This window comes from Papio anubis, chromosome 2, assembly GCF_008728515.1.
Source record: "Papio anubis isolate 15944 chromosome 2, Panubis1.0, whole genome shotgun sequence".
In the NCBI taxonomy this organism is placed as follows: domain Eukaryota; kingdom Metazoa; phylum Chordata; class Mammalia; order Primates; family Cercopithecidae; genus Papio; species Papio anubis.
In genome coordinates, this window is record NC_044977.1 from 169,913,380 (window position 1) to 170,047,641 (window position 134,262).

General features: G+C 41.6%; 3 protein-coding genes and 1 pseudogene across 12 annotated transcripts; 2 read left to right on the forward strand and 2 right to left on the reverse strand.

Annotated features, from left to right (window-relative positions):
* The first annotated feature begins 3,516 nt into the window (after positions 1–3,516).
* UBE2E1 (ubiquitin conjugating enzyme E2 E1) lies at positions 3,517–87,846 on the forward strand. Of its 4 annotated transcripts, XM_003895170.3 has the most exons (6): positions 3,517–3,708; positions 4,864–5,048; positions 9,050–9,100; positions 83,993–84,125; positions 85,609–85,756; positions 87,053–87,846. In XM_003895170.3, the coding sequence occupies exons 2-6, from the start codon at positions 4,897–4,899 to the stop codon at positions 87,148–87,150; spliced, it is 582 nt and encodes a 193-aa protein (XP_003895219.1). In that variant the 5' UTR covers positions 3,517–3,708; positions 4,864–4,896; the 3' UTR covers positions 87,151–87,846. The 4 variants fall into 4 exon arrangements, 3 of the variants coding, with proteins under 3 accessions (XP_003895219.1, XP_009200056.1, XP_009200057.1); XM_009201793.4 differs by lacking the exons at positions 3,517–3,708; positions 4,864–5,048 and adding an exon at positions 7,999–8,132; XR_644228.2 differs by lacking the exons at positions 3,517–3,708; positions 4,864–5,048 and adding an exon at positions 8,384–8,607.
* On the reverse strand, positions 76,528–77,613 carry LOC103882409 (annotated as a pseudogene).
* A 1,775-nt stretch (positions 87,847–89,621) lies between the features above and the next one.
* NKIRAS1 (NFKB inhibitor interacting Ras like 1) lies at positions 89,622–117,369 on the reverse strand. 5 transcript variants are annotated; one of them, XM_017955948.2, is made up of 4 exons: positions 117,267–117,369; positions 107,981–108,091; positions 97,357–97,598; positions 89,622–90,167 (listed from the first exon to the last, which is right to left on the reverse strand). In XM_017955948.2, exons 2-4 carry the CDS (start codon positions 108,072–108,074, stop codon positions 89,925–89,927), a joined length of 579 nt encoding a protein of 192 aa, XP_017811437.1. In that variant the 5' UTR covers positions 108,075–108,091; positions 117,267–117,369; the 3' UTR covers positions 89,622–89,924. The 5 variants fall into 5 exon arrangements, with proteins under 5 accessions (XP_017811437.1, XP_003895221.2, XP_017811438.1 ...); XM_003895172.4 differs by having other exon boundaries at positions 117,229–117,323; XM_017955949.2 differs by having other exon boundaries at positions 117,166–117,272.
* Positions 117,370–117,425: 56 nt separating this feature from the next.
* Positions 117,426–121,148, forward strand: RPL15 (ribosomal protein L15). 3 transcript variants are annotated; one of them, XM_021934914.2, is made up of 4 exons: positions 117,426–117,522; positions 118,193–118,374; positions 118,778–118,914; positions 119,521–121,148. In XM_021934914.2, the coding sequence occupies exons 2-4, from the start codon at positions 118,203–118,205 to the stop codon at positions 119,824–119,826; spliced, it is 615 nt and encodes a 204-aa protein (XP_021790606.1). In that variant the 5' UTR covers positions 117,426–117,522; positions 118,193–118,202; the 3' UTR covers positions 119,827–121,148. The 3 variants fall into 3 exon arrangements, with proteins under 3 accessions (XP_021790606.1, XP_021790605.1, XP_021790607.1); XM_021934913.2 differs by having other exon boundaries at positions 117,452–117,644; XM_021934915.2 differs by lacking the exon at positions 117,426–117,522 and adding an exon at positions 117,989–118,009.
* The last annotated feature ends 13,114 nt before the right edge of the window (positions 121,149–134,262 follow it).

The following is a 134,262-nucleotide window of genomic DNA, read 5'->3' on the forward strand; positions in this document are numbered from 1 at the left end:
AGTGCTGAGATTACAGGCATGAGCCACCACGCCCAGCCCAAAATGATTTTTTTTAAGGATGTGCATACTTTAAGGTTCACTTTGTGCTATAAAGTTCTGTAGGTTTTGACAACCGTATAATGTCATATATCCACTATTACAGTATCATATAGAATAGCTTCATCACCCTAAAATAATAATCCCCTGTGCTTCACCTATTTAACCCTTCACCTCTTTTTACTATCTCTATAGTTTGCCTTTTTCAGAATGTCATATAATTGGACTCATACAGTATATAGTCTTTTCAGACTGGCTTATTTCCCTTAGCAATGTGCATTTAAGGATCATCCATATCTTTTCTGACAGCCTCAGATGCTTTTGCAATAATCAAATATAAGATATAAAAACATTTAAGCAAGATTGGTCTCCACTTGAATATATTTTTTCAAACACTTGAAAATAGTTTATACTTTTTAAAGGAATCTTACAATAGTGTAGTTTTGTCAAATATTACATTAAATGTATATTTCTCTTTTTTGAGACGGAGTCTCACTCTGTAGTCAGGCTGGAGTGCAGTGGCGCGATCTTGGCTCACTGCAACCTCCAATCAAGACTCGCTGGTTCAAGAGATTCTCTTGCTTGAGCTTCCCGAGTAGCTGGGATTCCAGGCATGCGCCATCAAGCCCAGATAATTTTTGTATTTTTAGTAGAGACGGGGTTTCACCATCTTGGCCAGGATGGTCTCGATTTCCTGACCTCGTGATCCACCTGCTTCGGCCTCTCAAAGTGCTGGGATTACAGGCATGAGCCACCGCGCCCGGCCGACATACTGGCTTTCTTTGCCTTGATTTCTTTATCTGTAACGTGAAGAGTATGAACTAGAAGATATCTTAGACCCCTTCTAGGCATAAAATCCTGTGATTCCTGTGACCCCTTCTAGGCATAAAATCCTGTGATTGACTGTATGTTTCTCCTGGAAGGTTTCTTATATTTTCACCAATTTTAGGTTATAAAAATCCCACGTCTTCTTTTCTACCCTGGTGACAAAAAAAAAACCAAACAAACATAAAAGCAACAACAACAACAAAAAAACCCCAAATCCATGTCCTAAGAAAATTCCACTCAAGTGGAATTATTAATAATTTACTTTGCATAACAGCTAATAAATCACCTTATTTACAGATACACATTTGACCCTGCCAGTCAGTAGAGCACAGGTATTCCTGCCTTTTATGGATGAGGGAACTGAGGCTCAGGGAGGTCAATTTAGCTTTCTAGGCCTTGTAGTTAATAACAAGGAGAGATAGAAAGTTGTGTATGAATTTTTTTCCTCTAAGACAGCTGTATACAGGTCTTAAAAATAATTTGACATAAAGATTAGTCTTCTGAGAGGACTGGATTCTTTTCTAAACATTTTAAAGTTTTTATTCCCTCTCATCAGGTCATGCCAAAACCATAAAGCACTAAACTAAGCTAGCTGGTATTGGAGATTAGAGGGAATGGTACACAAAAGAGGGCCAGAAACCTTCCAGACAGGTGGTTGGGAAACCACTTTTCCATATAGGAGGAGCCGTTAGATTTCATGATTTCTTTCACAAGGAATCAGTCCAACCCAAGCATCAGTAACGCAACACAAAATATCATGTTCTGTTTCAAAAGAATTATTATTATAGCTGGTATTCAATTTATGCAAACCAATATTAAAGAAAAAATTCAGCTACTGTCTTGATCACTTCAGCAAATCAAGCCTTTTATTTTCCTGTGATCTCTGCTAGTTCTTGTCTTTATAACACATGACTTTACTGGTTGTATTCATCATGTAGATATATATTTTTAAGTATCAGAAATCCAAATTTTCATAGGAGGAAATTTCAATTTTAATAACTATTTTTAGATTATTTTCTTCATCCTGAGTTTATTTCATCTGCTTATTGTTTTCTCCTGAATTTACACCTTTTCATCAGAACAAAAATACAATCGGTTTTTCAGAAGTTTAAAAAATTTTTCAAATACACAGCAGAGACATCATCATTTTTATATACTCTACCACGACTCCTGGAACCAAACACTTAACAAAGGTTATGTCTGGAGACTTTTCCAAAATCTCTATGCATTTCAGTGGTGGAGAAATAGTTCTGTCTGGAAGCAGGAGGCTGAAATTATGACCCTGAAGATATCGTCCAGCTTTTGAACTTCTTATTCTGTGACAACTCCTGGCAGATACAGGTTTCCTGGTAGGGATTGAGCAAGAAGCATGCACAATTACTTTATGAGTCTTGATAAAGCTGGAGTTTCAGGTTGATGGTAAGAAGCAGTTCGGCTGGGTCGTGAGAATGCTTGTTTTCCTGGTTACTGGATATGCCATGGGCGTATATCTTGTGTTGTCCTGTAGTAACTGAAGCCACTGTTGCGCGGAAAATGATGGCAGTTTGAATGAGATAATTTAGAGTGACCTATGGAAATCTGAGGCTGTCTTCTTAATGTACAAGACCTTGTATGTGTGGCACTGGTGTATCTGAATGGCACACATCTCTTCAGTTCCCTTCAACTGAAATGACAAATACGTGAGAAACTAAATCGTAATTTGACAGAATAATATTAAAAAAATAAATTTGGCAAAAATGCTACATAAGGAACAATTCAGAAGAACTGCTGATCATTTCAAAAATATTATTTGAATAGCATTTATATGTACTTAACGAAAGCAGTGCGATCCCCAGAACTTTCCATCCAATTTCCAAAAACCAAACCTTGTATCTAATGTAAAATGACACCAAAAATTCTAAATCCAGTCTAATTCAGTAGTATATAGCTAACATCCAGTGATTTCTCACATTCCAAGCCCCGTTACACGTTGGTTTTACCTGTCACCAAAACCTTTGTATCACTCTTATAAAACCACATCACTTTCTATAAAAAGTGACTGGAAGAATCTAATATTGTAAAACTGCACGTGCCTCGCGTGACCTGAGCAGAAAATTCCTGGTTTGGGATTTTCTCACAGGCGTGCCTAAACTGACCTCTGCTCCTAGCAGGTAAATTGCTAGAAGGAGAAGCAAGTGTCAGTCCAAAGAAAATCCCTGTTGTGTGATTTTTTTATTCTCTTTAATGGCTTTTTAGGTGGAGTTCCCGCTGCATTCTCTAAAGTCTTTGCCACCACCAGATTACCATCTTTTTCACCAATTTGCCACCTCCCTACCCCTCTCCTTTCCAAAAGCCGTCACTGGAAAGAACTTTCTCTCGTGACCCCCCTATTCCATCCAGTTCCAATCACTCCCAGCGACCCCATCTCCATTGGCTTCCCCTCTCCCGCCCAGAATCCAGGTTCCCAAACCACTTAAGAGAAAATTCACACCCCTCGCCCCCTTCCCGGGCGTCTGGAGGAGGCGCTGGGGTGGGGGTGTGGGGGGGGCACGGTTTCCTGGGGTCTCCTGGGTCTTCCTCGCGCACCCCCAGGAGGTGTTGCAGGGGGAGGGGAGCGAGGGTGGGTGGGACCGGGCCGGGTGGGGGAGGGGTGAGGGCGAGGAGGAGGAGGAGGAGGAGGCGGCGGCGGCGGAGGAGTGGTGTGTGTGCGAGCGTGTGTGGCTGGGGGAAGCCATTGCCTGTTTAATAGTTGCTGTTGCTGCACTTCCGCTTCTCTCCCAGCGAGAGAGACACGAGTGGCCAGGCCCAGCCGCAGCCGCAGCAGCAGCCGCCGCGGCGGCACGGAGGAGCCAGACACAAAGAGAGGTACGGGGATCCCCCCAGCGGCCCGCCGCCCCCCGGCCGCGCCGCCGGGCCTCGGGGACACCCCTCGCCGCCTCCCCCGACTCGCGCCGCCGGGGCCGCCGGGCCGCCGGGCACGGGGCCGGAGAGGGGAGCGGAGAGGGGCTGGGGAGCCCCAGGGGTCCGGGGCCCGCCCGCGGGGGATGGGCAGGGACCCCGGGCCGCTTGGGGTGCGGGGGCCGCCCGCATCGGGGACGGGGGTCATTGTGGCTCGAACTGTCAGCGCTGCCTCAAGAGCCCCCCACTGGCCACCGAGGGGGCCGGGAGCGGGGGTGGGGGGTAGTTGGGGGGAGCCCCGTTTTCCCCAGGGGCGGGGGCTCACGGGGATTAACCCCTCCGGGGCGGAAGGGCTCATTGTTATTTCTTCGCTGCGGAGGCCGACCCCCCCCCCCCTCCCCGCCGCAGCCCCTATCCCCCTCCAGGAGTGGCGATCGGGCGTGTGCTCCGGACCCCCTCCCGGCCGCGCAGCCGTGAGCGGGGCGGCCCAGAGGCAGGCAGGCCGGGAGGGGCGTCGGGGCGCGGCGCGGGGGGGCCTCGGGCCTCGTCGCCCCTGCCCCCCGCCGGCCTCTCCCTTCCCCCACCCAGGCACCCGCTCCCCGCCTCCGTCCCCCTGTTTCGGCTTCCTCTCTTACTCCTTCCCGCCCCTCCTCTCTTCCCGACCTCGCCAAACTCCTCTCGTGGCCCCACAGTCTCTCACCCGGGCCACCGGCCCCCCACCCCACGACCCCCGGAAAGCGGACAAAAACAGCCCCGAGGCCGGCCGGCTGCCGGGACCTTCCCTCCCTGCCCCGCCGTGGCGCCCCGCGCCCCCGCCCTGCCCTCCTTCGCCTCCCGGGCTACTCCCTCCCTGCCCAGCGGAGAGCCCCGGGGGGCGAGGGAGGGGCCGCTCTCCTAGCTCCAGACCGTTTTCCCACAGCGTTCCCCACTTGGGGCCAAAAATAAACAAGCCGCGTCCGATTTGCAAAAGCCTTAATGGGCCTGCAGACTTTGAAAAGCGAGTGGAGGGCGGTGGGCGGCCGCGTGCGCCCCTGGTCAATGCCCTCCTGACAGCACCCGAGTTCCTTATTTACACTGGCTGCATGGTTTGTGTGTTTCTGTTTTGTTTCCCTCCCCCTGCAGGGGCTGTTTGCGGGGTGGGGTGGGGGGTTCGCTATGTCGGATGACGATTCGAGGGCCAGCACCAGCTCCTCCTCATCTTCGTCTTCCAACCAGCAAACCGAGAAAGAAACAAACACCCCCAAGAAGAAGGAGAGTAAAGTCAGCATGAGCAAAAACTCCAAACTCCTCTCCACCAGCGCCAAGAGGTACCGTACTCTTTTTTTTTTTTTCCATAGGCTTCCTATTTTCCGAACTGCCTCTTGCTGCATTTGGTCTGCCTCCCAGTGAGGATAGCTTAAACGCTCCTCATGGTTTATGTGTTCTTAAAAATGAAAGAAGGGCCTTGGAAGCCCTAATTATTTTCTCTATTGCTGCTTCTGTTTTTTTTTTAAATCATTGCTCACATGCAGCTGTTGTGGCTTGCCTCTCGCATTTCTTGCTGAAGTTTGTAAGAATCTTCATTACTTTTATTAGTGACCCCCAAATCTGATTTCAGATTTCTTGTCCTACTAATGGTCGATCTGTGACCTTCCCCAAGGCCATCATCCCATTTCTTAATTACTAATACCAGCCCAGACAACTGCATCAAAATGAATTCTGTGACCATTTTACCTTCTCCTCACCTGTTGCATGGATGATCTTTTCTAAATAGAGCTTTTTTCACAAATTGCATAAGGAATAAGAAACTCGTGTTAGCAGGTACAAAATTGAGTAGGTGAAGACATGTTTTATGGTGGAATTTAAAGAGATTTTTCTGAGAGTTGAGGCAAATGAATGAATCAGTAAGTGATTATAAAATAGTTATTCTAGGTTATTTTTGTGGTTCTCTTTTGTTCTCTTTAAAAACTTCAGTTTACCAAATTTCAGGGAAACTTGTCTTTTTTTCATGCTATTTGCTGTCCTCATGCTGTGAAAATGTTACGTTGCTTTATTTTTTCAATTTAAGCAGTCTCTCTTTTTCTTTATTCTTTTCCTCTTAAGGCTCTGGAGGTAGCTACTTGTTACTCCTGCCATCCTTCAGTAATATCCTCTGATCGCCATGACCCTTAAAATAATCTTTAGTGGATTCCTAGGAGCCCTGAGACACCCTTTCATAAATCCTTCTGCTATCAGAGTTAGGCAGTTGTTAAAAAGGTGGCAAACCAGGAAGATAGTAAGAAGTCCAAATGATGGGTTAGATAGGGATACCCGTCTTAAAAATTTTTAAAATAAAGTGGAACATGAGACTTTAGATCTCTCCACTGAGTAGTGAGCCTGAAAGTCAGGGTTTGAGAGTTTGTTCTGTCATTTTGCCTGACTTGTAATTTGAAAACTTGGCAGTGTTTTGGTGACCTAACCATGAGCTGATGAATGAGTGACTTTTTAAAAATAGTGTGGAGGTCTTAAGTGGCAAGGTGCCTCTGCAAGATTGTTCTCATTTTTATAGGTTTGGTTTGATTGTACAGCTTCTCAGGAGGCCTAACTGACCCTCACTGATTAGCCCTGTGCGGTTTTCCTGGAACCTGGCATCTACTCTGCCCACTTGGGACAGGCCCTTCCTTAACACTGCCCCCCACCTCAATCCTCTAGGCTCTTTGATCCTCATTCACTTTTTGGCCTCACGTGCTCAAGCCAGGATACTTGCTTTTGGTAATTTGCATTTTTATATTTTGCTGGATATCCCTGGTGTACATGAATATATTTGGGGGTAAAAACCCAGTTATCAACTAGAAAATACTCTGCTTTTATTGTGAGTGAATTACAGAGAGGGGGATTTTTTTCACTAGACGTACTTTGTCCTTTTATTTTAAACAAGTTAAAAATTTATCTGGAAGTTCTGGAAAAGAGATGGTAGGTGTAGAAAAATGAAAGGTGGGAAGCTACAAATAGTAATTTTACCTATAAATTAACATCAGTGCTTTTGTTTTGTTTTTGCAATGAATTTAGCTCCTTGATAATCTTGCTGAAAGAGTAGCTATTAGTGTTAAAGCAGACCTAAGGTTAATAGCAAAAGGTAAAAAAAAAAAAAAAAAAAAAAGGAGAGGGACAGTGTATCCAGGAAAGAGAATGGGGAAAATTGATGTTAGTGGGACCCTATAGAGGCTGTTCTGTGAAGTATATTGATTTGAAAGGTAGGTGTTGCCCATAGAATTGGAAGGGGCACATTCACCAGCAGAAGGAGTGAAAAAGAAGCCTGAATTGGCAGACTAACAGGCTGCTAACTGCATGTTGGAAAGTGGTTTCTAAATCGTGGGTAGAGGAAAGCCCCCCATTGCAAGTGGTCTGAACAAGAATGACTCTCTGGAAACAGGTATGAGTTAGTCCTGCAAATCTCTTGCCAGTTTTTTGGAATTGCAAATGCTGTCTGTCAAGATGAAGTTGATACAGCTTTTTGGTATTAACACTTCTTAGGTATTAAAGAAACAACTACCTTTTTCATGACTATTTTATAGTGGGAGTTGGGTTGGCAAGGAAGACAAGTCAATATGTATTTTTATATGCGTTGTGCTCCGGGGAGGAAATTTTTGCCTACGTGTGAAGGTCTTAAAATACAGTTATTCGAAAAGATGCAGGTAAAGAATCAGGAAACCAATGTTCCAAACTTTGAGTCTAATGTACAGTCATGAGTCAAACAGCAGGAGTATGAATGTCTCAGAAATGAAACGCTTTTTGGTAGCAGTAGAATTTAGCAGGACACAAATACGTGTCAATTGAGATTGTAAACAAACCCCTTTCTAAAGTTGACAGATTTGTAGGGACAGGAAATGTCCTCCAGTAGGAAAGTTTATAGAACCTCCCCCAGTCGTCGTCCTTAAAACCTATTCCTCATTACATATAGCTAGCCCGTCCTCCTACCCGCAGAAAACCTTTGGAAAGGGAAACGCATCCTTTGTGAATTAGATTGCTCTGTGTATGTGTGTGTGTTTAAAATTTTTTTAACTACAGTGCTGCCTCGGTGAGATTTTTAAGTTGTAACATAGCCCCACTGAGCTTTATATGACAGGAGGAGGAAAGGTTATAAAATTAGGCACCGTTTAGAAGGTGAAGAAGCTTAGAGTCCCCAAACTTTGTCGTATTAATTGATGCTCTAAGTGCCTAGGTAAGCAAAAGACAAAGGCCAGGGCTTGGTGTGAACTGCCTGGTGGCTTCGGCCTACGAGTGGGGGATGGGGCCCTTTGTGAAGTCGAGGGTTGGTGCGGAGGCAGAAAACTGCAGGTCCCCGGTCTGTGCCCAGTGTGAGCTAGAGAGCGGACCATGGAAAAGGAAGTGGGCAGACCCCGGGAAGTTAGAGGACGCCCTGGGAAAAGCAGGTCCGGGGAGGTGGGCCGAGAGTCCGGGCGAGCGTGCGGGGCGGAGGCAGGGTCCGGTGCACCTGTGCGGCCGCGGGCCGGCCACTGGGGGTCGGTGGTGCCCGAGGGGCAGGCGGGGGTGTTCGCGCCCTGCTTTCGCGCGCGGCCTCGGGCCGAGGTTCTGGGCGCCGGGAGAGGTGAGCTGGGGCGGCGTGGAACAGCCCCCGTGCGGGCACCCTGTTCCCCTCCCCCGCCCGCAACTTCACCGGCGAGGCGCGAGCGGGGTGGGGGCGGGGTGGCCGGGCGGTGGCAGCCCACCGCTAGGGAGCGACCTGCCGTCTGGGCCTCCCGGGCACCCCGCGACGGCTGGCAGGTCACTCGGGCCCGAGGGGCCTCGTGGGGAGCGGCCATGTTGGCGTCGTCACTGAGGACTCCGGGCGGGTCTGGTGTCGGGCGAGGCTTCGGACCTTTGACCTGTGGGGGGCGCCCTGCCGGGGTGGGCATGGGGGCATCTGAGGGGTGAAAGGGCCCCAAGGGGCAAGGAAGGCTGGAGGCTGGCGTCCTTCCCACGGACCGATGGCTGTGATCTCTCCGGCCTGGGGAGAGGAGGTGCAGGGGAGGGACTGAGGAAACCGGTCCGCAAGTGAGAAACTTTAAAATTAGGTCCTAAATGGAAAACACCGAGGAATAGAACTGCCCTGGTTTGCGAGGCAAGGTTGGAAGTCAAACTTCGTAGATGAGTCCAGGCCGCCTCACTGCCTCCGTGAAAAGTTTTTTCCTAAACTAGGGACCTGAAGCTCTTGATGTGTAGTTTCCTCTTTGCCCAGTAGAATCCAGTGATCGCGCTTAGGTTTCTCTGCAGACCTGCACGTTACAGGTGGGAGGCTTCCACGCCTTAATGTTTCTTGTGTTTGTCTTTCTCATTTCCCCCACTCCAGAATTCAGAAGGAGCTGGCGGACATCACTTTAGATCCTCCACCTAACTGCAGGTGAGTTGCTTTTCAGATTTTTTTCATTTTTAAATTCTTATAACCATTGTCTTGGGTTTTTCTTTTTATTATATACTTTTTCTTTTATTCTTTGGCTAATGCTTGTTATGGCACTAACATCACGTAACAGCTGAAATTTATTAATCTGAGTATAATGTTTTGATGAGCCTCTGACAAGCTCAGTACTGTTGAGAAGTAATGGATTTATTTGGAATGGAGTTTTACATATATGAAACAAAACTAAAGTAAATTTAAAGGTGTATCCTTGCCTAATCATGGGTCTTTGGTATGCCATTAAGGATGATGCAAAACCTTTTAGATGCGAAGGACATTTTGGTTTGGAAAACTGCTTTGCTATAGTAATCTCTTACTCAATCTGTGCTAAGCTAAGAGAACGTAGAGTTAAACACTGGATCTTCAAACACTCCGTAGCATATAGATTTTTTATTAGACTTTTGACAGAGCAATTCAGAAAACAATTTCTAGCTTTGATAAAGGTTTTCTTTTACATTGTGAGTTTAAACTCTTTCATGGGGGTGTTTTTTTCACTTGCTTTATTCAGACTATGTACATACGTGTGTTTCAGTTTCAAAACAAATTGAAACCAGCTTTCTAAGGGTTTGTTGATTGCAACTTTATTTAGAGAAGCCATTTTGCTACTGTTGAGTCAAGCTGGAAGACTTGATGACTTTACTAGATCAACAGTGAAGTGAGGGGTGACTTACAACTATGTATTAGAATAGAGTCATTCATTTAATGGAGGTCCTATAACTCCCATACTTTAAAAATTAAGTATAACATTTAACCTAGTTCTCAGGATCGGCGTTGGAAAGGAATGTGAGATTTCAGAAATACTCTAAACTTATTGGTAGGAGTAGAACTTACTGACAACAAAGTATTCAGTGGCTGTACACAATTTTTAAGATGAGTGTGTGGGAATAGGTTGAAAAGCTAAATGAAATATTTTGTTTATTAACAGTGAACTTTGTAAACTAATTAGTGGATTAAATACAAAACGATTGCCATTTTGGTTACATTCGTTCTTAATGGTGATTAGGTGTGGGATGCTTTTCGGTGAAACTTTGTCCTGTTTTGTAAGGAAAGTCGTTTTGAGTTTGATATGGTCTTAAACTATAGTTTATAATTGAAGCACTTAATCATTCTGGGGAATTCTTTCATGGCCAATAATCTCTCAAGATGGTTGAGAAGTGGAGAAACAATAAGACTTAGGCCTAACTCATTGTTTTGATGGTGGTGGTTCAAATGGAAGCCTGTAGCTTCCCTTGGTTGTTTGTGTGGAAATCGTGTACATTCCCCAAGGTAGATCTGTGCTGTCTAGTTATTGCTCCTGCGGTATTGTGGTCTCCTATATGTGTGTTATTGATAACATTGATTAAAACATATAATGGCTTTCTTCTGAATAAGCACAATCAAATCTAAAATTATAAACCATTTGAAGATTTTCATGGGATTAATCATTTTAAAAAACAGCATAAGTACACTTAAGTTTCACATCATTTTAACTGAGTTTATGTGTGAGAAATTTATGCTCCTGAGGCATGTGGAACTTTTTTATCTTTGGGAAACCCTCCCAATTACCTCTTTAAGTGAAATGTTTGGGCATTACCTGTGGTCAGGGGATGCTCCAAACTGGGTGCCCGTTGGGTGATTGGTGTTAGGGAGACAAAGCTCAAAATACTAAATTTTTAGAAAAATCTCTGATTTCAGAGAAAATACGAGGCATCTTCATTTTGCAAGAGAATGTCTATGACATTGTCTTTTAACAATAAAGATGACTTTATTTTCCATTGGGGCCGTTTGAGTAATGTGAATTAAAATTTTTACTTTTGGTTGGCTTACTAATGGTGCTGTCTTAATGTTATATAGTAATCCCAGTATTTAGCTCTCTTAAATGAGTTTGGTTTTACGTTTTGTGCTGTTACCTTTTGGGATTTAATTATTTAATATTTTAATGTACTTTATTGGAGATAAAGATAGATTATTTATTTATTTATTTATTTTTTTCTTTTTGAGACAGAGTCTCACTCTGTAGCCCAGGCTGGAGTGCAGTGGCGTGATCTCAGCTCACTGCAACCTCCACCTCCCGGGTCCCGGTTCAAGCAGTTCTCCTGCCTCAGCCTCCTGAGTAGCTAGGATTACAGGCATGTGCCACCATGCCCAGCTAGTTTTTGTATTTTGGGTAGAGACGGGGGTTTCACCATATTGGCCAGGCTGGTCTTGAACTCCTGACCTTGTCATCCACCTGCCTCTGCCTCCCAGAGTGCTGGGATTACAGGCGTGAGCCACCACGCCCGGCCTTGGTGATCCTTTTTGAAGTCAGCATCCAATGAAAATCTATGAATTAAGCGATATATTAAGTGCATACATGTTTAAAATTACCCTCAGCATGAAAGCATGAGATTTGAATGAGTTACATAATTGGTTTTCATTAGTCTGTCTTATATTTCTACCCTTTGCTATACTTCCTTTCGTCAGTCAGCATTCAGTATGTAGTTTTAAACATGTTATTAAAATATGGCACTTGGCACATAGTAACTTCTCAGTAAACAGTTGATTATTGCAAATCAGAAGAATTGCTCCTCTTGAAGGAAGGTGCACTGATTGTGTTCACTAATTTTAGCACTTGGCAAAAATATTTGAAGTTACTGAGCATCAAAACTTATGTGAAATGCAGTTGCTCAATATATTATAATGTGTGAAAACATAAAATTAAATTCTTAATGTTGTATATTATGTTGGGTGGATATTTTTTAGAACACAGTACAGATTGTGTTCAATGACCCGGTCGAAAGTAATTTTAAGTAAGTATTTTCAAACTGCTTTATGTTGCCGTAGAAATCGAATTCTTAATTTTAGTATCTCTGAACTTAATTTAGTATCTCTGAACTATTTGTGTGTGTGTGTGTGCGTGCGCACACAAAATAGTTTCCCAACTCACTCTTCATTTTAGTTAGGCTTTTATTCCCGTATCATTTGGCTCTATTCTTTTAGGGGAAAAAATATGTTAACTTTGTAATGATTCCCTAAAGTGTGCCAGATCTTAGATTGTAAAATTATGCCTTTTAGATAGCTGATGAAATCTGGGCCGCTAGAGTCAGTTTTGCAGCCGATATTTATAACCCAGGGCTCAAACTTTGCTAAATTCACTAGTTATAACTAGCCTGTAGACATGAATGTCTGTAGACAGTATGTCTGTACAACTAAATGGCATAGTTTGCCTAAGTCCTTTAAACTTCAGATTTTATTTAATGAATACATTTGTATCATGAGTAAATGTCTCAGTGGTGACTTAACCTAAAAATTCGGATGGGGTGCTATTTTAGGATAAAATGCCTGAAAAGTCATTAAACACTTCAAGCACGGGCTCAAGCTATCCTCCTGCCTCAGGCCCCCAAGTAGCAGAAACTACAGGCGCTCGACACTACGCTTGGTTAATTCATTGTATTTTTTGTAGAGACCGGGTTTCACCTGTTGGCCAGGCTGATCTTAAACTCCTGGCCTCAAGCGGTCCACCCACTTTGCCCTTCCAAAGTGCTGGGATTACAGGCATGAGCCATGGTGACTGGCCCTGATACTAGTTTTTCTGTATGTGACAGAATTTCCATTTAGTCTTCTTTTGATAGCTTTTTTTTTTTTTTCTAACACTGCCTATATTTTAAATAGTTTTAAGCCATTATATTATGCAAGAATACATGTTTTTGAAAAATTCAAATACAGAGGTTTGCGGAGTAAAAAGCAAAAGATAGTCCTGATGACTTCTTCTGATCCTGCTCATTGCACCCAGATGCTCCAAGTTAGCACTTTGTATACCTCCACCTAGTTTCTGTGAATTTATATTGTGTTTTTCTGACATTCCACTACCTCCTTGAATTGGTGGTAATAGTAATGAGATGTCAGTTCAGAAGTCCCAGGCTGCTCATCATGGTTCAGAATGAAAAAGATCCTTTTCTTGCAACGGTGGAGTGTTACATACCTCGTCCAGGTTCATCATGTTTTAAATGGTTGTTTGGGTATAAGAAATAGGTTCAGCAGAAGTCATCCTTGACAAAACCCTGTATCTTATGTGCTGAAAAGTATTCTTCCTTTTAGTATCTTTCATTTATCTGATGTTACTAAATGTGTTAAGGATAGAAGTGTGACTTAAACATCTGAATGATGTTTAGTTTCATCATTGCACTGTGTATACCTTTATGCATGTAGAGGCAGTGTTGAAAAATTGTGACAACCAGGAGACTGGGGTTTCAGCACAATCAAAATAGCACCCATACTAGGGTCAGGCTGTTGGGAATTAGATCAACACCAGGGTCCTTTCCTATTGGAGAGGAAAGAAACCTATCTGGAAATGAATTGCCTTTCAAATGAGTAGGAAGTCTTGTGGTGGTTGTGTTTACCAAAAGACTGTATCTGGATTGTAAAACTATACTATTGTTATTCCTCAGAAAGCTAAACAGAATTACCGTATGACCCAATAATTTTACGCCTAGCTATGTACCCTGAATAATTAAAAACAGAGGCTCAAACTTTTATGTCAGTATTCATAGCATTATTCATAGTAGGCAAAAAGTGGAAAAAACCCAAGTGTCTGTCAATAGATGAGTGGGTAAACAAAATGTGGTTAATACATAAAATGGAATATTCGTTTATAAAAAGGAATGAAGTTCTGATGCATGGATACAACATGGATGAACCTTAAAAATGTTATACTAAGTGGGCCGGGTGTGGTGGCTCACGCCTGTAAACCACCTCAGGTGGCCTGCCTGAGGCGGGCAGATCACAAGGTCAGGAGATCCAGACCATCCTGGCGAACACGGTGAAAGCCCGTCTCTTAAAGAAACTCTGTATTCGTTAAGAAATAACCCCCCTGGCCGGGCGCGGTGGCTCACGCCTGTAATCCCGCACCTTGGGAGGCTGAGGTGGGCGGATCACAAGGTCAGGAAATCGAGACCACGGTGAAACCCCGTCTCTACTAAAAATACAAAAAATTAGCCGGGCGCGGTGGCGGGCGCCTGTAGTCCCAGCTACTCAGCAAGCTGAGGCAGGAGAGTGGCGTGATCCCGGGAGGCGGAGCTTGCAGTGAGCCGAGATGGCGCCACTGCACTCCAGCCAGGGGGACAGAGCAAGACTCCGTCTCAAAAAAAAAAAAAAGAAATAACTCCCCATTCTCCCCTCCCCTCAGTCCCTGAAAACCTCTAATCTACTGTCTGTCCTTACGAGTTTGCCTATTCTAGGTATTTCATATAAGTGGAATCATACACTATTTGTGGGTCTAGTTTATTTCACTTAGTATAACCTTTTTTTTTTTTTTTAAGACAGGGTCTCACTCTGTCGCCCAGGCTGGAGTGCAGTGGCACGACCTCTGCTCACTGCAAGCTCCGTCTCCCAAGTTCACGCCATTCTCCCGCCTCAGCCTCCTGAGTAGCTGGGACTACAGGCGCCTGCCACCGCGCCCGGCTAATTTTTTGTATTTTTAGTAGAGACGGGGTTTCACCGTGGTCTCGATTTCCTGACCTTGTGATCCGCCCGCCTCAGCCTTCCAAAGTGCTGGGATTACAGGCATGAGCCACCGCGCCCGGCCAGGGGAGTTATTTCTTAATGAATACAGAGTTTCTTTCTGAGGTGGTAAAAATTTTGGAAATAATGGTGATGGTTGCACAATATTGTGAATGTAATTAATGACACTAAATTGTACACTTGAAATGGTTAAATGGCAAATTTCATGTTATATATATTTTATCACAATAAACAGCTATACCACTGTTAAAATATTAATCAGTATTTTGAGAAAAATGCTTATAGCTTAGAAGGCAGCACTCACAGTTTTTGGGGATTCTTGTTAAGAACACTGATGTTAAATTTCTGTCACAAACTTTGAGGGCCTGTTATAAATGAAAAGGCACAAGCTGGGCATGGTGGCTCACGCCTGTAATCCCAGCACTTTGGGAGGCCGAGGTGGGTGCATCACCTGAGGTTAGGAGTTTGAGACCAGCCTGGCCAACGTGGTGAAACCTCGTCTCTCCCAAAAATACAAAAATTAGCCGGGCGTGGTGATGCGCGCCTGTAATCCCAGCTACTCTCGAGGCTGAGGCGGGAGAATCACTTGAGCCCCGGAGGCGGAGGTTGCAGTGAGCCGAGATCACACCACTGCACTCCGGCCTGAGCGACAGAGTGAGACCCTGTCTCAAAAAATAAAAGAAAAAAGAAAAGGCACTACCTTCAAGGAGTTCATAATCTAGTCAGGATGATAAGACATGCACACTCAGATTTTGAATGGTACTTGGAAATATAAATATTATTTGGCAAATAATAAAATGCAGATACCATGTTATAAAGTTTCAGAGGAGTGAGAGATTACTTTGACTTGAGTTTGAGGGATTGTGGCTGGAGAACTTAGTGATCTGGGAAGGCTTCATGGAGGAGGTGAGAAATGGGGTGGGGAAGAATAAGGGGTATTCCTGATGGAGGAAACAGTGTAAGCCAGGACAGCAGAGGGAACACAGAAAAAGGACACTATTGGGCAGAAGTGAGTAAAAGCTGTGTCTGGAGAGTAAGAAACATTAATGGGAGAATAAATAGTAATAGATAAAGCTTGTGTTCTTCAGTGCCAGGCAAAGGTTTTAAATTTTATTTTGTAAATGCCGGAGAATCATTAAAACCCTTTTGAGTAGGGGCTGTCATTCAGATAGAGTTGGCTATCTGGGTAGAGACAGAGCAAGGATTGAGTGGAGCTCAGTAGGAACCAAGAGACTTGGAGATTGCTGCAGTAGTTCAGGTGGAAGGTCAAGATGGTCTGGGGTATAAGTGGTGGCCATCAAAGTGGAGAGGAAGGAGAGGTAGAAGACAGTAGAATCCATAGGACTTAGCCACTGATTTCGATATGGAGGACTTGAAAAGGAGTCAGGTTCTTCTGGGTGTTGGGAAAGTTGGTGGTGCATTAACAGAAATAAATAAGGCAGGAGGATGAACTGGCTTGAGGGAGGCAGAGATGTATAGACCCTGTCCGCAGGGTTAAAAAAAGGTTTTGTTATTTGCTTTGTTGATCATATACAATGCTTAGCATGTTGCTGCCACTTAGTAGGTCTTCAGTAAATATTTGCAGTTTGATTATATATTTGAGTTTATTATTAAATCAGTTATTGAACTCCCAGATCTATATGGCTTACTTTTAGATTAGATTAGATTAGATTAGATAAATTAAATAGATTATAAACTTCCTAAAAGGCAAGGACAATGATTTCTGTCTTTGATTCTGACCCTAGCTTTTTTCCCAGCTGCTTCAGTTTGACCATTTTCACAGCTACAGGAAAAGTTAAAAGAATGGTACAGCAAACTCTCACCCTTCACCCTGATTCCTCAGCAAAATTTCACCATATTTGCTCTGTCTCTCTCTTATCTCTATAATGTTAATTTTGTGGAGCCATTTGAAAGTGAGCTGTAGGCATTATGAGTCTTCCGTGTGTTTAGCTTTGCGCACATTGAATCTGAGGTGGCCTGACAGTGGAACTGAGGCTGGAACTGGTTTTAGTAGTCCACATTAGATTTGAAAGTTTGAGTGATGGTAAAGTGCACAAGATTGCCGAGATTGGAGGAGGAAAGAATTGTGCTCTGAGGGATGTCTATGGATGGAGGATGGGAAATGAAGAGGACTTGGAGAAAGGAATAGGAGGAAAGCCACAAGGTTGCAAAAGTCCCTAGAGGGAGATCAAGGAGATTTTCTCTTGGGGCTCTAAAGTATAAGAACTTCGGTGTATGTTTTATAGGCTGAGAGGAAGAAGCAAATATAGAGACGAAAAGAGTAAAAATTGCTAGAGAGGCCGGGCACCGTGGCTCACGCCTGTAATCCCAGCACTTTGGGAGGAAGAGGCGGGGGGGATCACGAGGTTGGGAGACCGAGACCATCCTGGCTAACATGGTGAAACCCCATCTTTATTAAAAATACAAAAATTCAGCCAGGCGCGGTGGCCCGTGCCTGTAGTCCCAGCTACTCAGGAGGCTGAGGCAGAAGAATTGCTTGAACCCGGGAGGCAGGGGTTGCTGTAAGCCAAGATGGCGCCACTGTGTTCCAGCCTGGGAGACTGAGCGAGACTCAGTCTCAAAAAAATTAATTAATTAATTAATTAATTAAAATAAATTGCTGGAGAGGCAGATGTAATGTTTTATAACTAATTATAGAGAAAGTGATGGCCCTAGAGAATTTAGGCCGTAAGTGGGAGAATGTATAGTTAGAAAGGCTGGTAGCCTGGAATTTTCTAGAGGACTGGAAGCATTTTTGGTGCTTGAATAGCACTCTAGGTACTTGTATAGAACTGAAAAGAAGCAGCATCTTTCTGTTGTTACTTGGTTTGTGTTCTTTCCCAGCAGACTTGAAGTTCCTTGAGAGCAGGGATTATTATGTCTTTATATCCCTACAGTGTCCAAGAAAGGGTAGATAAACAATACATATTTGTTAAAACACAAAACACAAAAACCTAATTTGGTCTGATGGTTTAATAGAACATCTTCATTACCCTCTTCAGAAAATAATGGAAATTGCTGGGGAAATTGCTGTCACATTTTACAGCTGTCCATTGCTGGCAGTCTTTCTGAGTTGGCTCCCAAGCAGTTTTAGCAATTTTGACCTTCCTGCAATCACAGATAAGCTCTGGACATCAGTGTGGCAAAAAAAAGACATGATCTCTACTGCAGGCTCGATTGAGAAAAGATGTATTGGAGAAAATATAACACCTTTGAATTGCTTGTTTTGACTTTGTAAGGTTTATCATCTATGTAATGTGGTGTGGACTCTTAGCCTACAGAGGTACAAATGGTAACCTTATTATAAAGTTACCATATGCTCTGCACTCCAGCCTGGGCAACAGAGCGAGACTCCGTCTCAAAAAAAAATTAAAAAAAAAAAAAAAAGTTACCATTTGCTAACAAGTGAGCAAGAGTCTAGGGCTGCTAAATACATTGAGTTCCTAGAGATGGTCCCCCAAGTCCTACAGTTATTCCAGATAGTTGGTTATGTTAGAGATGTTGGCACCCGCCTGAGACATCTGACACATTCCCTGTCACCAGTGAAGTGAAACTGAGTTTCATAATAAGCCCATTCTTATTCAGCCTCTTTTATGCAGCCATGCTCTAAAGTGAAACAAAAGACCTGGTAACTGGTGTCAGAATATGCTTCTAATCCTCTGGGAAACCTCCTCCTTTATAGGCTAAAAGCTCATCAAAGCCCCTGCTTGAGAACCGTAATCCAGGAACTCTGCTGTATGCTAATGGCTCTTTTCTTGAAATATATATGCACTCATTATGGATTGCTTTGTAGAGTCCATGCCACATTACATAGATGATCAACCTTTGGAAGGCCAAGTTGATGTCCCATCCCACTCAGGAAATCTTACAAAGCCAAAGGTTTTCACATACAGAACATACTTAAGTTGTCACTGGGTTTTTGCTACAGTGACAGCAAACCGTTGGGGCAGTGTATTGTTCACTAATACTTTTAACAGAGTAGTTAAAAACTGAATTCTGTCTGCTTTCCAAAGTACATGCTGACCCGAATATGACAAAGTGAATGCATAGCCCTCTTATATAGCATTCAAAGGCAGATTTGCCACAGGTGCCATGTCTGACTTGTCTGTAGTGATCTGAGTCATTATTAAATTTTAAATAGTAACACGATGGGGAAGTCTTAGTAGGGTCTATTAGCATTGAAATGATGATCATTATCCGTACTGCCAGTACATTGGCCATTTGTATTTATTTAAATTGATTGATGGAAAATTGATGTGGGATGGGCCTCTAGTAAATTCTACAGAAAAAGGCATTGAGGCACATTTTCAAACAGATGAGAGTAAGTAGAGTAACTTGGGATGATCTTACTTGGAGAAAAGTTTCAGATGTGATGCAGCTCAAAAAGTCAGCATTATTATGAAGCACTGTTATACATGTGACAGCAGCATGAGTAGATCAGATTGTAATCATTTAAAACATTAGCGTGTCTGCTGTGTGCTAGGCATTGTTCTATAGGTGACTAAAACAGACCTGGCCTCTGGCTTGTGAAACCTGAATTTTAGTAGACAATACAAACAGCAACTAAGCAAAAGGATTAGTACAATTTGTAATGACTAGTAGGAAAGAAATTGACAGAGTGCAGTGATGGAGAATAATTGGGGAAGGTATGAGGGTTACCTAGAGAAGGCTTACAAAGACATGTAGTCAAAGACCTAAAAGATAGGAAAGGAAATGGCCTTGTGAAAAGTACATCTGGGACAGAGGGAAGGTAAAAACAGGCCCTGAGGCGGGGACAAGTCAGGTGATGCTGATTATGTAAACCGTGGTAAGTAGAGAGTTTGGATTTTTCTCAGTAATGCTTTAAAAGGCTGTGCCCTACAACTTACAGTATAATAATAATAAAAAAAAAAATAAATAAAAATAAAAATAAAAAAAAAAAAAGGCTTTTCCCACCCTCCCTGCTGCATGGAAAATAGCTGGAAGGAAGACACTAGCGGAGGAGGGGAAACCAGAAAAGAGGGTATTGCTCTGTTTCAAGCTAGCTGGTGCAGGTGGCTAGGATTAAGGTGGTGGCAGTGGAGATACGGTAGAACACAAGGACCTGTTGATGGATTGCATGTGACAGATGAGGGACAGGAACAAGAATGACTCCAAGCTTCTGTGTTTTTTTTGCAGTTGGCTAGATGATGGTGATGTTTTGCTGAGAGGTAGACTCCTAGGCCTAGAGTAGGGCTGTAGAGTGTGCGTGTGGTGGGTGGCGGGGGAGATGAGGGCAGGGTGGAAATGACTCCTTTTTGGACTTGATAGATTTGAAATTATTCCCATGAGGCATCCAAATGCAGGTGTCAAAAATAAGTGAGACATAGGTAATTGGAGCTCTGAGGAATATTGTGAACTTGAACTACATACACATTTGCAAAGGAGACTTTACTAAATAGAGGCTCTTAAGTGTCTTGGGAATGCCTTTATCTCTCTTAGAAAGGAAAGGCGTCATGAGAAGAGTGCCCAGGATGGAGACTCAGGCATGTGGCATTTATAAGTGTACAGTAGGAAAAGCCAGCAAAGAAGACAGAAGGAAAATAAGAGAGCGTGGTATTAGAAAGCAGTGAGCAGAAAGTTTTGAGGTAGAGTGATCAAGTGGGAAATGGTGCTGTGCAGTAGAAAAAGATGAAGACCAGCAAGTGACCACTGGATTTTACCTCAGGTTTGTTGGTGACCTTCACATGTCAAACCTTGTTTAGAGGAGAGACAATGGAAAAGGAGGAATGATATTCAAGAATGAAAATCTGTTTGTATTACTCTTCCTAGTTAAAATATTTCATTGTATTTATCCAGAAAAGTGATGTAGTTTTATCTACTTTCTACGCTTTCGGGCAGAATTTCTTAACACGGTATATATAATTTTGGGGGGAGGATGGGGAAAGGGCCTACTGCCATTTTCAGTGAATTCTCAAAGGATTTTTTTTTCTGATCTCCCCTCTTTCCTCACCAAAAAAAGTTAATTTCTACTTTACGAGATTCAAGTCCTTTGTAATCTTTAGGTTAACGTTGTACCATGGATGTTACAAGTAAATAGTGTCAGGTTCATGTAGTACATCTTGATGAATCTCTCTTACAAGACTTGGTTTGAAACTACTGGATAAATTGGAAAATCAGTAAATTGCTGCTGCCATCCTTAAAAATGTTTTACATGCTTTGATTTGCATTGACCTTTTGTATTCTGTTCAAGCTGGAGAATGCACTAGAATGAGTTGGGTATATGTATATACTTTTAACACAGCATAAGTTATTCATCATATTTAATGTTTTTCATCCCGCCCCCACCCCACCCCCGCCGTCACTGCCTCCCTTCCACAGACGAAGCCTTGCTCTGTCGCCCAGGCTGGAGTGCAGTAATGCCTTGGCTCACTGTAACCTCTGCCTCCTGGGTTCTAGCGATTCTCCCGTCTCAGCCTCCTGAGTAGCTGGGGTTACAGGCATGTGCCACCATGCCTGTTTAATTTTTGTATTTTTAGTGGAGATGAGGTTTCACCATGTTGGCCAGGCTGGTCTCAAACTCCTGACCTTGTGATCCACCTGCCTTGGCCTCCCAAAGTGCTGGATTACAGGCATGAGCCTCTGCGCCCAGCCTGTTTCTCGTCCTTTTAATATGGACTGTTATGTTAATGCTTTACATTGAATAACCTAGAACTCTTAAAGCATCATATAAGCATTATCTTTTTAATTGTCCACTGACTGTGTCTTAATAATTTGTTTCAGATTATGCCAAATACTCTTGGTCCTGCTTAACTTGATAATTGAGGGTAGAATTAAGAAAGTTTTAGGATTAGGAATCATTCTTCTAATTCAGAGAGTAATTAGTTGGAATCACAAAAGCGTTAGGTACTGTACTGCCAGAGAAAAGCAACAAATAATATGTGGAACCACAAATGTTTTGGCTGCATAGGAATTTTGCTGCACAAGTAATTTAAATTGTTCCTACTACCACTTACAGCCTTTCCTCCTCTGTGGGAGTACATCTCAATTTTTAAGGTAATTTATTAGAATTGGTGTTATAAAAATTTATTTCTTAGCAGACTTTGCTACAACACATTTATCCTAAATAAAAGGAGATTGTTGACTTAGCAGAGAAAAAGACCCTAAAAGAAAACATTTGTTTTATTACAAGCACCCAGGAGGATTTTTTTGTAAACATGAAAGATACCTTTCCTCTAACCTAAGTAAATATTTCAGAACAAATGTATGTTAAGTGATTATAGTAATGTGTGTGCAGAGACTGGCAGTAAAGTTAGCAGCATCATATACTGCTTGCTAGTATATCACACTGCTTTGGCCTTTTTCTGAGTAACCCTCTCTCTCAAAGTCCTCAGAATGCCTAACTTCATCCTTCAGGGAGATTGGTAACCCCCGAAAAGACATTTATTTTTTGTAGCTTGGTATTCTGAGATGTTCTCACATCCAAAGTAAACATTGTCAAGTGATTTGGACCATTCCTAAAGTAAATCATATATTGAGGACACAGTTCTTGTTAAAACTGAAATTTGAAGTTGTTGCCATTCTCTGCATCCACACTACTGGATTCTATGTAGATGTGGGGATTTCTCCTTCTACATTTTAGTGTAACTATTTACATTTACCTGTATTGGGAGGAAATTATATGTTGTAGCAAGTTAAGACACATGATTTTGGTAAAAAAGTAAAAACTTGGCCGGGTGCGGTGGCTCAAGCCTGTAATCCCAGCACTTTGGGAGGCTGAGATGGGCGGATCACAAGGTCAGGAGATCCAGACTGCTGGCTAACAGGTGAAACCCGTCTCTACTAAAAATACAAAAATTAGCGAGGCGGTGTGAGGCGCCTGTAGTCCCAGCTACTCGAGAGGCTGAGAGGCAGGGGAGAGATGGCGTGAACCGGGGCCCGGGCTTGCAGTGAGCTGAGATCCGACCCACTACATCTCAACCTGGGCGACAAGCGAGACTCCGTCTCAAAAAAAGTAAAACTTATTCTACGATCTTGGAGCCCAAACTTATTTGTTATGGAGATTTGGACCTAGGAAGGACCGGATGCTCCCTTCTCTGTCCCTGAGTCCTGTTTATTGTGAGGTGTATATTGATAACAAATTTGTGAAGAAAGGCATTCTTTGATGACTTAGCAGAGAAAAAAGTGATAGTAATTTTATGCATCCTGTCTCCAGATGACTGGTACTATGTTTTACTTTCTCCTCTTTTCATTTCTCCAGAGCCACTCTTAAAATCTTTCTAGTTAATGGTTTGTTATAGTCCAATTTTTATTGCTTTCCAAGATTTGAACTTTCTATCTGAATGTAAGCCCCCCTCCAAAAGCAGTCATCTTTCAGTTCTGAAGCTCCTCTCATACCCTTCAAGCCCCTCAAAGAGCACTAGGTTTGAGGATGATAGCATTTACTCATTGTCCTTTGACCTGAATATGCCTAGAAAGAAATGCTATGTTGGATCTCAGTATACCTAATAACAATCCTGCAGGCTGAATTTGCATTTTCCTTTCTGGTTGAAATCTTGTCAGTTTACTTGTGCATTTCTGACTTTGTCCCATTCTGGTGTGCTTCCTTCCCTTCCTGCTCCCTTAAGAAAAAGAAAAAAACGGTTAGTCAGTTCAGGGAAGTTTTCTCAGAAATTTCTGTGGACAGTGCTAACTTAAGCCAGAAAACAGTTTGTGACACTTGACTTTTCAAGGAGGAGATAAGATTTTGTGTACCCAGACTGTATGTATCAGTTATTATGGGGCTGAACTTTGAAAGTATGACTAATTCCCCAACAAGTCATATGCCGAACCTCGTAGGATTAGTACTTACATTTCTTGAATTAATTTTAAAAATGTGTAACATACTACACACACATCATTTGCATCATGAGGATTGTCCCTACTAATGAGATTTTTGTTTGTTCGAGTTAAATCTTACTCCTAGTTTTGCAAGTGTATTCAGACCTGGCATGGTTGTCAGTGACTCAGCTGGGGTGGGCAGGGCAGCCTCCAACCTGCCCCACCTGTGTTTCTCTGCCTGTTTACTTGTGACCTAGGCTGAGCAGTACAAATCATTGACAACACTGGCAGTGCTTTGGTCTGTGCCTGCCCTGGCTTATTCCACTTTTTGGCCCTTTGATTTAAGATGCAGTTACAACCAGTGGCTCCTCACTATGTTCAGTCATTCATTCTAATATTTATTGGGCATTTACTGTTGCGCCAGGTACTGAAGATACAGCAGCAGAAAAGAGACTGTCTCTGCACTCATGGAAGTTTTGTTCATATAGAGGGAGGTACAGTAGAAGAAACAAATGTACAAAAGTAATTTCAGAAAACAGTACCAAGAAATTAAAATAGAGTAAAATGGTTTAGTGAGTGACTGGGCAGGTTGGGACATTGGTTGGTGCTACATTGGGGAAATGACCCTGAATGGTGACAAGGACCCAACCATGAGAAGGGCATTTTAGGCTGAAGGACAGCAGATAGAAAGGTGCTGAGTAGGGTAGGCCAGTGTGGCTGGACATAGTGAATGAGGATGAGAGTGGTAGGCAATGAGGTAGGCAGGGGTCAGATTTTATTCAAATTTCAGTAGAAAGCCATGGGAGAACTTTAAATGGAGGAGTGAAATACTAGGTATTTGGAGAATACCTCACATAAAATTTCCTACTCATGAAAAGAGAGAAGGCGGGTGCAGTCGGGCATGCCTATATTCCCAGCTGTTAGGAGACTGAGGCTGGAGGATCACTCAAGGCTGGGAGTTTGAAGCTGTGGTGTGTACTGTGATTGCACCTGTGAGTAGCCACTGCACTCCAACCTGGGCAACATAGTGAGAGCCTCATTTAAAAAAAAATTAGGATTCTGTTCAGTGTTTTGAAAAAATCATATTAAAAAATAGAGGTTGGCCGGGCGCGGTGGCTCATGCCTGTAATCCCAGCACTTTGGGAGGCCGAGGCGGGCGGATCACGAGGTCAGGAGATGGAGACCATCCTGGCTAACATGGTGAAACCCTGTCTCTACTAAAAATACAAAAAATTAGCCGGGCGTGGTGGTGGGCGCCTGTAGTCCCAGCTACTTGGGAGGCTGAGGCAGGAGAATGGCCTGGGAGGTGGAGCTTGCAGTGTGCCGAGATCGCGCCACTGCACTCCAGCCTGGGGGACGGAGCGAGACCCCGCCTCAAAAAAAAAAAAAAATAGAGGTTATGCAGATACTCTGTAAAACTTTTTTTGGCATTATATGCAGTTTTACTGACCGTTATGTAACAGTTCTATTATATCTAGATATCTGTGTTTTTAACAAAGCTAGACATTTTGCAAAAGCTGAAGACATGTTACCAGAAATTGGTGTCTCAACCAGTGAAAGGAAGTACAGCATTACTCAGCTGGTCTTGCCATAAAGGTTGGATGAAGTACGAATGTTTGTAATGCATACGTGGTATTTAAAGCTAACAGAAACAACTTAGTTGTCTTTGTAGCGTACTTGCTTTGGTTCCTGGCTGTTCACCTGAAGTGAGGACAGCCTGAGTCTGGCAATAGGGAAGCATCGAGAGTTTGGCTTCCTCCTTCTTCAGACCAACAACAGCAAATGACACAGCAGGGAAGCTAGGAGAGTTGGGCACCTTGGAAACAGGGAACCTCAGCAGTCTGGGAGGCAGCTCGCCAGAACTCCTCCCAGCCCTCACTTGGTTATCTGTGATATCGAAAAGATTTATCTCTACGGTGTGAAGCCCCAAACCTGTGATATGACTATGGAGGGAGAATGCTTTCCAATTGTCTTGATTTGGTAGATACTTTTGTGGAGTTGTAATTTTTTCTTAGTTTTTTGTTATGATAGCTGAAATATTTGTTCTGAAGGGGAGGTCTAAACACAGGTAATAAAGCTAATGAAGAGATTGGAGTAGCAGTGTAATCATTCTTGGACGTGTATTTTAAACTTTAGGTACTAAATCCCTTTTTGATATATATGCTATAAAAATGACTTATAAAATGAAATGTAATTCTAGCATATCTTAAACTGTTGCCAGGAGGTTTTTGGGTTGCACTGATAAGAAATTACATGATTTCTTGCAGAAGGGTCATTTGTCTTGCTAAAGGACCAGTTTCTCATGACTCCCTCACTCTCCCCGCTAATAAACAGCTAAGAAAAGGGCCCCTAGGAATTTTTTTTTCACTTATCCATTATAAAAAGTTATTCACAATTCTTAAAGGGACAAAATTTCAGTGCAGACAAAACATGGCTATTTGCCCAAAGGGAAAAACCACCAAATAATAAAAAACAAAACAAAACACATGCACACACACACAAATCGTGTATTTTGTATTTGGCTTTGGGGTGAATTTTGGTAATTCTAAAATGATATGAATGCATGAATATATCCAGTATTCTGGGTGTTCATTCACTTTATACAAAATAATGAAGGAACAGTAGAAAGCCTGATTTATGATATTCTGGACAGCTCTTCAGATTTACTATACGAATTTTAGCTTAGTTTCTTTTTGCTTCACACTGTGCTGTGGAGATTTTAAAAATAGGATAAAGCTTTAATAATAACAGCTAACTTTGTTAAGTATGTCAATATGATTGTTATTCTCATTTTATAAATGAGGAAAGAGAGCCTTAAAATACTTAAGTACCTTGCCCAAGGTCACTAGGCTCTTAAGTGGAGAAGCTAGTATTTAGGTCCTAGCCTTCAAAGCCTAACTATTATGCTCTACTGCCTCTTATAGTGGCTTTATGAATTACAGACCTTCCTTTGAGTTGTTGATGTTAAATTTTACTCATGTGCAGAGCTGTATTTAAATTTAAAAAGAGGCTTATTTTATAACATTGCCGCTGATATTTTTCATTGGAATTGCCGTCTACCTCTACTTGTTCTCCAGTGTAGATTTAATTATTATATTCTTTTGTTTAAAAATCTAAGGTCCCAACTGCCCTTAGACTTAAGTGCCCAAAATCTTTATGTAGTATTCAGATCCCTTACAACCTGATCCCAGCTTTTATATTCTCATCTTATTTCCGCTCTCTGTAACTTGCTGTTTTCAGTATGCCCCCTAGGAAGTTCTCTCTCCCAACTTCTTTCTTTTTTGATTATTTTTGTTTCTTGTACCTAACACCAGAAGATGCCTAAAAAGTATGAATGCTTACTGAAATAAAGTACAGCATTTAGTAGTAGTTGTATAAATGTTACCAGTTAATTCATTTAGATGTTACCATCAATCACAGAAATATGTAGGCTGAAGCAATGAAATCATGAATACAGTGTGTTTTAATCTTTCATTGTGTAAAAAGATGAATTTCTATATTGTATGTAAATGTAATATTGATAACATTTTAAATATAGGCTTAATTTTTGAGAAGATACACAGTATACACAGTGATTAAAAAGTAAGATATTTAAATCTATGGGAAAATGGGATCATTGTTTGAATATTTACCAGTGCTAGTTGAAGCAATTGCTGGTAAAGGCATTGGAGTTGATGCGTATAGATAGAAGTTACTTTTGCAGTAAAACCTTAGAGTCACCATCAAAATAGAAGACTTGAAACATTTTATTTGACTCAGGCTGGGCGTGGTGGCTCGTACCTGTAATCCCAGCACTTTGGGAGGCCAAGACAGGTGGATCACAAGGTCAAGAGATCGAGACCATCCTGACCAACATGGTGAAACCCCGTCTCTACTATAAACACAAAAATTAGCTGGGCATGGTGGCGCGTGCCTGTAATCTCAGCTACTCAGGAGGCTGAGGCAGGAGAATCGCTTGAACCTGGGAGGCAGAGGTTGCGGTAAGCCAGGATTACACCACTGCACTTCAGCCTGGCAACAGAGTAAGACTTTGTTTTGAGTCAAATAAAGTTTTTCAAGTCTTCTATTCTGATGGTGACTCTAATATTTTATTGCAAAAGTAACTTCTATCTATATGTATCAACTCCAGTGCCTTTACCAGCAACTGCTTCAACTAGCACTGGTAAATATTCCAAAAATAAAGGAAAAATTTTATTTGACTCAAATTACAAGCTGAGCATTTATGTGTGTCTGTGTGTGCATAACACTGAATTAGATCATCTGGAGATACAAAAGTGTGATAGATGCTGTCAACATAAAATAAACATTACATAGCTACTGAACAAGACATTATATGAAAGTTCGTTAATGACCTAAGATGTAAATTTGTTTATAATTTTTATCATAATTCCATTTCTTCTAAACCTTATGTGATTTCAGTGTTTTCCTTAGATTTGTCAAACATTCTAGTGTGGTGATTTCCAGGCTTGTCCCTGTCCCAGCACACCTAAGGAAGAGGGAAAATGCCCATCAATAAGTAACAGGGGTTTACTTTCAGTAGACAGGGTGGATGGAAGGAGAGATTAGCAAATTTGGGGTGAAAAATAAAAGCCCTCCAGTGGTTCCGACAAGCTGTAGCTGGAGGGTGGCAGTTGCAGAAGGGGCAGTTTCTCCGTTTTGTATTTCTAATTTTTTCTTTGATTCTTGAAAATAAGTTCTTATTTTTGATAAGATGGAGGATTTTTTTTTTTTTTTTTAAGACAGGGCCTCAAAAAAAAAAAAAGACAGGGCCTCGCTTTGTTGCCTAGACTGGAATGCAGTGGCGTGATCATAGCTCACTGCAGCCTTGAACTCCTGGGGTCAAGCAATCCTCCCACCTCAGCCTCCTAAGTAGCTGGGACAACAGGTATACTCCACAAAGTCCAGCTTTTTAAATTTCGTTAGAGACAGGATCTCACTATGTTGCCCAGGCTGGTCGGGAACTCCTAAGCTCAAATGATCCTCCTGCCTCAGCCTTCCAAAGTGCTGGGATTAGAGGTGTGAATCACCACACTCAGCCCCAGCTGTTTTCTCAATTTTTTGGAGAGGTAGGATCTTGCTGTGTTGCCTGGGCTGGTCTCAAACTCCTGGTCTCACACAGTCCTTCTCCCAAAGCACTGGGTTTACCAGTAGCCTGAGTCCCCATACCTGCCCCTCTCCCAGAAAAGTGCTGAAGTGGGAAAGTTTACAGATTTAGGGAGTCCAAGGAAAAGGCTGAGGTCGAGCTAATAAGAGAAGGAGAAGGGAAAGAGGAACTGAGAAAGGAAAGGGGTCTAGAAGAGAGGTTAGACATGGGGACTTTGGTTTTCCCCTCAGGCTTAGCTCGCTGTTTTCTATAAATAAGAGATGTCTGAAAGAGAAGCAGATAAAAGAAAAGGAGAAAGCCTTCAGCACATTTGTGAGCTGATGAGCATGGATTGATTGACTCTGTTTGGCCTGGGTTCTTGAGTTTGCTGCTATTTCAGAATTTCTATAGAGAAGCCCCGGCATTGTCAGGATATGGGTATGCCACATATTTCCCTTCCTCCCCCTTCCCTCCACTCCTTCTTATTACCTAGCTAACTACACCTGGAATTTTGGCTCTAGAATAATTTAAAATATACTTTGTCAAGAAAATATCTTTGGAAAAATCATGCATATATTATTTTTCCTTTTTATTTTAAACTACTTCCTGGTTCTTTAGGATGCTCTAATTCTTACATGCATGTCCTTCATCTCTGGGCCATGCTTGCTTCTAGTTAAGTAGCCTTTCAGGATGGTGTTTAATTTATTCTGGCCCTTTATAATATCCCCCGACAAAACCATGGGGTAGGTAGAGGGAGTCTCAGTCATTATGTATTATAAATAGATTCAGGGTTCACAAAGGTGAGCAGCCTTCATCTTTTGCCCTACCCCCATCACACACAAAAATAAAAATTACAAATAATAAAGGATTTGAAGAGTTACACCAGTCAGGAGTGGGGTTTTTTTTTTTTTTTTGAGAAGCTGAAGTCATCTGTTGGATCTAAAAATGCATTAAAATCCTTAGGCTTATAAACCAACAGCATCAAAAGAAGAGTGGTGTGACTCAATATTGGGGTGGGGGCAGGTTTGGGGTTTTGGTTGTGTAGAAGCTCCTTACGAGAGAACAGTGTGATGCTTGGAGCTGTGGAGAATCCAGCACTACTTTTTGTCTCTCTCCCTTATTACTCTTCTTGATTCACCTGGATGTGGAACCTGTCCCTGTTTAAGAGTGGCCTTGTCGATGCTCTCTATGCAGTAGGGAATGTGTCAAGCCAGATGAGTGGTCTCATTGAAACATCAGCAAATCAGTATATGGTAGAATATAGATCCCCCTTGGAGGTGGTGGTGATAGCCAACTTCTGTTGCGCTCTTAACTATGGGTCAGGCTTTGTTCTGAGGACTTTGAACATTAGAGACTCATTTAAAACTTAAACCATTCCTGTTGGTGGTCACGTATTCCCATTTCACAGATTATGAACTCAACGTTAAGGTTATATGCAGCTTAGTAATTGGAGAAGCCAGAAGAACCCACGTGGTCTGGTTTCAGGGCCTGTACTCAACCACTGTACTTTGGAAAGAATTAGTCATTCTGGTACCACTGTTTGTTATTAGCTAAGACTCTTTATGTTGCAAGTAATAGCAGTCTAATTAATTCATTTAAATAAAAAGATAATATTGTAGGGATATTTGAGTGTGTGTCTGATAATCCAAGAACTGAAATGTTCTGGATATCGGAAACAACAGAAACCAGGAATTCTTTCCAACTCACATCTCTGCTTCTCTCTGCAAGTGTGCTTTATTTTTTCTCACATTGCAGATTGCTGCTGGCTGCCCACAGCCTGTCTGAAGAACATGACCACAGGCACCCAGAGAGAAACTTACTTTTGGCCAGTTGTAAAACTCTTGGGTGAGGGACCAGTTAGTCAGACTTGATTGAGTTTTGGATCAGTCAGCTATTTTGTTAATTAAAGTGAAAGGTTCCAGATGACACTAATTGGGAGCGAGTTTAACAAAATATTTAACAAAATGAATACTTTTTTTTTCTTTTCTTTTTTTTTTTTTTTTGAGACAGGGTCTCACTCTGTTGCCCAGGCTGGAGTGCAGTGGTATGATCATGGCTCACTGCAGCCTTGATGTCCCAGACTCAGGTGATCCCCTCCCACCTTAGTCTCCTAAGTGGATAGGACTACAGGCACGTGCTACCACACCCAGCTAGGTTTTGTATTTCTTTTTTTTCTTTTCTTTTTTTTTTTTTTCGTGAGACAGAGTCTCACTCTGTTGCCCAGGCTGGAATGCAGTGGTGCGATCTCAGCTCACTGCAACCTCCGCCTGCCAGGTTGAAGCCATTCTCTTGCCTCAGCCTCCCAAATGCTGAAATTACAGGCGCCCGCCACTATGCCTGGATAATTTTTGTATTTTTTTTGTAGAGACAGGGTTTCACTATGTTAGCCAGACTGGTCTCGAATGCCTGAGCTCAGGTGATCCGCCTGCCTCAGCCTCCCAAAGTGCTGAGGTTACAGGCATGAGCCACCATGCCCAGCCAAATACTTTTTTTTAAAGGAAGAAAACTTAGTCATTTATTTAGCTTTAATAATTGGTTTTTTGAGTTTGTTCAGTACTCTAAGCTCTGTGAGCATACGGATCATGTCAGCCATCTAGCACAGGGCTTAGAAAACAGTAACTGCGCAAATGTTTTTTGCTGTGAATGAATGAAGGAGCAAATGAATAATTTTCCCAAAAGAGAAATAAAAATAGAATTCAGCTTCTGATCATTGTTCAGGGAATGGCTTGGATACAAATAGTTGACCTGTTGGAAGAGAATATACTTTTTTTTTTTTTTGAGACGGAATCTCGCTATGTCGCCCAGGTTGGAGTGCAGTGGCGCGATCTCAGCTCACTGCAAGCTCCACCTCCTGGGTTCACGCCATTCTCTTGCCTCAGCCTCCTGAGTAGCTGGGACTACAGGCGCCCGCCACCATGCCTGGCTAATTTTTTGGGTTTTTTTTAGTAGAGACAGGGTTTCACCATGTTAGCCAGGATGGTCTTGATCTCCTGACCTCGTGATCCGCCCACCTCGACCTCCCAAAGTGGTGGGATTACAGGCATGAGCCACCGCGCCCAGCTGATAATATGCATTTTTAATAAAGGAGAAGGGACTGTGTTTTTCCCAGAGGGAAGAGACCTGTAAAGAAAAATATAGAGGTGTGGGGGGCCGGGCGCAGTGGCTCATGCCTGTAATCCCAGCACTTTGGGAGGCTGAGGTGGACAGATCACCTGAGCTCAGGAGTTCGAGACCAGCCTCGTCACTATGGCAAAACCCCATCTTTACTAAAAGTACAAAAATTAACCAAGCGTGGTGGTAGGCACCTGTAATCCTAGCTACTCAGGAGGCTGAGGCAGGAGAATCGCTTGAACCTGGGAGGCAGAGGTTGCAGTCGGCCGAGAGAGACAAACTCAGCGGGTGGAGGTTGTAGTAAGCCGAGAGAGAATCACTTGAACCCAGCAGACGAAGGTTGCAGTGAGCCAAGATCTTGCCACTGTGCTGCAGCCTGGATAACAGAGTGAGACTTTGTCTCAAAAAAAGAAAAATACAGGGATGTGGTGACTCACACCTGTAATCTCAGCACTTTGGTAGGCTAAGGCGGGTGGATTGCTTGAGTCCAGGAGTTCGAGACCAACCTGAGCAACATGGTGAAACCCCATCTCTACAAAACAAATTTTAAAAAATAATCCAGGTGTGATGGTGTGCCTATAATCCCACGTACTTGGGAGGCTGAGGTAGGAAGATTGCTTGAGCCCAGGAGACTGAGGCTGCAGTGAGCTGTGTTTGTGCCTGGGCGACAGAGTGAGACCCTGTCTCAAAAAGAGGGAGAAAAAGAAAAAGTATTCAAGTTAATTTTAACTATATAACACCACACCTTTTGGTCAATTTTTCAATTTTTGTCCCTTTTCTGCCATTTTTCCTCAGTCTCTATATAGTTGTCTCTTAGCACTTCCTTTTATTTTCCATTAACTTACCTCTCAATAGAGTATAAAATGGAGATATTTTTTATTTTGCATTTTAAAAATACGAGTTTTGTGTTGCTTGTTCCTAACCTTAGAAAATGATTGGTATGTGGTATGTGCCTTTCTTGACAGTGAACTATTTGATAGTCATATATTTGAAAGTAAGAATTTAATAGACTTTCCCACTAGGGAAGCATTTGTTTCCTAGGCACCTTTGGAAGCCGCTACATTAATGAATTTGATTTGTTTTATTATTTTAGATAAATTGTTTTTCCCCATTTTTAGAATATTAATAGAGTCAGGTTGAAAGATACAAATAAACACTGATTCAGAAAGCCACATGAGGGTCTGAAAGTCATGTCATAGCAGTAGTTAAACAGAGTATTAAATGCAGATGAACAGGATGTTGGAAAGCAGTGGTAATGTTAGCAAAGCTAGAGAGAAGATAATTTCTTGTATTTTACAGCAAATTTTCTTGTCTATGTAAAGAAAATTATAAGCACGACTGTGAAGAAATGAGATTTATTTAAAATGCCAAAAGTGGCTGGACGTGATGGCTTATGCCTGTAATCCCAGCGCTTTGGGAGCCCAAGGCAGGAGGATTTCTTGGGGCTAGAAGTTCAGGACAAACCTGACCAACACAGCGAGACCCTATCTCTGCAGAAAATTTAGGAAATTAGCTGCGCATGGTGGCAAGTGCCTGTAGTCCCAGCTACTCAAGAGGCTGAGGTGGGAGGATCACTTGAGCCCGACAAGTTGACACTGCAGTGAGCCGTGTTTGCATCACTGCACTCCAGCCCTGTCTCAAAAATACAAATAAAAAGATGCCAGAAGTTTTGTATCAGAAAATTTCAACAATGCAAAAAAGCCTTGTGGTAAAAAATAAATAAAAATAAATAAAATAAAACTTCAACAGGTTAACTCTTGGTGCATTATTTAAAACATTTTTTGAAGTGTCTTTGGACAAGGCCTTTTACAGCTCAGCTTGGTTTTTAGTCTCACCAGTGTGAGTTCAAATCTTAACTCTGCCTCTTGATGGCACTATAATCTTGGGCAGATCACTTAACCTCTAGCAGCTTTATTTTCTCATCCATAAATCAGAGCTAATAAACCGCATCAAATTCTCCTTCAGAGGACAAATGTTTGTCACCATTTAGGATGATTTTTCTAAAATATGTCTAATTGTTCTACTTGCCCACTTAAAACTCCCCCATCTTCCTCACATACCTCTGTAGCATGTCTCATTACTCTGTAGCTTTTCTATGTTTACCTTTAACCTCCCTTCCTCCTGTGCTTTTTCCAAGTTCTCTTCCCTGAACAGCACCGCTAGATGCTCCTGGCAGCTTTTTATTTAAAAAATGAAAAAAAGGCCAGGTGCCATGGTTCAAGCCTGTAATCTTAGTGCTTTGGGGAGCTGAGATGGGAGCATTGCTTGACCCCAGGAGTTTGAGGCTGCAGTGAGCTATGATTGCATCACTGCACTCCATCCTGGATGACAGAGCGAGACCCCATCTCTAAAAATAAAAAAGGAAAAAAAAAACCTTATACTGCTCTCTTTAATAAATAGGAAAGCTCTTTGAGATGAGAAATTGGCTAATGGTTTTTCTTACAGTTTTGTTCTATGATTTTTTTAACTTAAAATATTAATGTAATGAGAGAAACTACTTTGGAGGAAGTTTAAAACTAAAATGAATTCATTCTAAATTTTGTTTTAAGACTTGTGGTATTCCCTGCAATGCATAAAAAGCAATATGAGGAACCACTGCTCAAATTGATAATGTTTAAAATAGAGAATAAAAGCATAGAACAAAAATACAGGACTAATTGTATAATATTTTAACATTTTAAGGTTTTACATATTGAGTTAAGCTAAGCAGCTACTTGAGGCAATCTAGCATTAACTCTTAAATGTTTAATGAAGTAGTTCTCAGCCTTGGCTGCTCTCTCAGTTACATGTAATATTTTTTAAAATGCAGGCCAGGTTGGGTAGGTCATGTTTGTAATCCTAGCACTTTGGGAAGTTGAGGCAGGAGGAATGCTTGAGCCCAGGAGCTTAAGGGCAGCCTGGGCAATATAGCAAGATCCTGTCTACAAAAAATTGGAAAATTAGCTAGATGTGCTGGTGCACACCTGTGGTCCTAGCTACTCAGGAGGCTGAGGTGGGAAGATCACTTGAGCCCAGGAGGTCGAGGCTGAGTGAGCTAGGATCATGCCAGTACACTCCAGCCTGAGCCACAGAGCAAGACCTGCCTCAAAATAAAATCCAAAACAAAAAACAGTCACACCAGGGCCCCATCCCGTTGGAATCATCTCTAGGGCAGGTTCCCACACCTGCATTAAAAAGAAACTCAAGTCAGAGGTAAGAACCAAGGAAGTAATGTATACTTTTAAATGTATACTTTTAAAGTAATGTATACATTTTAAAATTTACATACAGTGTACCTCTGGTAATAATTTCTAAGCTTTTATGACATAAAATCAATTATTCAAAATAAAAAGTGGATCAATTTTAGAAACTCCCCTCCTCCGCCTTTTTTTAGACATTAGAAGTTAAACCTCAGGGGTTTGCCTGTATCAATTTGTACATTATTGTTGGAAAAACTCTGGTGAATTGAGACTGCATTAGATTTCTCTGGATCTTCTTAATAAATAATCCTCAAAATGTTCATTTCAGCGTGTAGTAGCTTTATATTTAAAGGCATTAGGAAAGGGGGAGGCAGGGAGGGAAAGTTAGCGTCTGTTTCCTGTGAGTTTTAAGCTATTTCTAATAACTTCTTCTCAGCTGCTGCTTTTATGATCTCGTTTATGGCACAGATAAGATATATGTTTCAGAAAAAATTTTTTGAGCTTTCGCTGTTGACGTTAAGATTACGATTTTTCTGTTAAATAGGACATTTGGAACAAGAACTGTTTAGGCTATAGATGAAATACATTGAAACAGCAAGAAGTTAAGGCATTTTAAAAAGCCTTGTGAATAAATCTTTATAAGATAGTTTTTATAACTAAAGTTAATAGGAATATCTAAAATGAACATTCCGCTAGTAAAGTTAGCTGTCCATTCATGAGTTTAGGAAATAACTGCTTTAGAATGCTGTATAAAAAAAGAGTTTCTCTTTTCACGTAGTGCTCACAAGTTTTCACCTATAATGTATTTACTCGTTAAATGTCAGCTGTCTTCCACATGCCATGTGCTGTATTGGGGAAGACATAAACAGGAGAGACTAGGTTCAGACTCTGTTGGAGCCCTTAGTCTCCCTTAGAGTAAAGGATTTTAAGTAAGCAGTAGAAGAGGTGAGCATGTTCCTCTGAAAACTGCAAGGTATTTCAGTGAGGCAGCTGTTCTGTTCTTTTTCCAAAAGAGTGACATTGGCTTTCTTGGAAATTTTAGAGCTGAAAGGGAACTTAGATCTAGTTCAGTTCCTCATTTTACAAATGAACACACTCAGATCTAGGGAAGTGAGGTGACTTTCCTAAAATGGCTCAGCCGAGGACTGTGGTATGGTTGGTATAGAACATCGCTCTTCTGTTTCTTAACCATTGTACACTCTCTACCCTGTCCCTTAGGGGCATGTGAAAGTAAACGACATATGACAGACAGAATCATGCCCAGGAATCTATTCATTCAGCAGACTATGATTGATGTTTATGCTCTCTTTGCGCTAGATGGTGGGATCACTCATGATGAAGATAAAGCTCTTGTTAAGTAGTTTATGGTCTATCATGAAAAGATGGGCAATTTGGGAAATCTGTGGCTTGTTACTTGTTTGGCCTGTTGAGTAAGATGGCAGCTTCTGGAACCAGACTGAGTTAAAATCATAGCTCTCACATAATAGCTATGTGATTTGGGAGAAGGAACATAAATCTCTCTCTGTTTCCTTATCTGTAAGATAGGGATAATAATGCCTACCTCATAGAGTTTTTAGGATTTAAAAAATGTATATAAAGCACTTGGAACAGTGCCTGGCTCACAGTAAGCACTAATACTAACAAAAAAGTTATACTGTTATTGTTCCCTCAGTTATACAGGTGAGGAAGTTGAAACATAAAGAAGTTAAGTAACTTGCCTGTGATCGTACAGCTAGAAAGTTTGGGAGCCAGAATTAAAACACAGGAGTGCTCTGTTTCGATTTAGGACCTAAGCCAGGGAGTGTGTTCCAAACCCACCACTAATACTTGAGAAGCTCTCAAAATTCTAAGTATCCCCAGGATACTGGTGTCTCACAAAGATAGTAATGTGTTAACTGTAAGCTATTTAGTGATATATTTGCTTTCTTCTGCAGAGAGGAGGGACTGAATTTTGGAACTGTTGCCCGCACCATCCCAGTCCAACTTGCTGTGTGTTTTTATTTTTAGCCATTGGCTGATTCCAATTTGAAATTCAGAGGATTTGTGATGTATTATGTGATATGTTTTAAAAATTACTAGCTTCTTGCTGCATTTTATGAAGCGTTGGAGATAGGTTTTCTTTGGTTGGCTGATGGGTTTTGGTGTTTTGTTTTTTAGAGGACCAGCCTACATCTGGTTTGAGTAAGAAAGTTTTGTTTGAGAAGCAGCATTTTTACCACCTTCAATCTTTTCAGAAACTTTTGGCATGTGGAAAATTAAATACTACAAACTTTTAATAGAAGGTAGACAGGTAATATGGAGAACTGAGAATGAGAAATCTTTACCATGCTGTTGGGAATTTCCCTTTCTTTCTGCTTGTCCACTAATCTGCATTGCTTATTAAAACAAGTTGATACTTTTAAGGCTCTGCAAAGAAGTTCTTTTCATTGGTTAGTATCTAATAAGTGATAGCTGGTACAGGACTTTAAAAATATATAATAGGGGTTTCTTTTCTTCATTTTTATTATTTTTTCAAGACAAGCTCTTGTTCTGTTGCCCAGGCTAGAGTGCAGTGGCACAATTACAGCTCACTGCAGCCTCAACCTCCTGGGCTCAAGTAATCCTCCTACCTCAGCCTCCTAAGTAGCTGGGGCTGTAAATGTGAGCCACCACACCTGGTTAATTTTTGAACTTTTTGTAGAGAATGTTTCGCCATGTTGCCCAAGTTAGTCTTGAACTCCTGGGCTCAAGTGATCCTCCCTCCTTGGCCTTCCAAAGTGCTGGGATTACAGGCGTGAACCACCATGCCTGGACTGGCGGTTTCTTTTAAACAGCATATGATTGGGACTTGCTTGTTTTTCCAATCTGACAATCTTTGCTTTTAAATTGGAATGGTTAGACCATTTACATTTAATGTTGTTGATGACTGGATTTATTTATTTGTTTTTATTTTTTGAGATGGAGTCTTGCCCTGTCACCCAGGCTGGAGTGCAGTGGCCTGATCTCAGCTCACTGCAACCTCCGCCCTCCAGAGTTCAGGAAATTCTCCTGCCTCAGCCTCCCAAGTAGCTGGGATTACAGGCATGCACCAGCACTCCTGGCTAAATTTTGTATTTTTAGTAGAGACGGATTTTCGCCATGTTGGCCAGGCTGTTCTTAAACTCCTGAGCTCAAGGGATCTGCCCACCTCGGCCTCCCAGCGTGCTGGGATTACAGGTGTGAGCCATCACCAGGCCAGGCCTGATATAATTAGATTTAAATTAATTTTCGATTTGTCCTATTTGTATTTCCTTTTTTCATGCTTGCTTTTGGGTTGAGTTTTTTTTTTTAATGATCTTATATTAATTAATTTCTCTGTTGGATTACTAGCTATAACTCTGTTTTTTTTTTTTTTTTTTTAGTGGTTGCTTTAGTATACATCTTTATAGAATACATCTTTAGCTTATCACAGACTGCCTTCACATGATAATTATACCCCTTCACCCACAGTGACCCCTCAACAATCCTTCTCCCAGCATTAGTGCTGTTACTGTCATATGTTTTATTCTGCATGTTATAAACCCCCAAATATATTGTTACTATTTTTGCTTTAAACATTATCTTTTAAAGAGATATAAAAAATAATGTAGTCGGGCCCAGTGGCTCATGCCTGTAATCCCGGCACTTTGGGAAACCGAGGTGGGTGGATCACGAGGTCAGGAAATCGAGACCGTCCTGGCTAACACAGTGAAACCCCATGTCTACTAAAAATACAAAAAAATTAGGCATGGTGGCACGCACCTGTAGTCTCAGCTACTTGGGAGACTGAGACAGGAGAATCACTTGAACCCAGGAGGCAGAGGTTACAGTGAGCCAAGATCGTGCCACTGTACTCCAGCCTTGGTGACAGAGCGAGAGTCTGTCTCAAAAAATAATAATAATAATAATAATTTAAAATTGTGTATTTCCCACACATTTATTACCATTTGTGGTGTTCTTTTTTTCTTTGTATGGTTTCAGGTATTCACTCACTGTCATCTCCTTCTGCCTGAGACTTCCTTTAAAATTTCTTGCAGTCAGGTCTGTTAGCGACAAATCCTTTGTTTTGTTATGTCTGAAAAAAATCTGTCTTTTTTTTTGGAAATGTTCTTGTTGGATACAGGATTTTAGGCTGACAGTTTTGTTTTTTACTTAAAGATGCTGTGTAACTGTCTTCTGACTTGCATTGTTTCGAGTGAGAACTCTGTAATCCTTAGTTTGTTTCTCCATATAATGTGTCGTCTTTTTGTCTGGCTACTTTTTTTTTTTTTTTTTTTTTTTTAGATGGAGTCTCGCTCTGTCGCCCAGGCTGGAGTGCAGTGGCGTGATCTCGGCTCACTGCAACCTTTGCCTCCCGGGTTCAAGCCATTCTCCAGCCTCAGCCTCCTGAGTAGCTGGGATTACAAGCGCTCACCACTGCGCCCAGCTAATTTTTGTATTTTTAGTAGAGTCAGGGTTTCAGCATGTTGGTCAGGCTGGTCTTGAACCCCTGACCTCGTGATCCACCCACCTCGGCCTCCCAAAGTGCTGGGATTATAGGCGTGAACCACCGCGCCCAGCCCTTGTCTGGCTACTTTTAAGAATTACTCTTTATCAGTGGTTTTACATGGTTAGATTATGATACACCTTTTGATGTAGTTTTTTTATTTTTCATATTTCTTGTGCTTGGTGTTCGTTCAGCTTCTTGGATCTATGAGCTTATAGTTTCATCATACTTGGAAAGAAAGTTTGTTTTCTGTGTTTCATTTTGAGTAATTTTTATGGACGACTTCAATTTTATTATTTTTCCTTTGCATAGTCTAATACGCTGTTAATTTCAGTGTGTGTTTAATCTCAGATGTTGTGTTTCTTCATATCTAGAAGTTTGATTTGGATCTTTTTATAATTGCCGTGAGTCCACTTACCATGGTCAGGTATTTATCATTTTTAATTTATGGATATGGTTATAACAAGGGTTTACTGTTGTCCACTAATTTCATTATCTGGGTCATTTCTGGATCAATTTCTATTGATTGGTTTTTCACCTTATATTTTCAAGCTCGTGTACATGCCTGATAATTTTTTGTTGGATACCAGACATGGTGAATTTTGCCTTTTTGAGTGCTGGATATTTTTGTATTCTTAAAAATATTCTTGAGCTTTGTCCTAAGGTGCAGTTAAGTGGGAACTTAGTCTGATCCTTTTGAGGCCTGCTTTTAAGCTTTTAAGGCCTCCTTTTGAAGCCTGCTTTTGAGAATGACCAGAACAGCTATTAAGGCTAAATTTTACCATCCACTGAGGCAGCACCATTCTGGAGTATTCTCCTGGATGCCCCATAAGTTACCAGGTTTTTTTCTTTCTGACTAGTTGGCAGTGCAGACCATTCTCAGCCCTGTGTGGGCTCTGGGGCGTGTTCTCCCTGTTCCTCTGGGTGATTCTTTCCCTGGCATTGCGTAGTGGCCTCTCGTGCATGTGCTCATTCGTACTTAGATGAATGCTTGACCGGGACCCTCTGCAGATCTCCGGAGTTCTCTCTCTGTGCAGCTCTGGTACTTGTGCACTCTGACCGTTTAGGTTATTCCTTCCTGCACCACAGGCAATTGGAGGTCTCAGTGTGTTTATTTTTCCTTTCTCAGAGATCACTGCCTTGCACTACCTGATGTCCAGTGTATGGAAACTGTTGTTTTACGTATGTTGTCAGTTTTTTTGTTGTTTAAGTGGTAGGGCAAATTTAGTACCTGTTACACCATCTTGGTTAGAAGCCGAAGTGACTTTACGGCCCATGATACTTTTTGTAAATAAAGATTAGTCGTTAGAAAACAATACTTTCATGCTGTTTCAGCTTTTACACATCTCTAATGATACTATTTACTTTTAGAGATGCGGGTGAACTATTTGAAAAGATTGAAAAGATATAAAGAGTTATTGGATTCTTTCCATAATGAGTGAGGAAAAAAAATTAAGCTCATCTTAAATGGCTGTGTTTCAATTTTATCTGCTATAAATGGGTAAGAGTTAGATTTTATTTAAAATTCATCTTGGCATTTAGAGACTGATACTGTTTCTGGCCATATCAGCTAAACTGTGTTATTAGAATTTTTAATTGTTTTAGACTTTTTTTTTTTTAAAGAACAGATGATTGGGTTTTTTTCTCTCTCTACTCTTACTCACTTAGGATTAGATGTGCTTTGAGCACATATTAATTCTAATACGATTACAGGTCAAGCCATACCACAAGAATATTTATATTATATGTGTTGATTAGAGTTGGACTTACAATGGCCACATTGTTAGAGATTACATTTCTACTTTCCATGAATTCTGTTGGATTTGCAGATAAAATGTCTTCCATCTAACAGGGAGAAAATGTAAATATCATCCATTCCTCTCTCACACTCTTTCATGTATCATGCCATTCACAGTTCTAGGATTCTGGAGCCACATTTGTTGCCACCATTAACCAAAACAAAAACAATCCCACATGACTATTACCTTTGAATTCAGTATGTTCTGTATTATTCTGATGCAGAAATTTGAAATCCTATGGGTTGCTGAGTGAAAAAGTCACTGCAGCTGAGAGTCACAGTTTTTATGTGACTGTCTTAGATCTTTTTGTTTTGTGGACGTATGTTTGGGGGTAGATGGTTTAGAGTTCTATTAGCAGAGAGATGAAGGTATTCTAGGTGGGTGTTGAGTGACTAACTGCTGTTAGAGGACAAAACGGAATAATCTTTTACAAAAAACTTGAGGTACATGATTTAGTACTTTGATTATTCTAGTGATTGTTACACTGGATCAGAAAATGCGTTTACCTTAAAACCTTTCTTGTAACTAGGTGAAAGTAAATGTGGTGTGATTTTTGGTTTGACTGTAATGGGCAGTGGAATCTCAGATGTTAGGATTAGGTAAGAAGAAAGATTGAACTATTTCATGACCCACTAAGTGAGGGTATGTGTGTGTGTGTGGTGGTGGTGGTGTGGTTGGCTGCAGGGTCTCAATTCATCACTTAGGCTGGGATGCAGTGGTGCAGTCACGACTCACTGCAGCCTCAATGGGCTCAGGCAGTCCTCCCACCTTGCCTCCTGAGTAGCTGGGACGACAGGCATGTGCCACCACGCCCAGCTAATTTTTGTATTTTTTGTGGAGACGGAGTCATGCCATATTGCCCAGCCTGTTGTTTGTTTTTCTGTGAAGAATATACCTTTTTATTTTATTATCATTTGCTATAAATATCACTAAACTTTGTCATCCTAAGTGAGATAATAAGGCAAGATATTTCAGGGCCTTCTTTCGTTATGTAAGCTGAATTCATAGCTTGAGGAAATAAGTTGGAGTCTCATACACTTCTGTGTCAACACTGAACAGCGTTTTTTGTGACATAAAATCTCATTATCACAAATTACAAGTGCGCTATTAAGTTTTTTAAAATTTTAATTTTGGTTCTTGAAGTCACACGTAAGATTTTATACTTTTTGAGGGATAAAGATTTCTCATTGTACAACAGTGAATGGAATAAACAATTATAACTTTGAGTCTTCTGGAATAGATGTTCAAAAGATCAAATTTTCCATATCTCTGTAATCTAACTGTAACCTCTGAGGGCAAGGGCTTATTTTATTTAAATAAAGAACCCTATAGTAGCATGATTATGGTAGTTATGGTATAACTTTATACCATAAAATATCCCATGTACTATTATATAGTAGCATATATAATATATAGTACACATACTATATATATTCTATTATATATAGCATATATACTATATAGTATACATGCTAATGCATATACTATATAGTATATATGCTGTATATAATATATTGTATATACATGCTATATATAATATATAATAGCATATATACTGTATATGTTATAGTTACATATAAAATATATATTATAGTAGTATATAGTATGATTATTTGGTTTAAAGCTGTTTTTTTAGCAGGAGCATAGTTCAAGGACAATTTTTTTCAGATTAAAATGGACTTTCTTTGGGAAGCCACCTGTCCTCCCAGACTAAGTTTTGTTGAGAGTAGTGAGAGGGACAGAGGCAAGGCCATTAGGTTACCATAATACCTGGACTTAGTTTGTATAATTATGAGGTTAATGCCAGTTCTTGTTGACTGCAGGACATACAGTTCCTAACATATTGCTTAGCATATAATATGTGTTAAATATTTGTTGATATTATGCACAATGTTTTATGAGTCAGGACCATTGAGTTGCACAACTGTGGCACACCATTCACATAATGATAATATGGATTTTCTCAATTCTGAGTTTGCTGCATAAATGTCTTAAGTCTTTGGTTCCTACTGCTATTAGAATATAATGGTATTTGAACACAAAGTTATGTATTTAACTTATATTACACATCATCAACTTTCAATAAATGAGATCTATAATAATCTACCTACTCCACTCTCACCTTCCACAGTCATTTCTCCCCTGCTTCCTATTGGTTATTTTGTTTTGAACCAGCACCCTTCCAACTCCCCCAGAGCATCCCACATCATTAGCTTCACAAGCATCTTCCATACCGGCGTCATCTTTAATAACTGTGTGGCAATTTGGACAATTGACAATCCAAATGACCCTCAGATGTATTCTAGCTATTCTTGACTGCCTTCTGGAGTCAGTATTTTCAGCCAGACAGTGGAACTTAACAACAAACTGTGTCCAAAACTTAAAACTTAATTCTTCTTTCGCCCAAATGCTGTTCCTGTGTTTTTATATTTTTATCTCTTTAATGTATTTTTTTCTGGTTGCCCAAGTTATAGATATTGCCATCTTTATCCTGCAATTGTACTGACTTAAGGTATCTTCTTGATATTTCTTTCACCATATGTAATTTTTTATGCTCTTAGGGCTCCTTTAATGAAGGCAACTTATATGTAAAATTGGAGTATGTAAAAATAATTTGTGGCAGAGCCATGTGGGTGGGGTTTGTGAGTAGTCTCTAAGGCACAGGCTACAGCTAGCTAGCCTGGTGTTAGTGAGCCCTCCCCTTTCCCCCAGTAAAGGTTGATTCCTTTTTCTCCTCTTTCCTACTTGTTTATTTTATTCCTTTTTATCCTTATTTTCTATTTCTGCCCCCAAAGCACCCATTCTGATGCCTTTCACTACATTGTGTTCTTGTAAAATGTATTTAGTATGTTTGTATTTTTAACTTACATAAATGATGCCTAATTCTCTTTCTTACGTTTTTCTAAGCACAATGTTTTAAGCTTTCTCCCTGTTGCTATGCAAGCATCTAATGCATTGCTTTGAACAGCCACATAGTATTCCAAGGGGTATACTTGTTTTATCTTGCAGAAGCCCAGATTGCTTCCAGCTCTCCATCCCCACTAACAGTGAGCATTCTGGTCTATAATCTTTTTTGGACCTCTGTAAGAATTAAGCAGAACTGCAAGGGGATCATAAAACTTACTTAAATTTGATTTGACCTAAGTTGTGCCAGATTGTTCCCCAGAATGGCTGTACTCATCTCCATGCCCACCAGTAGCAGAGCATGAGGATTCCTGTGTCCTCTTAGGTGCGTTCTGATTTTCTAATCTTTGCCAATTATACTCTACACTTAGATATGGAGAATATATTCATGAACATCTAGGTCAGTTTTAGGTGTGATGTGTGGGTTGTTGCTCTACCAGATATGAAGATGTGCTCCAATAATACTACACTGTATTTATTACCGTAGCCTTGTGGTAAGATAAACAGACCAATGAAGCTGACTTGGAGCACCCAGAGATGAACACGTGTATATGTAGGATTTTAATATATAATATATAATTTATGGTGACACCAAACACTGAGGACACGATGGGATTGTTCATAGATGGTATAGGGAAATTGACTCACCACAAGGAGGCAAATACGACTGGATTCCTACTTAATACCATATATAAAGGTAGACTAGGTGGATTAAAGGCTTACATGTGAAATTTTAAAACTATACAATGAAAAAAGAAAATGTGACCCACAGGCCAGGAAGGATTTCCTAATAGCTTCAAAATTACAGATCTTGACAATAAACTAAAGCAAAATTTATATGAAATTAAAATTTTCTTCTTAATGGACAGGATATTTTCTTCTCTTTAGCTCAAGATCTGAGTGTCTGGCGAAATGCATTGCCCACTCTTCAGGAGTGACGAGGCTGAATTGGCTATGCACATATATACTGTCTTGATAGAAGAAAGCAAGCCTCTGTTTACCAAGTTGCCCTCATTTTATTTAGCAATGAAGTTTGTAAGCCACATGACAATTCTCTTTTTCTAAGCGTATAGAGGAGTAGAGTGCAGATCCGTGTTTTCTGAATATATTGTCTATATCAGAATTACTTGAGGCAGTTGTTAAAAATGGAAATTCCTCTTTTTTCCATCTCCCCACTGTTTTGGTTCTCTCTCTCTCTCTCTCTCTCTCTCTCTCTGTGTGTGTGTCTGTGTGTGTGTGTGTGTGTGTGTAATTTTTTTTTAAACAAAACCTCTAGAATGGAGGTTGGCAAAGTTATTTAGCGGAAGTCCAAGTGGTAAGTATTCTAGGCGTCATAGGCCATTTGATCTCTGTTAGAACCGTTCAACTCTACCGATAGTACAGAAGCAGCCATATACAATTCATAAATGAAAAAAATGTGGTTGTGTTCCAATACAACTTTATTACGGACACTGATTTCAACTTGATAATTCAATATAAAATGTATTCTTAATAGTTTTCACATGTCATAAAATACTAGTTTTCTTTAGATTTTTTAAATCACTTAAAAATGTAAAAACCATTCTTAGCTAGTAGACCAAACAGAAACAAGTTGAGGGCCTGATTTGGCCTGAGTGAGTCATAGTTTGCCAACTCTTGCTCCTTAGGCAACTAAGGTTTTCAAACCAGTACCCTAGTTTATCTGGTAGTTAACTGTCATTCTCTGTATTATTTGGGGAAAATTCTTATGTCAGTAACATGAATTTTCAGTACCTGTGAGAGAAAGAAACCATAGTTCTTAATGGTCAGGAAGGGATAATTAAATGTCTAAGGTAAATCTAATGTTGAAACATTTGGTTTTTTAAATTACTTTTAAGCCTATTCAAGAGTGGGTAATGGAGCTGGGTGCAGTGGCCCATTCCTGTAGTCCTAGCTACTTGGGAGGTTTGAGGTGAGAGGATCACTTGAGGCTAGGAGTTTGAGGTCAGCCTGGGCAACATAGCAAGGCCCCAGTCTCTTAAAAAAAAAAAAAAAAAAAAAGAATGGGGCCTGGTGCGGTGGCTTGCACCTGTAATCCCAGCACTTTGGGAGGCCGAGGCGGGCAGATCACCTGAGGTCAGGGGTTTGAAACCAGCTGGTCAACATGGTGAAACCCCGTCTCTACTAAAAATATAAAATTTATCTGGGCATGGTGGCGCATGCCTATGGTCCCAGCTACTCGGGAGGCTGAGGCCCGACAATCACTTGAACCCAGGGGACAGAGGCTGCATTGAGCTGAGATCATGCCACTGCACTCCAGCCTGGGCGACAGAGCGAGACTCCATCTCATCCAAAAAAAAAAAAAAAAAAAAAAATGGGTAATAGAGATGGAAAATGGAATGTTTAAGCTGTATTTAATAAGTCTTGGAGTATACCATTTGAGATGGAATTGTTAAAGATGGGACCTAGAGAAACAGTCTTTTTTTTAACTGCCTGTAGTAACCATAGCTAGGTGTTTAGCTACCTTTTTTTTCCTTTTTAAATCGATTTATCAAGATGAATAAATAGCTGCTATCTTGAAATATTCTAAGAGCAGGGGCCAGGTAGGCCGTGCGAGGTCTATATGTTAATCATGTTATTACACATTTTAAGAAGATAATAAGCTAATTCTTGAAACTCACAAAAGAGGAATTCATTATACAAAAGAATATACTTTATCCCTAAATTTGATGGAATGGTCTTTGATGTTATAAGAATAGACTTCTTTTCCCTTTGGTTCATCAGTAGGACAATTATGTAATTACTAATATAATTAGTATAATATCATTACATCAGGGCAGTAGGCATAAACCAAGATTGTCTTGGGCAAACCAGGACTTGTAGTGGTCTTATATACCAGTCACATATAGTACTTTTAATATAAAGGGTGGATCAGTCTTTTAACTTCCTAGATGAAAAGAAGACATCCATTAATGTCATGACATCAGTAGAACGTAGTGAAATGAGCATTTTCAAAGAAAAAAGGTGAAACATTAGTATGAAAACTATGACTGAAATGAAGCTTATTTTTACACCCTTAAAGGTAGAAATACCCTGTGGTATTAAAAATATATTTCATATCTGTGTGTGTACGTGTACTTTTAAAATTTTTTTTATTTTTATTTTTTTTGAGATGGAGTCTCAGTCTGTCACCCAGGCTGGAGTGCAGTGGTGAGATATCGGCTCATTGCAAGCTCCGCCTCCCGGGTTCACATCGTTCTCCTGCCTCAACCTCCCGAGTAGCTGGGACTTCAGGCGCCTGCCACCATACCTGGCTAATTTTTTCTATTTTTTAGTAGAGACAGGGTTTCACCGTGTTAGCCAGGATGGTCTCGATCTCCTGACCTCATGGTCCACCCGCCTCGGCCTCCCAAAGTGCTGGGATTACAGGCGTGAGCCACCGCGCCCGGCCTTAAAATTGTTGTTTGGAAATAATGCACATGATAGACAACTCAAACAGTAGAAAAGGGTATATAGAAAAAGTAAGCTTTCCCATTTCCAGCTCCAAAGGCAATAGCTGTTACCAGTTTCTTGTGCATCCTGTGTGAGTTACTTTAGGTATACTTAATCTATAATAGTACACGCATGCATCCCTGCGCATGTGTGCCCACACACACCCCTTTCCCCTACCTCCTTTTTTAAATAAACACAAGTGGTAACTTGCTATAAACACTGTTCTGTACCTTGGTTTTTTAACTCTAGGTATCTTGGACTTTCCCCGCTGTTTTCACAATAAACCTGTGCAGTAATTTCCTTATTTACAAATGAAGAAAGTCAGACTCAGAGTTTAAAGTAACTTGCTTTAAGGAAAAACATATATTAAATATCTAGGCTGGGGGTGATAGCTGATGCCTGTAATCTCAGCACTTTGGGAGGCCAAGGTGGATGGATCACTTGAGGTCAGGAGTATGAGACCAGCCTGGTCAACATGATGAAACCTTGTCTCTACTAAAAATACAAAAATTAGCCCGGTGTGGTGGCCACGTGCCTGTATTCCCACCTTCTTGGGAGGCTGAGGCAAGAGAATCACCTGAACTCAGAAGATGGAGGTTGCAGTGAGCTGAGATCGTGCCCCTGCACTCCAGCCTGGGTAGCAGAGTGAGACTCTGTCTCAAAAAAAAAAACAAAAAAACACAAACAAAAAAACAAAACCTTTAAGCAGGAAGCAGGTACTTAGTAAATGTTAGTTTCCATAACGTTCTCTTGCCCAAATACACCTTATGCTTAATCAGCTTGGAGGAAGATAATCAAAACTTTAGAAAAAAATGAGACAATATACTTAAATGCCCACATAATGTGATACAATCAGTAAGTACCTTGACAGTTCAGATATGGGAGAAATCAAGTGGTTTGGTTGGGGAAAACTTCATAGAAGAATGTGAGAGATTAGGAAAGAATTTAAACAGGAGGCCAAAAGGGAGGACATCTAAGAAAGGAAGAGGGGATAGCATTAGCAAGAAAGTCCTAACTGGAACCAAAGAGGGAGAGGTGTTGGTAAGCCAAGGGGGCCTAATAAGCAGTGAAGACCATGAGTTCGTGTGGTCTTTAGTGAGTGGCTTCTTTCACTTAGTACAGTGTTCTCAAGGTTCATCTATGTTGTATCATGTATTGGTACTTAATTTCTTTTTATGGTTGAATAATACATATTTACTTGTAGGGATATACCACATTTTGTTTATCCAAATGGTGGACATTTGGTTGTTTCCACCTTCGGCTGTTAAAATAATGTTGTCATGAACATGCATGTGCAAGTTTTTTCATGGCTATATTTTATTTTATTTTTTTAGGAACCTGAAAGTGGTTTTGCTGGGTCAAATGATGATGATTGTGTTTGACATTTTGGGGAGCTGCAAACCTGTTTTCCTAAGTGCATTATTTTGCATTCCCATCTAGCCAGTTCCTATCTTGCTATTATCCATGTTTCTTATTGTAGTTAGCCTAGTGAGTGTGAAGTGTTGTTTCATTGTGTCTTTGATTTTCTTTCTTTTAAAAAATTTTTTTTTATTTAAAAAAAATTTTTATTTTAAGTTCTGGGATACATGTGCAGAACGTGCAGGTTTGTTGCATAGGTATACATGTGCCATGGTGGTTTGCTGGCACCTGAGTTGACAGGTTCATACCTGTCAACTAGGTTTTAAGCCCCACATACATTAGGTATTTGTCCTAATGCTCTCCCTCCCCTTACCCCTCACCCCCTGACAGGCCCTGGTGTGTGATGTTCCCCTCCCTCTGTCCGTGTGTTCTCATTGCTCATCTCCCACTTATTAGTGAGAACATGTGGTGTTTGGTTTTCTGTTCCTGTGTTAGTTTGCAGAGGATGATGGTTTCCAGCTTCATACATGTTCCTGCAAAGAACATGAACTGATTCTTTTTATGGCTGCATAGTATTCCATGGAGTATATGTGCTATGTTTTCCTTATCCAGTCTATCATTGATGGGATTTTGGGTTGGTTCCAAGCCTTTGGTATTGTAAATAGTGCTGCAGTAAACATATGTGTGCAGTGTCTTTATAGCAGAATTATTTATAATCCTTTGGGTATATACCTAGTAATGAGATTGCTGGGTCAAATGATATTTCTGGCTCTAGATCCTTGAGGAATTGTCACACTGTCTTCCACAATGGTGTGTCTTTGATTTTCATTTTTTAAAAATGACATTTGTATTTTTCTGATAGCAAATGATGTTGAGCATCTTTTTCATGTGATTATTGGGTATCTTCATTGGATCAAAATTGGCATATTCTCATTGGAAAAATGTCTATTTTAGATCCTTTGCCTGTTTTATTAATAACACTCAGGCTATCTTTTGATGGCTGAACTTTAAAAGTTCTTATTTATCTATTTAATCTATCAATCTCTTAAGACAAGATTTCACTATATTGCCCAGGCTGGTATTGAACTCCTGGCCTCAAGTGATTCACCTGCCTCAGCCTCCCAAAGTGCTGGGATTACACATGTGAGCCACTGTGCCTGGCCATTAAAAATTATTTTTATTCCAGATAAAAGTCCTTTATTAGATATATGATTTACAAGTGTTTTCTACCCAGTCTGTGGGTTGTCTTTTTATTTTCTTGATGGTATTGCTTGCAGTATAAAAGTTTGTGGTTTCAGTGAAGTCTAGTTTACCTATTTTTTCTTCTGTTGCATGTGCTTTTGGAATTGTATTTAAGAAACCATTATCTACTCTTCTTTTTTTTTTTTTTTTTTTTTTTTTTTTTTGAGTTTTTTTTTATATATCATTTTTTTCTTTTTTTTTTTTTTTTTTTTTTTTTTTTTTTGAGCCAGGATCTTGTTCAGTCACCGGAGCAGTGGTAACATCCTAGCTCACTGCAGCCTCGACCAAGTAGCTGGGACTACAGGCATGCCCCACTGCATCCGGCACACCTGATTGTTTTTTGGTTTGGGTTTTTTTTTTTTTTTTTTGGAGACGGGATTTTGCCATGTTGCCCAGATTGGTCTTGAATTCCTGGACCCAAGCAGTTTACCTGCCTCAGCCTGCCAAAGTGCTGGGATTACAGGCATGAGCCACCATGCCCAGCCTATTCCTATATTTTCTTCTAAGAGTTTTATACTTTTAGTTTTTCCATTTGGATCAGTAATCCATTTTGGGTTAATTTTTGTGTGTGGTGTGAGGAAGGGTTCAGTTTCATTTTTTTGCTTGTGGCTATTCTTTTGTTCCCAACACCATTTGGTAAAAAGACTATTCTGTCTCCATTGAGCTGATTTGGCACTCTTATCAAAAATCTATTGACCTGTAAATGTAAGAGTTTATTTCTGGGCTCTTAATTAGTTTCCATTGATCTTTGTATCTATCCTTTAGCTGGTACTACAGTGTCTTAATTTCTGTGGCTTCATAGTAAGTTTTGAAATTGAGAAGGAAGTCCTCTAGCTTCATTCTTTTTAAAGATTGTTTGACTATTCTATGTTTCTTGCATTTCTGTGTGAATTTTAGAATCTACTTGTCAATTTCTTTCTTTCTTTTTTTAAACAAACTGTCCAGCTGGGGTTTTTACAGGGTTTATGTTGAACCTGTATACCAGTTTGAGAAATATTCCCGTATTAATTTTAGGCTGGGTACAGTGGCTCATGCCTATTTTATTCCCAGCACTTTGAGAGGCCAAGGTGGAAAGATCAGTTGAGGCCAGGAGTTTGAGACGAGCTTGATTAACAAAATGAGACCCTCTTCTCTATAAAAAATAAAATAAGCCAGCCATGGTGGTACACATCTGTACTGCCAGCCAGTCAAGAGGCTGAGATGGGAAAATGAGTTGATCCCAGGAGTTCGAGGCTGCAGTGATTGCACCACTGCACTTCAGCCTGGGTGACAGAGACCCTGTCTCTAAAAAATAAAAATAATTAAAATTCAGATCTGTACAGTTTGGATGTTGGTCCCCTCCAAATCCTGTGTTGAAATGTGATCCCCCAGCTTTTGGAGGTGCGGCCTGGGAGGAGGTGTTTGGGTCAAAGGGACAGAGCCTTCATATGTGGCTTGGTGCTGCTCTAACAGTAATGAGTGAGTTTTTACTTGCTTTGTTCATGCAAGATCTCATTGTTTTAAACAATGTCTGGGACCTCCCTGCTTTCTCATGCTCCTTCTCCTGTCATGTCACATGCTTGCTCTCCCTTCATCTTCTGCCATGAGTGGAAGCTTCCTGAAGCCTCACCAAAAGCAGATGCTGGCACTATGCTTCTTGTACAATCTGGAGAACCATGAGCTAAATAAACCTTTTTTCTTTACAAATTACCTAGCCTCAGATACTCCTTTATAGCAACACAAAATGGACTAACATATGATTCATGAACATTAAATGTCTTTTCAGTTATTTATATTTCCCATAATTTATTTCGATGGTTTTTAGTTTGCAGTTGTACATATTTTACACTTCTTTTGTTACATTTATTCCTATGTATTTTACTCAGATACTATTATAAACTGAATTTTTAAAAATTACATTTTCTGATTACTCACTGGTAGTATATAGAGATGGTTGGTTTTGTATATTAATTTTGTATCCTACAGCTTTGTTCAGCTTGTTTATTGGTCCTAAGGGCTTTTTAGTGGATTTGAGTTTTCTCTCTACAAGATTATGTCATCTGCAATTACAGATCATGCTACTTCTTTTCCAATCTGAATACTTTTTATTTCTCTTTTTTCTTTCTTTGAGACAGGGTCTCACTTTGTCATCCAGGCTGGAGTGCAGTGGTGCAGTCTCGGCTCAGTGCAGCCATGACCTTCTGGGCTCAAGCAGTCCTCCCACTTCAGCCTCCCCAGTAGCTGGGACTTACAGGCACATGCCACTGCACCCAGCACACCCAGCTGGTTTTTTGTATTTTTGTAGAGCAGGGGTCTCACCATGTTGCCCAGGCTGGTCAGGAACTCCTGGGTTCAAGTGATCCTCCCACCTTGGCCTCCCAGAGTGCTAGGATTATTAGGCATGAGCCACCATGCCCACCCTTATTTCATTTTTTGTTTTGTTTTGTTTTTTTGAGGTGGAGTTTCGCTCTTGTTACCAGTGCAGTGGCATGATCTCGGCTCACCACAACCTCCGCCTCCTGGGTTCAAGTGATTCTCCTGCCTCAGCCTCCCGAGTAGCTGGGATTACAGGCATGCGGAACCACCCCGGCTAATTTTGTTTTTTTGTTTGTTTTTTTTAGTAGAAATGGGGTTTCTCCATGTTGGTCAGGCTGGGCTCAAACTCCCAACCTCAGGTGATCCGCCCACCTTGGCCTCCCAAAGTGCTGGGATTACAGGTGTGAGCCACCATGCCCGGCTGCCTTATTTCTTTTTCTTGCTGTAATTCACCTGGCTACAACTTCCAGTAAAATATTGAATAGAAGTAGTAAGGGTATCAAGTTCTTTTGCTCTGAAAAAAAAAAATAAAATAAAATAAGTAGTAGTGAGGGTGGACATGTTTGTCTTGTTCCTCATCTTAGTCATTGGAAAGCATTTTGTCATCACCATTAAGTATGATGTTGGCTGTGGGTTTATCATTAGTGTCTAAGAGCCAAGCATTTTAATTTTGATGAAGCCCAATTATCAGTTTTTTCTTGTGTGATTCATGCTTTCGTCTCCTCAGAAATCTCCCTACCCAAAGATTACAAAGATTTTTCTTCTGTGGTTTTTAAAAATTTTTTTTAAGAAGTTTTATGGTTTTAGCTGTTAAATTCAGGTCTCTTCATTTCTGTTCACAATTCAGTCTTTAAATGCATATAGGAGAGTTGGAGGGGAGAGGAGGCACTTGTCCCTCTTAACCTGTTTCTTGGTAGTGAGTGAATTGGTGAAAATAACTCCATGTACACCTATAGTCTTGTTTTATGCAGGTTTTGCATTTGGTAGTCTGCCAGTACTCAAAAATTCCTGGTGGTGGTTTTTCAGGGATACCACCCCCAGTGACCATCTGTGGTGGTCATATGTTATTTGTTCACCTAACATCCCCCTGGGGTACCAACGCTCCTCATTTTATAATAATTCATTTCATCCACGTGGTTCAAGTGGGTCTTCTTCTACCCTCCAGTGGTGATACATGACCCAAGCCCAGCCCATCAGAATGCTTTATCTTGGCCAGGCATGGTGATTCATGCCTGTAATCCCAGCACTTTAGGAGGCCAAGGTGGGTGGATCACCTGAGGTCATGAGTTTGAGACCAGTCTGGCCAACATGGTGAAACCCCGTGTCTACTAAAAATAGAAAAATTAGCCTGGTGTGGTAGGGCATGCCTGTAAGTCCTAGCTACTCGGGAGGTGGAGGCAGGAGAATCACTTGAACCGGAGAGGCAGAGGTTGCAGTGAGCCAAAATCACACCTGGGCAACAGAGAGAGACTCAATCTCAAAAAAAAAAAAAAAATGCTTGTCCTTCTACCCACAGTGATTGGTTCAGAGAGAGTATTTGACCTAATCTGAACTGATGAGAGATATACCAAAGTATTCAGGAGGGATGTTTTTAAAGCTTACCTCTTTTCCTGAGGTATATTATCTTTTCCAAGCTATCCTATGTGGATAGACAGTCTCAAAATGAAGTCAACCCAAAATTGAGGGGTTAGTAAGAAACTGTTAATGACGCCGTCTATCCCTTTGGGTCCATCCTTGGCCTGAAGCTCTCTCATGGCCTTTTTGATTATGTGGGCCAATCAGTTTATCTTTTGGCCCAGGCTCTTTTGAGTTAGGTATCTACACTTGTAACAGAAAAAGCCCTAACTAGTAAGTTATTAGTCTTCTTGAATAAATTTTTAATATGTAGGAGTTACAAATACATTAGGCTCTGTCTTATTAATAGACGGTAAGAGGACAGTAACTTTTGTTTGTGCTATTGGAAGTAGCAGCTCCTTGTGGCTTTGACAAAAGCTACAAAATTCTGTTAAGTACCTAGGATTATGATACTGCTTTGTGGAAGACTGAATTTAAGTCCTACGGTTACATGAGAATTCACTGAGAAGCATATCTTTAAATGTCTGCTTTTAATGAATATATAGATTAATTATTCACTTGACCAACTTGTTGGTATTTTGTGGAAGAATTCAGTGCATATAGAGGCTTCAAAAGTTAGATTGTGAACACAGATTGTCCACTGATAGGTTAGGATTCTCAAGTGTAATTTTTTATTACTTTAGAACTGTAATTATTTTGTGAGAGACAGTATCTTTGAATTAAAATGAGAAATAATTTTCAACTTACAGATTCAACTCGTTTTAGGGATGTGTTTAATCCAAAAATGTAGAGTTCATTATGTAGTGGTGAAATTAAAACATATTAAAAGCCATCTTTGGGTTTAAATAGGTAGATCTCAAAAGTGTCTTCTTCCTTCTTATTTGGTTAACTAAGGGACACAAATACGCAACCTTCTCTAGTAAACACTTCCACTATTCTTACTAATTTATGTTTTAATTTTTCAATTTTATTAAATTAGTACATCTTGCTATGTTAATTTTCATATTGTTTCATTTCATTATAATACCTTCATTAGTTATATGGGATTTTACTATGTTAATTTTAACCTTTAAAGTGAAAAGACTGTTGATTATTGGAAAGCAAAAATACAGCTTTAGATTTTTGTGGCAGCCGTTATTAATATGTAGTTAAGCAGTCATTATTTCTTTGGAAGAGTTAGTACTTGTTCCTTAAAAATAATTGTGTGCATAGAAATAGTGCTTTAGACCGGGTGTGCTGGCTTACGCCTGTAATCCCAGCACTTTGGGAGGCTGAGGCAGGTGGATCACGAGGTCAGGAGATCGAGACCATCCTGGCTAACGTGGTGAAACCCCGTCTCTACTAAAAATACAAAAAAATTAGCTGGGCGTGGTGGTTGGGTGCCTGTAGTACCAGCTACTCTGGAGGCTGAGGCAGGAGAATGGTGTGAACCTGGGAGGCAGAGCTTGCAGTGAGCCGAGATGGCACCACTGCACTCCAGCCTGGGGTGACAGAGCAAGACTCAGTCTCAAAAAAATAAAAATTAAAAATAAAAATAAAGAAATAGTGCTTTAGGGCTTAAAGGCACTTACATAGCTTACTTCCTTCAAGGTTCAGTTCAGTGAGGGTGTGGTATGTAGGATAGCATTAGCTATATTTTCCAGATGAGGAAACTGAGGACTGAACTGGAATTTGCATGCTGTTCAGATTTTTTAAGTTCCCTTTGTGGTTTTTCTTTTCTTTTTTTTGAGACAGAGTCTCACTCTGTAGCCCAGGCTGGAGTACAGTGGCGTGATCTCGGCTCACTGCAACCTCCACCTCCTGGGTTCAAGCAATTCTCCTGCCTCAGCCTCCCAAGTAGCTGGGATTACAGGCGGGTACCCCCAGGCCTCGCTAATTTTTTCTGTATTTTTAGTAGAGACGGAGTTTCACCATATTGGCCAGACTGGTCTCAAACTCCTGACCTTGTGATCCACCCACCTCGGCCTCCCAGAGTGCTGGGATTACAGGCGTGAGCCCAGCCATGGTTTCTTATATCATAATGTTAAGTGTACTTTTAAAGCTTTAAAAAGCAGTGTTAACCCTTTCTCAAAACAGATTTCAGGGAAGACAGACATTTAAAACATTATGCTTCTCTCCCCATCTAGAGTATGGTTTGGAAGTCATTGCTTTGTAGTAAGGCATTATTTTCCTAGTACATTGCCAAGGACCAACAACTGTTAAATCAACAAGCTAAGATTTTCTTCTAAATTCGCATCGGATTGTGACTTTGCTTTCTCCCTTTCATCACCCATTGATGAAATAGTCCTTAGTAAAGCCATTCTGGACCTCACATATCTAAACCCTTCCCTGAAATGCATCTCTCTTTTCATACCACTCCATTGGGAACTCCTGTTGGATTTGTTTCTGGGCCCTGACAGATTAGCAGGAAAAGAAAGGGCTTTAGAAAAGTGTGAGGGGAGTTCAGAGGTTAGAAGGGAATCAGAAAATTAATGTCGCGATTATCAAGAATGTTTCCAGAAGGCCGGGCTCATCAGTCCTTGACAAAAAGGCTGATGAAAAAAATGGAGTTGAGTGCAGCAGCTCACCTCTATAATCCTAGCACTTTGGCAGGCTGAGGCAGGACGATCAGTTAAGTCCTGGATTTTGAGGTTGCAGTGCGCTATGATTACAACACTGCACTCTGGCCTGGGTGACAGAGCTAGACTCTCTCTTAAAAAAAAAAAAAAAGGAGGGAGAATGAGAAATGCCATTTATTTGAGCCTGGCAGGTCTTTGGCAACCTTTGAGACTAGTTTACTGTGGAATGTTGAGGTAAAGTAGGACTGAATCACGTGTAGAGGGGTTTGTGTGTATTTGGAAGCATCAGGAAATTGGCACTGAAGGGCAGGGGAAAGCTGGCCCAGCCGCCTGGAGGGGTAGAGGTGTTTAGGAGTATGTTTTAGAGTCTGGTGTGGTTTTTTTTTCTTTCTTTCTTTCTGCTTGGGAAAGTTTGAACTTTTTGTAGCCAAGTGTTCTATTCACTGATAAAGTAAAAGAGGAATTAGGTAAAGACCACATGTTAATCTTAGAAAGAAGCACACATTTTTGTGAAATGAAAGGAGAAGAGAGGAGTGAAAATAGAAATTTTCATGTGGGGAGAACAGAAGTTGAGGGAGCAAGGAATATCAAGACAACTGAGAAGTCCTTATAAAGAACACATTCAGTACTTTAAGATGTTATTTTCCAAAACATACACTTTTGGATTGCCTATCAGACTGAAGATGTATGCCTGTCAAGTCACGTTACACTGAATTTATTTAGGAAATAGTTTGACACACAGAAGTTTCACTTCTCCTGCCACTTGTGAAGGATTTGTCTCATTGGTGTGGTGTCAGCCTGGTGAGATAGGACTCGCTTGTGGTTTGGAAGCTGTCTGTGGGCAGCTCCAAGAGCTGTTGTGCTCTGCTTCTTTGTGAACCGTTGGTGCTTATGGAAATGGGTTCCCAGCGTGTGCTCCTCAGGAATGAGTCTGAGTGACAGAGGTGCCAGTAGGCTATAAAATGGTAGCAATGACCTTAGCTAGTCTTTTTTGTTTTGTTTTGTTTTGTTTTGTTTTTGTTTTGAGACAGAGTCTCGCTCTTGCCCAGGCTGGAGTGCAGTGGTGCGATCTCAGCCCACTGCAAGCTCTGCCTCCCGGGTTCACACCGTTCTCCTGCCTCAGCCTCCCGAGTAGCTGGGACTACAGGCGCCTGCCACCATGCCTGGCTAATTTTTGTATTTTTATTAGAGATGGGGTTTCACCATATTGGCCTGGGTGACCTTAGCTAGTCTTTCTTAAGAGGCTGGGAGCCTGAGGACAGTTGAGAGGTACTGGGCTAATTAAACCTCAGGCCCTTTCCCTGCGAAGGCTCTGTGGCAGATACCACTTGGGGCTATAGAAGCTGTTACCTACAGTGTAAATTCTGGATTTCAATGCAGAGGGCAGACATAGGGCTACTAATTTTTTTTGCAAGGACATTGAAAAAAAGTCATTGTTTACTGTCAGCATTTTATAAAAGGGAGGATACTTTTTAATCACAAAATATGAAGAAGTTTATTTTTATTATTATTATTTTTTGAGATGGAATCTCGCTCTGTCATCCAGGCTGGAGTGCAATGGCACGATCTCGGCCCACTGCAACCTCTGCCTCCTGAGTTCAAGCAGTTCTCCTGCCTCAGTCTCCCGAGTAGCTGGGATTACAGGCGTGCACCACCACGCCCAGCTAATTTTTGTATTTTTTGTAGAGGTGGGATTTCGCCATGTTGGTCAGTCTGGTCTTGAACTCCTGACCTCAGATGATCCGCCCACCTCGGCCTCCTAAAGTGCTAGGATTACAGGAATGACCCACTGCGCCCAGCCAGGAATTTTATGAGAATGAAAGACAAACCTTTATATTGAATAAATTACAATTTATGAAAAAAATGTAATGCTTTCCCCTTATTCTTACCTCGTGTGTAAGAACAACTGACCTGCGGCACTGAAGCTGTTCGTTTTTGAGAAACTTGCCTTAATACTTGTCCTCCCTCCTCCCCACTTTCTCACAAGTAAAAGGGAGCTTGAAAGCTGGTGTGCTATCTGCGTACATGTGAGGGAGAGGAGGGTTGCCCATAGGAAATTTTTATATTGGGCCCATTTCTAAGCCACCGTCACTTAATTTCATCTGTAACAGTTTACCTCATATTAAATACCTCGTATTTTAATCATTTATTGTTGGATACTCCCCAACCCCCAATTTGGCTGATAGTTTTGTGAGAGAAGGCATTAATTTTTTTTTTTAAATTATCATTTTTGTGTATCTTAGTAGAATTTTGCCATATTCATTAAATGGAACTGATTGCTAGTCTAAACTTACTACCAGTTACCTCACTAAACACTCCTGGCCAAACAATATCTGGTGCCGGCTCTAGTTCAGCCTGCCTTTGCCTGAGGCCAGATCCTTCTGCTCTGCCCATGGAAGCTGGTTGAGAGGAAGTGATGTTTAATCCTTGACCTACTTTTCATCTTCCCAGAGAGTAATGTGCCTGCAGCTGTTCTTTCACTCTCGTTAAATTCTTGCTTTCTTTTACTCCTTAAGGGAGCTATGAGGCATGGAAATTTTCCTCCATCTCCAATGCTACTACTCCTCACTCTCCACCTGAGCACGTGCCTCGTGACTGTCCATATTATCTGCTCCCACCCTTGTGACTTTGATATCCACGTGGATGACCCATATCTATCTCTTACCAGTGTCCACTTACCAGGCTCTTCATCCAGAAACATTAGCCCAAATGCAGCTTCACGCACCCGAACAACATTTGGCCATGCCATAGCAAATGGAATGGCCTTTGTAATACAGAGATTTGAGTCCAGTCTGCCAGTTAGTAGCTGAATGACCTTAGGTTAAGGTTAATTACTTTAAGTCTCTGGGCCTTGGTTTCCTCTATTGCAAAACGGGGATATTCTCTCCAAAATGGTATTGAAGAACCTGCTGTGACTTTGCCTTACCCAGTTCATTAAGGGTAAACTATCTTCCTTGGTTTTTAAAGCCCTTAATGATTTGGCCTCAACCTGCCCATCCAGCAGGCAAAATTCTTTGGTACCTAGCATAATGTTGAACAAATATTAAGTCTGAATAGGTATTTTTATTGGTTTATTATATTATTATGAAGCACATTAGGATTTATTTTATTTCATACTCTCATTATTTCATGCCTAACAGTCCCAACTGCTGGGGCCACTGAAATTTTCATTTACTTCGCTTTGAAGAAGCAGTTCAGAACTAGGGCCTGTGTGCAGGTTTTGCACACAGCAGATGTGTAAGGATGTCTTGAAGTAAGGGATGGTTCTTCTGACATTGCTGAAGGAGAAAATCATTTTGCTCTACCAGACTGAAATTCAGAGCTCGGCCCTTTGCTGCCAGCTTGCTCTCACAGCTGTCTGCCTTTGGCTTCTGGATGCTTTCACCTTGGCTAGATGAAGATGGACGTTCTGACCCACTCAGGCTTCTGTAGGGTTGAGACCCTGCTGCCACTACTGCTCCTTTGATGCTGGTGACTGCACCTCACTAAGTTAGCTGTTTGGCTAGACAAATCTGTAGCGCTCTGGTTTTACCTTTCAGCAATGTTTTTGCTGGTGTGCTTCCTTGTGGCTTTGTGTGGGACTCATTGTTAATGGAAGCACACATTAACAAAACACTGAAATGGCCAAACATTAACCATGACTTTAGTTAACAAAATTCTGGGAGAGGTACAATTAGTAGCCAGAAATGGACTGTATTCAAGTGGCTCTCCTGTGAGTTTATCTTGATACTCATCTTACCTCATGCTTATGTGGTGTTGAATGTGCCTTGTGTCTAAAGCTGTGGGTCCTGGCTCTTACAAGAAGCACAACCCACGCAAGCTATCAAGTGAATTAAAAGTGTTCATTTTGCTTAAATGTGTTTCTTTCCCATATACTTACCCCTTTATTTGCTATAAGCCATAAACATTGAAATGGTGTTGTTTAAAGAATGTGAAGCCTTATTTTTTAACTTCTTGAAATAAAACTAGGTAGTATCTAAAATAGCATGTACACTATATTTAAACTATTGCATATAATAGTAAATGAATCCATTAAGCATGTAATTAATGGTGAACATTCTTTAAACTAAAACGAAGGTACATGATTTGATTGTTTTTTGAAATGTTAATATATAAACAGACAGGGATATATAGAGAGATATATGTAAAGTCACATTTTATTTATTTAGTAAATGATGACTTCACTAAATGCTGCACAGCCATGCTTGGAATGATGCTTGGAATGTCTGTTTAACAATACCGTGGGGAGTCTGCACAGGCCAGAAAGAGACAGTTTACATTCCCTTCTGCTCCTTAGAGTGCAGACAGCTTATTTGTGTATGTGTTGATGCCTTCAGAGGATCTGTGGTTTATTGATAACTTTTTAGGATTGTTACTGTGAAGTAGTTATGATTTCCCCAGAGACAATTTTGTTTCCATTGCCAGTGCTCTTGTCCAGGTTGTTAGACCTCTGTAGCCTCTTTAATTAGGCTCTCTGCTTCACTTATTGAAGGCTCTAAGTAGTTTCCTGTTTCTGAATAGTTTGATGTTTTCAGTGTTTGGGGTTACCTATTTCTGAAGACAGTGACTGGTTTTCTGTTACCTCACTCCTGATACGAAAGGGAGACAGGGAAGTGCTGGGAGGAGAAGGGCGGGTCCCTGGCGAGGGCTCCATCCCTGAGCCTGTACCCACAGACCTAGGTGAAGACAGGAACTCCTGCCTTTCACGCCCAAATGCTGCATTTCCCAAGACCACCCTGGCCCGCCGTGCCCCCATTCTGTGCCTATAAAAACCCCAAGACCCTAGCAGACAGACGCCAAGAGAAACACATCGGCGAAGGAACACACAGGTGGCTGGACGTCAAGAGGAATGCACTGGGTGGGAGCACCCTGGGAGACGCCAGCAGGCCAGCGACCGGCAGAATGACGCACAGTTTGGCTGGGGCAGTTGGAGAAGAGTTGGGCCACCAAGCGGCCAGACTCCAGGGGAAAACCATTTCCCTTCTGGCTGCCCCATCTGCTGAGAGCTACTTCCACTCAACAAAACCTTGCACTCATTCTCCAAGCCCACGTGTGATCCTATTCTTCCGGTATGCCAAGGCGAGAACCCCGGGATACAGAAAGCCCTCTGTCCTTGCCATAAGGCAGGGTCTAATTGAGCTGGTCAACAGAAGCCGCCGATGGACGGCTAAACTAAAAGAACATCCTGTAACACATGCCCATTGGGCTTCAGCTGTAAACATTCACCCCTAGACACTGCCGTGGGGTCGGAGCCTCACAGCCTGCCTGTCTGTATGCTCCCCTAGAGGTTTGAGCAGCAGGACACTGAAGAAGTGAGCCACACTCCCATCGCACCCCCTGCGAGGGGGACAAGGGAACCTTTCCCATTTCACTCCTATAGACAGTGCAAAGCTATTAAAATCTGAATCGCTTAGTAGGCATGTAAGGTCCTGTCTGATCTGGTCTCCTTGAGTCTTTCAGGTTCCATCTTCACCTTCATTTCTACAGGAGAAACACATCTCTGTACCAAAAGTTCTTCGGTTTGGTCACCCTTTCCCCTGAAAAATACCTGTTAAGCTCTGTCAGCATAACTCAGATACCATCACACTATGAAACCTTCTCAGTTTTCCATAGAATACATTTCTGCGTTCTGTCTGTTCCTTTGAAAAACATTTTTTAGTTTGTATTGTACTATATATGGTACAGTGTGCAGTGAACTATATGTCCCTGGCATATAGTTATCCCTGAACTATATGTGGTGAACCTATAATATTAAGCTAATATGTTATGCTTGATTTCTGGAAACCAAGTAGATGATCATTTGGAAAAATATACCACCATTGTGCATGGCAGAGGAACTTGAATTGGTAAAGAGTTGTGTCACATGGTTATAGGTTGTAAGATATTATCTTTTTCCTTTCCTTCCATCTTATCTTTCTTATTTACTTATCATTTATTTTTTGAGACAAAGTCTTGCTGTGTCACCTAGGCTGGCATGCAGTGCTGCCATCACAGCTTACTGCAGCCTCAAACTCCTGGGCTCAGGCATTTCTCCCACCTCAGCCTTCCAAGTAGCTGGGGCTACAGGCATGCACCATCACACTCAGCTAATTTTTTAATTTTTTGTAGAGACAGCATCTCCCTATGTTGCCTAGGATGGTCTTGAACTTGTGACCTCAAGCGATCCTCCCACCTTGGCCTCCCAATAGTTTTCATTTTTATTGAAATTATACACGAACATAGTTTAAAGACTTTAATATTTCTTTGTTAAAAAAAAAAACTATTCCCAGCATTTTGCTCTCTAGTGGCAACTACTTGTACCTCGTTGAGCCGATTACTTTGTTTTTATCCTGTTTTTAGATATATACTCATTACTTTATATTTCAGTTTTTACCAATAACTATTGATTCATGACAATGGATGATGACAACTTAGTTCTTTCCTCCCCAGTCACACTCTTCCTTTATCCTGGTTTGCTTGGATCAATGTTGATAAAATGTTCACTGTTTATATTATGTGAGCATTATTCACATGTAGCAGACTGGTTATTTTTCCTTCCCTGCTTGACTACTCCCCTCCCCAAGTTAATTATTCTCTCACCTTTTCTCCTCTCCCTTTCTCAACCTTCTGCCCCCTTCCCTACCCACTTCATATATATACTTGTCACAAATTCAACCCCAAATGCCTTCACAATTATCTGAATGTCCTCAAAAGACATTCAGATGCATTGAGTTTTATATAAATTGTATCTTTTTTTTTTTTTTTTTTTTTTTTGAGAGGGAGTTTCGCTCTTGTTGCCCAGGCTGGAGTGCAGTGGCGCGATCTCACCGCAACCTCCACCTCCTGGGTTCAAGCGATTCTCCTGCCTCAGCCTCCCGAGTAGCTGAGATTACAGGCATGCGCCACCACGCCTGGCTAATTTTGTATTTTTAGTAGAGATGGGGTTTCTCCATGTTGGCTAGGCTGGTCTCAAACTCCCAACCTCAGGTCATCCACTCACCTAGCCTCCCAAAGTGCTGGGATTGCAGGCGTGAACCCCTGCACCCAGCCTGAATTTTATCTTTTTTGAAGAAATCTCTCCCCAGAGCCATCTGACCTGTTCTGGTTTTAACAGGCTACCTGCTAATTCTGTTTATAGCTGTCATACCGGATTCTCTTGTTACTGTCTTTTGGGGAATTCTCTTTACTATTCTACATAGAAGTTTTTTTTCCTTTATCTTTCTTTTTCTTGTTTATGCCCTTGTTTTGCAGAGTACATCCCTCAGTAACTTCCTGAAAAAGGTTTCTTGGGAGATAATTTTTTAGAGACCTCAAGTAGCTGAAAAGATCCCTATTCTTCCCTAGCACTTGACTGAGAGTTTGTCTGGTGTGGAATTTGTATTGGAAATCATTTTGAAGACATTGTTTCAGTGCCAGCTTACTCCCACTATTGCTTTTGAAATCTGAAGCCAGCTGATTTGGGGTTTCTTACACATTACTTCTTTTTTTCTCCCTGGAACCTGGATGTGCCATCTTGTATAGGTCAGTTTTCCTCCAATGTACTGTGCTTTTTCAATGTGGAAACTCATGGCCTGGTGAGTTTTAAGATATTTTGGACCTCCTCTCTGTTTACCTTTTCTGGATCACTCTCACTATTCAAATCTTTGACCTTCCTATGATCCTCAAATTGTTGTATCTTTTCTCTCCTATTTGCAGCCTGTCTTTCTTCTACTGTCTTGGGAGATTTCAACTTTTATCTTTTATTGAGTTTTTGAAATCTTTTGTTTGCTTGCTTTTGTTTTTAATTTCCAAAAGCTACTTTTTCTCCTCGGAATGTTATTTTGTTTTGGCTTTATTCTTTTTTCATAAGTGCAATGCATTCGGTCTCCCTGGATATTAATAAGTTTACTTTGAAATTCTCCCATAATTTCTGTTTTCTATAGTTGGCTATCTTCTAGTTTGTTTTGATTTTTGATTTTTGTGTTAGATAAGAACCATGTTCCTCAGTTATCTGTTCCTTAGTTAGGAAAGTCTTTCCTCTGAGTTGCTCATATTCCCCAGAAGAGATTGCCTGGAAGGTGAAGGCCGGCCTGTGTTTTGGGAGCTGAGTGAAGAAAGAAAACTGGGGTCTTACTGTCCTGCATGCGTAAGTTCGTTTTCAGTACAGCACCTCTGCCCTCATCTGTGTTAATGACCTCTGGTGCAGAGACCCTCTGTTGTAACTTCTTCTGAAAATAAACTTCAGGCTGTCAGGATTTCTCTTTCTTTGTAACAAATGACTGCAAATTTAGCAGCCCAAAACAATACACACATTTAGTATCTCACAGTTACTGTGGGTCAGGAATCCAGGCATACCTTAGCTGAGTCCTCTGCTCAGGGTCTCCCTTGGCTGCAGTCAAGGAGTCAGCTGGCCTGTGTCCTCATCTGTAGCTCTTACAAGGTCAAACGGTTGTTGATAAAATTCAGTTCCTTGCAGCTGTAGGACTGAGGCCCAGGCAACTTCTAGAGGCCACTCATAGTTCTCTAGCCCTCTTCTTAGGTATTTTATATCAGAGGAGCTTGCTTCTTCAAGGCTAGCAGGAGACTCTTCAGTCAGTTAAGACTTAGTCCTTTTTTTGAGATGGGGTCTCACTCTTGTCACTCACCCAGGCCGGAGTGCAGTGGTGCAGTCTTGGCTCACTGCAGCCTCAACTTCCCCAGGCTCAGGTGATCTTCCCGCCTTAGCCTCCCAAGTAACTGGTATGACAGGTGCATGCCACCATGCCAGGCTGTGTTTTGTATTTTTTTTAGAGATGAGGTTTCACAATGTTGCCCATGCTGGTCCCTAACTCCTGGGCTCAAGCAATCTGCCTGCCTTGGACTTCCAAAGTGCTGTGATTACAGGTGTGAACCACTGCACTTGGCTGGAATGGGACATGTTTGTTAGTCAGCACCCTTCTCTGTTTGGGGATAATGCTTTGCACTCCTTGGTATTAAATGACTATTCAAATAATTTTAGAAAGCAACTGATACCAACATAAGGTAGCATATGACTCTGCCATCTGTTAACTTACAAGCCAGTTTCGTGCCTGACTAGTGGCCACCAGTATTTGCTTACCAGTCATTCTAGGCTCGTTACATTTAGATCGCTGTGAAATGTCCCACATCAGCCCTCCATCTGTGGGCCTCTTTAGCTGCGGCTGCAGCATCTAGCTTTTTGAAAGCTATTGTCTACTGCTCAGCGAGAAGGGGGTGTGTAGATAGCAGGACCAAGGATTCGCTTGGGTGAAAGAGTTGGCAGTGAGAAAGCAACCAGACCCTCCCCTGCAAGCCCAGCCCTGTATTTGACATGCAGGGCATAACCTCACTCATTCAGTCTCTCAGCCCTATGCAAATATAAACAGCCTTCCTCTTGTCTCTCCAGGCCAGCTGGGGCCAAGAAAGAAGCCAGTGATTCCCCCAAGTGCAGTAAATAGCTCTCCTCACCTCCTGACCCTGTTATTTCCTGGTAGTTCTGAGTTGTGGATCCTGCAGTGGAGAGGGAGGGAACAAAGAAGTTGCAGAGGCCTCAGCTTCACAGAGCATGGAGCAGTGGGTGATATTGTATCCTCAGGCAGGGGTTGACCTCACATTTCAGTGCAGGTCATTCTAATGACTGCTGGACCTCCCAGTGCCACTGTGAACTAGAATGGAATAGAGTGAAGTGGATCTGAATTCCTGGACTATGCCTGGGACCAACCTAACTTCTGAGCTGGAGAAAGTAGGTCTCATGTTCTATGCCTGCTTTTTTTAGCTCTAGGGGGAAAGAAAGAATTGTGAATCTTTCTTGTTCTCTTTGCAGCTTAGGGGCATAACATTTGGACTGTAATTGAACTGATGCTTGTTTCCCCAAAATGTCTTTGGTTTTCATTAAGGTGGGGGATTCTCTGCATTTTTGGAGTTGTCACATTATTATCGAAATCCCTGTCCTCCACACTAAGTACTCTGTGTGGTATGTGTTTATTTTCACCTAATTCATTTCTGCAAATAAAGTGATTTAATTTTTGGTATTAAGAAATTTTAATAACACCTTTTGGCAGATCACGAGATTTTCTTGTTCTTATTTAATCCCAGCTTCCATCCAAATGTGAAAGAGAAATGAAATAATAAGGTAGGAAAAGCAGACCAGTAAATGTGATTAAACAACTTTTGTGTTGAGTCCAAAGACATGTAACTTTATTTTAAGCTTCATGGGTGTAGTAAAAAAAAATATCACCATTAGCCAGGACTGAATTCCAGGCTTTCTGACTTTGTACAGACAAATCACTTAATCCTGAATCCTTCTCCTCATCTTTTTTTTTTTTTTTTAAATATATTTATTTTGTATTATTTTCTTATTGTCTTTTTAATATTTTATTTATTTTATTTTCCTTATCTTTACAATGGATAAATGTTACCTTTCCTGTTCAAAGATTCTGGGCAAAGATCAAAAGAAGTCAAAGTTTACGAAAGAACCTTGAAAATTATATATTTCTCTGCAAGTGTTAGGGTACTTTTCTGTCTTTGATTTGTGTTGGTTCTTGGAGTGATATTTTAGATGTACAAATAGGAGGTCAGAAAAAACCTGTATGTAATAAATTGTGGAGAATTGAGTTCAAACTTTATTTTGCTTATATTTGGATAAGTTATCATCAACTTTGTTGAGATGTAATTTACAATTAAATTCACCCATTTCAAGTCTTCCATGTGTTTTGACTGTTCAGATAAATTGACAAATAGTTATCTTAGCTAACAGTTGGTATTTCTACATTAAAGAAGGGAGAAAGAGCACCCTCTTTTGGTAGAAGTTTCTCCTGTGTGGGCTCTCTGGTCCCCCTGTCTCATTTCGAAAGCCGATTTGCATCCTGCTGGTGGAGTAAACTTGAGCCCTTTCACTTATACTGGTGCAGGTTTTACTGTAGTCTCTTGGAGACTCAGTATCTCAGTCCCATGTCTGAGAGCATAGGAGAAGGAAGAGGGTAGGAAAGAGCACCTGAATTGAATAGAGGAGGGAGCAGATAAGGGACAACAGTGAGATAGTGTCCAGTTAGTCTGAGTATTTCCAAATTTTCCAATAAAATGTCAGTGGAAGCTTTTATCATAGGGCCAACAATCTGTCCTTCAGTGTGACCACAGAGCCACAGGAGACCCGAACCCCTTGTAGTCCCTGATGATTTTCACTGGGCTATGGATGGGAATGGCAGCAGTCATAAATATTTCCTATGAATGAGTGTTCTAGGTATTTTTTACCCAAAGATGCGGCATATCAGTGGGTCACTATTGAAAACATGTTTGGAATGAAGCAGAAATGAGTCAAAAGATCTCCCCTCAGTTCCTAAGCAACTTTGTTGTAAAAATAACTGTGAAAACTGGGCTTCAATGAAACACAGGCTCCAATGGCTGGAGTAAGAATATTGATGGCCCAGACTCAGTATCCCCCCACGTCTCCAAGTCCGTAAAGCATTGGCCTTCTAGTCAGAAACGCTACTTACCCTAGGGTGACCATAGTTACTTTTATTTTTTATTTTTATTTATTTAGTTTTTTGAGATGGAGTCTCCCTCTGTCGCTCAGGCTGGAGTGCAGTGACACGATCTCGCTCACTGCAGCCCCCGCCTCCCGGGTTCAAGCTATTCTCCTGCCTCAGCCTCCTGAGTAACTGGGACTACAGGTGCCTGCTACCACACCCAGCTCATTTTTGTATTTTTATTAGAGACGGGGTTTCACCATATTGGCCAGGCTGGACTCAATCTCCTGACCTTGTGATCCGCCTGCCTCAGTCTACCAAAGTGCTGGGATTACAGCTGTGAGTCACCGCGCCTGGCCACTTTTACTCTCTCTTATTACTTTCTATATTAATAGGCAGATTAGATTCCATCTCTTATGCCTTATTTTGTCCTTCAGAATAGAAATTGGGAAGTAAACACAGTGGTTTTTTTGGTTTTTGTTTTTTATCTCAATAATTGGAATCTGTTTGAAGGAGAAAATCACCTGCATCTCATCCTGCAGGTGCAACCACTATTAAGTTTGGGTGTATTTATATCTTACAAAAATGTTTGTTTTGCATACTGTTGTGGAACTTGTTTCTTTCAATCCTTCTGGATTTCTTTCCTTGTTCAGTATGTCTACCTCATCTTATTTAAGAGCTGCACAGTATACCATCATATGGTTGTACTCCAGTGAACCTATCTCCTGTCAGTAAGTTAGCTCATTCCAAATTTTTTTCATCATATATAAGTAAGAGTCTCCAAAATATCCTTATACTATAGTCAGATGCACATGTCCAGTTATTTCCTTAGGGTAAGTTCCAAGAAGCAGAATTTCTATATCAAAGTGTTTACTGGAAATTTTTGCTATTCTAATAGGTAAAAGTATCAGAGTGTTTAACTTGTATTTCTTTGCGTCTAAGTAAGATTGTGAATCTGTTTATTTGCCGTATGTTTATTTTCCACTTTTGAGAACTGCCTGTGTACTTTATCCATTGTTATTATTTAAATTAGTCAAGATATTAACCCTTAGTCATGAACTAAAAATGCCCCCCCCCACCTTTTTATAAACTTTATGGTATCTTTTTTTTTTTGAAAGGATTTTCAATTTTTATGTAGTCAGATCTGTTGGTCTTTTCCTTTGTGTGTGTGTGTTTTAACTTCAGTGATGTCTCGGTTTTGGTCATTCCCACACTCCTGCCTCCCCCCTCACGGCCCCTGTGTGACTCTTGAGATGAGAGTTCAAATACAAGTAGTTTATTTTCAGGTACAAAGAACAAAGGGAAGCTAAGGAAGAAAAGATAGTCAATAAAAGATGTCTCATCTGGGCTCAGTGGCTCATGCCTATAATCCCAGTACTTTGGGAGGCTGAGGCAGGCAGGGATCGCTTGAGCTCAGGAGTTCGAGACCTGCCCAGGCAATATAGTGAGACTCTGTCTCAAAACAAAACAAAACAAAACAAAAAAAAGATGTCTTATTAAGCCAGCCCCCACAAGGGAAATTGCCTATGCGGAAACTGGGAAATTGGGCAGAACACTTGCCTGAGAATGATCCCACCCAAATTATCAGTTATTCGTTGAAGTCTGCTCTTGGGGGGAGTGTTCCAGTTATTTATTGCTACATAATGAAATAATCTAAACAACAACCACCGTTTATTATTATTATAATCTTTCATAGATACAGAGTTTGGGGCTGGTTCCTACTGAAGCTTTCTAATGCAGTTACAGGGGCTAGGACTGGAGTCATCTGAAGGCTTTCTCACTCACATGTCTAGTCTTCCACCTGGGCTGGAAAGGCTTACATAGCTGAGGGCTGGAACACCTCGGGTTTCTTGGCTAATTCTCATTCTTGATGTGGTCTCTCCACATGGTCTCTGCAGTGCTAGGCTTCTTATGTGATGTTTAGAGTTTCCAAGGCACATAGAAAGGGAGAGACAGACAGCCGCAGGATGAGTTGGGGCGCAGAAGGGACCATAGCTCTTTTTTTATAAAAAGGAGCCAGTTGTGAAGTCACACTTACATCACTTTAGACCTAAATATCACCAGCCCATATTCAGAGGGAGGGGAATTAGACTCTACCTCTTTGAGCAGTTTCAAACAATCTGTGGACAGTGTTGTAAAACTGCACAGGGAGTTCATTTACCTGTCCTCCTGCCTACTGCTACGGGCAGAGCAGCTTTAAGCACAGCGGCGCAGATAGGTAGGGGTAGCTAGAACTTGACCATAGCATACCAGAATCCTAAGGGATGTGGTGGTGAGGCACTGACAGCTTCTGCTGTAGTTTTTGTCAGTGAGCTCAGGAGTTCGAGTGGCTTCTCTCATTTCCAAAACTATAAAACTGTTCACTATTTAAAATTCTGAGTTCCTATTTAAAATTATTAGTTTAACTTTTGTTTTTTAATGTCTGGGAGTAAGAATCAAGCACTTATTTTAATGGTTAGCCAGTTGCACCAAAATAATTTAAAAATAATCTGCCCAGTGGTTCTCAAACTCTTTGGTTTCAGGACCCCATTACACCCTTAAAATTTATTTCAGACCCCAGCAGCTTTTGATTATATGGTTAACAGTTAAGGATTTTTACCATATTCAAAATGAAAACAGAATTAGTTAAAACATCTATGATTGATTTTAAAATAAGAAAAAATATTAATATAAATAACATTTTAAATGAAAACTGTTTTTCAAAGCTAAACAGCCTAGTCTGGGCGCGTGGCTCATGCCTGTAATCCCACCACTTTGAGAGGCCAAGGCAGGCGATCACGAGGTAAGGAGATCGAGACCATCCTGGCTAACACGGTGACACCCTGTCTCTACTAAAAATGCAAAACTTAGCCAGGTGTGGTGGCGCATGCCTATAGTCCCAGCTACTCAGGAGGCTGAGGCAGGAGAATCGTTTGAACCTGGGAAGCGGAGGTTGCAGTGAGCCGAGATCACACCACTGCACTCCAGCCTGGGCAACAGAGCGAGACTCTATCTCAAAAAACAAACAAACAAAAATTAACTAGAAGAGTGGTACTAGTTCACATATTTGCAAATAACTTTAATGTCTGACTTATTAGCAGACAGGTAGATTTTCATATCTGCTTCTGCATTCAGTCTGTGGCCCTCTCACACCTGGTGTAGATTCAGGAAAATTTCAGTACAAATGTGAGAAAATGGGAGTACAAACGGTAAATCATGTTTTAGATTTATGAAAATAGTTTTGACTTCATGGGGCTTCCTTGAAAGGGTCTTGGGAGAACTGCCTAATTTTTCCCTGATGGTGTAAATGCTACCTTCAGCTGAAGGCATTTTTATCCTCCAAATTCACATGAGCTCTGTACTGAGGGAGGGTACAGGGAGCTGGACCTAGGATGAGAAACCCATAGTCCTGGGAGGGTGCAGGTGGAGGCTGAAGCAGCAGCAAAATTGTCAGAATTAGGCAGTCGTGCGGTGGCTCACGCCTGTAATCCCAACACTTTGGGGAGGGCTGAGGTGGGCAGATCATGAGGTCAGGAGTTCAAGACCAGCCTGACCAACATGGTGACACCCCGTCTCTACTAAAAATACAAAAATTAGCCAGGCATGGTGGCGTGCGCCTGTAATCCCAGCTTCTCGGGAGGCTGAGGCAGGAGAATCGCTTGAACCTGGGAGGCGGAGGTTGCAGTGAGCTGACATGGCGCCACTGCACTCCAGCCTGGGCAACAGAGTGAGACTCTGTCTCAAAAAAAAAAGAGGCAGGAGAGTTTCAGGCTGATTGACCAGTGCAGGGAGGTGTTCTGATTCCTTCCTAAATAGGGTAACCATATAATATGCAAGTTAGAACACTTTTGAAAGCAAAAGTGGGCAATAAAAAACTGAAAATGATTATTACCAGATAAAGACTTTGCCAAACAATAAAATAATCATAGATTCACATCACACAGTGACCAGAAAATCACTGTGCAAGACAGTTCACACAACTCTGGTTTGTAGCAAGTTATTGAAGTCTGTTTCTTGAACGTGATACCTGTGTCACTTCCCGTGCTTCCCACTGACCTGGCAGCCCCCTGACTGCCCTACCTGGAGTTTGATATTGGCAGCAGTTGCAGTGTGGAAGCTGCAGAGGAGCTGAGTGTGAGTGGAATGGGAAACCTTTAGCTAAAATTAATTTCATTATCCAAGATGTGTGCCAGAATCTTTTCTTAGAATTGAGTAAAACCTGATAAGCTCCTTTAAGAGAATCTTGGTATCCTTTTAAGAAAAAAACTTGCTTTGTGACACTGTTGCTTTTGGGGATCAGCACTAAATGTGTGGAGGGTAGAGGTTTAGTTAACAATACGTTCTCCCCTCAAAAAGTCTGAACAAGATGCTCTGCTTTTCCCCCAGCTGACTCTCACTTACCCACAACATAGTTAATCATCCCAATAGAAGTGTCGGTCGTGCCCTGTGAACCAAAGAACCAGGACTAACAGCCCGATGGTATTGACTCATTTAAATAGCAGTTTTATATATGGTAGCATAAGCATTGCAACTGAAGAATCTGGACTCGACCATCAGGCAGATACCAGATACCAAGCTCTGGATTCTTTAGTGGGAGTAGAGGAGTAATCACCACACCGCACTGGATTCTGTCCTGACTCGTTTTTTCTAACTTCTTGGGGGAAAGGGCAGATGAGAATTGTTCCAAGTCAGGTTTGTGTAATTCCTGCGGAAAAGACCTATTGTCGGATCCACCTTTATCCTGACTTACCTACATGTTTAATCTTACAGAGGAAAATGTCTTTCATGACACAAGGGATACTGATCTTACTTTAATTATAGTCACTGCTGTACCCCCAGCCCCTGCTTCTTTCAGGTGCTTGGCATTGAACTAGTTTTGTCATTTTACTTGCTTGCTACCTACCCCCACTACTATCCTGACAGGCCAGAAGGGAAAGTGCAGTTCCTTAGCTCACTGTACTAATAACTCCTCATCCAGCCATCCCTAGTTAAGACTGACCCCCTAATGTCCACATTTTTTTAGGTCTGCTCTTCTTTTGTCATCCCTACCGGAGTATCTTAACCCTTTACTTACAGGTTACTTGGAAGTAGTTTTCTTTTAAAACTAGTGTCCTTACTCTATGTGCATCTAATTTTTTTTCAATATGGGAATGTAAATTTCCAGATGTGCTAGACTGTCACTAGAGCAGCAGCATATACAGTAAAACCTATGACTGAATGACTGACTGGGCAAGATTGAGCTTTTGTGATGTTTTACTTATTTTACCTCATTTGGAAACACTGTTGTGTAATCCCAAACAGTAGTACATACTTGATCATCTAATTAAATATTGGTAACTGTCAGTGTGCCAAGCCCTGTAGTGTGTGGGAAATTACTACTCTCTAGAGACTTAAATTCTGATGTACAAAAGATTGTATCCAAATGACTGTAGCATTCTGTGTAAATACCCAGACAAATCTGTTCTCTTCCTGGTTTGGAACAGATTTTAAAAATGAACTCTATAGCCTCCATAGGCCACAAATCATCCTTGTGCGCCACAAAAAGTTACGTCAAAACTTCTTTTGAAAGTTTACCTACTTTATGCTGGAGGAAGACAGTAGGCACCATTTCCTCAGTGTTGGTGTCATAAGATTTTTGGAGGGCTTTGTTAGAACTAGGCCATTAAATGGCCACACTGTTTCAGATCTTAAGTGCCTGGGATAGTCTCCTTCTCATAGTTAGGAAGATACACCCCCTATTTAGCCCCACCGTGCCCCAGTATAACTTCCTAGATACAGTGGATACCACTAATGTGAATTCTTTTTTTTTTTTTTTGAGATGGAGTCTCACTCTGTCACCCAGGCCGGAGTGCAGTGGTATGATCTCATCTCACTGCAACCTCCGCCTCCTGGGTTCAAGCGATTCTCCTGCTTCAGCCTTCCGAGTAGCTGGGATTACAGGCGCTCACCACCACACCCAGCTAATTTTTGTATTTTTAGTAGAGATAGGGTTTCACTATGTTGGCCAGGATGGTCTCGATCTCTTGACCTCGTGATCTGCCCGCCTTGGCCTCCCAAAGTGCTGGGATTACAGGCGTGAGCCACTGTGCCCAGCCAAATTTGTGTATTCTTGTGTGTGGGTACTAGTTTTTTTCTGGGGAGCCCTTTAGGTTGCCTCTAGGTCTGCAAGTTCTTTCCAAGGGCTAGTTACCTGAATGGTACACTCCTCACAGTACCAGAGCCTCTTCCTTTCCTCTTCCCCTCACCTTATGTGAGGAGGCCTTCTAACTTCGTTGTTGGGACTATGGCAGTGGTTGTCCTGCTTTTTAATAGCACTTACAAAATCGTGTCACTACCCTGTTACCCTTAGTGTAAGGTTTTCTCATTTTTCAAGTTCCTTCTGCCACTCACTTCTAGGTTACAAATGGTTAGTTTTATGAAGGGATGCTGAGGGTAAGATTGTACCAAGTAGATCTCATGGAGAAGGCAGCTTTCACCCGGTATCTCTGGTAGATTGCTACCTTCATAGCTTTTCTTCTTCTGTATGAATTTCTTAGCAATAGAAGAGTAAATCGGGAATGGATTTTTAGTAGTGTGTTTGTCATAGGGAATATAGATGTAATTGGATGTTTTTTCATATAAGCATTTTGTAAATTCAGCTTTGGGTTTTTGGTTTTTTTTGTTTTTTGTCTTAATAGAGCTAGGCATTACCAGGGTTGATGCTTATTTGTTACTGCAAAGAGTTGTAGACAAGGGAGGAGGGAGCTAAATAATATCAATGGTCATTTAAATCTAGAAAATCAGAACTGTGGCTCACTACTGTAATGTCAGTGCTTTCAGAGGCCAAGCAGAAGCATTGCTTGAGCCCAGGAGTGCAAGACCAGTCTGGGTAACGTAGCAAGACCCTGTCTCTACAAAAAATTTAAAAATTAGCCAGGTGTGGTGATGCACGCCTGTAGTCCCAGCAACTCAGGAGGCTGAGATGGAAGGATCACTTGAGCCAGCTGTCATTGAGCCACTGCACTCCAGCTTGGGCAACAGCTGAAAAAAAAAAAAGAAACAGTTGGTATTCGTTGCTCTTAATAATCCTCTATATCTGGCTTCTCAAACTTTAATGTGCATAAGAATCATGTGTTCACATGCACATCGATCGGGTCTGAGGTAGAGTCTGATGTCTGCATTTCTAACAAACTCCCAGGGCATGGATGCCAATGTTGCTTGTCCAGAGGCAGCACTCTGAGTATCAGTCTATAGAACATTCAGGGTATATGCAAATCTAACTTTTAGTAATAATAACAACAACCATGTATATTGATCTCTTTTTGGCGTACCAGGCACAGAAAAAATAAAGTAAGACTGGGCATTGGAGTCTAACAACTGGGATTCAGATTGATCTCTCCTTTACTAGCTTAACCTTGAGCAAATTTTCTCTAAGGGTTTCTCGACCTTGGCACTATTGACATTTTAGGCTGAGATCATTCTTTGTGGGGGCTGTCTGGTGCATTGTAGGATGTTTAGCAGCATCCCTAGTCTCTACCCACCAGATGCCATTAGCACCCTCCCTCCCATTTGTGACATTCAGAATGACTGCAAGCATTGCCAAATGTCAGGGGGTAGGGTAGGAGGCAAAATTACTTCCAGTCGAGAACCACTGCTCTAAGGCTACTGTTGAAATATGGGTGTTTGGAGGGGTTTGTGATATGAATGATGTACTTTATATAAGTGACATAGAAGCTTATCATGAAGCTTCCACAGACAAAAGGAGAATAGGCGTGCAGTAGCTAATAAGCAGTCTGTGCCACGTCTGGCTTTCTGAGGAGGATGATAAAGCTTACTCCAAGTGCCAGTTCTTTATTTTTACGAAACACTAGTCATTGTACTATGAGATAATATCAGGAATTACTTGAGATTTTTAAATAGGTAGAACTGAGTTTCTAATTCAGTTGATCCCAAGCCTCTGCCCTTTTTTGAAATATGCTGGCACTGTTGCTACCCTGCCCCTGCCCCTTTCTTCATTCTTACTTCCTGCTGCTGTCCACATGTCTCTTTTTCCCCCCCTACTCTTTAAAGTTTTATCTCACTAACTTCAGGTCAAATGTCACAACTGTGTTCTGGTCAATTTCCTATCCTTGCTTGGCTTCCCCAAATGCTAGTACCAAAGGATTTGTGGGATAGGGAGAAGAGACCACTTTAAGAAGCACTGCATTTACTCGTCTTCCACAAGGCAACAGAGTTGGGCATCTGATTATTCAACAAAACAAGGCTTCAGTAGCACCCAGGAGGGCAGACAGGCAAACCAGGCTGTAGACACTCTGCATTTGTCAAAATCAGACCAGAGAAAACCTACCCCCCACAGATGAAAAGGTAGCGATAGTCACCATTTCTTTACTGTTGCCACAACATTTTTCTTCTTTTAATTATTATCATGTAGTTGTCTCAAGTCCTTCCTTTAGTCCAGGATTCCCCAGCGCCTGGGCCACAGACACGGTACTGGTCCCTGGCCCATTAGGAACCATGCGCATAACAGATGAGCAGTGGGTGGGCAGGCCAGCCAGCTGATCAAAGCTCCGTCTGTATTTACAGCCACTGCCCATTGCTTACATTACAGCCTGAGCTCCACCTCCTGTCAGATGGGATCAGCTGCGGCATTAGATTCTCATAGGAGCGGAAACCCTATTGTGAACTGCTCATGTGAGGGATCTAGGCTGCGTGCTCCTTATGAGAATCTAATGCCTGATGATCTGTCACTGTCTCCCATCACCCCCACATGGGACTGTCTAGTTGCAGGAAAACAAGCTCAGGGGCTCTCCACTGATTCTGCATTATGTGGTGAGTTGTATAATTATTTCATTCTATATCACAATGTAATAGCACCAGAAATAGAGTGCACAATAAATGCAATGCACTTGAATCATCCCAAACTGTCCCAGCCCCCACCCCCCATCTGTGGAAAAATTGTCTTCCACAAAAGCAGCCCCTGGTGCCAAAAACATTGTGGACTGCTGCTTTAGTCCATCTCCTATGATTGCACAGGTAGGCTGCAAATGCCAAGGACTTGATGAGCTCAGTGCACTCCTTGCCAACAATGAATCAATTCCTGAGAGAATGAGTTCTTGAAGTCTTGGTGTTAGCAACTGTAAGTACAGGGACTGCTTGATTTTCTACATCTTAGTGATTTTATGAAGTTTTAGTTTCTTCCATCCTTCCACATCTGCAGAGTCCACAACAAATACAGTGCCATCTGTGCATCTGGCATATAACTCCCACAGTGGCCTTAGTTTCTCCTGAACACCTACATCCCAGAAGTGAAAAGGGACTGTTTTAGAATTTCCCAAGGTTACCTTAATTTTCTCAGTGTGAAATCTTTTGGTAGGTACAGTATTTACAAATTCATCAGCTGCCGCCTGTATAACACAGTTGTCTTTCTAGCACAGTACAAACCCAGAATAACAGTGTGGAAGGACTGAAATGAAGGCCGACTGGACAGGATAGAAGTCTGGTCTGATAGTCCTTTTCCCAATTTCCCACTGCAAGTAAGTGTCCCAAATTGAAATGCTTTCTTCTTGCTTTAGAACTCCTCTTCATAGGTGATCCAGCTGTAAGACTAATCATCCTTCCCTTCTCTTCACTCAGAGTCTCTCCTAGCATCTGGGGAGGTGCGCTGATACCTGTCTGTGGGCACCAGGGAGGCCTGGGCAGTGGCGGAGGACAGGGCACCAGGTGGGCGCTGTGTGCCTGGCTGCTCTAACAGTGCTCGCCCAGCAGCCCGCAATTCTGTTTCTAGCATGCTTATCTTCCTATCTTCCCAGCCTCTCATCCTCTCACTTTTTTCTAGGGTATGATTGCAGATAACTAAGTCTTCTGAAATTATGCCGAATTATGGTTTATGTGTTTGTAGGCAAGGGTCCTCTCTCCCAATAAAAAATGTAAAAATTCATTTGATAGAAAGATACCTTTAAAAAATTGATTCTGGCCAGGCACTGTGGCTCATGCCTGTGAATCTCAGCACTTTGGGAGGCCCAGGTGGGAGGATCACTGGAGCCCAAGAATTTGAGAACAGACTGTGCAACCTGGTGAGAGCCTGTCTCTACAAAAAATTTAAACATTAGGCTGGGTGCGGTGGCTCACACCTGTAATCCCAGCACTTTGGGACACTGAGGCGGGCAGATCACCTGAGGTCAGGATTTCGAAACCAGCCTGGCCAACGTGGTGAAACCCCATCTCTACTAAAAATACAAAAATTAGCCGGGTGTGGTGGCGGATGCTTGTAATCCCAGCTACTCAGGAGGCTGAGGCAGGAGAATTGCTTGAACCTGGGAGGCAGAGGTTGCAGTGAGCCAAGATGGCACCACTGCACTCCAGCCTGGGTGACACGAGTGAAACTCCATCTTAAAAATAATAATAAATAAAAATTTTTAAAAATTAGCTGGGCATGGTGGCATGTGCCTTTAGTCCCAGCTACTAGGCAGGCTGAGGTGGGAGGATCACTTGAGCCCGGGAAGTCAAGGCCACTGTGAGCTGAGATCACACACAGTGCTCCAGCCTGGGTGACACAGTGAGACTGTGACTCAAAAAATATTCTACATTTCACTTTGCTTCAGGATGTTCTTTAAAAGAAATCAGTAATGTCATTTGACAATTGAAATGCAGATTTGGTTTCTGACCATTGAAATGGAAGAGCAGCAGAGTAGTCTGTAGTAAGTCTGTGCTGAGAATGGGAATGGGGAAAGACTCACAAAAACATAATTTTAAAACAAAAAGGAAACATAAATGTTACTTCGTGGAGTTATCCTGGAAGATTTTAAGTCAATCCAGGGAACACAACAGATTCTAGTAAGACTGTGCTAATGACAGGCTTTGACAGTTGGTTTAATACCTCCAGTGATTTGTAGTACATTTTATACTGTGCAAATACTGTTTAAGACTGTATATGTGTAAAGCAAAAGTTACTACCAGTTGATAGTTTTTACTTTGTATACTTATCAATATAATATTGAGGCATAAGCTATGTAGCCACGCTGTCCAGTGGTCATTAGAGAGAAAATGTCTCCAGGATTGTAGGAAAAGCTGTCAGAAGTGAGTCCTTGTTAATTGTGTTTATTCAATGGAGAGTTTCCTATCAGTTAACAGACACAGCTTCCTGTATGACAGAAGTGTTGTGGCTCATGGCCATCCCTGCTCCTAATGTTTACATACCTGTATGAAGTCAGAAGCCTTTATAGAAAGAAGAAAATATGGTGTTAAAGTAGAAATGACTCATTTTTCTTAAAATCTGTATCAGAGTAATATTTATTTTGGTTAGAAGAAAAAACTATGTTATCTTTTTTCTTTTTGCCTTGTATGTATTCTACTTACATTTTGAAAAGTGTTTTTAGTTACAAATAAACCTTAAACCTCTGTGTAGGAACATGTGAAAAGTATAGGCATAGTCTCTTCACTTTCTCAGTTACATCCTCTCATGCAAAAGTTCTGATCACAGTTAAATTTCAATGTCTTCAAACAGGGATAAGTGGGTTTTTTAAAGGAGGCAAAGTCTTATAGTTATTTCTATAACCCCAGTGATAGTTTGGTTGGCTGGTTTTAAAAAATCTTATTACACAAAACTGAGATGACCCAGTTTCGAGAATCTCAATTAAAATAAGTGCCCAGGTGAAGACAGACGGGTAGACTTCATGCAAAATTAGGAAATGTACTTTTCTGCTCCTATCTTTCTTTAATACCTTAATTTCAACCCCTCTTTTCCCAATTCAGGATTTTCCCTAGTCTCTAACCATTTGGATTAATAATTTAAATTACATACCATTCTAAGGTACACTTGAACCAGTGTTTAAAATTAAACTTGTATTTCTTGTTGTGGAACCAAAAGCATCTTCTGGAGGAGACAGGAGATTAGTAAAGGGTGTACTTAGGTGACTTGAGGGCAAACCTGCTCAGTCATTTTATCAAGAAATAGGTGGGATGCTTGAACAGCCTCAAGTAAAGCTTCTCTTATTCCCTGTTCTCCTGACACTGGCCTTCTGAGAGTTGTTAACATTGTCCTCCACCCCTGGGGATGGGACTGCCTGCCCACTTTGTAGGCCAGCAGATCCTAACTTTCCCAATGAGAACTTGGTAAAAAAATAAAATTGTAGGCCCTCATATCAGAATTTTTCTGTTTTATTCTCTGATAAAAGAAAGTACACATGACAAAAAGCTACCTGAATTCATCCAATAGCAGCTTTAAGTGACTATCTAAAGCTTGATATTCAGGGCCAAGCATGGTGGCTCACACCTGTAATCCCAGCACTTGTGGGAGGCTGAGGCGAGTGGGATCACAAGGTCAGGAGTTTGAGACCAGTCTAGCCAATATGGTGAAACTCCAGCTCTACTAAAATTACAGAAATTAACTGGGCATGGTGGCACACGCCTGTAGTCCCAGCCGCTTGGGAGACTGAGGCAGGAGAATCACTTGAACCCGCGAGGCGGAGGTTGCAGTGAGCCAAGATCACACCACTATACTCCAACCTGGGTGACACAGCAAGACTCCATCTCAAAAAAAAAAAGTTTGATATTCAGTAACAATGCTTGGTCTTTTCCAGTGGATTCTCAGACCATTCACAGTAATTCCTGAGGGCTCCCAGGTTAGGGATCCCTCACTATTGAGTTTTCTTCAGGGTCAACTACATTTGATATTATTTCACTTAGCATTTAATTATTTTTCATATTGCACCTTTATTCTCCAGTTTTGAAGTTTAACACAAGTGTAATACGTTTTTTGTCGTTATGTAATTGTGTACTTGATTCCTTAACTTTTCTCTACTTTTTTCTGAACTTTCAAAAAAAAATTAACACCTAAACTGCAAGCAGATTTAGAGAGAGATAACAATCTTAATTGGATTTCTGGTCATATCACAGGTGATAAGCCGTCACAGGTGACAGACTGAAATGTTACAGCTTATGCTCCTGACTGGTTGTCCACTCGTAACCTGTAGCAGCGGCTCCCAAATGCAGACTCCCTGCTTCGAGGCCGTGGTTGTGGGTGGGGCACTGAAATATATAGATTCTTCGGTCCCCCTCTAGATATTCTAGACTCACTGGGCCTGGGGTGGGGTCTAGAAACGTTGAAAGTTCCATCGGTTATTTTGATGCACAGTGAAATTTGGGAACCACCAAGTTTCTGTACAACCCATATGTCTGCATGTAGTGACATACTGGTAAACCTTTATCTTTTTTGTGCACTGAAGGACCAGCAGCATTGGGCCTATGCCAGCATGTCACCTCTAGGGTTAGACTGCCCTCGTTTTTTCTAGGTTGGTTTCTTAGCACTACCAACTTGAACATGAACGGTGTGACTCCTGAGCTCTAGTGTCTTTTTAGGAGGCAGCTTGGAATATTGTCAGTACTGGATTTTAGAGAGCCTGGCTTCTCTGAGTGAACTCTTGGCCTTGGTTCCTCATCTGTAAAAAGATTTTAGAGTAGCCTTTTGCCTTTAAGTGTTTACCATAAACTAGATAAAAAAGCATTCCTCTTTATTTGCAACCCCTATATTAGTGTTATTTCCATACATAGTCCACTTTTCATTAACTGCACTCCAGGTGTCATAGCTGTATCAGCCAGCGTCTCTAGACTTTCTTCCTTCAGTTTGCTATAACAAAGTACCATAAATTGGATGGCTTATAAACAACAGAAGTTTATGTCTCACAGTTCTGGAGGCTAGAAATATGAGATCAAGGTACTGGCAGCTTCAGGTCTGGTGAGGATGCATTTCTTGGTTTCCAGACAACTGTCTTCTTGCTGTATCCTCATATGGTAGAGAAAAGAGCTTTTGAGGTTCTCTTTAAGGACACTAATCCTTTTCATGAGGATTTCTACCCCCTAACCCAATACCTTCTAAGACTCCACCTCCTAATACCATCACATTGAGGGTTAGGATTTCAACATAAACGTTTTGAGGGGATGCAAACATGTAGGCAGGTAGGCAAACGTATGATGACCAAGAACCGGTTCTAACCTCAGGAAATGAAGCAGTAACAGTAGTATCATTTCACTGGAGAAGTTACTGCCTGTTTCTAGAGGGAGAGCGCTGATTATGAGCTCTCCCTACATTCCACCTTGGGAAAATTGCCATCAGATATCATGTAAAAGTATGAAGTCATCTTTTTTAAACACAGAGTATGACTTCATGGTGTATTGACAATGTTAAAAAATCTCTGGCCGGGTGCGGTGGCTCATGCCTGTAATCCCAGTACTTTGGGAGGCCGAGGCCGGTGGATCACCTGAGATAGGGAGTTCAAGACCAGCCTGACAAACATGGTGAAACCCTGTGTCTACCAAAACACAAAATTAGCCAGGCATAATGGCGCATGCCTGTAATCCCAGTTACTCAGGAGGCTGAGGCAGGAGACTCTCTTGAACCCGGGAGGCGGAGGTTGCAGTGAGCCGAGATCGTGCCACTGCACTCTAGCCTGGGCAACAAGAGCAAAACTCCGCCTTAAAAAAAAAAAAAAGAAAGAAAATCTCTCTCTGTATCTAATCTAAAACAAATTTTTTGGTGGCTTACACTTATAATCCCAGCACTCTGGGAGGCTGAGGTAGGCGGATTGCTTGAGCCTAGGAGTTCAAGACCAGCCTGGGCAACATAGTGAGACCTCAGTCTATACAAATGAAACAGAAAACATTAGCCAGGTGTGGTGCTGTATGCCTGTAGTCCCAGCTACTCAGGTGGCTAAGGTGGGAGGATCACTGGAGCCTAGAAGTCAAGGCTACAGTGACCCGAGATCGTGCCACTCACTGCATTCCAGCCTGGGTAGTGGATCAAGACCATTTCAAAAATAAAAAGTAAAGCAAGTTTTTAATAGTTTTTGGTAATACCCATCACAAAGAGATATTAAAGGATTAATAATGGTGATCTCACTGCTGTTTAATGAGAGAATACTCGTGGGTGTGTGTTGCTCTATAGTTCCCTTCTTTCTCTCACTTAATTCTGAAAACATTCCTGTGAGGTAGACAGTGTCCGAGCTCTTTCTGCCTCTTGGCCAGTCCGGGCCCTGTTCTTCCCATTGCCCGCTATTCGGTTGCCCATACTTTCTCCCACCTTTTTTGCCATGTCATGTGTTCTTCCTCAGCTTGTATTCTCCTCTGCTTTTCCTTTGTAATAGCTCATTCCCCTAACCTGTTGCATCTCTCACACCAAATTTCAGACCAAGAGAAAAACGTGATGGGTTTGGGGCAAGTACAGGCCCATGGGTAGGCTTTTTATTCCCTCCCTCTTCATCTCTTCTTTCTCTTAAATGGAGGCATCAGACTTTGTAACCAGTTAGCAGAGGGCATCTTGAAGGAGTTTGTCTTGTTCAGTATGAAAACTCCTGACATTTAACCCTCTGCCTAGTACATGGGCATTCAGTAAATGAGTGAATAAATCCAATTCACATCGTATATTTAGTTAAAAGAGTAGTTTTGCTGGGTGCAGTGGCACTCCAGAAGCCAACACAATGCTTTAGAATGGTGGCCAAATTATGGTGTACCCATGTAACAGTGATACTTATAGTAACAGCTAACGGGGTTGGAGGAATGTCTTTAAGTATTAAATTTAGAGAACCCAATTATAGAATACATATTGAAATGAAAATTGAATAACCTGTAACTGGATACTTACCATTCTCCTCCCTCTCCCACCTAACATGGTTTATAATGTAAAAAGTATGGCCATCTATTAGATTCTTTTTAAGGTGAGATTATAGAGATAGAAGAGCAAGGAAGAACCAGTTAGTGGGTCAGAAAATGAAACTTCTGTGCTTAAGATGGTCATAAATGATGTAGCTCTGAGCAGAAACTGCTGTCATTTGTCACTAATTTAGCTTCTAGGTGCTGAGATGTGTTTCTCATTTAAGTATTGTTTACACTTTCCTACGTGTCAAGGAGAGGTTTGAGAATTGAGGCAAGTTTCCTGCTTCTTCGTAGCTAGGTAGGCTTAGAATGGTTTTAACATTCTTTTATCATCCACTTTACTTACTTGACCAATGGCTATGGGTTTGTGGCAGTTCTGCATCCATTTCTGTACTTGTTTTGTAAAGAGAATCCACACAGTAAACAAGAGAGGAGAGAGGTAATCTTTCCATCTTTTTTAGTACACTGTAAAAATTGGGATAGTGCCACCATCTGCTTATTTGTTGATGTATTATTCACAGTGCTGGTCCCAAAGGTGATAACATCTATGAATGGAGATCAACCATTCTAGGGCCTCCAGGATCCGTGTATGAGGGTGGTGTATTCTTTCTCGATATCACTTTTACACCAGAATATCCCTTCAAGCCTCCAAAGGTAAGAAATCTCCCTGTATGCTCAAGTTTACTAATTCCCACAAGAGAGCAACTGTTGAGGTTTTTCTAAATTTAATTTTTAATCACAAAACCTAGATTTATCTTATGTCCTAATAGATCTGAGTATTTTAACATACACAAAACACTTCTTTAGGCTGATTTTGCCTTATCTGGCAGAGACCATTCTAGGTGTAAGTGCTTTGTTTTGATGGTGCTTCAAATTGCGCTATTTATAGTAATATTGTCATCAACCTAGAATTAATCCCCCGTTTTCCAGCCCATAGAGAAGGGTTTTAAACAGTTAAAAATGGTGTCAAGCCAGGTGCAGTGGTGTGCACCTGTAGTCCGGCTACTTGGGAGGACTGTTTGAGCTCAAGAGTTTGAGTCCAGTCTGGGCAACAAAGCGAGACCCCAAAAAAAGGAGGCAGGACAGGTCAAGGGGTCAAACAACTAGAGAATCAGAATCTCTTACCAAAGTTTTGGATTCTGTTCTGCTCCCTGTCATGTTTTGGTCTTGCTCAATTCCTTACCTCCAGGCCTCAGTTTTCTTTCTAGGAGAGGTGGGGATTGCCCAAGTCACCCATCTCTTGTACTCAATCTGTGATTCTCATTCAGTCAGAAATAAAATGCAGTCTTTGGGGATCAGGTAGACTGCCAGATAAAAGTACAGTTGCAGCAACAAGAAGTAATTGAACGTCACTTTTTAAAAAAACTGGTAAAATTACAGGTAATTTTTACTTTGTGTTTTGGTATATTTCACAAATAAAAATTAAGAGACCCAAATAACACCTGCTCATGTGGCTTGTGTTCTGCTGTGGTCCTTGCCCATTACTGGCTCTGCATCCATGGACACTCGATTACACAGATAGTAAATTCTGTGATTTAGGTAGACAGGATGTCTGTGGGACCTGATGTAAAGGTCAGAAAAAAGCTGAAGTAGACTTCTCTTCAAATTTTGTTCAGCTTTTTGGGTGTAGTCATTGTTTGCTAAGTATGTTGTTTAATTATCTTTAGGTACCTATTATGTTGCACTTCAGTTTTTAAGAGATTTATGATTTTAAATATTTTAAAGCTTTTAAGTATTTTAAAGCTTACTTTGAGGCAGTGTAGTACTACCAGCTAGCACAAGAGGTCAGCAAACAATTAGCTATTCAGACTTGGAAATGTTAATATTTAAAAGATTTAAAATTGCTAAAGATAAAATTAGGAAGTACTGAACTTACCATCAGGGGACGTAACATTTTAAATGAAATTGACACAGTCCCTGAGATGGTCAGTGAACACTTTCTAATCAAATTTATTAAACAAGTCTATCTCCTTGACAGCTTTAATTAAAACTGCTTTTATTCACCTTTTTAAAAACTACCTATCTGGGAGGTTTTTTTTTTTTTTCTTTCTTTCTAATTAGGGTCATTCAGTTGAGTATTTAGTAAAAAGTTTGTTTGCTGTTTAACTATTGTTTGACACTTCCTTGTTTTCCTTAGGTTACATTTCGGACAAGAATCTATCATTGTAATATTAACAGTCAAGGTGTTATTTGCTTGGACATATTGAAAGATAATTGGAGTCCAGCACTAACCATTTCTAAAGTCCTCCTTTCTATCTGCTCACTTCTTACAGACTGTAATCCTGGTAAGGTTAATAATTCTTTACCTTGTTTTATTCTTCCTCACCTGAAAAGTACTTGTTTCCAAAAGCTTTCACAGGACAAAACTAATTTTTCTGCAAAACTTTATGAATATAAAAACTAATCTGCTTTTCAAAGAAAGTTTTAATCGAGAAGTTCAGTCTACTAGTTGAGACATACAACTTCATTAATCAGTATATTCTAGCAACAAGGTATTTTAAACTGAAGACTAAGTTTGCCTTGGGCTTTTACAGTTTCAGTTATTCTTCCCTCTATTTTTTTTTTCCTGTTGCTTAATTTCCCATATAGTTCTTATAAAACAAATCATACACTTCTAAATGCCAAGTCGTCTGCCTGGCAAGCCTCACCTTGCCTGTGGGGTTCAGTGGGCATGTGCCCATAGCTGGTCACTGAGATGGCACTCAGTTTTGAAAATGGTATTTGTTAAATACTTAGTGACTATTGAATTGTGACTTTTTTGGGACTTCATTTCATTTAAAAAATATTTTTCTGTAGTCCCAGCTACTAGGGTGGCTGAGGTGGCAGGATTGTTTGAACCCAGAAGGTCAAGGCTGCAGTGAGCCATGAGCATGCCGCTGCACAGAACTCCAGCCTGGGTGGCAAAGCAAGACCCTGTCTCAAAAAAAAAAAAAAATATATATATATATATATATATATATATAAATATATATATGTGTGTATACACACATATATTTATTATTTATTTTATTTTCTAGGTAAACCAAATATAAATTTAGTTATTAAAGATCCTAAGATTCAGAGAAATACTATACTTAATTGGAGGTCCAGGTTTTGCCTGGCAACCTGGCTCTTTAACCAGTGTAAAGGTAAATAGTGTTGCATTGCAACAGCCAACAGCCCCGAAGACTTCACAGTATTCACGATGCCATAACTGGTGACATTGAGCTAAGGGTCACATGAACACAGTTGGATGTTCATTGTAGTCTGGACCCTTGACCGTTCCAGTCTCTGTTGAACTCAGCCTAACACGTAAGAGTAAAGAAACTCCAATCGGGTGTTGTTTATTGGGAGAAAAATGGAATGAACTAAGATACAGACAGACCAGTACACTAAAGCCTGAGCATTCCCTCTTCCTCCCACGTTACAATTTTTAAATTTTTGATGGAAAAATATCCGGCATGGTGGAGTGGTGTTTCGAAGATGGGTTTGATCACACATACTTGGTTGTACATGTCTGCCCAAGCTGTCACTAATGTATTTGCTAAAGTTTAAAATGTTCTTTTCCTTTCTCCAAAGTAATCTACATTCTTTTCTTCCAGCCGACCCCTTGGTGGGAAGTATTGCCACTCAGTATATGACCAACAGAGCAGAACATGACAGAATGGCCAGACAGTGGACCAAGAGATACGCTACATAAACTGGGTTTTCACAATTCTTACATTATTTGTCACAGAAGAGAGCTGCTTATGATTCTGAAGGGGTCAGGGAGGGTGGGAGTTGGTAAAGAGTAGGGTATTTCTATAACAGATATTATTCAGTCTTATTTCCTAAGATTTTGTTGTAACTTAAGGTATCTTGCTACAGTAGACAGAATTGGTAATAGCAACTTTTAAAATTGTCATTAGTTCTGCAATATTAGCTGAAATGTAGTACAGAAAAGAATGTACATTTAGACATTTGGGTTCAGTTGCTTGTAGTCTGTAAATTTAAAACAGCTTAATTTTGTACAGGTTACACATATGGCCATTTATGTAAAGTCCCTCTAAGACTACATACTTTTTGTTTAAAACAAAATTGGAATTTGTTTTCCCTTCTTGGAAGGGAACATTGATATTTAACAGAGTTTTTAGAGACTGTCATCTCATATATATAAAATGGACACGTGGCTGTAAAACACCATATAGGAGATGAGTAATGTGTTTTATTTTATATGCCAATCTACTTTGTTTAAAAAAGGTTTAAATCAGGACTTGTGAAAACCTGTAGTGAAATACCTTAAGCTGTTAACTGTAAGGCGTGGAATAGGAGTTGCTCAGTGGATTGGTTATATGTTGTGGACTACTTAAGTCTGCATTTGTTACTGTGCTAATAAACAATATTAAAAACCGCCTAATACTGCTGTGTTCATTTACTTTTATTTTGCCTTTTGGTTGCTGTTTGCAGATTCTTTTGAAATCGATAGGTATCTGCTTCTAAAACAAGCGAAAAATAATGCATATTTAGTAGGTATTATTTACCCATATTAGGATCTGTACTTTACACAGCTGTAGATGTTGAGGTATCCTAGACAAGGTTAAATAATCTACCCCATTTAGGCTTCAAAGACGAACCCTACTGCGTTTTTTTAAAAGCGTTTTCTGACTTGCAGATGCTGTAGTAGCAAGTACATGAGAAATGGGTTCTGTCAGGGATAAACTGGTACACTGCCGTAGGGGGCATTTTGGCAGTACCTAAGTATACACATGGCATGACCCAGCAGTGCTGTTTCTGTGTGTCTCTTTCATTACAGAATTTAAAAAGAATTGGTAACTCTGTCTGTACTAATATAGACTAAGTTGCATTAGCAGGAAACAAAACAAACTGGAAGGTACTTATTTAAAAATCATTATGAAAGCATTTGTCCATCTATGTAACATGTATGGAGGGAAAAGCTAGATTAATATTCAATAACTGGGGGAAAAGGTAAGGGGTGAGTTAGTGTCTGAGTGGTAATTTTTTGACCAAAAAATGAATTTATGATGAGAAATTTTGAAGAATTCTACTGTAGCAGCAATAGCTGATTTATAAGTATTGTCTTTTATATGTAGTTCTTCACTTGAGCTCATGAAAAAAAGTATTCCATTTAAGATGTTACAAATTACTTGATGTTTTAATATGTTCTTTGCTGAACAGCTTATTTTACATTTCAATCAAAATAGTTATTTCACAGATGAAACCACTAGCTTGCTTACTTCCTTTTAAATTAATAAAGTTGGCCGGGCGCGGTGGCTCAAGCCTGTAATCCCAGCACTTTGGGAGGCCGAGACGGGCGGATCACGAGGTCAGGAGATCAAGACCATCCTGGCTAGCACCGTGAAACCCCGTCTCTACTAAAAATACAAAAAATTAGCCAGACGTGGTGGCGGGCGCCTGTAGTCTCAGCTACTCGGGAGGCTGAGGCAGGAGAATGGCGTAAACCCGGGAGGCGGAGCTTGCAGTGAGCTGAGATCCGGCCACTGTACTCCAGCCTGGGTGACAGAGCGAGACTCCGTCTCAAAAAAAAAAAAAAATTAATTAATTAATTAATTAATTAATAAAGTTACAGTCAGCCACATTGCTCAAGTCTTGCCAAAATCTTTAGAGAAACAACACAAATTCAGACATCTAACTTAGACCATCTAGAGCCCAGTATTTTTGATACTTTCACTGTATATGACTAGTTTTCTAGAAATCTATTCTAGAAGATACAGTCTTCCTTCCAGAAAATACAGCTTTACTGTCCTTAAGTGCCTAATCATTTTCAAGAGGAGGAGCAAACAGTTTGCCCTCAAGTATCTGCTCTATCAACAGGGATCTGGCTGAAGAAAAATCGGCCTTAGAGTGTGATGAACCTACTTACACTACCTGGTACCTCAAATCATGCTAAACATTCTAATTTGACCCTAAATCATGGGTCTTAGTCTGTTTAGCAAAATCTCCACAAGATGAAATTTAGCTTACTACCCCAAACTGTTCAATGTTTTGGGTCCAATTTAGACATAAAAAGTGTTCTATAATCCTAGACGTTAGATAAATGAACTTTTTAAAAACAAAGTCATGTCTGAGCTTAGAAGTTTGCATAATGTAACAGAATGATTTATGGTATCTTCTGAAACAGCTTGGGGATAGGGGGAAGTTACACATAGGTGCATTTGCATAACTGTCCAAACTTTATTTTACTGTTTTCACAAGTACAACATAAATAACAAAGGTGCTAATTTCAAAGACAGGTTTCGAACAATGAGAATAAGAATATATTATTTCATAACAGGCAATAATAACCTTAGCCCAAATACTTTTAACATCTAAAGTGCATTAAATGACTTCCTTGGGAATTTTCCTGAGGACCAAAGGTAGATACAAATGGCCTATTTTAAATAGTGATATTACTCCATGTTCACAGACACTTAAAGGCAGTCACTATTCAACATACAATTGTGAAATTACTGATTTTTAGTTCTCAGAACTAGAGTTCCCTTTGTTTTTCCTCCCAGGCAAAGGAAAGCTTGATTTGCTCTGGGGTTGAGAAAGTTTACTGGCTAATAAAGTGAATGGTTCAATCAGAGTTTTCCGATCTGTAACAGTCACCTCCCACAGTCTCACTTTCTCACTTTTTGCCCACTGCTGTGCCACTTCAGCGTCCACTTGTCTCTGCTCAGAAAGGTCGATTTTGTTTCCTAATACAACAATTGCTACCTGAAAGAAAACGGATTGAAAAGATCATACTAGTACTTTGCCAACATCAGTTCCTGGGCAAAATGGAGACATAAGGAAAACTGTTCCACTTAACAGACCTGCTTCATTAAACTGATTCTCAAGTGTGACTGTATATTAGGGTATCACCTTACTCCTTAATGCGTTTTTGTTAAAAATGCAGATGCTCGGCTGGGCGCAGTGACTCATGCCTGTATTCCCAGCATTTTGGGAGGCCGAGGCTCATGGATCTCTTGAGATCAGGAGTTCGAGACCACCCTGGCCAACAGGGTGAAACCCCATCTCTACTGAAAATAAGAAAATTAGCCGGGCATGGTGGCATGCGCCTGTAGTCCCCTCTACTTGGGAGGCTGACGCAGGAGAATCGCTTGAACCTGGGAGGCAGAGGTTGCAGTAAGCCGAGATGGCACCACTGCACTCCAGGCTGGGTGACTGCACGAAACTCCATCTCCCCCCCCCAAAAAAAAAAAAGCAGATGCTCTGTAGTTTGCTAACTGTAAAAAAAAAAAAAATAGCTCAGGTATGAATGGAAGATAGACTTGAGAAATAGGCATCTAGGATACAGACTGGTTTCAATGAGTGTGTATTTCAGTTTGGCTATACTTGATGTATGAGAGATTTGCAACATAGTACTTCAAAATAAGACAACTGGAGCTGTGGGAGTTCTGTATCCATGAGAACAGGAATTGTTATGTTCACATTATTCCCAATACTAGACTGCTAAGGATCTGTTAAATGTATGGGCCAAAAAAGTATGTGCCAACAGGAACATTTTACACGAATGCTTACTATACACCAGGCACTAAAGGTGACCAGAATACAGCAGTCAAAGCTTGGGGGAAGGAGAAGAGACCCCAAACCAGATTTTCAGATAGTGCCCATAAAGATTACACAGGATGCTGTGACAGTGGAGGAGGGGCAGCAAGAACTGTCATAAGAAGGCCCCTCTGAGGAGCAGCAGTGAACTCATCAGACCTTGGAACCACTACCGTCTTCCTTCCTGTCTGTACGTTGAGCTTGAGCTCCCTGTGCTCCAGGTAAGGCCATGCCTTGCTGGCAGGATGAAAGTGGGCCCAGAGCTCCGGTTTTCTAGGGGGATCACATACTCTATCTCACCCTTCAAGCCCTCCTGTCATTCTTCATCACCCAGATTTTCATCTTCATGTACATCCCCTACTGTGACTTCCATCTCCCTCTCCTCCCAACTGCAGAAACTCGTTCACTTTACCCCTTAGAATTCAGCAAGACTCACACCCACTGCGTCCTCCACCTCTGCTTTGAATATTCCCTTCACCTTCTTTCCTAGTGGCCTTGCAGTCCTGCTTCCCCTATCATTCCCCTCCTACCACTACCACGAGGTTCAGGTAAGATGTCCTCCTTGCCCCTCAATGCTACCTCCAATGGTGTCGTCTAAAACCCCTGCAGAAGGCTGATGCTATCAGTCTGTTGTACCTACTAACCCTGGGCTGGCCACCCAACTGTTCCTCATCACAGAGCTGGCTCATGGTCAACCCTCCCTCGCCGTTACTCTGGTCATAATTCTTAGTGGTTTCACTAGCCATGCAGATGCTGCTTCCAGTAACCTGGTCTCTCATTCTTTGACTTCTCCAGTGGTCTCATCATCCTTACCTCAGCCATCCACCAGTCCTGCAGTCATATCCGAGACCTTGCTTTTTGTTTGTTTGTCTGTTTTAAAGAGACAGGGTCCCACTCTGACTCCTGCCTTCCCAGTCATGCCTAATGCCCCCCGTGCAAGAATTCCAGCCACCACAAGGACATACAACCTACTGGCTCTACTACCTTTATCACTGTCCTTCCACCCTACTCATGTCCTTAATTCCTCCCTACCCAGCTTACATTATTTTTATTCACTCCCTCGCCCCCATTGTCCCACCATATTCACCTGGCAAAACCCCTCCCTTGTTAAATTTACCTGTTAACCAGACTCTGCCTACACCATTTAGCTGAATATGGCCGGAGAAAAACATACAACCCTGCTGGCCCAGATCACACCACAGACCTCAAATGAACTGGCGTTCTCCGGCAAATGTATTACATTTTCTCCATTTACTTTGTAATGAGACATCGCATACCTTGGTGCCCTTCTACAAGTTCCAGTATCTACTCTTCCCCACTTTCCTGTCACTGGATGACCATATTGTTTCAGTAAGATACGCAATTAGAAGAGAATTTCAGCCGGGCGTGGTGGCTCACGCCTGTAATCCCAGGACTTTGGGGGGCAGAGGCGGATGGATCACGAGGTCAGGAGATTGAGACCATCCTGGCTAACATGGTGAAACCCCATCTCTACTAAAAATACAAAAAAATTAGCCGGGCATGGTGGCGAGCGCCTGTAGTTCCAGCTACCCGGGAGGCTGAGGCAGGAGAATGGCGTGAACCCACGAGGCGGAGCTTGCAGTGAGCTGAGATCACACCACTGCACTCCAGCCTGGGCCATAGAGCGAGACTCCATCTCAAAAAAAAAAGAATATTTCCACATCCTTCTGCCACCACATCTAACAACCTACCATCTTCCAAGACCATTCGCTCTGCCCTAAAACCCATCCGCCTTTACCTGGACAAGGATGTCACTCCAGCACTTAGTCCCCTCATCATCAATTTTCTCCCATTAGCATACAAACACAATGTTATCTAAACAAAACAAACGGCCAGGCACAGTGGCTCATGCCTGTAATCCAAACACTTTGGGAGGCTGATGTGGGTGGATCACCTGAGGTCAGTAGTTCAAGACCAGCCTGTCCAACATGGTGAAACCCCATCTCTACTAAAAATACAAAAATTAGCCAGCCGTGGTGGTGAAAACGCCTGTAATCCCAGCTACTCGGGAGGCTGAGGCAGGAAAATCGCTTGAACCTGGGAGGCGGAGGTTGCGGCGGGCCGAGTTGATGCCACCGCACTCTAGCCTGGGCAACAGCGAGATTCCCTCTCAAAAAAACAAAAAAACAAGGATGATACAACTATAGCCACAGGATGAATATTATTCATCAGTTACCAAGAAAAAAAGGCAGGGGGTGGGTAGGTGTGGTAGCTCACACCTGTAATCCCAACAGTGTGAGAGGCTGAAGAAGGAGGACTGTTTGAGACCAGGAGTTTGAGACTAGCTGAACAACATAACAAGACCTGTCTCTACAATTAAAAAAAAAAAAAAAAAAAAAAAAACAGAAAAAAGTCTGGGTACTGATATGGAAAGAACTCCAAGATATGCTACATGAAAAACAGAAGGTACAAGATAGTATGTACCTGGGGTAAGAAAGGGAAAAAAAGGCTAGGCACATGGTGGCTCACACTCGTAATCCCAGCACTTCGGGAGGCCAAGGCAGGAGGATCACTTGAAGCCAGGAGTTGGAGACCAGCCTGGACCACATAGCAAGACCTTGTCTTTACAAAAAAAATAAAATAAAAATAAAAATTAGGCAAGCGTGGTGATGCACGCCTGTAGTCCCAGCTACTTAGGAGACTGAGGCAGGTCGTCACTGGAGCCCAGAAGTTTTAGGCTGCAATGAACTATGATCATGCCATAGCTCCCCGCCACAGAGTAAGACCCTGTCTGAAATAAGGGGGGAAAAAAAAAAGGAGGAAAAATATTTTTTACTGTAGACTCCTATTTGCTTGTATTTATATAAAAAAACTTTGGACAACTGCCTCAAAACTGGTAAAAATATTTTAAAAAGCATGCTTAATGTATAGGATCTTGGTGGTTGAGGACAGATGTGGGAACCAGACTGAACACAGTCCCCATTTCTGAACCATGTGCAAACATTACTTACTCAATTTTTTAAAAACCAAACATGAAAATAAATAAATGCAACTTAAACCATATCATGTCATTCCTTTGCCCCAAACCAGTGCCTTTTGATCTCACTAAAAGTGAAAAGCAAAGTGCCCTCATCACCTACAACATACCTGCTAGCCCACTCTGGCTTCACTGCTGATTCCTGAACGTGGCGAGCAAATTCCGACCTCAGATCCTTGGCACTAGCTATTCCCTCCACCTGGAGCACTCTTCCTTCCAGACATCAGCTTTGCTCCCTCCATCCTTACTTCCTTCAAATATCTGCTACAGTCACACAAAATAGCACCCTCATTCCCCATTCTGCTTTTCTACATAGCATCACTCTTTGTAATGTATTAAATATATTTATTTACTGTCTCTCACTCCAAAAATAGAAGTTTTACTGAGATATGGGCTGTTTTGTTCTCTAACACATTCCCTGTACCTAGAACAATGCCTGGCACATAGTAGTTGCTCAATAAGCATTCACTGAATTAATATGATTATGGGGATTGAAGAAGCATATGAGGAAGGTACTATTATTCTCCTTTTACATATAAGGAAACTGAAGCAGAAAAGCTGAGAACCAAAGCCAAGATTTAAGTATCTAGTACATGAGTGTTCATTGACCTTTCAACTTCTGTGGGGCAGAGAGCGGTCTCTGGAGGATACCCAATAAATAATTACAGCATTTGCCTGTTTCGGTGGGAAAGATGGAAAATACAGGGGAGAGGAGTTTTCATGCCTTCTTACATCTTTTCAAAACCTTGTGAATATGTTATCTATTTACAAAGTAAATTAGTATTCTAAATAAAATATCAATAACCCAGATGTCTTACAACAGATAATGGTTAAAAAGAGTTTGGTACATACCACGGTATACTACTCACCAAGAAAAAGAAATGAACTACTGATACATGCAGTGACTTGGATGAATCTCCAGAGAATATGTGAATGAAAAAAGCCAATCCCAAAAGATTACATATTGTATGATTTATTTTATTTATTTATTTTTTTGAGATGGAGTCTTGCTCTGTCACCCAGGCTGGTGTGATCTCAGCTCACTGCTGCAACCTCTGCCTCCCAGATTTCAAGCGGTTCTCCTGCCTCAGCCTCCTGAGTAGCTGGGATTACAGGTGCGCACCACCACACCAGGCTACTTTTTGTATTTTTTTAGTAGAAACAAAGTTTCACCATGTTGGTTAGGCTGGACTCAAACTCCTGACCTCATGATCCACCCACCTCGGCCTCCCAAAGTACTGGGATTACAGGTGTGAGCCACTGTGCCTGGCCTGTATGATATCTTTTATGTCAGGGGTCCCCAACCCCTAGGTCATGCATGGTACCAGTGCAGGGCCTGTTAGGAACCGGGCCACACAACAGGAGGTGAGCAGGGAGTGAGTAAGCATGACCACCTGAGCTCTGCCTCCTGTCAGATCAGTGCTGGCATGAGATTCTCACAGGAGCTCGAGAATCGAATTGTGAACTGCACACGTGAGGGATCTAGGTTGCACGCTCTTTCTGAGAATCCAATGGCTGATGATCTGAGGGGGAACAGCTTCATCCCCAAACCACCCCAACTTCATCTGTGGAAAAACGGTCATCCACAAAACCGGTCCCTGATGCCAAAAAGATTGGGGACCACTGATTTATGTAACAATCTTGAAATGACACAATTATAGAAATGGAGACCAGATTAGTGGTTACCAAGGGTTAAGGTGGGGGTGAAGATGGGAAGGAAGTGGGCAGCTATAAAAGAGTAACATGAGGGATCTTTGTGGCGATGGAAATGTTCTGTGTCTTGACTGAATCAACACAAATACAGTGGTTATGATGTACTACAGTTTTGAAGATGGTACCACTGCGACAAACAGGTAAGGGATCTCTCTGTGTTACTTCTTAAAACTGCATGTGACTCAACAACTGTCTCAAAATAAAAGCTTAACAAAAAAACATATGAAAATGTAAGTTAAGAACATCTAGCCAGTACTTTTTGTTGTTGCTGTTTGTTTTGGTTTTTGGTTTTCTTCTACCATCTAGCCAGTACTGTTAATCAGTATATTATCTGGTTCCCTAGACAATGAAGAGTCTGCCATGTGAAGATCTGGAGAAAGATTTGAGATAAGACAGTTTCAGGCAGGGAAACAAGCCATTGAGAAAGTTTAATAGGAGAACAAAACTATCATGTTGAAAAAACAGAAAGTAGACCAGTGTCACCGGAGTATAGTGAGAGACAAGCAGATGATAAAGATGAGATGAAAAGGATAGGCGTGGGCCAGGTAATCTAAATCTTTACAGACCACTGTAAGGCATATGAATCTTATGTTTAAGTGGTATATGGGCAGAATCCAATAATTATTAGTTTTTGGTTTTTTTTTTCTCAGTAAGCCTGAAGACAAGAATCCTATGTACCCAAGGAGATAATAAAAAGCCCAAGGAGGCCGGGCACAGTGGCTCACATCTGTAATCTCAGCACTTTGGGAGGCTGAGGCAGGTGGATCACAAGGTCAGGAGATTGAGACCATCCTGGCTAACACGGTGAAACCCTGTTTCTACCAAAAATACAAAAAATTAGTGGGCATGGTAGCACATGCCGGTAGTCCCAGCTACTCGGGAGGATGAGGCAGGAGAATCGCTTGAACCTGGGAGGCAGGGGTTGCAGTGAGCCAAGATCGTGCCATTGCACTCCAGCCTGGGTGAAAGAGAGACGCTCTGTCTCAAAAACAAACAAACAAATAAAAAAAACCCAAGGAAACAGCAATACCAAAGAACATAAAATGAATTATGTAGTACTTAAGATAAGAAGTCATTAAAATTCAACTTGTACATTGTAACAAGCAAAAGGCAGAAAGTCAAATTCTGGTCCTGACTAAATTCAGTCAGTCCTGTATTTCTTGGGTTAAGAAAAAAATTCTAGGCCGGGTATGGTGGCTCACACCTGTAATTCCAGCACTTTGGGAGACCAAGGCCAGCAGAGCACTTGAGGTTAGGAGTTCAAGACCAGCCTGGTCAACATGGTGATACCCCGTCTCCACTAAAAATATAAAAATTAACCGGGCATAGTGGCACACACCTATAATCCCAGCTACTGGGGAGGATGAAGCAGGAGAATCGCTTGTACCTGGGAGTCGGAGGTTGCAGAGAGCTGAGATCGTACCATTGCACTTTGCACTCCTGCCTGGGAGACAGAGAGAGACTCCGTCTCAAAAAACAAAAAAAAAAAAAAAAGAAAAGAAAAGAAAAGAAAAAAACTGTAAAGGGTTAAGGTTTTACAGATACTAAGAATACATTGTAATGATCTGAAAATAAACTACCCAAAAGTCTGTGCTATAATTTAAATGGTATTATAATTCACATTTGGCATTTTTATCCACTTGCCTCTTTTTTGTCTTTGAACTTATCAATTTCTTTCTTCAGAAGCTCCACTCTTTGAAAGGATTCAAGGTTATTCACACTGTACACAAGAACAAAGCCATCAGCAAATGAAAAATAATGCTTTGGCAGCTCCACGCCTTCCTGTAGACCTCTGGTGTCATAAAGATGTAACTGTTCTTTCACTCCTCGGTCTGTTTCCACTGAAGCCATGTACACATCTTCCATTGTTTCGCAATCTTCCATTCCTGGGATTAAGAAAAGAAATTACTCTTTTTGGCTAAGCCAGTGAACCGCTCAGTATTTTCTTGTCCCTTAGAAATTGGCTTTCTAGGTTTCCTATTTACCACATATAATAATCACATTTCTATTTTACTTTTTTTTGAAACAGGGTCCTGTTCTGTTGCCCAGGCTGAAGTGCAGTGGCTCAATCTCAGCTCACTGCAACCTCCGCCTCCTGGGCTCAAGGGATCCTCCCACCTCAGCCTCCCAAGTAGTCCCTCCCAGCTGGGACTACAGGTGTCATCATGCCCAGCTACTTTTTGTAGAGACGGGCTTTCACCATGTGGCTCAGGCTGGTCTCGAACTCCTGGGCTCAAGCAATGTACCCACTTTGGCCTCTAAAAGTGCTGGGATTACAGGTGTGAGGCACTGCACCTGGCATAAACAAAATTCTTTAAAAAAAAACTTCTTCTGCATAAAAACAAAAATCCCCTTCTTGTTTATGATATTTTAAAAATGCATTTTACCACTTTGTTTCATTTGTGCAAGTTTTATCTCTTCAACTAGTCTCTAAGTTTACTGAGTGAAAGGAACCATTCTGTATACACAGCAAATATTCAATAAGCCCTTGTTGATAAAGGAATTAAAGGGAGAAGATTAGCACTCTGAATTTTAATAAGAGTAGTGGAGAGACATGTGATAAGACAGGTAAGGTATAGTCCCAGTAATTACCTCCATATTTAAATATGAGGCCAGGTGCGGTGGCTCACGCCTATAATCCCAGCACTTTGGGAGGCTGAGGTGGGCAGATCACCTGAGGTCAGGAGTTCAAGACCAGTCTGGCCAACATGGTCAAACCCCGTCCCTACTAAAAATACAAAAATTCACTGGGTGTGGTGGCGGGCACCTGTAATCCCAGCTACTCAGGAGGCTGAGGCAGGGAGAACTGCTTGAACCTGGGAGGCAGAGGTTGCAGTGAGCCGAGATCATGCCACTGTACTCCAACCTGGGCGACAGAGCGAGACTCCATCTTAAAAACTAATTTAAAAAAATAAAAATAAATAAATGTGAGATACATCCAGAGGTAAAATCACATGGGTAACATCCTATACCCCCCCAAGTCATACTGTTATAGTTTTTTTTTAAACTCTAGTTACAGTTTTCCTAAACAACCTATATACTGTAGAATGATTTGTTCCAGATGCCTTACATGAAATGTCCGTAAGTATTAGATTACATAAAATCTCCATAAGTATTAGATTAAAAGGAATAATCACATGGTAATACATAGATTGCATCATGAGAAACCAAAAATTTACTTTCATCAACATAACTCATAAAGAATGTATTCAGTGTTTAGAAAGGTAAAATTATTCATAAATTTGATTATGTATATACATGTCTGCGTCATCCTGTCATAAATTAAGCCCTAAGGAAATTAAAGGTTATCTATTAAGACACAAACATACTGGGCTTTGATTACAAATTAATTTAAAAGCAAAAACTACCAAGTGTTTTGTCAGGTGACGTTTTATCCACCAAAAGCCAGTCCTGTTAGCCCACCCCTACCTGCCTCTCCAAAAGGGGGTCTAAAGCTTAGACCTTTTGATATTTTGGTACTCTAAACATCAAATGAAGTCAAGAGTCTTCCACTAGTTCTCTAGATCTCCTCTCCCACTCCATGCTGCTGGGCAACAACCCATCTCACACGCCAGGGGAAGGCTTAAGGGTGCAATCTCTGGGGAGCGTAAAACAGAGGCTGTCTGGCCTGTGGGATAAAGGGAATGAGTTCCACCATGAAAACGGGGCAATTAAGTGACATGGCTGCACACACACATACTGAATGTTGAAGTCCTCCAGCTCTCCCTTTCTGCTCCCAAAACACTGGCAGCCAGGACTTTATCCCCATCCAGAGGAATCTGGAGAATCTGGCCAATGGAAAAGGAGAAACTCCTAAATATATTGACATCTAGGCTTCCCCAACAAATGCCCCTGCCAGATCACTTTAGTGAAGCTCAAAGTCATGAACCCTATCCATATGCCTAGAGCTTCCAATTGTGTTTGTTTGTTTGTTTGTTTGTTTGTTTGAGATGGAGTCTCACTCTGTCACCCAGGCTGGAGTGCAGTGGCTGGATCTCGGCTCACTGCAAGCTCCACCTCCCAGCTTTATGCCATTCTCCTGCCTCAGCCTCCCGAGTAGCTGGGACTACAGGCGCCCGCCACCTCGCCCAGCTAGTTTTTTTGTATTTTTTAGTAGAGACGGGGTTTCACCGTGTTAGCCAGGATGGTGTCGATCTCCTGACCTCGTGATCTGCCCGTCTCGGCCTCCCAAAGTGCTGGGATTACAGGCTTGAGCCACCGCGCCCCGCCCCAATTGGCTTTTTAAGTCTTATTTATTTATATATTTTTGAGACAGGGTCTCACTTTGTCATCTAGACTGGAGTTCATTGGGACAATCTCAGCTCATTGCAGCCTCGATCTCCTGGGCTCAAGCAATCCTCCCACCTCAGTCCTTCAAGTGGCTGGGACAATAGGTGCACACCACCGAGCCCCACTAATTCTTGTATTTTTTTGTACAGATGGGGTTTTACCATGTTGCCCAGGCTGGTCTCGAACTCCTGAGCTCAAGTTATCTGCCTGCCTCTGCCTCCCAAAGTGCTAGGATTACAGGCGTGAGCCAATGCACTGGGCCTAGGTGTCCATTTTTAATTATGAACAGATAACCAAGGTTTAGTAGACACCTGAAGAAAATAGAGACTAATAAGAAGAGACCACTACAGAGGAAACCAACTATACAAAGAAAACAAAAACAAAACAAACAAAAAACTACCTAATCTATCAAAAAAATAAGGTAGTACATCCATGAAATAAGAACAGGATACTGAAAAACAAAAACTCAATAGAAGGGCTGGAAAATAAAGATGAGTATATCTCCCAAAAAGCGGTACAAAAATATTGAGAGATGATAAACAGGAAAGGAGAAATAAGAAAATTCAAAGACTAGTCCAGAAGGTCCAGCATCCAGAAAAAAAGAACAGAGAACACAGAGGAAAGAAAGCAACAACAAAATAATTCAAAACTGAAGAACGTGCATTTCCATCTAGAAGGGACCCTCTAACTGTCCACTACAGTAAATGAAAACAGACTGGCCAGGCGCGGGGGCTCACACCTGTAATCCCAGCACTTTGGGAGGCCGAGGCGGGCAGATCACCTGAGGTCAGGAGTTTGAGACCAGCCTGGCTAACATGGTGAAACCCTGTCTCTACTATAAATACAAAAATTAGCCAGGCATGGTGGCGCGTGCCTGTAATTGCAGCCACTCGGGAGGCTGAGGGGGGAGAATTGCCTGAACTCAGGAGGTGGAGGCTGCAGTGAGCTGAGATCGTGCCACTGCACTCCAACCTGGGCAACAGAGCGAGATTCCATTAAAAAAAAAAAGAAAGAAAAAGAAAAGATCAATTCTATGACGCATCACTGAAATTTCAGAACACTGGTGTCTTAGTCCATTTGTGCTTCTATAACAAAATACCACAGACTGGGTAATTCATAAACAGAAAATTTATCTCTCACAGTTCTGGAGACTGGGAAGTCCAAGATCAAGGTGCCAATAGGTTTGGTGTCTTGTTACAGCCCAGTCTCCACTGCAAGATGGAGTCTTGTTGCTGCATCCTTGGGAGCGGTCAAATGTTGTGTCCTCACGTGGTGGGAGAGACAGAAGGGCAAGAGAGCACTCCCTTCAACCTCAACCCTTTTATAAGGATGCTAATCTTTCATGACGGATTAGTCCTCATGAAGGTGAAGGGTGGAGCCCTCATGACTTAATCATCTCTTATAGGCCACACTGCTTAATACTGTTGCATTGGAGATTAAGTTTCAACATCAATTTTGGAGGAGATCGTATCCTTCAAACTACAGCGACTGGGAACAAAGGAGAGCCTAGAAAAGCTTCCACAGACAAAGCATCAAGAATCGTAATGGTTCCCAGATTCTCAAAAGTAGCACTAGAAGCAAGAAGACAATAGAAGCTGGTAAAGTTAAAGAGACACACCTTCTATGAATCAGCAATTTCATTCCTAGATATGTATACCAGAATTTATCACGTAATAGCCAGGATACATGTACAATAATATTCCAGAGTAGCATTATTTCCAATAGCTCCGAACTGGAAATAACCCAAATGTTCATCAAGACAGAAGACAGGTAGTTTCATGCAATAAAATGTTACATCAATGAAAAGTAAAGAACCACAGCTATGGCAAAAAAGGATGAATCTTTTATTTATTTTTTTCTAAATAGAGATGGGGTCTCCTGATGTTGCCCAGGCTGATATCAAACTCTTGGGATCAAGTGATCTTCCCACCTCGGCCTCCCAAAGTGTTGGGATTCCAGTGGTGAGCCACCGTGCCTGGCCTGATGTGTCTTACAAATACAATGTTGAATAAAAGAAGCCAAACATGGATTAATTCATATAAAATCCATAGGGCAAAAATAAACTATACCATTTAGTGATACACACATATGTGGCAATTAAAAATAAAAAGAATGATTAACTAAAAGTCAAGGGAAGGAATGAGTTGCAACTGGACAGAGGAACACAAGAGAGCCACTGGCCTGTCCTCAATGTTGTACTTTTTGATCCATGTGGAGAGTTTGTGAAGGTTTGTCTTATAATTATTGATTAAATCATATATGCAATGCTCTCAAAATTCTGAAAGGATATTATTTTTGACCTAGAGTTCTATACCCATCAAAATTACAATTCAAATATTAGTGCAAAATAAAGACAGTTTCAAACATACAAAGCCTCAAAAAATGTATCACGTATATTTTCTCAGAAAACTATTTGAGGAGACCCTCCATAACAGTTAACATGTAATCATAGAAACAGAAAGAAACAGAACCTAACACAGATATGAAGCAAAGGAAATCACAAGCACAATTAGTAAATATCTCCATTTGGAAGCCCCAGCTTCACAACTAGGTGCCAGGCAGAGGGCAGGTTGAAGGCCGCCATCACTGAACGTTCTGTTCTACTGTACAACCTTTTCAACCCCAGAAAAATACTGGAAAATGTGTTCCAAAAAGAAAAAGAAAAAAAGGTATAAGCCAAAAGAAGATGACAAGAGATCTAGGAAACAGGAAGTCAAAACCAGGGAGAGGCCGGCTGCAGTGGCTCACGCCTGTAATTCCAATATTTTGGGAGGCCGAGGCGGGCAGATTGCTTGAGGCCAGCAGTTCAACACCAGCCTGGGCAACATGGTGAAACCCTGTCTCTACTAAAAATTAAAAAATTAGCCAGGCGTGGTGGTGCATGCCTGTAATCCCAGCTACTTGGGAGGCTGAGGCAGGAGAATCACTTGAAACTAGGAGGCGGAGGTTGCAGTGAGCCGAGATCGTGCCACTGCATTCCAGCCTGGGTGACAGAGCGAGACTCCGTCTCAAAAAAAAAAAAAAAAAAAAATTACAGGGAGAAACAATGGGGAAGTTCCATGATCATGGTGGCACAGTAGATAAAAGAACACAGAGCTCCTGGAAGGACACAGCCAAGAACAAAACAGATTATCTGATGGAGCTGACCTCATGGAGAACTGAGAAACATCTGGACTACGTGGAAAGAACTAGCAAAAGGTATAAACAAAACTAGAGAAATGACAAATAAAGTAAATATTAGCTTCCATGAAAACAACAACAACAACAAAAGAATCACAGTATACTAAACTGCTTAACTGAGAATACAGCTGAGCCTTACACAACACAGGTTTGAACTTCACATGTCTCACATGTGGATTTTCTTTCTCCTCTGCCACTTGACAGCAAAACCAAACCCTCCTCCTTCTCCTCAGTCTACTCCACATAAAAACAAAGAGAATGAAGACCTTTACGATGCACCACTTTCAGCTACTAAATAGTAAATATATTTTTTCTTTTTTTTTTTTTTTTTTTTGAGATGGAGAATCGCTTGAACCTAGGAGGTGGAGGTTGCAGTGAGCCAAGATCGCACCACCATACTCCAGCCTGGGAGACACTGATTTTATTTTACAGGCATTATCATCAACGAGAGGGTCTTACATCCTTTGCAGTGGCTATTTTTCACTTACATTCTTCTTTTCAAATTTAAATGATGGTAACCTCTTATATATTTCAAAACAACCTTTATTTTTTAAATCAGGTTTTTTGTTTTTGTTTTTATTGAGAGTCTAGCTCTGTTGCCAGGGCTGGAGTGCAGTGGCGTGATCTCGGCTCACGATAAACTCTGCCTCCCGGGTTCAAGAGATTCTCATGACTCAGCCTTCCGGGTAGCTGAGGTTACAAGCACATGCCACCATGCCCGCCTAATTTTTATATTTTTAGTAGAGACGGGGTTTTGCCATGTCGGCCATGCTGGTCTTGAACTCCTGACTTCAAGTGATCTGCCTGCCTCAGCCTCCCAAAGTGCTGGGATTACAGGCGTGAGCCACCATGCCCAGCTTCTTCCTTATGATTTTAATAACATTTTCTTATCTCTAGCTTACTTTATTGTTAAGAGTACAGTACATAATACAACATATAAAACATGGCAATCAACTGTTTATGTTATCAGGTTTAAGGCTTCTGATCAACAGTAAGCTATTAATAGTTAAGTTTCTGGGGATTCAAAAATTATATGCAGGTTTTCCACTGACTGGGGGGGCGATGTTGGCACCCGTAACCCCCGCACTGTTGAAGGGTCAATTGTACTGTATTTATACTGTATTTATATATGCCAGCAGCTCTCCAACTGTGGTCTGCAGATCTCATGAGGTCTCCTTTCAGGGGATCCACATGGGCAAAACTATATTCATAATAATACTAAGACATTTGCATTTTCCACTGTGTTGACATTTGTACTGATGTAGAAAAGCAATGGTGGGTAAAACTGCCGGTACCTTAGTGCACATCAAGTCAGTGGCACTAAATGTATAGTCGCCATTAGATCCTCTCTTCACCATCTTGTGCTTGCGGTTAAAAAATAAAAAAGCCGGCCGGGCGCGGTGGCTCAAGCCTGTAATCCCAGCACTTTGGGAGGCCGAGACGGGCGCATCATGAGGTCAGGAGATCGAGACCATCCTGGTTAACACGGTGAAACCCCGTCTCTACTAAAACATACAAAAAAAAAAAAACTAGCCGGGCGCGGTGGCAGGCGCCTGTAGTCCCAGCTACTCGGGAGGCTGAGGCAGGAGAATGGCATGAACCCGGGAGGCGGAGCTTGCAGTGAGCTGAGATCCAGCCACTGCACCCCAGCCTGGGCGGCAGAGCGAGACTCCATCTCAAAAAATAAAAAAATAAAAAAAATAAAAAATAAAAATAAAAAAGCCAGTTTTACTTAAGAATGTCCTTAATGAGGCAATAAAAATCACTAATTTTATTAAATCTCAAGCATTGAGTATATATCTTTTCAATATTCTATGGGATTAAATGGGAACTATGCATAAAGCATTTCGGCATACAATTACAGTAACTGTCTCGAGGAAAATCTCTTGTGTGTTTTGAACTGCTAGCTGAACTAGCTGTCACTTTTAAAAATAAGAAATGACAGAAAAACTATGTATTTATGATATTTGACAAACATTTTCTCAAAAATTAATAAAGGAAGCCTAGCATTTCAAGGAAAGTAACTATGATAACAGTATTTGTCGTCAATAAAATTTGAGCTTTCCGGCAAAAATCAGAATTGTATTCATCATCATGAACTTGATAGATTCCCAATACTGATGAAATTGGTAGTGATATTAACAAAAGTGATATGGAAGATGTGCTTATCTCGGTGAACCAAAATTTCCCAAATGACCAATTCATGATGCTAAAAAACTCTGCTTGGGTAAAAGATCCATTTAAAATGCAGGACCAATCAATGAGATTTCAATTGAGTAGAGTAAAAAGGTTCACAAATATTATTTCAGATTCTACACTGCAATAACCTTTAAGTAACCATCACTCCTTGAGTTTTAGTGAAATACCAAAGAAAAATATCCAAAATTACCTGAAAAGGCTATTAAAGTATTCCTCCTACCTTTTCCAACTACATATCTGTGTGCGGCTGGATTTTCTTCATATATTTCAACTAAAACACCTCATCACAACAGATTAATTACAAAGGCAAGTATTAATAGATACGATAATTGCCTTCTATTAAGTTGGACATCAGAAAAGATTTTCTAAAAAGTAAATCAATGCCAGCTTTCTATTTTGAAAATATAATTTTTCATAGAGTTATTCTAGAATATAATGAGTTTATTAGTGTCATTTAGAAAAATTAAGTAGTTTACAAATGTCTTCATTTTCATTTTTTTTCCTTTTATGAGACAGGGTCTCCTAAACTGGAATGCAGTGGTGTGATCAAGGCTCACTGCAGCCTCAACCTCCCATGTGATTCTCCCATCCCAGAATTTCAAGTAACTGGGACCACAGGCGCATGCCACCATGACCACCTGGCTAATTTCTTTTTTTCTTTTATTTTTTTTTTTTCTGTTTTGTTTTTAGTGGAGATGAGGTCTCAGGCTAGTCTCAAACTCCTGAGACCAAGAGATCTTCCCACCTTGGCCTCCCAAAGTCCTGAGACTACCAAACTGTGAGCCATCACGCCTGGCCAGTTTTAATTTCTAATACAGTAAATGTTGGAAGATATAGCCCACATAAACAAAAGCTGTTTGGGCTCCTCAGTAAGTTTTCACAGGACAAATGGAGTCTAAAACCAAAAAATTTGAGAACTACTGACATATGTATTATAATAAACACTACATATGAATTTAACCACAATTGTTAAACATTATTTTAGAAAAATAGAAGAGAAGCAGAGCACATCGAAATGGTTAATGAAAAATGGAAATGTGGGCCAGGTGTGGTGGGCTAGGTGCGGTGGCTCACGTCTGTAATCTCAGACGTGAGGTGGGCAGATTACTTGAGGTCAGGAGTTCGAGACCAGCCTGGCCAACATGGTGAAACCCCGTCTCCACTAAAAAAAAAAAGAATACAAAAATTAGCCAGACATGGTGGCACACACCTGTAGTCCCAGCTACTTGGGAGGCTAAGACAGGAGAATTGGTTGAACCTGGGAGGCAGAAGTTGCAGTGAGCCGAGATTGTACCCCTGCACTCAAGCCTGGGAGACACAGTGAGACTCCATCTCAGAAAAACCGAAATGTGCTTAAGTTACTTGCCAGAAATAAATGCTTTGATGATCTCTGTTTACTTATCTAACACAAACATCACTTCACTCTAACCTGTAATATCTATCTTCCTTACTAAGCCATGACCTCCAGAGATGGTATCTTCACCTCTGTAACCCAAGGCCTGATTACACGTATCATACAGCATATACTAATAAATAATTCTTTGACTCAATAAATGAATAAATGAATGAGGTAGCCCAATTAACAAAATTAAGTCATACTCACCAAACGACTGTTTCTTCCATTTTTAAAAATCTATATACAGCAGCTCTGGGAAGTTATGTTTTTTTTTTTTTTCTTTGAGATGGAGCCTCGCTCTATTGCCAGGCTGGAGTGTAGTGGTGCGATCTCGGCTCACTGCAACCTCTGCCTCTCATGTTCAAGTGATTCTCCTATCTCAGCCTCCTAAGTAACTGGGACTACAGGCATGCACCACTACACTCAGCTAATTTTTGTATTTTTAGTAGAGACAGGGTTTCACCATGTTGGCCAGGATGATCTTGATCTCTTGACCTCATGATCCGCCTGCCTCAGCCTCCCAAAGTGCTTGGATTACAGGCGTAAGCCATCGAGCTCGGCCTTTTTTTTTTTTTTTTTTTTTTTTTTGAGACAGTCTCGCTCTGTAGCCCAGGCTGGAGTGCAGTAACATCATCTTGGCTCACTGCAACCTTGGCCTCAGGTTCAAGAGATTCTCCTGCCTCAGCCCCCCAAGTAGCAGGATTACAGGCACCTGCTACTATGTCTGGCTAATGTTGTATTTTTAGTAGAGATGAGTTTCACCATGTTGGCCAGGCTGGTCTTGAACTCCTGACCTCAGGTGATCCACCTGCCTCAGGCTCCCAAAGTGCTGGGATTACAGGCCTGAGCCACCACACCCAGTGGAAAGTCATATTTTCTTAAATCAGTGTTTCTATGAGTTGTAGGCCACCATTCATTATGTAAATACACAGGAAATCACATATATACAAAATATATCCATATTGATCTGTCTGTATTGGCCATTTCTTTCCTTACCTGTGATAACTTACAGCAGGCACTCTTGAATTTCAACAACATCAAGACTTGTTTCCCTCTTCTTTTCCTCCCTCTTAATCTCTTTTGGTCCCTCTGGATTATACCTCCCCTTTATGTACCATCAACCATCTTTAATTTAGCATGACCAACAAAAGACCCCTGACAGCTCCCAGCACCTAGAGACAAGCTAGAGAAAAACAATCTTACCAATAGTATGATTTCCGTAAAGGAGCTGCTCCAAAATTGCAGTTTTCCCCACAGATAGCAATCCACAAACCACAACCTTGCAGCCCTTTCCCATCTTCTCTCAGGATATCACTGTGGAGAGAACAGAAGGTCTTTTAAATTGTATACTGTTGAGACTAACCATTTCTTTTTATTTCAGTATTTCAATTTAATATGTAACACATGCACAGGGGAAATTTTCATATACAGTAAAGGAGATACAGAATAAGGTATAGCCTTCCAAACCCCATTCCCCAGTCTCCCATTTGCTCCCTTAGAGCAATAACCATTACCAGTTTCTTATATATCTGACAGAGACAGTGTAGATAAACATAAGACTTCAGGCCGGGCACAGTGGCTCACACCTGTAATCCTACCACTTTGGGAGGCTGAGGCGGGTGGATCACCTGAGGTCAAGAATTCGGGACCAGCCTGGCCAACATGGTGAAACCCCGTCTCTACTAAAAATACAAAAATTAGCCAGGCATGGTGGCACATGCCTGTAGTCCCAGCTACTCAGTAGGCTGAGGCAGGAGAATCGCTTGAACCCGGGGGGCGGAGCTTGCAGTGAGCCGAGATTGCGCCACTTCACTCCAGCCTGGGTGAAAGAGCCAGACTCCGTCTCAACAACAAAAAGTAAATAAATAAATAAAATACATGGATAGATATGAATACATCTTTGTTTTCAAAAAGAATAAATATATTTTATATGAAGAATATTTAAATACTGATTAAGTCTATAGGAATCCAACAGACTCTTAAATCCTCGAAAGAGACTGCCTACTCATTAATATTTACCTGGAAAAATAAACATTTAAGTAAAAATTTAAAGGCATGAGGATAAAATTTTTAGAAAATGGACATGATTTTTCAAAGAAACATGAATGTTTATGTCAGTCTTTTCTCAGGAAAAGAAGAAACTGGATTTTGATAGTCACGTGGTTTTTTGTTTTTTTTTTTTTGAGATGGAGTCTAGTTCTGTCACTCAGGCTGGAGTGCAGTGGAGAGATCTCAGTACACTGCAACCTCTGCTTCCTGAGGGCAAGCGATTCTCCTGCCTCAATCTCTTGAGTAGCTGGGATTACAGGCACCTGCCACCATGCCCGGTGAAATTTTTGTATTTTTAGTAGAGACGGGGTTTCACTATGTTGGCCAGGATGGTCTCAAACTCCTGATCTCAAATGATCCGCCTGCCTCGGCCTCCCAAAGTGCTGTGATTACAGGTGTGAGCTACTGCGCCTGTCATGTGGGCCTTCTTAGTCATACTTCTTTTTGAGGAAGAATAGACAACACTAGCAAAATTGCCCATGCACAGGACTTCATGACTAAAACACCAAAAGCAATGGCAATAAAAGCCAAAATAGACAAATGGGGTCTAATTAAACTAAAGAGCTTCTGCGCAGCAAAAGAAACTACCATCAGAGTGAACAGGCAACATACAGAATGGGAGAAAATGTTTGCAATCTACCCATCTGACAAAGGGCTAATATCTAGGACCTACAAAGAACTCAAACAAATTTACAAGAAAAAAACCAAACCCATCAAAAAGTGGGCGAAGGATATGAACAGACACTTCTCAAAAGAAGACATTTATGCAGCCAACAGACACATGAAAAAATGCTCATCATCACTGGCCATCAGAGAAATGTAAATCAAAACCACAATGAGATACCATCTCACACCAGTTAGAATAGCAATCATTAAAAAGTCAGGAAACAACAGGTGTTGGAGAGGACGTGGAGAAATAGGAATGCTTTTACACTGTTGGTGGGACTGTAAACTAGTTCAGCCATTGTGGAAGACAGTGTGGCGATTCCTCAAGGATCTAGAACTAGAAATACCATTTGACCCAGCCATCCCATTACTGGGTATATACCCAAAGGATTATAAATCATGCTGCTATAAAGACACATGCACACATATGTTTATTTACAGCAGTATTCACAAGAGGAAAGACTTGGAACCAACCCAAATGTCTATCAATGACAGACTAGATTAAGAAAATGTGGCACACATACACCATGGAATTCTATGCAGCCATAACAATGAGTTCATGTCCTTTGTAGGGACATGGATGAAGCTGGAAACCATCATTCTGAGCTAACTATCGCAAAGAGAGAAAACCAAACACCGCATGTTCTCACTCATAGGTGAGAATTGAATAATGAGATCACTTGGACACAGGGTGGGGAACATCACACACCGAGGCCTGTTGTGGGGTCGGGGGAGCGGGGAGGGATAGCATTAGGAGATACACCTAATGTAAATGATGAGTTAATGGGTGCAGCACACCAACATGGCCCATGTATACATATGTAACAAACCTGCACGTTGTGCACGTGTACCCTAGAACTTAAAGTATAATTTTAAAATTAAAAAAAAAGAAAAATTGCCCATGCACTTAAAACTGGAAAGAAAAGGAAAATTAACCTCTCCTAGCTTCTCAACTTATATCTAAGTAAGAACAAGGTAAGGTGACATTTCCTTCAATTTTCCTCAAGGCTTTTCTTTCCAGAAGGCAAGGTACCAGAAGTCAAGGCAGAAAGTTAAAAGGGGTCATTAAATACAACAGACAAAGAATTCAAATTTCTACACTGCTGTTTGTCATCTCCCACTACCTCCTTCTTTCCCCTAATTCTCTGCTCATCTATAAGTGACCATGCTATAAACCTGGCTAAAAGGGACACTGTAACTCCTTGCAGTCAAAAACAACTGTAACGCCAGTCATGGTGGCTCATGCCTGTAATCCCAGCACTTTGGGAGGCCGAGTTGGGTGGATCACCTGAGGTCAGGGGTTGGAGACCATCCTGGCCAACATGATGAAACCCCATCTCTATTAAAAATACAAAAAATAGCCGAATGTGGTGGTTGGTGCCTGTAATCCCAGCTACTGCAGAGGCTGAGGCAGGAGAATCACTTGAACTCGGGAGGCAGAGATTTCAGTGAGCCAAAATCACGCCACTACACTCCAACTTGGGCAGCAAGAGTGAAACTCTGTCTCAAAAAAAAATAAAAATAAAAACAAAAAGAGCTCTAAAAATAAACTTCACGGCCAGGTGCAGTGGCTCACGCCTATAATCCCAGCACTTTGGGAGGCCACATTGGGTGGATCATTTGAGGTGAGGAGTTCAAGACCAGCCTGGACAACATGGTGAAAACCTGTCTCTACTAAAAATACAAAAAAATTAGCCAGTGTGGTGGTGGGCACCTGTAATCCCAGCTACTTGGGAGGTTGAGGCAGGAGAATTGCTTGAACCTGGGAGGCGGAGGTTGCAGTGAGCCAGGATGGCACCACTGAGCTCCAGCCTGGGCGACAGAGACTCCGTCTCAAAAAAACAAAAAAAGAAAAGAAAGTTCAAATAAGCATTCTGACAAAAGGGATGCTAGGTATCCATCTGCACTCACGTGCTCACTGGATTGTGACAATAAAAACCCAACACGGAACGCACATGTTTTTTAGAGACCAGATCTTGCTACGTGGCCCAGGCTGGAGTGCAGTGGCTATTCACACACTACCGCCTAGAACACCTGGATTCAAGGGATCCTCCTCTGTTCACCACATCAACTACAGAATATATCTGTGTGTGTGTGTGTGTGTGTGTGTGTGTGTGTGTGTGTGTGTGTATGTCACCTAGGCTGAAGTGTAGTGGCACAGTCTTGGCTCACTGCAACCTCCGCCTCCTGAGTTCAAGCGATTCTCCTGCCTCAACCTCCCAAGTAGCTGGGATTACAGGCACATGCCACCACAGCTGGCTAATTTTTGTATTTTTAGTAGAGATGGGATTTCACCACATTGGCCAAGCTGGTCTTGAACTCCTGACCTCAAGTGATCCGCTGGCCTCAGCCTCCCAAAGTGCAGAATATATCTTAATGGTGGCAGTATAGTAGTTGTACTTGCACACATGTGTGTTGCACAGCAACACTGTCTTCTACTAACACTGGAAACATTACGCCACGAATAAATTTCAAGTCTTCTCTACTGTATCTTCTCAATCTGTAATTTTTTTATGACCCAAATCACCCACAACACTAATCTCATATAAAAAATTTTAATGCTGCCATTTTTGTAGCATAGTAATAACACAGTATTTATTTTCAGAGTAGTACACTGCACTTTACCAATAGACAACTAGCCATCACTTACATAATACAACCATTATTTCCTTGGTGGCATGCTTCAGAGTCTAAATCTTCTGAGAATATTAACCACTGGCTTCCATGAGAACCACTTTTTTTAGGGGACTTTCTTTTCTTTATATATTTTCAACCTAACTTTAATAGAAAAATTCTCAGCCTTTATTTATAAGAGCAGAGCATTATGTAACACTGATCATCTACGGTATGTATGGTATTTCCTTCATCTGCAACAACAGCCTATTTTAAAAGGTTTTCTACAGATACCTCTGAATTTATGATAAATTTAATGTCACTTCATTGATCAAAGGACTCTCCTCTCTGCCTATTGTGATTTCTTTACAAGTTATGATACCACTGTATCTTTGTTTAGGAAGATTTTTTTTTAATAATAGCTAAATTTTAAAAGAAACTGCCATGTAGGCACATGAGAAGAGTTTGAAAAAGAAATAAACTCCTAGAGGATGGGACAAATGATGACAGCAGAGCATAATTCTGTCAGAAAAGGCTGCTGTTGGAATTTAAATCCAAATTTCTCTATTGTTATTTCTATTTCTCTGAAAATCTCTTACCCTCAGTGGAATTTCTAAGTATCAATTTTTACTACTCTCCCTTTCCTGTTCAACTGAAAAAATACGCCTTTATCCACACATTATGCCAATCTTCAAAAACACTCAAAAGAGGCCAGGTGCAGTGGCTCACGTCTGTAATCTCTACGCTTTGGAAGGCCAAGGTGGGTGGACTGCTTGAGCCAGGAGTTCGAGACTGGCCTGGGCCCCACATCAGGACCCTGTCTCTTTGAGTTTATATACGCATAAACTCAAAAGGGCAGGCATATACTGTAGCTGAGTGAAGCGGGCAGCTATAAGGAAAAAAACGCCCAATGATTAACAGCAACAGGCCCTCTGTAAAAAAGAGGCAAATATGAGTGCTGGGGATTACAGCAAACTGGAAAAATCTGACAGCAACAGAAACCTGAGACATTCAGATATCAAGCTTTCCAGCTACCTTTGGAAGTAATGTTACTATATCTGCTTTAAAAGTAGCACACTGCAGGCCGCGCGCGGTGGCTCACGCCTGTTATCCCAGCACTTTGGGAGGCTGAGGCAGGTGGATCACGAGGTCAGGAGATCGAGACCATCCTGGCTAACATGGTGAAACCCTGTCTCTACCAAAAATACAAAAAATTAGGCGGGGCTTGCAGTGAGCCGAGATCACGCCACTGCAGTCCAGCCTGGGAGACAGAGCAAGACTCTCTCTCAAAAAAAAAAAAGTAGTACACTACAAATGTACTTTGATCACTCATTGATGATTATCAGGATAATATAATTATCAGGATAACAGGATTAACAGACAATGTTTGCTAAAAATTATACATTGTTTTGTATTGTGTGTGTATATTAATAAATTGGGGAGTTCACTTTGATATCACCAAAGAAGTCTTCATCATGGGCAAACAGTAAAAGTAACTGAATAAAGGTAGCTCAAAACACTAGCTAAGGATTTTAAGCATTTTTTGGAAGGAAAGCAAAGAGATAGAACAGACCTTATTAAATATTTTACACTATCAAAAAGAAAACAAAGATGAAAAGATAAGTGTGATTAATCAAAGCATGGCTGAATACTGTAGGTTCCTGGTTGCCTTCCAAATAGGAAACAATACTACTACATAAAGCAAATGAGTGCCTTGCTACCATCAATTACAAAGCTAGGAATTCTTTAAAAAATAATTAACATTTTGAATAAATAGCACATAAACAAAAATATTTTCTATATATGATCACTATGGCAGGAACTCACATTACAAATAACTGGTTCTCATGCTTAGATATTTTCAGATTTACAAATAAAAACTACTAAAAGTTTGGTTCTTAAAGCACTTATAATTAAATAATTCCTAAACACAATAAATGCACACCACTTCCTGTGAAATATACAAAGGTGGTCATCTGCAGTACCCTGAATGGGCACTGAATCCCATGAACCGATCCTGGGGTAACCAAGCCTCTTACTTAAATCTAGGTTTCAAGAATTTGAAAGGCTCTGTAGTACATGGATCACCTTTAGGTTCCTTTCAACACTGTGATGCTATGATATTAGAAGTTGCTTATCCAGAGAACACACCAACACTGAGGTGAACACAAAAAACAGTAGTTACAGCTACTTGTCACATCCCCACCCTAAGAAACTGGGCAATAAAATTCAATCTGTGACCTATTATACCTCATCTGATGTAAATTACTAAGAGAACGTGCTTAATAGGCAAGATCCAGGGCAGTCTTAAATACTTATTGCTTTATTGTCCAGGCTAATCAATAACGTTGCTAGAGAATAAATACAACTTCCTCTCTCCAACTTGAGGCTAAAAAAAAAAAAAACCCCAGAATAAATAAGTGACCTGGTCCATTCCTGTGAAATGCTTTGTCAACATTCTCTTTGAAAAGCCATCAGAAACAGCTCCCAAAACTGCTGGTGCTTCTGTTCGTCTATGTAAGTGGGTCATTCTACTGTTACAAGTAAAACACAACTTTCTGACGCAACCAGAAAAACAACACCAAAACACTGTTAACATCACAGGAGAGATGTCATAAATCTCTAAAAATACTGTCATGTGGGGAAACCACCTACACTGTGTATTTACTTATGTCAACATTATGCATGGTGTGGAATACTTTCACTTATCTATATATGAATATATTTGCATACATAAAAATATATTCAACAGGTTTTGCACACAATAAAAATGTAAAATGTAATAAGCAGATTCTAGCTTACCATTCTTTTATTCATTTACCAAACATTTAGTGAGGGCCTACCATCACGCCAGCTATCAGGGACAAACTAGGGGGCAAAAACAGAAATCATCCCTTGTCCTCAGGAATCTCAAAATCAACTGGAAACACAAATCCAAATCTTGTAAAACTGTTAACTGAGAAACTACAAATTGAGAAACAAAACTGCAAATCTGATTGATAAATTAGCAGTGATTATTCACACTACTAGAATTTTTTTTCCAAATGATTCATCCAACTTTTTAAATTTTATTTTTACTGCACCTTACCAAGCTGGACTACGCCCCTAGGCAGTGCACCTAGAGTAGTGCATTCAACTTTTTAGTCAGTCATCCTCACTGTTGAAATACATACAGGGCTGCAATGCTTACCATTTTCATCACTACTGAAGTGGTCTGGGTGAGGCACGGCGTTCTCTCACCTGGTCTCTCAAAGACATCGTAATCCCCCAAACCTGTGAATATGTTACTTTACATACTCATACAAGAATTTTGCGGGTGTGATTAAGAACTTCCATATGAAGATATTGTCCTGAATTATCTAGGTGGGCCCAATGTAATCACAAGTGTCTTTATAAGAAAGACATAGGAGTGCTGGAGAGGGCAGAGGGTGTGACTGGAAGATGCTGTTTTGCTGGCTGTGAAGATGAAGGAAGAAGTCAAGAGCCAAGGAATTCAGGCAGGCTTCATAAGGTGGAAAAGCCAAGAAATAAATGTATGTTCCCCTAGTACCTCCAGAAAGAATACAACCCTATTGACACTTTGGTTTTAGCCTAGTGAGATTTACAGATTTACAGACCTAGTCTGATCTACAGACTAAAAGACAGTAAATTTGCATTGTTAGCAAACAAGAAAGTTGCTGAAATTTGTTACAGGAGCAATGGAAGACTAATACAATTTCCTAAGTAGTCTCTCTGCTTCCATTTTTGCTCTCCCTTTAGCCTCAAAAGGAGCAATCCAAATTATCTTTTTAAAATGTACGCCATATGAAGTCATCCTTCTGTTCAAAATCTTACAATGAAATCCAAAGTCCATGTAAGACACTTCACCTCTCTGACATCATTTCCCACTTTCTCCTACTGTGAAGTTCAGCCACACTGCTTCCCCGCCGCTCCTCTATTCACCTTGCATGCTCCAGTCTTGGCACTCTTCCCTCTGCCTGAATCCGACCCCTACTCTTACTCCCAGACTCCTATCCTTGAGGTCCTTTCTTAAATGTTACCTTCTCTAAAAGACAACCTGGACATTCCATCCCAAATTGCAAGCCCCACCCCCTAACACTCCCTCATCACTTCCCTCCCCTTACCGTTTTTCCTTAGCATTTACCAACAAACCCAATACACAGCTTACTTCTGCTTACTGCCCGTTTCCAAGAAGGCCAAAATTTCTGCGTTGTTTGCTGCTGCATCCCTAGCAACTATGCCTGGCACATATTAGACACTTAATAAATATTTGTTGACTCAATCAATGTACCAGATGGAGACACTTAAAAACGTAAAGCTGTGATTTAAAAAGAAAGAAAAATATGACGCAGGAAAAAAGATAATCAAAACCGCTACGATTAAGAGATAACGATTCTTTTAAGCTTTTGCCACATTCGAACGCAGAATCTGGAAGGAAATTAAAACCACATGACTATATCAAAAATGAAAATATTCTGGAGAAGCAAAATAAGCCAGTAACCTATTTCTTAATTTAAAAAAACAAAAAACAAAAAACCGCAACGCAAAATGCCAGCATTTTCTCGGCATTTCTTCCCTAAAACATTCACACCTGCCAAACAGGTCTTGGCAAATAAACATTTGCTTTTCTGAAAAACTGTGGTTCTGATGTTAGCAATTTTGGGACGAAATCCGTATGCAGAAAAAGCGCCAAGCCGCCTGCAATCCACCCAGTCCATGACCCTTTTTTAGGACAAAACCCCTGGGAGCTGGGGCCTGCGGGAGCTTCACGCAGTCTGGAGCTGAAGGGACACAGCGAGCGCCCCCACCCGCGACGCCCCTACTCCGTGAAGGCCTCCCTGGGGGGCTGGCGAAGCGTCGGGGGGTCTCTCAGCGCAGCGCTGGGGCCCAGATTTCTGCGCCCGTCGTGCGGGGGCCAGAGAGGGACAGCGCAGCGCTGGGGCCCAGATTTCTGAGCCCGTCGTGCGGGGTCCAGAGAGCGACAGCGCAGCGCGGAGACGCAGAGACTACGCGGGAAGAGAGCCCGCGGTGCGTGAAATAAACCTGTTCTCTCCTCTGACCTCAAAGACAGCGGCTCACCGCGGTACGCGGTCACCGGCTTTGGAACCTGGACCCCAACTTGCCTCTTCTCGCGGCGGGACAGTCACCGACGCTCGCTTACCGAGGCCTCGCCGCCAACTCTCGCACCCTGGCCGCTCAGGCTGGAATCCTGCGGGGCAGGGGGCGGGACAATACGGGCGGCTGCGCCCCACTCGGCAGAACTCCGCCCACCAGGCGCGATGCTGGAACTACATGTCCCATGAGGCTCTGGGAGGCCGCAGTTTTCCACCGGAAAGAGGTTGGCTGAGGTGGGGGAGGAGCCCAAAAGGGATTGTGGGAGTACAGCTCTTCCCTTTCCGTCTGGCGGCAGCCATCAGGTAGGCTGCGTTGGAGATCTTTGCTCTTCCATCCGCCGTTGATCGTCTTCCTCTTCAACCATCCAGGCCCGGGGACCCTGCGTCCTCCGAGATAGGTCTCCCTCCTGTGCGGCCAGAGTTTGGTCAGGATGCGGGACAGCGAGGGGGTGGAGAGGCGGCCCCCGGGGCGGGTTGAGCGAAGATGTGATGGCGGCGCGAATTTGAGCTGGGCCCGGATCCTGGAGGAGGCGTGGGGCTGACGAATGGGGCGCCCGGGACAAGGCAGCCTAAAGAGAGACTGCTGGTTGGGTGGGGTAGATGCATTTTCCTCGAGAGTTAATCCTCGGCGGCCGCAGCAGTACGTTGCCCTGTTGTGTCAGCGGCATCTCCTTGCAGGTTCCCCTTGGGGACGCCGCCTTCTGCAGCCACCCGCCCCCTTGGTGCTCACCTCTGGCTCTGTTCATTCGCCCCACCAAAACGTGCCGAGCACCGCGCCGGGGTTGCGGAGGTGACTGAACGCGGCTCCGTGGGCGCATTGGTGGGGGTTGGGCTACTGTCCCCGGCAGTTGGTGCAGAGCCATTTTCATTCCCGGCGGTTTCCTTGTGCTTGTTGGGGAACTAAGATGGACGAGTAGGGTCGTCTTATTGTACTTCAAGCGGATGATATTTAATACCCAGTTTGATTTCACAGGTAAGCCAAGATGGGTGCATACAAGTACATTCAGGAGCTATGGAGAAAGAAGCAGTCTGATGTCATGCGCTTTCTTCTGAGGGTCCGCTGCTGGCAGTACCGCCAGCTCTCTGCTCTCCACAGGGCTCCCCGCCCCACCCGGCCTGATAAAGCGCGCCGACTGGGCTACAAGGCCAAGCAAGGTACGTGATCGACTGCCTGGATGCTAGGATAAAATTATATTCCAGGAAAGTTGGAAACCAGCTGGTAGGAAAACACTGCTGCCCCAGTGTCTTTCTTCTCATAGGGCTTTGGCAGAATAGAGCTAGCAACACTGGTCAGTTACTTTATGCACTTGTTGTCTAAAGTGGCAAGTGCGTCAAAGGTTGCAAATCTGGATGAGTTCAGACTAAAGCAAACAGTGTGTCTCCCTGTGTGAGTAACCTAAAGTACATTGACAGACTGGGATGTGTTTTATTTTTTTCCATTATATAGCATTAACTTACTGTTGAAGAATTTTTGGTGGAGTGTTAATGACAAGCCATTGAGTCTTAAGCCTGATGGGCTTCCTATAAAATCACTAATTTTGTGTGTGTTTGTGTGTAGGTTACGTTATATATAGGATTCGTGTTCGCCGTGGTGGCCGAAAACGCCCAGTTCCTAAGGGTGCAACTTATGGCAAGCCTGTCCATCATGGTGTTAACCAGCTGAAGTTTGCTCGGAGCCTTCAGTCCGTTGCAGAGGTAAATGGTTTTGAGTAGCAGTTATATTGAATACTGCCTGGGGACGGTGGGAGAGACATTTAAGCAACTCTTCTGATTGTACTTAACGTGAACTGTCTCGTGTATAAAATAGGGTTTGTGATTTTTACTAATCTTGGTAAAGAGTAATTGCTTGAAAGACTTGTAAGTCGTTATTAGAAATGCGTGTGTATATACTGGAAGTACTTGTGGAACCTAAGCTTTAAAGGCAAGAATATGCAGAAGAGACCAAATGTGGCCTGCACAGCCTAAAATACATACTAGATATTTTTAAAGCTAAACGTTGCTGAGCTCTCAGTTGTATTGGAAAAAGATAAGGTCCTCAAACCCTAAATTGTGTTACCCAGGTATTAGTAAGGACTGGAGTATTAAGAGGGAATGATGTGTTTCAGTCTATGTGTGTGTTGTTTTAGCAAGTTTACTGTATCTCGTTATACTTGTGATAGTCTAGGGAGAAATGCTTCGTAAATACTTGAGTAGTAAAAGACTCCTGTCTGGTGGTGAACTAGAGTTGAGAATTAAAATTCTTTCTGACTCACTGCTATGGGCAATGTGGGAGACTGACCTTGGCCTTTTTTCCTATTCTAGGAGCGAGCTGGACGCCACTGTGGGGCTCTGAGAGTCCTGAATTCTTACTGGGTTGGAGAAGATTCCACATACAAATTTTTTGAGGTTATCCTCATTGATCCATTCCATAAAGCTATCAGAAGAAATCCTGACACCCAATGGATCACCAAACCAGTCCACAAGCACAGGGAGATGCGTGGGCTGACATCTGCAGGCCGAAAGAGCCGTGGCCTTGGAAAGGGCCATAAGTTCCACCACACTATTGGTGGTTCTCGCCGGGCAGCTTGGAGAAGGCGCAATACTCTCCAGCTCCACCGTTACCGCTAATATAAGTAAAGTTTGTAAAATTCATACCTAATAAACAATTTAGGACAGTCATGTCTGCTTACAGGTGTTATTTGTCTGTTAAAACTAGTCTGCAGATTGTTTCTTGAATGCTTTGTCAAATTAAGAAAGTTAAAGTGCAATAATGTTTGAAGACAATAAGTGGTGGTGTATCTTGTTTCTAATAAGATAAACTTTTTTGTCTTTATCTTATTAGGGAGTTGTATGTCAGTGTATAAAACATACTGTGGTATAATAGGTTTAAAATAAATTCTTTAAGAGAACTGAAACTAGCCCTGTAGATTTGTCTGGTGCATGTGATGAAACCTGCAGCTTTGTTGGTGATGACAATGCTGTGCTGGTTTACTTTCAAGTGGCTGGGTTTTTTTAGTTTGACAGGTACAGACTTTTTAAACTGGGCTTTAAAAAATCTGGGTTAGCCTGAAGAAAATTGCTTCTGCCTTCATAGTACCATTTTAAAGTCACATAAAAAAGGTGAAAGCTCCCTAGTTCAGTGCTGTGGCTTCATGTAATTCAATGATTTGTGGTAGTGGTATTAATACTGGTGTGTTTTGAAATTGAATGTGAGATAAAATTAGCCTTAAGATTGGTAAGCTAGCAATGAATGCTAGGGTGGGAAGCTGGTAAGCCAGTGGCCTTTAGATAAATACCTTTCAAGTGTGAGAAGTCAGTCCTAAAATATTTAACCGTAATGCTAATTGTGATCATTATGAATCCCTTCAGTCACATTAGAGGGGAAAGTAGTTGGCTATAAGTACCTCATTCTTAGTCCAGTCAGTCTTAAAAACATCTTGGGTTGCCCATTCTGTGCACTCCCATAGGCTACAGAAAAGGTCATAAGCGCATGGTTTGCAACCGTATGTGTTTTGCGCAGTTACTTCTCTTGTTCCTGGCCAAACTACCCTAAAAATCCTTACCATTCCACAAAGTTGGGCCATCACTTGTGCTCCCACTTTGAGTATACCACCACATTGCATTTCTGTTTCTATCATGTCTTCCAGGAGACTAGACTGTTTCCCAGGGTGGATTTGAGTATAAAGAAAAGGTAGACAAGGAATTGCCCAATTCTAAATTCTGACTTTACTGACTTAAATCTAAATGCTCGTTTCTCTGAACCAATTTTCTCCGATCTTCTCTAGGGGTTTCAAAAGGCTCAGTTAATTGAATTCCAGGAAGTACTCAGCAAGTTCATAGAAGTTCTTGAGACCTAAATTTCTTCACACACACAAAAAAAGATCTTAAGTCATACATTTTTATTGTGTAGAAGTTGTTCAACTAAAGGAATAAATGTCTATTAAAAGAAATGGACTTTCTGTTATTTTTTGTCATCTTCTAGTGCTAATGTACTTTAAAGCAAACCAAATACCCTAGCCAGCAAAAAGGCATCAAAATGTGATTATAGAAATAACATAATTTGAGGTAGCATAAAATGTACTTACTCTCTCAGTTCTTTGATCATTGCATGAATTAAGTTTTTATCTAAAACTGTTCAGCTGGGTGCGGTGGCTCAGGCCTGTAATCCCAGCACTTTGGGAGACAGGCTGGAGGATTTGTTGAGGCCAGCCTGGGCAGCATAGTGAGACCTCTATTTAAAAACAAAGAACAACTTACACATGGCTAATTTGGGAAAGAGAAAGGGTTCGGGCCAAAGGTCAGCATTGTCTACAAGAAAACCTTGTTCCTGTCCTTGCTACCCTACAGTTTAATCTCCACACAGTAGCCCAAGGGATTCTATTAAATTGATCACGGCACTCCTGTGCAAAAAAATCAAAAGTCCTCACAATAGCTTTTATGATCTTTCCACTTTCTATGTGTGACCTTATGTCCTATTGCTGTCCTCACCCCAGGCTCCTTGCTGTTCTTCAAATACACCAAACACTTCTAATACCTTTATGATGGGAAAACTTTATTCCAATATTAAGGATCACTTTATTAGCTATGCCCTGACCACCTCACAAGCTGTTCCCATTTGCTTTACTATTTCTGTAATGACATGTAATTCACACAGCAACATTGATTATTCAGTTTTTTTTTTTTCCAGATGGAGTCTCACTCTCACCCAGGTGTGAGTGCAGTGGAGCAATCACGGCTCACTGCAACCTCTGTCTCCTGGGTTTGAGCGATTCTCCTGCCTCAGCCTCCCAAATAGCCAGGACTACAGGCACACACCGCCACGTCCAGCTAACTTTTGTATTTTTAGTAGAGACGGGGGTTCACCATGTTGGCCAAACTGGTCTTGAACTCCTGACCTTAAGTGATCCACCTGCCTTGGCCTCCCAAAGTGCCGGAATTACAGGCATGAGCCACCACACCGGGCCCAAATTTTTTTTTTTTTTTTTGAGACGGAGTCTTGCTCTGCCGCCCAGGCTGGAGTGCAGTGGCAGGATCTCCGGCTCCACTGCAAGCTCAGCCTCCCGGGTTCAGCCATTCCCTATGCCCTCAGCCTCCCGAGTAGCTGGGACCCCAGGCACCTGCCACCAGCGGCTGGGATTTTTTGTATTTTTAGTAGAGACGGGGTTTCACCGTGTTAGCCAGGATGGTCTCGATCTCCTGACCTCGTGATCCACCTGCCTCAGCCTCCCAAAGTGCTGGGATTACAGGCTTGAGCCACCGCGCCGGGCCAACGGGCCCAAATTTTCTTTAGGAATAACAACAATTGGCTGGGCGTGATGGCTCACACCTGTAATCCCAACACTTTTGGAAACCAAGGTGGGCTTGAGCTCATGAGTTAGAGACCAGCCTGAGCAATGTCGTAAGAGCCCATCTCACAGAAAATAAATAAATTAGCCGGGCATGGTGTTGCACACCTGTAGCCTCCGAAATCACACCACTGCACTCCATCCTGGGTGACAGAGCCAGAACTTGTCTCAAAAAAATAACAATTGGTTTCTTATAATCCCAAAAGATACAGTTACTAGTATTAATCCTTTTTTGCCAATGAGGAAACACAAAGATGAAGCAACTTGCTTCAAGTCATACAGTGACAGACTGAATTCAAATCCTATACACTTATTTTCTTTTTTCTTTTTTTTTGAGATGGAGTCTCACTCTCGCAAGGCTGGAGTACAGTGGCACGATCTCAGCTCACTGCAACCTCTGCCTCCCGGGTTCAAGTGATTCTCCCGCCTCAGTCTCCTGAGTAGCTGGGACTACAGGCACACACCACCACACCCAGCTAATTTTTGTATTTTTAGTAGTGACGGGGTTTCACCATGTTAGCCATGTTGGCCAGGATGGTCTCAAACTCCTGACCTCAGGAGATCCTCCCGCCTCGGCCTCCCAAAGTGCCAGGATTACAGTTGGCCACTGTGCCCAGCCAACTTAAAGTTTTTGTTAGATAATACATTAATGTTAAAAATTCAAAAGATAAGTATAGGCGCTACAGTACAAACTCTTCTGCCTCCTAGTTCCCGTCCTTGGAGGCAATGTGATCAGTTTAACAATATTTTTTTATTTTGAGACAGGGTCTCACTGTTGCCCAGGCTGGAGTGTAGTGGTGCGTTCACAGCTTACTGTAGCCTCAACCTCCTAGGCTCAAGCGATCCTCCCACCTCAGCCTCTCGAGTAGCTGGGACCACAGGTGCACACCACGATGCCAGGCTAATTTTTGTATTTTTTGTAGAAACAGGGTTTCACCATGTTGCTCAGGCTGATCTCAAAGTCCTGGGCTCAAGCAATCTTCACATCTCTGCTTCCCAAAGTGCTGGGATTACAGGTGTGAGCCACTGTGCCTGGCCTACATATGTATTTTTTCCTTTTTTCCCCCAAGTTGTAGGATATGATACACATTGTTGATTTTTTTGTTGTTGTTTAGTTATGTATCTCAGAGCTTATTCTTTATCAGCTCATGAGAAACTTTTTTTTTTTGAGATGTAGTTTTCTTTTTGTAGCCCAGGCGATCGTGGCTCACAGCAACCTCTGCTTCCCAGGTTCAAGCAATTCTCCTGCCTCAGCCTCCTGAGTATCTGGGATTACAGGTGCCTGCCACTACATCCAGCTATTTTTGCATTTTCAGTGGAGACAGGGTTTCACCATTTTGGCCAGGCTGGTCTCGAACTCCTGACCTCAGGTGATCTGCCCATCTCAGCCTCCCAAAGTACTGGGATTACAGGTGTGAGCAACCACGCCCGGCTGGAACTTCATTCTTTTGGTATAACTGCACGGTATCCCATCAGGTGGATGTACCATGATTCATTGGATATGGACCCTACTGATGGATATTTAAATTTCTTCCAATCTGGTGCTATTACAAAAAGAAAAATGTGTGCATACATCTTTATTCATCTGTAGAATAAATTCTAAGAAGTAGAATGGCAGAGTTAAAAATCATATGTATGTAATTTTTTATAGATATTGACAAATTATCTTCCATAAAAGTTGAACCAATTTACACTACCACCAGCAAAGTAGGAGAGGACTTGCTTATCCACACCCTCTTTAATACATGAAATCCAATTTTGGGATACTGCCAGTCTGTTAGGGGGAAATGATATTGTTCTCCACTTTTATTTTGCATTCTGAGTATGGCAGAGGCAAAGCTACGTGCATACCATAGCTTTTTCTCCCGCCTGAAAACACAACTAAACTACATTGTTTTCCTGGCCTCTCATTCATTTGCGTTGGGGTCATATTACTTCCCTCCAAGACAAACAACAGTTGGTGTGCCTCCTCCACACTTCCCACAACTGTGGAAGCCAGTGATCCAGATAGCATAGCTATTAATGCAAGATGGAAGAAAGCTGCTCAACCCCATCAGACAGCATGAGTGGTAAGATTTTATTGTGTCAAACGACTGAATTAGTTGTGTTTTGTTATTATGGCAGCATAGCCTAGCTTGGCCCTAACTAATTCAATAAAGTTGAGCATCATTTGTACATTTAAGAGCATTGATGTTTGCTTTACAGTGACTTTCCACTTTTCTATCAGAGAATCCCCCCTCCCTTATGTACCATGCTATATTAATAAATTGGAAGGTAGTTGCTAGCTCATTTCTGCTATGCTTCATTATTTTTCTGCTCATTAGATTCTTATTTTTTGAGACGAGTCTCTGTCGCCCAGGCTGGAGTGCAGTAGCGCGATCTCAGCTCGCTGCAACCTCCACCTCCCAGGTCCAAGTGATTTTCATGCCTCAGCCTCCCGAGTAGCTGGGATTACAGGTGCGCGCCACTACTAATTTCTTTGTGTTTTAAGTAGAGGCAGGGTTTCACCATGTTTGCCAGGTTGGTCTATTACCCCTGATCTCAGGTGATCTGCGCCCATCTTGGCCTCCCAAAGTGCTGGAATTACAGGAATAAGCCACCAAACCTGGCCCTGCTCATGAGATTCTTGAAGGTAACTTTATGTAGAATAAATTCTTCAAATTTCAACTGTTCATTTTTGCCTTTCAATTCTGAGTTCTGAGTTCATCTTTAAGTTCTGAAATTTCTAAACCAAATTAGTGGGTCTATTGTATCAGGCAGACTAAATGAGGCAACAGTAACAACCTCCAAATTTTAGTGGCTTAAAATAATAAAGATTTGTTTCTTGATCATACTTCATGTTTTTTAGAGATCGTTCTCACTCTAGAATCCAGACTGTTAGAACAGACACTATCTGGAACACTGCGAGGTGTCCATGACAGAGGGCAAAGAGCATGGCATAGAACACCCTAACTTGTAGAGCTTCTGCTCAGGTTGTCCAAAGCAAGTCCCATGGCTATGCCTGGGTACAAAGGGTGGGGAAATCTTCCAGTGCTTGGAAAGAGAGAGAGAATCAAATATTTGTGAACAACTCTAATGTCTACTACACACACTAATCCACTTGGTTTCTCTTTAGTCTTTGTACACATTTCAAGTATTATGGAGAACAGCTGGTATACCAAGGTGGAAGCAGGAACCAGCGCAGTTCACACTGGTAGAGAGAATATTTAGTCACTGACATTGCTTAGTATTGCCAGAATATGATGATGATAAAAAAGAATATACTGAGACTGGGCTTGGTGGCTCACACCTGTAATCCTAGCACTTTGGAAGGCCGAGGCAGGTGGATCGCTTGAGCTCAGAAGTTTGAGACCAGCCTGGGCAAGATGGTGAAACCCATCTCTACTAAAAATACAAAAAATTAGCTGGGCACAGTGGCATGTGCCTGTGGTTCCAGCTACTTGGGAGGCTAAGGTGGGAGAATCACCTGAGCTTGGGAAGCTGAAGCTGCAGTGAGCCAAGATTACACCACTGCACTCCAGCCTGGGTGACAGAGTAAGACCCTGTCTCAAAAAAGAAAACAAACAAACAAACAAACAAACAAATATATATATATACTTTTACCCAGTTTTTGTTGTTTTACAATTCTCCTACAGACAATGCATTCCCTTATTGAGTTGATTGATTTTGTAAAATATGGTTATCTGCACACAACTGCAACCAATTCATTTGACACTTTATTATGTAATAGCATCCTTGCTATATACCCACAAATGGTCACTGAAGAATACTTTAGCTGTATGCTGTTCAATATGATAGCCACTAGCCATCTGTGACTTTTAAAATTTAAATAGGATTTAAAAGTCAGTTCTCCAGTCATATTAGCTACACTTCAAATGCTCAATGGGCACATTGGCCACCATAATGGACAGCACAGAAAACATTTCGACGGTCACAGAAATTTCTGTTGTATAGCGCCAATTTATGTATTTATTTTTATTTTTTATTATTATTATTATTTTTCGAGATGGCATCTTGCTCTGTCGCCCAGGCTGGAGGGCAGTGGCACAATCTTGGCTCACTGTAACCTCTGTCTCCCGGGTTCAAGCAATTCTCCCCGCCTCAGCCTCCCGAGTAGCTGGGACTACAGGCACCTGCCACCACGCCTGACTAATTTTTGTGTTTTTAGTAGAGACAGGGTTTCACCATGTTGGCCAGGCTGGTCTCGAACTCCTGACCTTAGGTGATCACCTGCCTTGGACTCCCAAAGTTCTGGGATTATAGGTATGAGCTGTGGCGCTCGGCCAGAGTACCGACTTAGACTTTTGAAATTTTTCTTTATTTCTTCTTCTTTCTTCTTCCTCCTGCTCCTTCCTCCTCCTCCTTCTCTTGCTCCTCCTTCTCCTGCTCCTGCTCCTCCTCTTCCTCTTCTTCTTTCTCTTCTTCTTTTTTCTCTTCTTCCTCTTCCTCTCCTTCTCCTCTTTCCTCTTCCTCTTTTTCCTCCTCTTCTTTTTTTTTTGTCATTCTCTAGTAGATGAAGATGAGGCATATGAAATCTAGTTTTACCATAAAAAGTTTTATGTATAGATTTCATATAAGAATAATATTTGTTGCTATAGATATTTTAATTGTATAATTACCACTTCCTTTGTCAGGGCGATTTTAGGTTTTTAGAAGTTTTTGATAAGAATTTGATCCCAATGGTACAAACTGTAAAAGAATGAACTACTACAACACCTTTTCTAAGAGAAAAGGTTTTGGTCTAAAAAGACCTTTAGTTTTCCATTGGCTGCAATTTGGCTGCATCTTTTGCCAAACTGTTAGATCTTTGAAATCAGTTTTATAAATATTCATCATTCAGAGAAGAAACAATTCTTTGGATTTGTCCTAAAAGGATCAAGCTGGCCTGAAATACCAATAGGGGGTGACATATACCAACAAGCTACACTTTGACCATCAAGCTGCCCCAAACAGGATGAAGTCCATGTTGCAGTTTTTAACCCAGCAACACTCTCCACAGCCCCAACATCATTTCAGTTCAGCCTTGGGAAGGTTGGCTAGACATTTAGCTTGTCCATTGATTTTATTCTTATTGATGTAGTGAACATCTTCACTACACATATAGTTTTCAACCTATTTTTATATAGGAAAAATAACCTGAAAATAAAGCCTTTTAGTATAAAATGCCACTCAAATTTTCTTTAGAAAAAGAAAACTCTGCCTCAAGGCAGGGTGCAGTGGCTCACGACTGTAATCCCAGCACTTTGGGAGGCCAAGGTGGGAGGATCACTTGAGGCCAGGAGTTCGAGACCAGTCCAGTCAACATAGTGAGGCCTCCATCTCTATATTTTTTAATTGAGGAAAGAAAAAAAAATCTACTGCAAAGGGGCTATAGTTGGCCTGTGCCATTAAACCTCATAATCACAGCATTCAAACTTAACGAAATGCTGTAGCTGGAACACACACTTCAGCTCACTCTGAAATCCTGGCAAAGGGCAACTCACTCCTCCAAAATTGACGAAATCATTTGATTTAATTGGCATGCTGTGAACATCTGAACTCATTTGTTGGCAATTCTCATTGTCATTTAGAGAGAAGTTCATTATTTGGCAGTCCTAGTTAGAGACATTAACTGATGGATGATGTAATTATCAGTCATCAAATCACGAAACTTCTTTCTATGAGAGTGTAAACATACTACTTAGCTTCCAGAGGTTGATTATTAACTAAGCTAGGATGCTTTGCTTATCAAAAAGAAAGATTCAAAAAATGATCATCCAAGGCTGAGCATGGTGACTCGCACCTGTAATCCTAGAAATCTGAGAGGCCAAATTGGGAGGACCGCTTGAGTGCAGGAGTTCCAGACAAGCCTGGGCAACATGGTGAGACCCTGTCTCTACAAAAGATTTAAAAATTAGCCTGGTCTGGTGGTGCATGCTAGTAGTACCAGATATGCGGGAGGCTGAGGTGGGAGAATTGCTTGAGCCTGGGAGGTGGAAGCTACAGTGAGCCATGTTGGTGCCACTGTACTCCAGCCTAGGCAACAAAGCAAGACACACTCTCTCCTCTTTCTCTCTCTCCACACACACACACACACACACACACACACACAAACACACACACAGATCATCTGAGCCAGGAATCGTAGCCGGCACCTGTAGTCTCAGTTACTCAAGAGGCTGAGGCAGGAGAATTGCTTGAACCTGGGAGGCAGAGGTTGCAGTGAGGCAAGATTGCACCTGCACTCCAGCCTGGGCAACAGAGCAAGACTCTGTCTCAAAAATAAATAAATAAATGTTATCATTTGAATACCATTAGTGCTCAGTAACCCTCCAATCCCCCATAACTCCTTGGTGAACTGACATTAAGTTTCCAAATATATAAAATATAATTTACATTCTTAATGTAATTAAGAATGTGTGTCAGGTTTAACTTGTACAGAAAAATAAAGGTTCTGTTGCATCTTGAATATGATCTAGAAAAAAATGTTTATACTAATTTTTTTCCTAGAAACACTGTAATTTGAGATAACGCCATATGTGGAAGCCGACTCCAAGTCAAGATTTGTGTGCTAGTTTTATTACTGAAGTGCTTTTAGGGGAAACTGACAAGGGTGTGAGAAAGTCAGACCAAAAAAACAGAAGCCTCAAAGTATGATTTAGGCTTAAAAAAGAGAGAGAGACAGAGAGAAGCCAAATCAGATTGTGATTTCAGTCAAAGTCCTACATGGAGTTGTTTCTTCCTGACCCCACAGTAGAATTCTGGAGTGAAGTTATGCCTCAGAGTTTGTAGCAACTCATGGCAAGAATACTGTTTTTTGCGGATCACTTGAGGTCAGTAGTTCGAGACCAGCCCAGCCAACATGGTAAAACCTTATCTCTACTAAAAACACAAAAAAAATTAGCAGGATGTGGTGGCAGGCACCTGTAATCCCAGCTACTCGGGAGCCTGAGGAGCAGGAGAATGACTTGAACAGAAGCTGAGGAGGTTGCAGTGAGCGAGGTCGAGACCCTGCACTCCAGCCTGGGTGACAGAGCGAGACTCCGTCTCAAAACACACACACACACACACACCCCAAACAGACAAAAAGAATACTGTTTTTTATATTCTTGCACCTGTCGGTCATGGCCGAGGGGCTACCCGAGGAGAATGTAAACTCCCAGGCACTTTGCTCCAGTAGTGGCTTCAATAGCTCAAGGGCAAGCCTCCCAGGAGAGTTGCAAGTAAGGCCAGTAGGAACAGAAGCACAGAAGCTGAGGGGGGCAACATAGAAACAGTAGACAGATCCAAAGGGATCTGCGTGAGCATTAACACTGTTTGTCTCATAAAATCATGGTGATTTCCTTATCCTCACCTTAGTTGGGATATTTTTTTCTAAAAGCATTTTTATTATCAATTAACCATCATTTCAAGTATGACAAAACCAGTGAACAATTCTGCATTATTTGTCTCACTGGATGTTTTAGAACTGTCATTAAAACTTAACCAGTTTTAGGTAAATATTTAAATTTGGTGTTTCAAAACACATTTGTGCCTGTACCAGAGGCATAATTATTTAATCACATATAGTCTGTCTTACATACAATGATTTTCTAATAAGCAACTAAATGTTGTAAATTCTAGGCCAAGGATGTTCCAAAAAATCTTCTGACATATCTTAAAATACATGAGAGTGTTTTTAACAAAGCTTGCCCTAAATCAGTTTTAATTTTGAAAAAGTAGTAAACATATGTTTGGCTCACTTCCTAATGAAGTATGAAGAGTATTCCAAGGAATAGTAAGTTGCTTTAAATTTTTCATAACATTATTATTATTGTTATTGTTATTATTATTATTGAGACAGAGTCTTGCTCTGTCACCCAGGCTGGAGTGCAACGGCACAGTCTCGGCTCACTGCAACCTCCGCCTCCTGGGTTCAAGCAATTCTCCTGCCTCAGTCTTCCAAGTAGCTGGGATTACAGGCACCTGCCACCATGCCCAGCTAATTTCTTGTATTTTTAGTAGAGACGGTGTTTTGCCATGTTGGCCAGGCTGGTCTCAAACTTCTGACCAGGTGATCCACCCGCCTTGGCCTCCCAAATTGCTGGCATTACAGGTGGAAGCCACGGTGCCCGGCCTACAACTATTTAAGATAATATTCAGGCTGGGTGAAGTGGCTCATTCCTATAACTCCAATACTTTGGGAGGCTGAGGGAGGAGGATCACTTGAGCCCAGGAGTTCAAGACCAGCCTGGGCAACACGGCACGATGCTGTCTCTTGAAAAAAAAAATGAGCTGGGCTTGGTAGTGTGCGCCTGTAGTCCCAGCTACTCAGAGGCTGAAGTGCAAAAGGATGGCTTGAGCAGGATCAGTCAGGCTTTGGGCAGGCGCAGGCGAAACGGGCAGGCGGCAGGCGGCAGGCGGGCCGGGCAGACGGAGGCAGACGGGCAGGCGGGCGGGCGGGCCGGTTGAAAAAGAAGAAAAGAAAAGAAAAAGAAGAAAGAAAGAAATAGACATGGTCAATCACAATCAACACTGGGAACCCTAAGGTGGACGGACTGGATCAGGAGATTGGGACCATCGGGTCTTTGAGTGAAACCCTAAAATCAAGAATTAATAGCAGTTAATGGTGACCGCGATGCCTGGTTCAGCTGGGGAGACGGGAGATCCGCCAGACAGAGGTGGAGGGTTCGCAGTGGTGAGGTTCTGGCTCGTGAGGGTTACGTGTGAGGTCTTGCTCTCAGCCGGGGACAAAATTAAGACAAAAAAAAAAAAAGGCCAGGCGCCGTGGCTCACCTGTAATCCTAGCACTTTGGGAGGCCGAGAAGGGTGGATTGCCTGGGCTCAGGAGTACAAGACCAGCCTGGGCAACACGGTGAAGCCCCATTTCTAATGAAATACAAAAAATTAGCCAGGCCTGGTGGTGTGTGCTGAGCCTGTAGTCCCAGCCACTTGGGAGGCTGAGGCAGGAGAATTGCTAGAACCCAGGAGGCAGAGGTTGCAGTGAGCCGATATCGTGCCACTGCACTCCAGCCTGGGTGACAGAGCAAGACTCCATCTCTAAAAAATAAAAAAATAAATAAAAAAAGAAAGAAAGAAAAAAAGAAAATATGTTTAAAACAAAAATTAAAATTAACTGTAAAAACCATGTTTTGTGCCGGGCGTGGTGGCTCATGCCTGTAATCCCAGCACTTTGGAAGGCTGAGATGGGCAGACCACTTGAGGTCAGGACTTCGAGACCAGCCCGGCCAACATGGTGAAACCTCGTCTCTACTAAAAATACAAAAAAATTAGCAGGGCGTGGTGGCAGGCGCCTGTAATCTCAGCTACTCAGGAGGCCAAGGTAGAAGAATGGCTTGAACCCAGGAGGCAGGGGTTGCAGTGAGCCGAGATCACGCCATTGCATTCCAGCTTTGGGCCACAGAGCAGGATTCCATCTCAAAAAAATAAATAAGTAAAATAAAAATAAAAACCATGTTTTGGACTACCTGAAAAAAATTATTTGCTTATTTATTTATTTATTTATTTATTTACTTATTTTTGAGACAGAGTCTCGCTTTGTCACCCAGGCTGGAGAGCAGTGGCGTGATCTTAGTTCACTGCAACCTCTGCCTCTTGGGCTCAAGCAATCCTCCCACCTCAGCCTCCTGAGTAGCAGGGACTAGAGATGTGTGCCACAGACCAGGCTAACTTTTTTGTTTTTTTTTTTTTAGAGAAAGGGTCTTCCCATGTTGCCTAGGCTGCTATCAAACTCCTGGGCTCAAGTGATCCTCCTACCTCAGCCTCTCAAAGTGCTGGGATTACAGACATGAACCTCTGCACCCAACCTCTATGTTTCAATGTACTTAAAAGTTGTGGAATGCTCAGACTTCTTAAACATACTAGCACATAAGAGATCTTTTATTTTTGAATTACAGGAAATTTGGAAAATCTAGACAAAAAAAAATTACCTGAATCCCATTACTCAGAGAGAACCATATTATCATTTTGGTTTATTTTCTTCCAGTCTTTCTTTTTTTTAATTGGAAAAAACTGATAAGATTTCTAGTTTTCATAATGATGGAATAAGTCATTGTGGAATGGATAATCTGAACAAACACTCCAAGCACAACTAGAAAGGCAGTCGAATTATAAGTATATAGAATATGTCATATATATTGAGTCTACTTAAAGGCATTGGAGAGCTAATAAGCAATGAAGAATTACAGAACCCAGAGCTGGAAGAACATGGGAAATCCAGAGAGAGTGTCACATTCAGAGCTGCTTCATCCTGGAGGGTATCTGCTGATTCTAGAAGGGGTAGCTGAGTATGTGAGAGGCTGAGCAACACCCTGACAGCCTTGGTGGGCTAAAGGGATAAAAATGTAGTGGAATAAGCAGTGCAGGAGGAAGGTCCTGCTAAGCCCTCTACACTTTGGGTTGGATTCCCTGCAATTTGTTCTCCCAAAGGCAGCAAGGGTGATGTTTCTGAAGCTAGTTAGATCATGGCAGTCTTTTGCTTGAAACCCTCCATTGATTTTGAACCTCAGAATAAAAGATAAATAAGACCCCCAAAAAAGGCCAAAAAGTCTACACTATACAAACAGTTTTCAATCTTATTTGGGGTTGACATGACCCAGCATTCCCTTTTCATAATAGAAATTTACAATGACCTCTTTACTGTTATGAAATTAAATTTATAGACAATAACTAATCTATAAATATAATTTCATAATTATAATGATCATAAAAGTCAATAAGATGCCCAAATTGTAATGTGAAGAAAAAAAAAAGTAATCTCTTTAATTTTTTTATTTTTTGAGACAGGGTCTTACTCTGTCACCCAGGCACAATTGTGCAGTGACACAATCCTGGCTCATTGCAACCTCCACCTCCTGGGCTTAGGTGATCCTCCCACCTTTGCCTCCTGAGTATGGCGCATGCCACCATGTCCAGCTATTTTTTTTTTTTTTTTTTTTTGTAGAGACAGAATTTTGACATGTTGCCCAGCTGATCCTCCTGCCTTGGCGTTCCAAAGTGCTGGGATTATAGGCGTGAGCCACCACACCCAGCCAAAATAAAGGTAACCTGTGATAAAACAGTATGTATTTAAATATGTAAATATCTGGATACAATTCGATCACAGAATATAATAAAGTTGTACGATGGTGTTTATACCTGTATTCAGAATCTTTGTGTATGCAGCCTGATACAGTTGTTTACAGTTGTGTATGCTATCAGTGGCTCTAATACCATAAACAGTGTTTCCATCATTGACCTGGTTTCTGAAGCGGTTTGAAACTCTTGGTAAAGTTTCAAACAAAACAACCAATCTTCCCTTCAATCATAAGATTATGTCTCTGATTTCATTTCCTACTGCATTTCTTTTTTTTTTTTTTGAGACAGAGTCTCGCTCTGTCGTCCAGGCTGGAGTGCAGTGGCACGATCTCGGCTCACTGCAGCCTCCACCTCCCGGGTCCATGCCATTCTCCTGCCTCAGCCTCCCAAGTAGCTGGGACTACAGGCGCCTGCCACCACGCCCTGCTAATTTTTTGTATTTTTAGTAGAGACGGGGTTTCACCGTATTCGCCAGGATGGTCTCAATCTCCTGACCTTGTGATCCGCCCGCCTCGGCCTCCCAAAGTGCTGGGATTACAGGCGTGAGCCACCGCGCCCGGCCTCCTACTACATTTCTCTTTACTTTTGCCTCTGTAGCCATCCTGGCCTCCTCTCTCTCAAATTTGATTAAGTATGTTCAGCTTTAGGCTCTTTCAATGCCTGT

Excerpts from the sequence above, each read along its gene's own strand:
- UBE2E1 (XM_003895170.3), top strand. The coding sequence starts at position 4,897 with ATGTCGGATGACGATTCGAGGGCCAGCACCAGCTCCTCCTCATCTTCG. Across the intron at positions 5,049-9,049 it reads CTCTCCACCAGCGCCAAGAG|AATTCAGAAGGAGCTGGCGG; the intron begins GTACCGTACTCT and ends CCCCCACTCCAG. Across the intron at positions 85,757-87,052 it reads TCTTACAGACTGTAATCCTG|CCGACCCCTTGGTGGGAAGT; the intron begins GTAAGGTTAATA and ends CTTTTCTTCCAG.
- NKIRAS1 (XM_017955948.2), bottom strand. The coding sequence starts at position 108,074 with ATGGGAAAGGGCTGCAAGGTTGTGGTTTGTGGATTGCTATCTGTGGGG. Across the intron at positions 97,599-107,980 it reads TTACGGAAATCATACTATTG|GAATGGAAGATTGCGAAACA; the intron begins GTAAGATTGTTT and ends TCTTAATCCCAG. Across the intron at positions 90,168-97,356 it reads AGTTCAAAGACAAAAAAGAG|GTAGCAATTGTTGTATTAGG; the intron begins GCAAGTGGATAA and ends GTTTTCTTTCAG.
- RPL15 (XM_021934914.2), top strand. The coding sequence starts at position 118,203 with ATGGGTGCATACAAGTACATTCAGGAGCTATGGAGAAAGAAGCAGTCT. Across the intron at positions 118,375-118,777 it reads GGGCTACAAGGCCAAGCAAG|GTTACGTTATATATAGGATT; the intron begins GTACGTGATCGA and ends GTTTGTGTGTAG. Across the intron at positions 118,915-119,520 it reads GCCTTCAGTCCGTTGCAGAG|GAGCGAGCTGGACGCCACTG; the intron begins GTAAATGGTTTT and ends TTCCTATTCTAG.